Raw genomic sequence first — 125,844 nt, forward strand, 5'->3', positions numbered from 1 at the left:
TATTGTTTAGCTTGCAAGCACTAAAACCTGCCTAAAGCAAACAGATTCCAAGGGGCTACAGAGCAGAGTCCTGTGAAATCCCGCCTGGCCCCCCAAGCGCCCCCTTCCCATCTTTTAGGCAACCGCTGCGCTGACTTGGATGCTTTTCCAGGTGGGCGAACCGAATGAACAGCAACAGTGGAGGAATTCTAAGGAAGGAAGCAGGGTCTGTGTAGGGAAAACCCTATTAGAGGGAGGAAGCAAGATCCGTAAGAGAATGAGGCAGCATCTATGCGGGGGCCTGGGGGTGGAGGGGCGGAGGAGTTTCTGTCGGGGGGGAGGAAGCAGAATGTCTGGGGATAATTCTGTCAGATGGGGAGAATGAGGCCTGTGAGGGGGGGAAGGAACCCTGTTTGAGAGAACCATGGTCTTTTTGTGGGAATCCTGTCTGAGGAGGAAGCAGTCTGTGGCGAGAATCCTGGGTGCTAGGCAGGGTCGGGGGTGTTGGGGGGTGCGGGAGGGAGAGAAGCTGGGTCTGAGCTGGGAAAAAGGGCCTACGGTGGAGGCCGAAAGATCCTGTTTGATCCTGTTTGAGATGGAGCAGTCTGGGAGGGGATCGTGTTTGAGGCAAGAAGAAAGCTGGAGGGATGGATGCCTCGCAGCTGGCCCTTGGAGTGGCCCTTGAGCCCTTTTGCAGGGCTCCTGGTGCTGAGATCTCAATCTAGCTCAGAACAAGGCTAAAGGGGGCGGGGAGGGGGCGGCGGTCAGCTTTTGAGAGGATGCAGAGAGCATGCTGGCTGGCAAGTCTGGCCCCAGGACCCTACTCCGCGACTCTGGGTTCAAACATAAAACCATGGGCAGAGCAAGGCGCCCACGCGTGGTGGCAGTGGAGGCGCGTCTGGCCCTACTGGGCAGGGTGTGGCCTTTGTTCCCGGAGGGAGTTGGGGGGCTGTGGGGCTTTGTCTCTGTGCCTGCCTTTGTTCCAGCCTGGCCGCAGCCCCCAAATCCGGCCCCCGCCCCGCCCCGCCCCTTAGCTGAGCTATTACGAGCCTCTGCCCCCTACCCACCCACCGGGTCCGCGGGGCCACGCCCCCCCATTGAGTGGCCCGCCCCCTCCATGCTGCTACCCCAAGGCTCTGGCCTCAGATCTTTGCTGCCTTTCTCTGAGAATTGGGAAGGAAAGGTGGCTGGCGCACGGAGTGAGGTGTGGCATCCATTAGTGATACTGGCTGAGCATTTCCCACGCCCCCATCCCTCCCTGTGACCCAAAATCACCGGTAAGGGGGCATAGGAGCTACCCATACCTACCCAGACTTCTGGAGCAGACACCAGAGTGTCAGGGCCAAACAGTCCAAATAAGAAGGTGATGGTAAAGACTGTAAGAGTGGACTCACCTAGGCGACTACCTCCAAACACCTGTGGGAAGGACCGTTCTGGGTAGAAACAACTGCAGAAGTCCTTACCAGGCACTGAGAGAGCAGTGAAGTAGGGAGGAGTAGGAGATAGCTGAAGGGGGCCTGCAGGTTGCTGAACAGCTTTCTCTGGGATAGGTTAGGATGTGTCCTCTGCCAACGTTCACAGCAGCAATGTCCACAATAGCCAAGCTGTGAAATGAGCTTCAGTGTCCTTCGACAGATGATGGATAAAGATGATGCTGTCTATATATACAATGGAATATAACTCGGCCATTAGAAATGACGAATACCCACCATTCGCTTCGACATGGATTAAACTGGAGAGTGTTATGCTGAGTGAAGTAAGTCAATCAGAGAAGGACAATCATATGGTTTCACTCATATGGGGAATGTAAAAAATAATGAAAGGGATTATAGGGGAAAGGAGGGAAACTGAGTGGGAAAAATTAGAGAGGGTGACAAAACATGAGAGACTCCTAACTCTGGGAAACGAACAAGGGGTAGTGGAAGGGGAGGTGGGCGGGGGGATGGGGTGACTGGGTGACGGGCACTGAGGGGAGAACTTGACAAGATGAGTGCTGGGTGTTATATGTTGGCAAATGAAACTCCAATAAAAATAAAAAACTATTAAAAAAAAAAAAGGTTGTGTCCTCTGATTTGCCCCTCGTTATGGGCTCTTCTATAGACTATGGCAACTGACCCTGTGGTTTCAGTGGTTCATGTTTTTTTCTCTAAACAGTACCTCCTTCGGGATCCCTGGGTGGCGGAGCGGTTTGAGCGCCTGCCTTTGGCCCAGGGCGTGATCCTGAAGACCCGGGATCGAATCCCACGTCGGGCTCCCGGTGCATGGAGCCTGCTTCTCCCTCTGCCTGTGTCTCTGCCTCTCTCTCTCTCTCTCTCTCTCTCTCTCTCTCTGTGTGTGAGTGTGACTATCATAAATAAATAAAAAATTTAAAAAAAAATCAGAAGGAGAAAAAATACAGTTACAGTACTATACTGTATTTATAAAAATTCACATGTAAGTGAACCTACACAGTTCAAATCCATGTTGTTCAAGGGACGATTGTAGTCAAAGTGGATTATGTTATGTATTTTACCACACACATAAATATCATATTTTAATGAGAACCCTGGTCTGTCCCTGCTGATCTCTGACCTCACCACTTGGCTCCAGCACACAAGCCAACCTATTGTTCCTACCTCAGTGCCTTTGCAGTTGCTGTTCATTCTACCCAGAATGTTCTTCTCCACTTCTATCTGGCTGGTTCTTTCTCTTCCTTCACATTTCAACTAGAGAGAATCAAAATTGTTTGTGCTCACTGCTGCATCTATCATGCCTAACCCAGGGCCTGCCCCATCGTAGGCACTCAGTAAATGTGTAAAAGGACAAAAAAGAAAAAGGCAGGGAGAGATCTGCATGGCGAAGTCAGTTAGGCATCCCACTCTAAGGTTTCAGCTTAGGTCATGGTTTCATGATCGTGAGACTGAGTCCAGTATCAGGCTCTGTGATGAGCATGGAATCTGCTTACGATTTTCTCTCCCTCTCCCTCTAGCAATCCTGCTCATGCTTTTGTTCTCTCTCTCTAAAATAAATCTTTAAAAAAAGAAAAAGAAAGAAAGAAAATGAATGCATGAAGATCATAACTGTCTTGACCCTGCCAGTTTTGTGAGCTAAAAGATTAGATTAGGGTTATCTTATCTTTTTTTGTTTTTAAGTAGGCTCCATACCCAACATTAGACTTGAACTCATGACCCCAAGATTAAGTCACATGTTCTACTGATTGAATCAGCTATGCACCCTTCAGTTATCTTACTTTAATTAACCTTTTTTTAATTGAGTCAAAATTCACATAACATCAAATTTATCCTTTTTAGCTATTTTAATGTATACATTTATGGGGCGCTTGGGTGGCTCAGTCAGTTAAGTGTCTGACTTTTCGTTTCAGCTCAGGTCATGATCTCATGGGTGGTAAGATTGAGCCCCGTGTCAGCTCCTTGCTCAGTAGGGAGTCTGACCTAAGATTCTCTCCCTCTGCCCCTCCCTGTACTTGTGCATGCACACACATGAGCTCTCTCCCTTTCTTTCTCAAATAAATATTAAAAAATAAGGTGTACATTCAGTGGCATTTCATACATTTACAATGTTGTACAACCATCACCTCTATCTAGTTCTAGAACTTGTTTATCACCTTAAAAGGAAACCCTGTATCCATCAGCATTTATTCCCTATTCCCTCTCTCACCAGCCCCTGGCAACTACTAACCCACTTTGTGTTCTATGAACTTTTTAACCTTTTGTTGAAGGCTTGTCATATAGAGAGAAAGACATACACATCATTCCTATAGTAAGTACCCTGGGTAACCAAGTCTTATAGCAAAAACTGGAACGTCCTGGGCTCCCAGAAGTCCTTTGTACCTCTCATAGCTATTGCCATCTTGAGTTCCACCACAGACAAGCTTTGCTGGTCCATATGTAGAACCACACAGGGTTTGCAGGTCAGTGTCTGGCTTCTTTTCCTGAGTGCACATCTATGTCGTTGTGTATGGCCTTGGTTCCTTCTTTGTCTTTGTTGTACAGGGCTTCATCACACAAATACCCTACAGTTTGTTTACACATTCTCTTGACTGCACTTGGATCTCCCTCCTGCTGGTGCTATTAGAAATATGGATGTTGGCCCCATACAGGTCTTTCAGCTAGGATTTTCTGTAACTATAATGAGGAGCTAATAAAAGGTTTTATCAGAAGATGACATAATGCAACTCCCATGTGCAGGTTCGCAGGTGGGGAATGGATGGGTGGGAAATGGAAAACAGAAGATAAGCATCCATGCAGGCCAGGCACTAGATCCTCTAAACTGCCCTTTTAAATCACTATATTTTCTCCATTAGTTTCCTGTTGCTACTGTAACAAACGACCATAAAATTGGTAGATAGCTTAAAACAAAAATTTAGGGGTGCCTAGCTGGCACAGTCTGTAGTGCGTGCAACTCTTGATCTCAGAGTTGTGAGTTCAAGCCCCACAATGGGCATGAGCCTACTTAAAAAAAAATTTTTTTTTTAAATGAGCTTACTGTGGTGACAAAGAAGAGGTTATGTGAGCACACAATGATATAGCAGCCTCCTACCAGCCAAGAGAAGAGGCCTAAGAATGACACCTACTTTGCTAGCACCTTTATCTTGGACTTCCCAGGCCTCCAGAACTGTGAGAAGTAAATTTTGTTTGTTTAAGCCATTCAGCTATAGTACTTCGTAATGGCAGCTTGAGCAAACTAATTGACAAATTTCCCTCTGCCTCACTTTTATAAGGATGCATGTGAATTTACATCTGAGCATACCCAAATAATGCAGGATAATTTCCTCATTGCAGGATCTTTAATTACAACTGGAAAGATTCTTTTTAATAAGATAACATTTCAAGGGGCCAGGGATTAGGATGTATACATCTTTGGGGACCATTTTTCTGCCTACTGAAGTCTACATTTCACAGATGGGAAAACTAATCCCCAGAAAATAGGAGTTGTCCATAGCTCCACAATCTGTAGGAGTCCAACACAATCCTGGGCTTGGGGGATGCCCTCACCCCTTCCGTCTGCTTCCTTCCCAAGGGAATCTGCAGCTCCCAGGAAGGGCAGAGAGGGAAAGGACAGGAGACATCCATAACCCAGAATTTCATCCCTTTTCCTGCAAAGAGGAGCTAGGGCTCCTGAAGGAAATTACTAAGTCCAAGACTAAACAGGAAGAGTCCCAGGTGAGCCTGGAACATCTTGTTTTTGTCACAAAATAAGTGCCCAAGGAATGACAAGAATGACAGGAACATGTTAAAAGGACACAGAAACCAAACCTGATGATACAATTCAAGCATTTAAAAAAAAAAAATAGTGACTGTCATTGGCTGACATACAATGAATCCTTAAAGGTTCTCAAAGAGCCAGGAAAGTAAGCCCATCTGTCACATATAATGTCACTTTTAAGCCAGCCCCTCACTCTGGAAATTCAGCACTGATTCTGCCTTTCCAAGGGGAACTGTATTTCAGTTCCAATTCTTGCTTACTTAAATTCTAGAATTCAGAAAATATTATTCCCCAACCCATAATAAGATTCCTGAGCAAGTCAGGATTATCGATTGTGTACACTATGAGGTGACTAGAGAGAGGGTGTGGTATGAATACGATCATCTGAGAGGGGGCACATGAGTGGGCAGTAGATAGGCTGTCACTCCCACATTAAGGTCAGCAATACTAAGATTGTTCATGAGATACAAGGGGACCCATCCAACACTCTCTGAGAGGTTCTAGCCAGTGTTTGCCTGAAACCCAAGTCTTTAGAGCTAGTTTCTCATTCATGGGAGCTAATGAAAGGCTACAGGAAAGGAAACAAGTAGCCAGTGGGCTCATCCAGGAGTAGAGGTTGTCCTGACAGAAACTAAGGTCTACTATTCTTTAATTGTCTTCACAGAGGGGCCTATAAATCTGTAGCCAGACACTGGGAGTCGCTCTAAGCAGAAACAGATGCAGACTGTACAAAGGAAATTTTAAGGTAAAGAATAATTTTCTAAAACTGGATAGTGGTAAGTTGCCTGGCTGGCTTAATTGGTAAAGCATGCAACTCTTGATCTTGGGGTTGTGAGTTCAAGCCCTACATTGGGCATACAGATTAATTAAAAATAATAATAACCTTTAATAAAAATTAACTGGATTGTGGTGATAGCTGTACAATGATGAATATTAATTTGCTAAGACTCTTTGAAGAATATCTATAATGGGTGTATTCTATGGCATATAAACTATACCTTAATACAACTTTTACTTATTTATTTATTTTTATTGAAGGAGTTAGGTTTTTTTTTTTTTTTAAGATTTTATTTATTGATTGGAGAGAGAGAGCTAGAGAGCAAGAACCGGGAGAGAGACAGAAGGAGGAGAAGCACACTTCCCGCTGAGCAGGGAGCCCAGCTCTGGGCACAATCCCAGGATCCCGGGGTCATGACCTGAGCTGACAGCAGATACCTAACTGATTGAGACACCCAGGTGCCCCTTAATACAGCTTTTATACAAATGCCCTGGATAATAAGAACATGAAAAGATATTCCACACCATTAGTTATGAGGGAAATGCAAATCGAACCATTATGAAGTACCAATTCACATCTACCTTAGGGGTGCCTTTATGGTTCAGTCAGTTGAGTGTGCAACTCTTTTATTTTTTAAAAATATTTTATTTATTCATGAAAGACACATAGAGAGAGAGAGGGAGGCAGAGACAAAAGCAGAGGGAGAAGCAGGCTACATGCAGGAAGCCCAGTGTGGGACTCGATTCCGGGACTCCAGGATCACACTCTGGGCTGAAGGCAGGCGCTAAACCGCTGAGCCACCCAGGCGTCCCCAGTGTGCAACTCTTTTTTTTTTTTTTAAGATTTTATTTATTCATTCATAGACACACAGAGAGAGAGGCAGAGACACAGGCAGAGGGAGAAGCAGGCTCCACGCAGGGAGCCCGACGTGGGACTCGATTCCGGGTCCCCAGGATCACACCCCGGGCTGCAAGCGGCGCCAAACCGCTGCGCCACCAGGGCTGCCCCCACCCCTCCAGTGTGCAACTCTTGATCAAGGTTGTGAGTTCAAGCCTCACATAGGGCTCCACACTCAATGGGGAGTCTACTGGAAATTCTCTCTCTCCCTGCTCGCCCCCCACCCCGCCCCCTTCTTAAATAAAAATGGGATGCTTGGTGGCTCAGTGGTTGAACATCTGACTTTGGCTCAGGGCATGATCCTGGAGTCCTGGGATTGAGTCCCTCATAAGGCTCCCCACAGGGAGCTTCTCCCTCTGCCTGTGTCTCTGCCTCTCTCTGTGTCTCTCATGAATAAATAATAAAACCTTTAAAAATAATAAATTACTAATACTTTTTTTTTTTTAAAGGGACTCACAATAGTGAGTCTTAGCAGGAATGTGGAAAGATTGGAACCCTCCTTTATTGCTGGTGGACATGTAAAATGGTGCAGACACTGATAAAAAAAAAGTTTGGCTATTCCTCAGTTAAACATAGATTTACCATATGATCTAGCAATTAACTTATAGGTATATACCAGGGTTCCTGGGCAACCGAGTCAGTTAAGTTTCCAACTCTTGGTTTTGACTCAAGTCATGATCTCTGGGTTGTGGAATCGAGCCCTGAGTCAGGTTTCATGCTCACCCACGGAGTCTGCTTGGGATTCTCTCCCCCTCCCTCTGCCCCTCTCCTCATTCTCTCTGTCTCTCTCTCTCTCTGTCTCTCTGTCTCTCTCAAATAATATAAAATCTTTTAGGGGCACCTGGGTGGCTCAGTCAGTTAAGCATCAGGTCAGGTCATGATCCCAGAGTCCTGGGATCAAGCCCCACATCCGGCTCTCTGCTCAGCAAGGAGCCTGCTTCTCCCCCTCCCTCTGCCTGCCACTCCTCCTGCTGTGCTTTCTCTCTCTCAAATAAATAAATAAGTAAAATCTTTTAAAAATGTAAAAATCCAATCATTTATTTTTTTTGAGATTTTATTTGTTTATTCAGGAGAGAGAGAGAGAGATTGTGAGAGAGAGAGAGGCAGAGACACAGGCAGAGGGGAAGCAGACTCCATGCAAGGACCCCGACATGGTACTTGATCCCGGGACTCCAGGATCACACCCTGAGCCCAAGGCAGACACTTAACCACTGAGCCATCCAGGGATCCCCAAAAATCCAATCTTTTAAAAAATATATAAGGAGGCACCTGCGTGGCTCAGTTGGTTGCGTGTCAGCCTTCTGTTCAGGAAATGATCCCAAGTTACTGGGATGGAGCCCTGCTACATGCTCTCTGCTTGGGGGTGGGGGGAGTCTGCTTCTCCCTCTGCCTGCTGCTTTGTCTACTTCCTGTGTGCATGCACATTCTGTCAAATAAAATCTTTAAAAAAAAGTATAGGTATACCCCCTAAATTGAAAACAGGTGTTCAAACAAATCCTCCTACAGGAATTTAGAGCAGTAGCCAATTTATTCACAGTAGCCAAAGGTGGAAACAATGTCCATCAATTGATGACTGGTTAAATAAATGTTATGTTTCCATATAATGGAGTCTCATTCAGCCATAAAAAGAAGTGAACTGATATGTACTATAATATATAATGTAGATAAGCCTTGAAAACATCACTCCAACTGAAAGAAATCAGACACAAAAGACCACATTTTATATGATTCCACTTATATGAAATATCCAGAGTATGCAAACTCATAGAGACAGAAAGTAGATTAGTGGTGAAATGAAGCGAGGGGGGAAGGGGGCAGGGGGAAATGAAAAGTTACTGCCAGTGGGTACAAGTTTTTATTTTTGATTGAGCAAAATGTTTTGGAACTTTATAGATGTAGTAGCTACACTACCTGTGACCACACTAAAATCCACTGAGTTGTTCACTTTACTTTGTTATGATTTTATTTTTTTATTTATTGAGGGGGAAGGGCAGAGGGAGAGGAAGAGAGAATCCTAAGCAGATTCCATGCTGAGTGTGGAGCCTGACTTGGGGCTTGATCCCACGACCCTGAGATCACGACTTGAGCAGAAATAGATGCCTAACCACTTGAGCCACCCAGGTGTTCCTGAATTGTTCACTTTAAAATGGTTAATTTTATTTTATATGAATTTCACCTTAATTTAAAAAGGGTGAGTGGAACTTCTGGATCAACAGGGAGCAAGGAATCTGAGCGGTTCTGAAAGGGTTCCTGGCAGAGACAAATAAGCTGTCAGGGCCCATTTATGGATAGCTGGTGTCTTGGGAATGGGGACCAGGCATGCTAAGGAGTGAGGAAGCTTTTGAAATCAGGCAACTAGGAAACCATTCTTGGTTTTTTGGGTTTTGCTTTGGGTGTGGAGCCCAACATAGGGCTCAAACCCACACCCTGAGATCAAGACCTGAGCTGAGATCAAGAGTTAGATGCTTAACTGACTGAGCCACCCAGGTGCCCCAAACTTGCTGTATTTATTTATTTTTTATTTATTTATTTATTTATGGGACGCCTGAGTGGCTCAGGGGTTGAGTGCCTGCCTTCAGCCCAGGGCCTGGTCCTGGAGTCTCGGGATCAAGTTCCACATTGGGCTCCCTGCGTGGAGCCTGCTTCTCCCTCTGCCTGTATCTCTGCCTCTCTCTGTGTGTGTCTCTCATGAATAAATTAATAAAATCTTTTTTAAAAAAAGGATTTACTTATTTATTGAGAGATCACACAAGCAGGGGGAAGGACAGAGGGAGGGAAAGAGGGAGAGAATTCTCAAGCTGACTCCCCGCTGAGCACAGAGCCCACATGGGGCTCCATCTCATAACCCTGAGATCATGACCTGAGCCAAAATTGAGTTGGCTGCTTAACCAACTGAGCCACCCAGGTGCCCTTCATCCTTTTTTTTTTCATCCTTATTTTTAAAAGATGCATCCTGACATTAGAAGAGGAGAGTTGAAGGGCGCCTAGGTGGCTCAGTCAGTTGGGTGTCCAACTCTTGGTTTCAGCTCAAGTTATGATCTCACAGTCATGGGATGGAGCCCCACGTTGGGCCCTGTACTCAGCACAGAGTCCGCTTCATATTCTTTCTCCCTCTCCTTCCCACTCATTCTCACTCTCAAATAAATAAAATATTTTTAAAAAGAAAGAAAAAAGAGAGTTGAGGAATGTCTTTTTTAAAAAAATATTTTAGTTATTTATTTATGAGAGACCCAGAGAGAGAGGTAGAGACATAGGCAGAAAGGGAACAGGCTCCATGCACGAAGCCCGATGCGGTACTCGATCCCAGCACTCCAGGATCACATCCTGAGCCAAAGGCAGATGCCCAACCACTGAGCCATCCAGGCATCCCTGAGTAGTGTGTTAAGCACAAAGAGGGAAGGATAGAGAATAGTTTATATCGTGAAGGAGGGAAGGGTTTAGCAGGAGGACAGCTGGTAAAAGCAGGACTGGAGAAGCTCCTGCCTCAGTTACCCACCATGGCAGGGAAATGCTTTTTAGAACTGAAGCCATGGACACAGCACCTGAACAGAAACCATTAACAGCCCAACTAAACAAATTTGACAACATCTGGGTGGCACAGAAGCCTAAGGCAAAGTGACCCAGACTTCATATTGTGTGATTCCATTAATGTGAAATGTCCAGCACAGACTAATCTATAATGACATTAGATTAACAGTTGCCTGGGACAGAGATGGGAATAGGAACTCACAGTGAATGGGTGGAGGTTATCTCATTGGTTACAATAGAATTGTTCTAAAACAGGAGGATGCTTAGGGTTACACATATGGCAAATTTACTAAAAATGATTGGATTTTATGTACACTGGAAATGGGAGAATTATATGAAAGAGTTGGTGTCCAAAGGCAGGTAAGGCTATATTTGGACACCCCCATGGTGAGGCAATCTTGTCAATGTGTGAAGATGTCAAATCCTCTATGCACAGGGGGCTCCAAGAAGCAGTGATTGAGGAACATTGATTAAAATAGAGGGGCACCTGGGTGGCTCAGTCAGTTAAGTGTCTGACTTGATTTTGGCTTAAGTCATGATCTCAGAATTGTGAGACTGAGCCCCACATCAGGCTCTGCACTCAGAATGGAGCCTGCTTCAGATTCTCTCTCTCCCTCTCCCTCTGACCACCCTCCATGCTCTTTCTAATAAAAAATAAATTTAAAAATTTAAATAGAAACATATAGGGCAGCTGGCTGGCTCAGAGGAGCATAGGACTCTTGCTCTCAGGGTGGTGAGTTTCAGCCTCATGAATGGTTGTAGAGATCACTTTAAAAAATAAGTAAACTTTATCTTTTTAAAAAGATTTTATTTATTCATGAGAGACACACACAGAGAGAGGCAGAGACACAGGCAGAGAGAGAAGCAGGCTCCATGCAGGGAGCCCGATGTGGGACTCCATCCTGGGACTCCAGTATTGCACCCTGGGCTGAAGGCAGACGCTCAACCGCTAAGCTACCCAGACATCCCTAACTTTCTTTTTTTTTTTTTTTTATAATGACTTTTATTCATTTATTTATTTAGAGAGAGAGACTGTGTGAGCACAAGCAGGAGAGAGGAGTAGAGGGAGAAGCAGACTCCCCATGAGCTGGGAGCCTGATATGGGGCTCTATTCCAGGACCCTGGGATCATAACCTAAGCCAAAGGCAGATGCTTAACTGACTGAGCCACCCAGGTACCCCTAAACATTAACTTTAAAAAAGTTAATACATGTGAAAAAAACGAAACAAAACCAAAAACATTAATCTGGCTTCAGTAGATCTGTTAAACTGAGGATGAAACAAAAGGCCTTTAAGGGACAGAAGTGCACAGGTGTGCCACCTTGAGGGGCTTTCTCCTTTGCCTACAAGCCTTACTTCAAAAAAAGAAAAAAAAGAAAAAAAATTTTTTTGCCTTTTGTGTGTGTGTGTGTGTGTGTGTGTACTAAAAGTAGGGGAAAAAAAAGGACAGGGGCTCCTGGTTGGCTTAGCCAGTTAAGTGTCTGACTCTAGTCATGATTTCAGGGTAATGAGATTGAGCTCTGTGTCGGGATCCATGCTCAGAGGGGAGTCCGCTGGACATTCTCTTCCGCTACTGCTACCCAGGCTCGTGCTCTTTCTCTCTCAAATAAATAAATAGATCTCTAAAGAAAACGGGCAAAACAAGAACATTTGTTAATTTGGGGGTGTAAGTGTTCCAGTGTGTGCTGTATTGTACTTCGTGTTTCTTGTTTTTTTTTTTTTTTTTTTTTTTTTTCACTTTTCAAAATTAAATCAAGAACCAGTACAGGACCCTGTGCAGGGACCCAAGAGGAGTGACAATGGTAGTTGCGTTATGATGATTATTACTTTCAATTTAGGTCTCCTATTTTCCCTGTGATTTCCTCAGTTCTCTGTCCACGGACTAGCAGGATGTTCTGGTCTTTTACATATGAAAGCAAATTAAATATTTTCTCTCTTATTGCAAATATCCCTTGTCCATTTCCCCCTCCACCCCTACTTCAACAGTCCTTGATCCCTGTCTGGATATTTCTTTTTTGATAAGTCCTGTAGGCATTGCATTATCTGACCTACTGCTCCTATCATCTTTCATACACTTCACCAGGGCCTGGGGCTGGGTTATCCCTATCTCTCTCCCAAGCTTCCAAGACCTTATCAGTGTAGAAATGGGATCCTGTTGTTACTCTTCCCCTACCCCAGAGGGTTCCCCATTTCCTCTCAGTCTTGTCAGGAGGGCTAGACCCTCCACAGCTGGTACCTACCTGCCTTGCCCGGGACCTTCCTGTCTCTATCCTATCTGCCTTGTACTGGGAAGCATTTTTCCAGAGATGGGCTTTGTGTCGGACCCCTGGCCAAGAGGAAGCTCCTGGCAGATTGAGGTATGTACTTGAGTCTTGGGACCTGCATCCCATATCTGGCACCATCCAGCCCCATTAGGGTAGGGCTGGGCTTGTAGACAGTGGGACCTGAGCAGTGTTTACCTGTGGGCAGTGGCTGCCACTGAAGGAGATCTTGTGTGAGAAGCTAGTAATGGAGGGTGGAGGGAGATTGGGAACCCTGAGCTGGGAGCAGGGACTGAGCCTTCTGACTTCTGGCCTAAGCTGTGTGTGTGGTTGTGAGCGGGGGTGGGGTATCAGGGCTTCCTGCCTCTTGGCAGCTGAGGAGGCCCAGTCAATTAGTAGCTTAATTTCCTCTCCTTTCATGTGTCTGTGACTGTTGAAATCTCACAGATTCTTCCCTTGATGGTCTGTCAGCTAGTGCCACCTGCCCCTCCTCACCTACTGCCACTAAGACCCTAGGACCTGGCCTAAAATTTCTAATATTTTCAGGCCACATTGATCCTAACTTGGCTTATTAAACCTGTGTCCTTAGATATATTATTTATTCCTCAAAATGCCCCCACAACCACTGTGATAAGGCCTTTGGAGAGGAAAGCAAAACAGATGTCTCCTCAAGGCTTGTGATACTGGAGGCTGTAGCTCCCACTTCTCTTGCTGCCTGAGACTGGTCAGGATTTGTGTTTCTCTCTCCTGCCTCCTACTGGACCAAGTCCTCCATCTCACCCTCATCCACTAAGACCTCTGAAGCCACCCATGTCCTCTCCTTCCTACCCTGAATCCTATCCCCTATCCTGTCCCCTTCTGGCCTTCCCTGCTGAGGTCTGAGCAGCCATTGTTGCCCTTTCGGCCTCCTGTGTTTGCTGCTCCACTGGATCCATTGCTCTCCCCATAGTTCCTTAAACATGCAGGTGGGACTGTGGTCCTCCCCGCTCTCCTCTCCCAACTCCACAATCCCCATAGCAGCCCAGTCCACAATTCTCTTGCTTTCTTCAACTTAGGAAAGCCACTGTTCCCCATAAATGCCTTTCTACCTGCCTGAGGTTGTTCTAGCCATGTGTCTGAATGGTTCATTCCCTTTCTCACCCCTGCATCCCTCTGCTTGTAGGATGGGGTAATAAGACCACCAAGGTGGCTGATAGATGCTGATAAGGCAGAAATGAAGCATTCAGCAAGGGAGAGGCAAGGGGAAGGTATTCATCAGATGGAAAAACAGTGGCATTTATCAGAAACTTACTGTGTGCAGACCCTGAGTCTCTGGCAGCTTAATCTATTTTCTACTGCTACTTAACAAATTACCACAAACTCAGTAGCTTAAAACAACACCCATCTATTAGCTTACTTTTCTGCTGGTCAGAAATCCAGGCAGTGACCTCTGCTCTAGGTCTCACAGAGGCTGCAATCAAGTTTTGGGCAGGACTGGGCTCTTATCTGAAAACTCTGGGGGAAAATTGGCTTCCCAGCTCATTCAGGCAGTTGGCAGATTCCAGTTCTGTGCAGTTGTAGACTGAGGTCCCATTTTCCTTGCTGGCTGTCATGTGAGCCTCTTTTCAGATTCTGGACCCCCCCCCCCATATTTCTTGTCACATGGGGTTTCAAAGCCCCTGGAATCCTTCTACTTCAATTCTCTCTTTTTCCCTCCTCTGCCTTGAAAGGCCTATGATTACCTTTGGCCTATCCAAGCAATCAAGGATCATCTCATTTTAAGGTCAGCTGGTTAGTAACCTTAATTATATCTGCCATGTACTGTTACTATGTATAAGTCCTGGATATGGGGGACACCTAGGTGGCTCAGCAGTTGAATGTTTGCTTTCAGCTCAGGGCATGATACTGGGTCCCGGGATGGAGTCCCAAATTGGGCTCCCTGCATGGAGTCTGCTTCTCCCTCTGTGTCTCTGCCTTTCTCTCTCTCTCTCTCTCTCTCTCTCTCTCTCTCTCTCTCTCTGTGTGTGTGTCTCATGAATAAATAAAATCTAAAAAAAAAAAAAAAAAAAAGTGCATGGGCAGTCCCAGTGGCGCAGCGGTTTAGCGCCGCCTGCAGCCCAGGGAGTGATCCTGGAGACTCTGGATCGAGTCCCACGTCAGGCTCCCTGCATGGAGCCTGCTTCTCCCTCTGCCTGTGTCTCTGCCTCTCATTCTCTGTGTCCCTATGAATAAATAAAATCTTAAAAAAAAAAGTGCAAGGAATCTTGGAAGGGGTATTTTAGAATTCTGCTCCCCTATGACTTACAATGTCCCAGAATCCTGTGGAATCAGGCCCACGACAGGGTGAAGCTGCTGTTAGCACCTCCTTTCCTGATTCAGTAGTAGTAGCAGCAGCTGCCTGTCAAGGTGAGGGACACAGATGACTCCTACCCTTACAGGCCCTGTGATAGAAGACAGGGAGGCCTTCATTCAGGAGAGTCCCTGGAGGAGGTAGTGGCAGCTGAGCTATGTGAGAGAGTGCTACAAAAGAGGGAATGGCACGAGCCAGCCTTGAGGTAGGTAGAACCAAGGAAGAATGAGCAGTGATAGGATTGGAGAGGGGCTACTGAGGCTGGGCAGGCCATCCGGAGGGGCCCAGATTCTGAAGAAAGACACTAAGGCCATTAGATTTAAGTTTTAATAAGGTTCCTCAGGGCATGGGCCACAGGATAGGCTGCCAGTACGGACAGTGGTTCCTCTCTTGACCTTTAACACATCTACAATACAGCTGCCCAAGATGGGAGGCAGGTACTCTAATCTTGTCCTCATAGGTGAAGCTAAATCAGCACCCCTCCTCCCCTCATGCTGTATTCCACACATACTGAACAAGGCATTGGGTCCTCTGAGGTCTCAGGAATCTTCTGACTTTTTTGTCGTCCTGCCTGCCCTCTGGCCCTCATGAACAAAGCTTAAAGCTAGGCCAGCCCACCATTCCAGCCTCACCATCAAACCTGGTTCACGGTGTCCTGGATAGCCATCCCCATCAAGGTCCTTGAAGACCACGGCTGTTTCCTCTGCCCGCACAGCTCTTCCTACATATTCTGTCCCCTAAAGTGACTTCTGGTCTTTGGAGTCTGGCTGGTCATCACCATCCTGGCAGACGCACCACGCATCTCACCCCTGCCCTTCTTTTATTCTGAGGTGTCTCTCAGAGTGCTGCATGCAGAAGGCACTTAGTTCAATATCCACTCATTTATTTGTTCACCTCCTGCCCTGGGGCAGGTGGGCCTGCTGTGTGTGTGAGGAGGTAGGGGGCATACAGACAGGCCACCTCCACCTTCTACCTGGACCCAGGCTTAGAGACAGAAGGGGCGGAAGGTGGTAGCCAGAGCCTGGGGTGGTGTCTGCTCCCTCATTACACTCGTAGCCACCGGCGGAAGTGGAGGTAGGCTGCAGAAATGTCTCTGCTCTCCACGCAGGGCTGGAGTCCGGTGGACCAGAGGGCGAGCCCTACTGCTGCTTTCAATCATGTTAAGGGCTGAAGGCTGCCACCTGGGGTCGCAGTGCAGTCTGAGCCAGCCAAGACCAATCTGGGGCTTCAGACCGCATTTCCAGCCTGGGTCGCAGCGCTCCAGCTCCAGCACAGCGGGGAGCGCACGGGGGCGTGCCCCGCGGATGGACAGCGCTGGTCCCTTCTCTACCCCGTCCCTATGGCGACACTGAAAGCGTCCTCTGGCACAGACATTCCTCGCTGCCCCCGCGCCAGAGCCTCTGCGACTTTAGTTCCGAGTCTGCTAGAACCGGAAGTGCAGCCTGGCAGCGGCGGCTGATCGCCATAGAAACACCGGAAACGTGCTCTGACCTAGCGCTCCCCAACTCCACAGCGCCTACGGACTTGGGTTCCGCCAGCGTCGCAGCCTGAAAGTGCGGCCTTGTCGGTGGCGAGCGGGAGAAGACCACGTCCCGGCCTGGTGCCTGAGGAGGAGCCGGAGGTGGGGTCTTGCGGGCATCCCCTTGCTGCGGGGCCCACCGGCGGCGGGGCGTGCCAGGGGAGGGGTACCGGTGCTGGGCCTGGAGCGCACGCTGTGGACGTGAGGGGGCGCTGCAGGATGGGGGCATGGCTCTGGCAAGCGCGCGGAGGCGGGAAATACAGGCTGTCCGGGTCTGCAGCGGATGCAGGCGGAGCGCATCAGAGAAGGGGCTCGCGGTTCAGGGGAGGGCGCGAGCAAGTGAGCAGAGTGTGAGAAGGGTGCTTGGATCAAAGTGTATGGCGTGGGCAAAGGCGTGGCAGCGCGAAGCGGCGCCATACCCGGGAGGGTGGGCCTTTGTTCTGAAGCGCCAAGAAGGCCGTGCAGCTTCTGGACTGAACCAGAGACCGGGAGCAGGGCGGAGGTGGGTCGGAAAAGTCAGGCTTTAAAGCCGTCCGGGTTAATGCGCGGGTTTCCGCCCCAGTCGCCCAGGCACGGATTTGAAGTTCTTTAGATGGTGGGTGAATGAAGACGGGGAAAGGGCTGTGGCATAGATAACGGCACGTGCAAAGACTTGGCTTGTTTGAGGGATTGCCAAGAATTAATTCATCGCCATGGAGGGCTCTGAGCGCTGGAGGGTCCCTATCTGTCAGGTCTCAACAGGCTCCCTCTGGCTGTCGCAGGGAATAGACTGGGAGGCGGGGGAACACAAGGAGATGACTCCGTCAGCCTCGCCCAGCGCTCCCAGCGGTACCGGGGCAGTGGAGGTGTGCCGAGTGATCTGAGGGTGAGATATGGAGCATGCGAGAAAGGGAGGTGCTTCCGGCATGAGAAAACGGGGAGGGGGTAGTGAGACACCATTAGACCCCGAAGGTTAAGAGAGGCTACAATCAAAAAAAAAAAAAAAGAGAGAGAGGCTACACTCTAGGGCTGTGTGACCCTGCCTGGTTGGTGGAGGAGTGGGTGAGTGTCAGGGTGTGTCCTGTGTCCTGACTGCCCTCCCCTAGATTGGAGGTGTGTGGGGCTCGGTGCTGGATGAGCCAGGTATCCCAACTTTGATAGAGGAAAGACTGAGTCCTCATGAGCATGGTGCCTGCTTGGGGGAGGAAGTAGCAGAGCTTCTTAGATTCCTGGAGTCCCGGAGTGGGGTGCGGGGGGATCCCCTCCCCTTTCCGCTGAGGGTGATCAATGCTGGAATTAGGAGGCCAAAGTTTTCACAAGAATCATCCTGATCTGGAGACTGCTGCTGCTCCATCTTTGCCCTCCCAATCATACACCGTGAACAGTCCCCACAAGCCCCCTCTCTATGCCACACCCATACCTTGTGTCCTACAGGCCATATCAAGATTCCAAAAACACCAGGCTGCTGGAGGTTCTTCCCTATCTGCTGTGCTGGGGTTGGCCAGAAACCATGTATTTTTCTCTTATAGGACACTTGCGAGGCTAATGCCCAACCTATTCTCAACCCTTCGTGACTATGCACACCCTGAATTGCTTAGTCCAGGAGTCATTTCGTGCCACCTCAGCCCCTCGAAGACCTCTGTATACACTAGTTAACATAACCCAATTCTGAGCCAACAGACCTGGGTCTCCACTGGGCCTCGGATGCTGCAAGTTTGGGGGATGTGACAAAGGGAAATCAAAAAGAAGCCAGATGGGGAGGAGTCACAGCTAGCTGGGGTGGGGAGTGGGTAAAGTGTGCAGCCCATGGGGTATGGGGGCCCCTGCAGTCTTCACAGAGTTGCCCCTGGGAGGGGGACTTGGGGGAGGTTTATGGATTTGGAGTTAGGGGAAAGGGGGGGCAATATAGGGGAAGCTGAGCCCTGGACCCTGCCTTGAGGAGTAAGCAAGACTTGAGAAGGAGGCAGATCTTTGATATTCCCAACCTTGTAACAGGTGTGCTGGGGGCTTAGGAGGTGGAGCTGCAGAGGTCCTGGAGATTGGGAGTGGGGGTTGAGGGGAGTCCTGCGTATGGGAACAGAACTGCAAGGGGCCTTTTGGGGATGGCTGAGGTTCCCAAAGCCTGGGGTTGTGATGTGCCCATGGGCCTTATCCTGTGATAAGGGCTCAAGGGACAATGGGGCCGGGTCCCCGGCTGACCTCCCCGCCCACATCTCCTCATCCAGTGCAGATGGCGGCAGCAGAGGCGGTGCACCACATACACCTGCAGAATTTCTCCCGCTCGCTGCTCGAGACCCTCAACGGGCAGCGGTTGGGCGGTCACTTCTGCGACGTGACTGTGAGGATCCGCGAGGCTTCACTGCGTGCACACCGCTGTGTGTTGGCTGCTGGCTCGCCTTTCTTCCAGGACAAGCTGCTTCTCGGCCACTCCGAGATCCGCGTGCCACCGGTGGTGCCGGCGCAGACAGTGCGCCAGCTTGTCGAGTTCCTCTACAGCGGCTCACTTGTGGTGGCACAGGGCGAAGCACTGCAGGTGCTCACGGCCGCGTCGGTGCTGCGCATCCAGACAGTCATAGACGAGTGCACACAGATCATTGCCCGCGCCCGTGCCCCGGTCCCGGGGGCTCCTGCACCCCTGCCCACGCCCGTGCCCCCACCTCTTGCACCTGCGCAGCTACGACATCGCCTGCGCCACCTGCTTGCCGCGCGCCCTCCGGGCCACACCGGTGCCGCGCATAGCCGCAAGCAGCGCCAGCCGGCACGCCTGCAGCTGCCGGCGCCCACTGCGCCCACCAAGACAGAGGGGTCAGATGTCGACCCCTCCCTACCGGCAGCCCCAGATGATGGCGGTGATGGCGACGAGGAGACCGATGATGAAACCGACGGCGAGGACGGCGAAGGCGGCGGCCCGGGAGAGGGCCAGGCACCCCCTGCCTTCCCCGACTGCGCCGCCGCCGGCTTCCTCACCGCTGCCCCTGCCAGCGCGTGCGAGGAGCCGCCTGCACCTGCCGGCCTCTCTGACTACGGCGGCGGCGGCCCTGGGAGGGATTTCCTTAGGGGGGCTTCGGCGGCGGAAGACGTATTCCCGGAAAGCTACGTCCCCGCTTGGCAAGATGAGGATGGCACTGCCGCTGAAGCCTGTGCCACCGAGAACCCGGCTCCGCCTGACTGTGTCCTGTCTGGATCCCGTGCCCCGGGCGTGAAGACCCCTGGGCCCCCAGTCTCGCTTTTCCCATTTCATCTGGGCGCTCCTGGGCCGCCTGCGCAACCTCCTCCCGCGCCCTCGGGGCCTGCTCCTGCCCTCCCCTCCGCCTTCTACCCCGCACTCCAGCCTGATGCGGCCCCCAGCGCACCTCCCGGGGAGGCTCCAGCCCCGCCTGCTGCTCCCGCTGCGGCCCCCTCGGCCACCCCTGCCCGACCCCCAGGTACGGCCGAGCCACCTGCCTATGAGTGCAGTCACTGCCGCAAGACGTTCAGCTCGCGGAAAAACTACACCAAGCACATGTTCATCCACTCTGGTGAGCTGGGATGAGTCTCTGAGCCCCTTGGTCTTTGGAGATTCAAGCCTGAGGGAGAACTGGGTACTGGGCAAGTGGGGTGGATACACTCATGAGGTTCTGATGCTTTTCCCTGACCCTAGGGGAGCTTGAAGTTGAGCTCTAGATGTGGGCAGAGGGGAGTCCCTTTCACATAGAGAAGCAGGCACTCTTACCCATCCCCTACCTCCATTTATTGATGCTGGGGGAATTCTAAGGCAGGGTTAAGGAGCAGGAACTTGCCCAGAACTTTTGGAAAGCTGGCAGTGGAGCCTTTAGTCACCAGGATGGAGCTTGGGCTGGTCAGGAAGGATGGAGTCTTGGCAGGGGTACATAGCCAGGTTGGGGAACAGTGCTTCAGGGAGCTTCCTGGTCTCCTGGCTATCAGTGGGTCCAGTGACTGGGACTAGATGTGAGGGAGGGTGAGTTCACTAGCCTAGGGAGAGTGTGCAGAGTCAGCAGAGAGGTAGCCTGATCCAGGGTAGAGAAGGGAGATGGGGCTGCATTGTGGGAACCCTGAAGCTGCAGAAGGAGGAAGGGGAGCTCCTTGAAGACCACGGAAAGGTGGCCTAAAACCTCAATGTGTCTGAGAGGCAGCTCTGCAGTGGCTGAGGAAGAGGTACAGAGTATGCTAGGGTGGTCCAGTGGAGATTGTGAAGCTAGGTGCTGAGATGGTGGCTGGCAGGTCCTGGGGGAGTTGCAGGATGTGTAGGGTGCTCCCTAGGGGCTCAAGTGGAGGACAGGGGTATGGGATGTCAAAGACTGCTTTCAGGGATGAACTGGATGCTGTTAGGAAAAGCAAAGATTTGGCTGGAAGTTCTGTGGGAGTGGAGTGGGGAGTTCTGCAGGGTCGGAAATTTGGGATTTCACTGTGAATGGTGGGGAAGGCATCAATGTTCTGAGGTGGAGAGTGATGTGATTTAGTTTAAAATCCCCACCTGGCTGTCTTGAGGATGAAGGAGAGAGGATACAGGCATAGGTGTTCAGCCTGTGGAGAGCTGCCAGGGGCCTCAAGGTAGTACCAGCCAAGATTTGCCAACTTTGTGTAGCCTTAGCCTGGTGCCAGGCCTTGCCCAGGCACTGCCCTGCAGTCCTCTGCCACTGAGATAGGTTTTTTGTTAATACCTGGTTACTCCAGGGGTCAGTGCAGCTTGTGCTGTCACTCCAGGTGCATTATAGCTGCCAGCAGACCAAGGTTCTGGGCAACAGGGGCTTCCAGTAGGAAGAGGGCAAGTATGTATCTGTCTCTTCCCATAAAAGTGTGCTGGGCCTTGCCAGACTGTCCCCAGAATGGTGGCCAGTGATCAGAGAGAATTCAGAACGTTCCAGGGGCATAGCAGGAGTGGGGGGAAGGAAAGTCCGATGAGGTGGGGGGAGAACTCAGTGGTCAGTCCTAATGGGCACTGATGTCCCAGGCCAGCAGGATTTCCAGTTGGGAGAGTACCTGTTAGAGTTTGAGGCCCCTAACCACAGTATCCTGGTATGACAGTAAGGATCTGGGAAAAGGGCTCCCCGCTGAGCGAGGTGACATACTGGGTCATGTTAGGGGCGGTCCCTGTTGGGCAGGAAGGTCCCGGAGTAAGGGGTGGTTCGGGAGGGGAGGGACTGTCCCTAACAGACAGGGGGATTCTGGGTTGATGGGCAGTCAAGAAGGAGAGGGGAGTCATTGCCCAGCAAAGGCTCCTCAGGCCCCTTCCCAGCTGACGTACGTGCGCGGCATGCCCTGTCGCCCACAGGGGAGAAGCCCCACCAATGCGCCGTGTGCTGGCGATCTTTCTCGCTGCGCGACTACCTGTTGAAGCATATGGTCACGCACACAGGCGTGCGTGCCTTCCAGTGCGCTGTCTGCGCCAAGCGCTTCACGCAGAAGAGCTCTCTCAACGTGCACATGCGCACGCACCGGCCTGAGCGTGCGCCCTGTCCCGCCTGCGGCAAAGTCTTCTCACACCGTGCGCTGCTCGAGCGCCACCTGGCCGCGCACCCTGCGCCTTGATCCAGGTCTGGGCCTGGCTACACCCACCGCAGAATTGACCACGCCCCCGCGCTGTAGGCCACCCTCTTCTGTGTTAGGGGACCTCCCATGGAACTAGCCCACAACCACTGCCAGACCGGTAACATCCGTGCCGAGCCGGCTCATACCTGCCTAGACGCCTTGACCACATTTCCATCACCAAGCCATGCTTTCCTCGAAGCGCAGGCCTTCCCTCTGCTTCCACTCTTTTCTCCAGACCTGACCAGGGGTCCATCCCTTCAAACTCCTCTCCTTCCTCATGGTTAGACCCTCCTGATGGTGGCAGCCTGGGGCTAGGGTTGGTCAGGGACCCGACCACCCCTGAGAACTGGATCATCACCAACCTAAACTCAGACTGACTGCTCAGACCCTTGGGCCAGGCCCAAGATTTGTGGCACTGACTCATTGTGTGAGTGGGTGGATTCTGTAGCTGCTCCTCTGCTCCATGCCAAGCTGGGCATGATCCCTGGCTCCCCACCCTGAATTACGCCTCCCTCAATCTGGCATCTAGGGGGCTCAGGTGGGCCCATCATGGACTGGGACAGGGCCTTGGGACTCCCACTCTCTAATAAAGTACTGTGGGCCATGGGTTCCAAACCCAGAAGCTGTGAGCTCCCAGACCCAAGCGTTTTTCACCATCATAGACTGGCTGTGGGTGTAGGGGCTCAATGTTTCCATCCCTAGGCAGCTAACCTAATCTCCCAGGCTCCCCAGGCAGAGACAGGATGGTCTGCTTGGCCATCTCATACCTCTATTCTCTGGGAGGGAGTGGGATGCACATATGACTGGCACTTGACTCTTCTAGAGCCCTAGGTTCTGTGGGGAGAAGTACAGGCCAGCTTTGAGGTGTGTCTGGAAGAGGGAAGCCATTTGTGGGAAAGATGCTGATTTTGGAGCCCCTTTCCCCAGATCTTTCTGACAGAATCTCAAGGCCCTTTGGGCTTTAGGCTTCCACTCCCCTATTCTGATGGGCATCGTGATTGAGTACCTTACTTTTGGGGGGAGCCCAAGGGAGTTTTGAGGCCAGTTTGCCATGTGGGGATCTGAACCCCAGGATAACTACCCTGGCCAGAAGTTCTGAAGTACAAGGGAGAGGGGGCAAAGAAGGAGCAGCAGCCAGGACCCTTGGGCTGCTAAGCAGGCAGCTGAAGATACTGATTCCTGGTAGCGAACCAGCGTCACAAGACCCCACATCAGTTCAGCTGCCAGCCCAGAAAGCAGCCACTGTTCTGCTTCCAGAGCATTGGTGTTGTCTAACCTTGGGTGCCCTATCTTAAGGATTTGGAGCAGGTGGAGCGGAGTTTGAGCTGAAGACCTGTGGGCTCCTAGGTCAATGGCAGCACCTCTCTGATCTCCCCATCTGTGACTGTCTCCCAGAGGTGAGGGGGTAAGGCTTTCAGGTCAACCATGCATAGACTGCTCTGCCCAAGTTGGGGGTTGGGGAGGTTAGCCTCCTGAATCCCAAGGGTAGTCTCCATGGATGCCAGGGGGAGGGGCAGACTCAAAACCCAGCACGTGGGTGGGGGTGGGGATATTAGAACTGAGCTTGAATTTAGGCACTGCATTTGTTCCCTAAAGTATTTACTGAGTGCCAGCCATGTACTTGGCTAGAGGTAGGCACAGCGAAGCAAACAGGTTGAGTTAAAAAGTGCTGGGGGTGGAGTCCTGAGGGCAGAAGCATTGCTGTCAACAGCTCCAAGGCTACCATGGATGAAGGGTGGGGGGCGGGACTAAGGGGTCAAATATCTAGGCCAGGCAGTCCCTGGCAGAAGTTATTAGCACTCTGTAGACACTTCTCTGAGGAGGGTGCTGGTGCGATGGGCATCTGGCTGCGACTAGCCTTTGTACTGTTGCTGCTGCATGGCCTGCAGCAGCCTGCATGGCCTGCTGCTGTGGCCCTGGCACTGCGCTGGCTCCTGGGAGATTCTATCTTCTGTGTGCTGCTCGGCCTGGCCGTACTGGCGCGGCCCTGGCTCTGTCCCTGGATGCCCCACTGGCTGAGTCTGGCAGCCGCGGCCCTCACGCTGACTTTGCTGCCTGCACGGTCACCTCCAGGGCTGCGCTGGCTGCCTGCAGATGTGGCCTATATCATCAGGATCCTCCACCTTGGCCTGCACATCAGAGCACGCATGAGCCACCAACCGCCCGACACTTTTGTGGATTCCTTTGAACGGCGAGCACGAGCACAGCCGGGCCATGCACCCTTGGTGTGGAAGGGGCCAGGGAGCCGCTCCTTCACTTTCAGGGAGCTGGACAACAGGGCATGCCAGGCTGTGTGGGCCCTGAAGGCTGAGCTGGGAGGCCTCACGGACTTGCTTGGCGGGGAGTCAGCTGCCCTCTTGGTGCTGGATTCCCAGACCATTCCAGCCTTGGGTTTGTGGCTGGGGCTGGCCAAGCTGGGCTGCCCGGTGGCCTGGATTAATCCACATGCTCGGGGGGAGCCTCTGGTGCACTCTGTGCTGAGCTCTGGGGCTCGGCTGCTGGTGGTGGACCCAGGTGAGGACCCCAGAGGCTATTAGAAGACAGAGGAGTGAGGGAGCAAGGGACAGACATGGAGGACTGCAGTTCACAGTGTCCTAGTAGGGGCTAGGCAAGGAACTCCTTGCTTCCCACCTACCCTTACAGGCAATTAGAATCAAAACTTAATTGCTGGAAAGTAATTTTGAGGGCATCAGAGATTTTTCTTTATCTTGTTTGTTTCAATCCCCCTCCTTTTAAGATTTGTTTTAGACAGTGAGTGGGGTGGGGGGAGCAGAAGCAGAGGGAAAGAGAATCTTTGAGCAGTCTCCCTAATGAGCTTGGAGCCCCATCCAGTGCTCACTGGGCTCAGTCTCAGCACTCTGAGACCATGACCTGAACTGAATCCAAGAGTTGGCTGCTTAACCAACTAAGCCACCCAGGCATCCCTGTTTCTTTTCTTTTTCTTTTTAAAAGATTTTATTCGTTTATTCATGAGAGACAGAGAGAGAGGCAGGGACACAGGCAGAGGGAGAAGCAGGCTCCATGCAAGGAGCCCGACGTGGGACTCGATCCTGGGACTCCAGGATCATACCCTGGGTTGAAGGCAGGCGCCAAACCGCCGAGCCACCCGGGGATCCCCGGAACCCCTCTTTCAATCCTTTTTGCCAACAAATACTAATTATAGGGCTCTTTACACAGGAATGTGTAAATTTTTCTCTGCCAGCTACTTCCTGTGTTGCTTGCAATAGGTTCTTCTCCCCTATCTTTGGGTCTCGGGGCTCCCCTCCTGACCTCAAATGTGGGCCTTTTCCCAATTTCTCTTCTGACCTATCCCTGCAGACCTCCAGGAGAACCTGGAAGAGGTCCTTCCCAAGCTGCAGGCAGAGAACATCCGATGCTTCTACCTCAGCCAGTCCTCCCCAACACCAGGAGTGGGGGCTCTGGGGGCAGCTCTTGATGTTGCACCCACTGACCCTGTGCCCACTGACCTACGTGCCGGGATCACACCACAAAGCCCTGCCCTGTTTATCTACACCTCAGGGACTACTGGTGAGGGTGCCTGCAGCCCTAGCCCTGACCTCTGAACCCTAATGCTGCCCTGACCCCAAGCTTGACATGTGCCGCAAACTTGACCTCTGAAACCCATCCTGCCCTATGATTGCAACACCTTGCCTGAACTCTGACCCCTAATGTGTTTTTACTGGTCAGTGCCAAATTCCTGCCTCTGCCCAGTAAACAGCCACTGAAACTCCCAACTGAGCTTTGGAATTTACCCTCTGCACTCCAAATCCAATTGTTCTTCCCTGAGCCCACCCACTAATGCCCGGACTTGATCACCTATTAAGAGCCCCAAGCCCTTCACTGCAGACCTGACCACGGAGACCCACTCCTATGTGCTGGCCCCTCTTGTGCTGTCCTTTCACCACCCACCCTTCCCACTCCATTTCCCAGGGCTCCCAAAGCCGGCCATTGTCACACATGAGCGACTGCTGCAGATGTGCAAGATGCTGTCCCTGTGTGGGGGCACAGCTGATGACGTGGTCTACACAGTCTTGCCTCTGTACCATGTGACGGGGCTTATCCTTGGGGTCCTCAGCTGCCTGGAGCTCGGTAAGCCCTTTTCTGAAGACCCCTCCAATTCATGGGACCTCCAGACTCAACCTCAGGGTGGGGCTTTCAGGGTCACCAGGCCCCACAAGTAATCCAATGCCAAGGTTGTTACCTTTGACAAGGGACACACAGCAGCAGGCCCCAGGGCTACTTGGGCAGAGACTTGGTTACTTAGAGTCCCTAAGGGCTTTGCTGTTGTCAGAAGGTGACAAGCTGATATGAGTGCTGGGATAGTCATTGAGGGTTAGGTGTTCACCAAGCATCCCACTGGGCTATTTTCCTGGACACCTGACTAGCAATTCAGACTGGGAAGGCTCCAGTATTTTCTTTTTGAGTTTTTGTGACAATTTTGAAACATATACACATTTCTAAATATTTCTACATGAATTTTCAGGTACCCACCACTTAGCTTCAGCCACCATCAGCATTTTGCTTTCAAACATACACAGTAGAGCAAAAGTAGAGAAAATGATTTGATGATGTCTCACATATCCTCATTCACCCTTGACAGTTGTTAACACATTGCCAATCTTATTTGATACGTATTCCCTTCTTTATTTCTGAATCATTTTAGAGCAAATCCTAGATACTGTATCTTTTTGTAAGTATTTAGTATGTATCTCTAATGCATAAGGACTTAAGAACTGTCACAGTAGTGATACCACACCTGACAAAATTAATAGTAGCTCTAATACCATCTGATGCTACAGGTCATGTTTAAATTTCTCCAATTGTCAAATTGTTTTATTAAGGTTAAAGTCCCCTCACTGTACTTGCTTGTTTGGTCTCTGCTTCTCTTTCTCCTGCATTTCTTGTTACAGTGGAATTTCCTCTAGAGATGTTGGATTCATTTCAATGTACTGTTGGAAAGAACCTTGGTGGGGTGTATTGTACTTCCTTTAAATTTTTTTTTTGTTTTTATTTTTAAATATTCTTTTTATAAAGATTTTATTTATTTGATGGGAGATCCCTGGGTGGCTCAGTGGTTTAGCGCCTGTCTTCAGCCCAGCGCGTGATCCTGGAGACCCGGGATTGAGTCCCATTTTGGGCTCCCTGCATGGAGCCTGCTTCTCCCTCTGCCTGTGTCACTGCCTCTCTCTCTCTCTCTCTCTCATGAATAAATAAATAAAATCTTAAAAAAAATAATAAAGATTTTATTTGAGAAAGAGAGAGCACAAGCAGGGGGAAGGAGAGGGAGAAGCATACTTCCTGCTGAGCAGGGAGCCCAACTCAGACCTCAATCCCAGGATCTTGTGATCATGACCAGAGCCAAAGGCAGATGCTTAACTGACTGAGCCACCCAGGCATCCCTGCATTTTGATTTTCTAATACATCACACTGAAGGCAGCTCATAACTGTTCTTGTACCTTACAGAGGCTAAGATGAATTAGGGAGCTGTATGTATGTATGTACGTATGTATGTTTGTATAGTTGACATGTTATATTAGTTTCTGGTGTACAAGGTAGTGTTTAGACAAATATATATTTGGGAGGTTTAATTGGAAAACTCCCTATCAATTCCCCCCCAGTTTTATTTATTTCTTTATTAAATATTTTATTTATTTATTCATGAGAGACAGAGAGAGAGAGAGAGAGGGAGAGGGAGAGGGAGAGTGAGGCAGAGACACAGGCAGAGGGAGAAGCAGGCTCCATAGAGGAAGCCTGATGCGGGACTTGATCCCGGGGCCCCAGGATCACACCCTGAGCAGAAGGCAGGCGCTCAATTGCTGAGCCACCCAGGCATTATCCAACCCCACCCCACCCCCGCACTGGTTGTACCAGCTCTTGAAGACCTTTCCTGAATCAGGCATTTCATTAGGGGTGGCAAACAAAATTGTCACTTTCAAGGGCCAGCATCTATTTTCACAGAGAAGGCACTGTATTTTACCTCCTGACAAAAATACAGCCTCAAAGAAGACACAGAATTTCTACCTCACCAGGCACATGAGCAATTGTCCCTTTGAGTGAGGGGATGATAATATTTAGCTTGCAGGGCTTTGTCGAGGATTAGGGTTGAGGTAGGAAGAGTGCCTTTCACAAAGCCGCAGAGAAGGTGATCAGCTAAGAAAGGATCACTTTCCAGAGTGATAAGTAGTGGCCCATAAAATTTCTTAATCCATGTGTCCATCCTTTAAAACAATTCTTCCATCAACTCACACATCCATCTACTAACCTACCTCCTCACCCACCTATCCATCTATGCCACCACCTATTCATCTATCCATCTGCCCAGCTAGACATTCATAAAACATTTATAATCATTAATGATTATTTAGCAGTACTCACTTTATACAAAGCAGTGAGCTTGTTACATATTCTGAAGATAGGATTCAACCCCATACCCACCTACACCTTTCTCATGTGGGCACTCCTGGCTGAGTCAGTGACACACAGATGAACTCCAAACCCTGTGAGTCAGAGGGCCACAGCTGATCAAAGCAACTTATCATAGTGGCATGGAAGTATGACCTGAAACCCTTTCCTCTCCCCCTTCAGGAGCAACCTGTGTCCTGGCCCCCAAGTTCTCTGCTTCTCGCTTCTGGGATAACTGTCGGCAGCATGGTGTGACTGTGATCCTGTATGTGGGCGAGGTTCTACGGTACCTGTGTAACACTCCACAGGTGAGGTGCTAAGATTAGGGCTTCATGGTGATCACCTCAGGTATGAAATCCCAGATGTCATTTCAGGTGAAGGTTTCAGGTAGATTCAGGTACAGGACCTGACCAGGGTCCCTTAGGTAAAACACCTTAGGCAACATCCACAGATAATTTATCCCACACAAGGTTTCCAAACATGGCTCCTATGATGATCATCAGTGCTACCTTGGGCAAATGACTTCACCTCTATCAGTCTCAATGTCCCCATTTGGAAAATTAGGATAATAAAGAGAGTATTTGTGAGTATAAAACATATATAAAATGCCTAGAACAGAGGATGCCTCAGGGTAAACTCACTAGATGTGAACTTATACAGCAATGAGGTATGGATTCCAGGTAAAATGCTTCAGGTAACTACCTCCAGGTAAGACCCCCAGGTCTCTCCTCAAGTTGAAACTTTAAGTCACTCCCCAGTTTACCTCCAGGTAAAGGCCCCCAAGTAACCCCTCCAGGTAACAGTTCCAGGTACTACTCCTATATAAGATCCTAGATATTTCCCCTAGGTAAGCCCCAGATAAGGCCTCAGTTGCCCCTAGGTATCCCTCCAGTTAAGGCTCTCAGGTAACTTCCATAAACAGACTCCAGATAACTACTCTCAAGTAAGAACCTTTAGTGGATTACTTAGGTATGGATGCCCCCCTCCCTATCACCTCCCAGGTAATTCCTCAGGTAAGGACTAAAAGCCCTCATAGGTAAGGGTTCTAGGGCATGCTCCTCTTCACCGTTCTTGGGATGTCCCTGCAGCGACCAGAGGACCGGACACATACAGTCCGCTTGGCAATGGGCAATGGACTTCGGGCAGATGTGTGGCAGTCCTTCCAGCAGCGCTTTGGCCCCATTAAGATCTTGGAAATCTACGGCTCCACGGAAGGCAATATTGGCTTCATCAACTATCCAGGGCGCTGTGGGGCCCTGGGCAAGATGAGCTGCTTCCTTCGAGTGAGTGGGTTGAGTGGGGCAGTGGCCCTGATTAAGACTGAGCTCACAGGGTCTCTACTGACACTTTCCCACCCTCCACTCAGATGCTGTCCCCCTTTGAGCTTGTACAGTTTGACACGGAGGCGGAGGAGCCTGTCAGGGACAATCGGGGATTCTGCGTCCCTGTGGGGCCAGGTACAAGGGTCGGGGAAACCTTCCCTGGGTGTGGGAAGGGCAGGGGACCATCTGCTCCTTCGCTGGGACAGGCTGCCCAAAGCCTTGAGGTCAGTGCCCTGTGGTGGTGTCTGCTGCCCTCACCTGCACCCTGTTCTCAGCTTGTCTGACCACTGCCTGGGACCCTCTGTCTCTCATCTTCTCAGCTCTGCCTGGATCCCCTGCCTCAATCTCTTGTTCTCTAGGTCTCTGGGTCTCTATTTGTGGTAGTTATATCCTCCCAGGCATCAATCTCTTGTCCAGTACCTTCTCCTAGGGTCTTCTCTCCTGGCGTTTTTCATGATCTTGGCCATATCACTTTCTTCCCACCACCATCTGTCTCTGTCCTTTGTGCATCCCTTGTTATCCTTTTTCTATTTCTAGTGGGCTCCCCAATGTCTCCTGTCCCCCAGTCTCTGTATCTCACTCTTCCCATCTTTATCTCTAGGTCTCTCTCTGTCTCTTCTTTGGCAGTTTTGGTTTGAAGAGTTGGTCCACCACGGTTGGAAACTCTGGCAGGGGGCTGATGGGTTGTGCAGTTCTTGGCCATGGTTAATGCCCTAATTCCAACTCCTACCCCAGGGGAGTCAGGGCTCCTGTTGACCCAGGTTTTGCGCCACCAGCCTTTCCTGGGCTACCGCGGGGCGCGAGAGCTGTCGGAACGAAAGTTGGTGCGGGATGTGCGGCGCAAGGGCGACGTTTACTTCAACACCGGCGACGTGCTGGCCATGGACGAAGAAGGCTTCCTTTACTTTCGCGACCGCCTTGGGGACACCTTCCGGTCGGGTCCTGGGCGGGTGGCCGGGGCTTCCTGGACCTTTGAGGGAGGAGGGCTGAAGAAGTGGGACTTCCAGGCCCAAGGGGCGTGGCTTCTCGATCCCGAAATTGGGCAGAACCAGCGATCAGATCTCATAGGAGGAGGGGCTTGGTGGGCAAGAGGGGCCTCCCCTTAGCCAAGGTTGTGCTCGCTAGCAGTGGATTCAACCCCACAGATGGAAAGGTGAGAACGTGTCCACGCGGGAGGTAGAGAGCGTTTTGTCACTGGTGGACTTCCTGCAGGAGGTGAACGTCTACGGTGTGTCAGTACCAGGTGTGGAGGATTTGCTTCATTTTAAACTTCTGACAGCCTTATGGGCAGAGTAGTGTTATCCAGATATTACAGGTGGGGGGAACTGCTGGGGCACAGCCAGTGAGCAGTGTTGGGCCAAGTGAGAGGGTTGGCCATGGGCACTGTGAGGTGGATGAGCTGAGTGACTGTTGTACTTCCCAGGTTGTGAGGGCAAGGTGGGCATGGCTGCGGTGCAGCTGGCCACCGGCCAGACTTTTGATGGTCAGAGGATGTACCAGCATGTCCACACTTGGCTCCCTGCCTACGCTGCACCCCATTTCATCCGCATCCAGGTGAGCTCAGGGTGACAGAAGTAGGTGGATGAGAGGTCTTGGACAGGGGCCCACAATCGAGATTATGCTTATTACCCCTGCAGGACACTCTAGCGATCACAAGCACATTCAAACTGGTGAAGTCCCGCTTGGTGCGTGAGGGCTTCAATGTAGGCGTAATTACTGACCCCTTGTTCGTGTTGGACAACCAAGCCAAGGCCTTCCGGCCCCTGACAGTGGACATGTACCAGGCTGTGTGCAATGGAACCTGGAGACTCTGACCATCTGGCCAGTCCACAAGACATCTCAAGTGGTAGTGCCCAATGCTGACTACCACTCCCATTGTGCAGGGTCACCTTCCCCTCAAACCTGGCAAAGGTCATCATGAATCCCAGCCTGGCCATAATCCCAGCTCCAGAGTGAGATGATGCTAGGCCCATTAGTGGAGTGAGAATAAACTTGGATGTGTACACAGATATCTATGTGTACAGGGGCCAAGGGCAGACAGCCCCAAGACTGGTCACTTTGGCATAAAGATCATTTTGTGTTAAAAGCATTAAAACCCGAGCAAATTCAGAAGCTCTTTCTCTCCCAGAAATAACTATGTTGATAGGAATCTAGCAAGGGCTCTTTGATCACATTCTTGTCTTGTTTCTGAATGGCCCAAAACCATTTGTTTACTGAGTATTTACTCTTTCATCTTCCTTTAAATTGCATTCTTTCCTATAAAATTCCTAGACCTATCTCTCTCAGTTCAGTATAATATGTATGCCTTATTTTGTCTGTCTTTAGAATTTTATGGTTGTATGCATTCCCCCATCTGAACCAAATTAAATTTGATATTCTCCTGTTAACATGTCTCATGTCAATTTCATTCTTATTGAAGCTAGAAAGACCTTGAAGGGCAGAAGAAATTCTTCCCCAACAGCAGAGAGAGGTACAAGCAAGGAATTCAGGACGTAGCTTACTTCACCCTACACACACACACAGCCTCCCCACCAAGGATCTTGACAAGCCTCAGGGAATGGCCTGAGCAAGGCCACCAGTGTTGGAGGTTATAGCAGCCTTGAAGCCATTCCAAGGTTCAGAGATGAGGTTCAATCTATCTATAGGTCTTTTTGTGTCCTCTGATGGGCTGGCCCCAAGTCAGCAGATGTGGATATGGTCTGGAGTATGTAAGGGGAAGTGCTGTCATGGAGAGACAAGGACATGGGGCTAAGGAACTGGAGAAAAGATGTCCTTGGCAGAATGAACCTGCAAAAGCCCTGATGCAAGTCCTGTGGCAAGGGGGTGTGGAGATCAGAGCCCTCTGGAAGATGAAATCCAGTGTTTTAGGGGCCAGAAGAGCCCTCCAGGCATTGTGAGAACTGTAGAAAGGAGCATGCTTTTGCTGGTTTCAGAAAAGTGTAGTACCTGTTCTGTCAGAAGCTTTAAATGTTACTTGATTGTTATGGAACTCTAGACTGTGGGCCAAGGAAACAAAGAGGTGGAGTCACCAGTGGCAAAACGTTAGGGAAGCATAATCCTGTCTCAGGAACCGGAAGTACTTCTTTGGGAATTAGGATAAATGCAGATAAGAATTTGAGGGCAATGAACCTCTAGGGAGTGCAATCCACCCCATGTCAGGGGCTTCAGGTGCTGCCCAGGCATCTTAAGAGCTGTACACCAAGAAAAGGGGAATACCACATTAATCCTCAGTGAAGGGCACCTGGGCGGCTCAGTGGTCTGTCTTTATCTCAGGTCGTGATCGCTGGGTCCTGGGATCAAGTCCCACATCAGGCTCCCTGCAGGAAGCCTGCTTCTCCTTCTGCCTAGGTCTCTGCCCCTCTCTGTCTCTCTCATGAATAAACAAAATCTTAAAAAAAAAATCCTCAGTGAAGAGGTCTGTGCTCTATGGCAGAAATCATTGCTTGCTTGCCCGCCTGCCTGCTACAGATGTTGTAGGCTGTGGCACCTGTGATATGAAGATTGGGATTGTAGGCCTGGAGAGCTCGGATACTGGTAATGACACCTGGGTCACTGTGGGAGCTGTTAGGTAGAGGGTAGGGGTCGCAAAGAACTCTGTGGTGTGTAACTCAAAGAGACTCAGGGTAGAGGCTGCTGGTTTTCAAGCCCTCTGGAGCTCTGAAGCATAAGCCTGCAGGGACCACCCTCTACTTCCCCCAGTGGCAACTTTGTATGTGGCTCTCACTAAATCAGTGAAGGTTCACCCATTCCCATCCAATCCTAGCTTCAGAATGCCATTGCCTGACACCTCTTACTCCATCCTTAATACTTGTAGGTTTATATTCTAAACACACTCCTCCATAAAGTTTCATTAGGTTTCCGAACCAAGTGAGGTATGTATTCAGTCCATCTTGATCCAGGAACCCAGGGAAACTTACATGCATAGCCTGCTCAGGGTTAACACCAGTACAATCAGCCCAGCATGATAGGACCCAGCATGACCACAGAAGACTGGAGGAGGGCAATGCAAAGGCCAAAACATGGATGAAGGCAGGTGACTATAATAGTTGCTGATCAAGGTGAGAGCCACTGAAGTCCTGGGTATTGGGAGCAGTGGTTTCAGATGGAGGAAGTCAGAGATGGCAGGATGCCTCACACATAGGGGGATGGGAGGGTCGAAGGGTCAGGAGGGCTCAGGTTGGAAACTGGACTCCAGGAGCTTCAGTTGAAGATGCAGAAAAGGTCGAATATAATTTGCTGAGTACCCACTTGGTGTTTGACAGATGCCTTTTATCCCAAATCCCATGGATTCCCCAGAGGTCTCTGAACAGAGTGTGGAGTGAGGCTGTAGCATACTCAAGTCACCCTCCTGAAAGTGAATCTGGGGGAAATGGAGTAGGAACAAGGTCAGAGCAGAGGAGTCCAGGAGGGGTGGACAGTGGTTCAAGGTCCTGCACCATACCAGAAGTTCTGGTTCAGTGGAACTATACTCCAACGATCTTGGGGACCCAGTTCCCTGCAAGACATCTCTCACTGCTGCCACATCTCCTCTCATTATAAGACTTACGATGTTCCAGAGATGGAAGATAAGTCTGAACGTGCTAGCAGGTGAATGCGGGGGGGGGGGGGGGGGGACATCATTTCTGTGTTCATTTTGTGTGACAGGTGGCTGCGAACCTTGGTGATGGGACTAGGGTACTCCCTTATCTCAGGCTCCCGAGCCCGGATCTACAAAGACTCATCTTATAGTAGAATGGAGACTTGGAAAAAAATTATTATAAAAAAAAAAAAAAACAACTGAGACTTGGGCAGCTTCATGATGTCTAACATAGCCAAGTCTCTTCGCAGACTCCCATGAACCTTTGGCTGTCATGAAGACATAAACGTCCCAGACCCTTATTTGGGGAGCAGGCAAGCTGTGTATCTAATCTTTAGACTCTCAAAAGGACCTGGTTGAAGCAAAACTTCACAGCTCTGTGAAGACTGTGTCGTTAAACACTCCCGAACCATAATCTGGAGGTTGGGAGGGGAGGCCAGGCTGTGCACTTCCATAGTGTTGTGCAAGGATTTGCACAATATACATCCATTCCAACTTCTACTTTTGGGTCTTTTCTTTTTTGTTCCCAAGAGTCCACTAACATCCCTGGGAGTAAAGCCTCAGGTCACGATGGAAGCTGGTCCACTGAGAGCCACAGGGAGAAACCTGGGCCCCATCCCACCCATCTGACTCAGTGTCCCAGCCATGTGGAGGTGTCCCACGATGGGAGGGTGCACACACATGGCCTTAGGGAACGGCAAATCCCCTTTCCACTTGAGGCAAGAGAACTGGTGGACACCTGTCCACCAGACTCTGCAGAAACAAGTAGTCCCATCTGGTCTCCTCCAAACCTGTTATGATCACCTCTTCTCAGGGCAGTGGGGATATAAAGGCTCCTGTAAGGGAGCCTTTGGTAACAAGAGAATGTGGCCAATCCTGAGGCTTGGATGAGAAACTGAATGGAAGAGCATGGCTAAAGAGCCATCATTCTTGATGTTGGGTCTCCCTCTCCTCAACTCAGGGCCCTCTACCTCTACTTGCTCCACCATCTGTGGGAGTTCTAGGTGCAGGTAGCCAGGCCTGGCACCACCCAGCTCTCACACTGGCAGACTAGAGCATGGATGCCAGAGCACGGGGGCAGAGTGCTGAGCTCAGGATGCTGAGCCTATGGCCAGGAGCCATGTCCTGGCTCTGCTGTGTGCAACTCACATCCCCTCTCTCTGCCTCAGTTTCCTCATCGGAGAAATGGGGTACCAACCACAGCAGCCACCTCAGGGGTGGCAATGGGCACATGTTGGCCCTTATCAAGATCCTGCCTATCACGGTCCTGCAGATACCCTCGGTAGGCCTGAATCTCTCTCCCTCCCTCCTTCCCTCCCTTTCTCTCCCTCCCATTCTTTTCCGAAGGTGAAAGCTGAGACTTAGAGCCCAAGGCCAACACCAGACAGCACATGACGTCCTACCCCCTGGGTCTGCTCACAGGAGGCCTTGGATGAAGTGAGGTCTTGAAGGAACATCCTGAGGGTCAGTATGGCAGTCACTGGTGTACAGACGTGGGAACCTTCTAGGACCACCTCCCCAGCACTCCAGCCCTCCTCCTCCTCACCTGAGTACCCACATCATAATAGGCATGAAACAGCACTCTGCCAGGTCTCTGCCCTACCAAAGTCCCAGCATCCACACAGCCCCCTGATAATTCTGCAGCCTGACCGTTGGGATGACCTGTGGCTGAAATGGCAAACATCATCACCATGTGCAGATGGAACCATAGTACACGGCCATGTCTTCCCCAAAATGTGGATGTGTGGGCGACACAGGTGTTTAGACAACCAGCTGTGAACTCAGGCTTCAGCAGGCTTTGAAACTGTGGCTGGACCTGAAGTGGGAGTGGGCCCAGCTTCCCTCCCCAGTGAACCCTCTGATGATGCTCCCAAAGAAGGCCTGGCCTGGGGGCACAGGCCTGTCCCACGCCGCGGTTTCCGCACAGGTTTCTCTCCTGTGTGGATCCTCTGGTGGTGGAAGAGGGCTGGGCGCTCTCGGAAGGCACGGCCGCAATGTGTGCATACAAAGGGCTTCTCACCCGTGTGGATGCGTCGGTGGCTGAGCAACACTGCACCCTTGGCAAAAGCCTTCCCACAGTCCCCACAGCGGAAGGGCCGCTCACCCGTGTGCAGTAGCTGATGCTGCGTGAGGTTAGAGCTGTGACTGAAGGCACGGCCACATTCTGCACAGGCAAAGGGCTTTTCGCCTGTGTGCACACGCTGGTGATTAGACAGCGAGGAACCCTGGCTGAAGGTAGCACCGCAAAGAGCACAGGTATAAGGCTTCTCACCCGTGTGCATGCGCTCATGCTGGATCAGGTGTGAGTTGCGGCAGAAGCGGCGGCCACACTGGGCACATGCGTAGGGCCGCCCACCTGCGTGGATTTTGCGGTGCTGGCTGAGGTTGGACCCATGGCTGAAGGCCTTGCCACACTCGCTGCAGCGGAAAGACTTCTCAGCTGTGTGTATGCGCTGGTGTCTCACCAGGGAGGAGCTATGCCTGAAGGCCTTGCCACAGGCTGGGCATGCATAGGGTGTCTCACCACTGTGGATGCGCTGGTGCTGCGTCAGGTGTGATGTCTGGCTAAAGGCCTTGCCACACTGAGCACATTCATATGGCCGCTCCCCAGTGTGGGTGCGCAGGTGCTTGAGCAGGTCGGAGCTCTTCACGAACACTTTGTTGCATGCCCTGCATTCGAAGGGCTTCTCCCCTGAAAGGAGGCCAGTGCCTGTGTGGAGGGCCTTGCCCAGCTGATGCCAGGTCGGGGGCTCCTGGCCAGCAGGGAGTCCATGAGGCTTGTGGCTAGCTGTACCCTTACCACCTTGCCCAGAGGTGAGACCAGCCTCAAATTCTGGAATTTTGGGGAAGGCTCTCCCAGGGGCCTCCTGCCCATATGGCTTCTGACCCCCACATGCCCTCAGCTGCTTGCCTGGCACGGGGCGGTTCATAAGGGCCTTCTCCCTGGGTGAGCTGTCCTCAGCCATCCTCAGTGGAGAGGTCAGCCTGAGGCTCACACTGGCCTCCCCACTGCCAGGACCCAGCAGGAGCCGTTCCCAATAGATTACAGACACCCCTGTGGGTTTTTTCTCCTGAGAACAGGAGATGCCCTGCCAGTCCTCCAGGCTTTTCCCACGATCACACATGCCAGTGAAGGGAAGGACCCTTGTAGGCGCTGGACGGGAGCCATCATGGAGGGCCCCTGGCAGCGCTGCTTCTCCAGGAACCACCCTGTCGTATGCCAGATGACGGGAACCTGAAGGCACAGAAATGGTGGATCCTGGGTCATCCTGGCCAGAGGGGATGGTTGGGGCATGCCTAGTGGTCAGGCAAAGGAATGCTGAGGACTGGGTGTGCAAGCTGGGGAGAAAAGCCATGGCCAGATACCAGCGTATGTACTTCACTTCTGTCCCAGGGGACTCCTCAAGCCTGCTTTTGTTCCTTACACAAATAGCTACCTGATGCTATAGGCCCTACCCTCAAACCCTGTTCCTGCCTGTGCCCCCCCCCCGCCCCCCCTCCCACTGCCTCTCCCATAGTGTGGCCAGTGCCATGAGTGTGGGTCACAGACTGTCCTGGTAAAGGCTGTGGCCCACTGCCTGGCATGGGGTACCCTGGGATCTCCCTCCCCCTTGATGGGCAAGCCAAGGCCAGAGTCTCCAGGAGCGGCTGATGGTATAAGGAGGACGGGAGGGAGTCAGGCAGGAGGTGGGAGATGAGAGCCTCCAGGAAGGCAGGGAAAGGGGACAGAAGCGTGGCGGCAGATGGGCCCAAGCTCACTCCCTCTGAGTCCCCACTCACCAGGGCTGGCCTTCCTCTGAGCATTCCTGGCTGGCATCACAACTGTCCCACTGAGAACCCAGGGCTCCTCGCCACGCTCAAGCTGCATGACTACCCGGGGTCGTGACGCAGAGAGCCCTGTAAGAAAAGACAAGCAAGTGAGGGGCTAGGCCCAGCTCAGGACAACCTACCGCCCAACAGATGGCAGAAGTCAGGGCTTTATGGGGTATAGATGGTGTCATCTGTGCACCCAAGAAAACCACACCACATGGCAAGACTCACAGGAAGAGTTCAATGGTCCCTGTGAGGAGAACCGTGTTGGTAGCACCAGATGAAAGGGGCCGAGCCTGGACACAGAGGCGCCACAGCGGCACAGGGACACTCAGCCAGCTGGTATGAGGCTGCTCATAGGCCAACAGGAGATAAGGGGTTAGTGCTGGCAACAACAGAGCTTCCCATGGAAAACCCAGGGCCTTACCCAGTGAAGCCACAAGTGCGAAGTTCTCTAGCATCACGTGGCAGTACAAGGCCCTCTGGGCTGCATCCAGGAGCTCCCATTCCTCCTGGGAGAAGTACACGGCCACATCCTCAAAGGCCATCAGGCTCTACAACAGTGGGCGGGGGGGATGGACACGATCTAAGCTATGGCTGATGACGACCCAGGACCCACCTCCCTGTCCCAAGGGCTATCTTTCCCAATATCCCTCAGAGGCTTACCTTGCTCCCCCTTACCCTCCTCTCCCCAGGCTCTGCAACTCTGCAGATGCAACTTCCCTCCTCTTTCCTAAACCCTACCTGTCTAGGCCATAGATGCCTTCTCGGCCTCCTGACTGGCCACTTACACAAGGCAGGCAGAGCTAGCTCTCGGCCTTCAGATGGCTACCACCCCAAAGGCAGGCCCAGGTGCACACTCATGCTCCAGCCTTTGCACAGACTGACCTCCCCAGACATACCCTTAACTGTTCCTGGAATTAGCAATTGTACAAGTCCCAGCTATGGACCCTGCAGGACATGCCCATGCTCGCAGGGATGCCCCCTTCTGCTGAACTTGCCTGACATCCCAAGACTGCTCCTTCAGCATGAACGACTGGCCGGCTGATCCCCTCCAGTCACTACAGGAGGGGCCCCAAGGATCTGGTGGGCACACAGGAAGCCGGTTCCACCCTCCCTCCAAACTATGGTCCCTCCCCCATTTCCTTGGCCTAAACCCTGCCTTCAGCCACCAGCCAAGCTCCACCCCCCATCCTCCACCAAGAGCCCCAGGGGCTACCAGCCTTTCTTCATCTCCCTGGAGTGCTACCCATCCCTGGCCGCATCCACGAGATTCCTTCCTAAGTTTGATTCCCAGGCCTTGCCTTGGCTCAGAATGTCAGGCCCCTATCCTTAGACATCTGCAATTCCCGGTCCACACCATACCTCCACCCTGGGACATCACAGACTCCCTGATCTTACTCCGCACCCTGCTTTCCCTTCAAATTCCTGTTCCTGTCTACAGCACCTCCGTTCCTCTGGGTGCTCAGGCCAAAAAACTTGGGACTGTGCTACACTAGGGCCACTGGCTCACACGCCACACCTGAGACCTCAGACCCACGGGAATCCAACCCCTTTCCCGTCTCCGCTGGCCCAGCGTGCCTGCAGCAGGTGCCGTCTTCGGCTACCCAGACTGTGGCAGTGCCTGCTCCGTGCACACGGCCACCCCCGCTCTGCGTCATTTCTCCGCCAAGGAAACGGTGGGATACTTTAAAAATCCTAACTTAAAGCACGTCCAGGCTCTGTTCGATTCCTCCCCGGGCCCCGACGCAACTCCTCAGCCTGCTATTTCTCTTCCTTGCTCACGTCTGGAAGCTCAGTTCCCGAAGCACCTAGGCTCAGTCTCCCCTCCCAGCTTTTGCACGCGTGGGACCCTCTGCTGGGAACTTCCGTCTACACCTCACTCCTTTGGCTGCCAGAAGTGGGGATCTCACACGTGCACGCTCCACTGGCCTGAGCCCCCGGGCCTAGGACGGACCGGGAGGGGAGACAAAACGTCCAAGTAAAGTCCCTCCCTTAGTCGAGGTGCCTCCAGGAGGGAGCAGGCGGTTGGTGGTCTTACGTTTCTTCTACTCACCTGTGCGGGCTCTGTCAGCGCCGCGGTCGCCATCAGAACCCTTGCTTGAGGACGCGCAGAAAGCGACGCACAACGCGACGTCCCGGCTCCAGGTCTCAGTCTTCCGTCGTTCGAGGGCACAGACGCCCAGGACGCCGCCGCCCCTGCCGCCCGGGGGTCGGAGAACACGTGACTCTGGGCACCGCCCCACAGCCTTGCGGGGCGTCCCAGGCTACACCCGGAGAAACCCAGGCTCGGGGGACGCGACCGTCGCCCACGATCACGGCGTGCGCGTTGCGGCCCTCCGCTCGCGCCTTCCTCGCAGCCCTCGCCTTGGGTCTCCAAGCCTCTGGAAAACCGACCCGGGCCGGTCGCGCCTCAGTCCCCGACACCGGTGTGGCCCCACGCCCGGCAGCAAAGTGACAGCCCCCGGACGCCGGAAGTCCAGCCTCCGCAAGCCGTCATTGGCCCCATGAGCGCTGCGGACGCACGCGCGGCGCCTTCTGGGAAGCGTAGTTTCCGCCGGCTCGGCGGCCAGTCCCGCGGTACCCTTGCCCACGCCTCTGGCGACCGTCAGGCATCTCCGCGCAGCGCTCTGGGACATGGGTTCCCGCAGGCACGACCCTGCTTCCGTGGGCCCACGCGCGTGAGGTGGGGAGTCGTCCGGCTGGGGGGCCTGCGCTCGGGGTTCTGGGATCCCGGCGTGCACCCAAGCGGCCGCCGACACTAAATGCTGGACGCGCAGAAGCGGAAACTGCTGAGGTCCCGGGAGGCGACCCCAGCCTGGGGCTTTAAGGACAAAGCCCAGTGTCGTTGCGGGCGGGGTGTGTGCGTGTGCGAGGGTTGGCGCTTTGGCACCGAGCCTGGCAGTGCCCACCCCAGCGCTGCCTCTGGAGGCCTGGGCTCGGGTTTGGCCTCTCTGTGTCCTGTGAAGGGTTAATATCACTTTTGCAGCCTCTACCCCAAGGGCTGCAAGCCCCCAGCCTAAATTTTTCTTGAGTTTGAATTGTTCTCTGAGACGTCCCTAAGCCATCTGTTTACCTTACTAAACTGGACCGCTCAGAATGTATTTTCCCAGACTTGCTTGTCTTTGGGTCGTCTGGGTGTTGTTGGCACATCACGATATTGATTCCTCGGTGTCTTTTCCTCGGGACCAACCTGAGTGTCTGTCACACCTAAAAACAAAAGGAAAGGCAGTCTCTGCACACGAGTGACTGCTGGCAGAGAAGAAGAGGTTTTCCCTCTGTTGCTCCACTGGGACGATTTGGTTTTTTTCAGGGTCGGTAATCTGCATGCATAAGGTGGTACAGTCATGTTACCCACCGCATGTTACCCACTGTTTTAAGGAAATATGGAATTAATGTGTGTCAAGTTCGTTCATTATTCCTGCCTCCTTCTATATGCATCTATCTCCGCTATAGATGCTCGCTTTGAAAGAGTTTAAGAAAATCTAACATATTAAACTCGTGACTTATTCAGAAGCTTAGAGGCATTAACATTTCAAGCACTGTTTGAATGTTTGGAGACATTTAATTTCTTTAAAACTTCGTGTTTTAAAATTATCCCTATAACGTGTAATTAGTTAGACTAGAAGGATCTTGATTGCCTACTATTTAGAGAAATGCTAATTGTTTGGTAAACTCACAATTTAATGAATTGGAAATGAAATAAAAATGGCAACAAGTCGTCCTCTGTACACAGAGTAGCTCCATATCCCTGATTCAGATCTCACCCTGAACAAGATTGCACTGCCAGGTGGCTCGCGGTGGGGGGTTGTGGGGGGCATGGGGAGGGTGTTGTCTGGGGCCGGTGGTGGGGCCCTAGCTAACCTGGTTGGACTTCTGTGAACCCCTGTGTCCTCATCTGTGAAACAGTAATAAGCATTTGCATTGTGCTGAATTGTGCTGAGCATCCATTCTTTCCTTGGCTGGGTTGAGCCTGCTGATGAGCCAGTTGAAGGCACTCTTCATTACTACTAGTGTTTTCTATCTCTAGCCTTAACTTTTGATCTTACCTTAGAGTTTCCATCTCTCTGCTTACATTATCCATCTATTCCTGCATTTTGTCTACTTTTTTTCCACTAGGACCCTTAACATCTTAATCAGTTATTTTACATCCTGTGTGATACTCCCAACTTCTGTGTCCTATCTGGTTGTCATTCTGATGATTGTTTTGTGTGTGCTCAGCGTGTTTTTCCTTGCCTTTTGATATGCCTTGTCATTTGTTGTTGAAAGTGAGAATTATGTTTGGTAACAGGAACAAAAGTAAACAGGAGGTTTGGTAATATGGATCAAAGTAGGACTGTACTTAATGTTTGTTGTAACTATGGGTGCTAGAGGCTTCAAATTCCTCTAGTGGTCTAGTTTTTGTCTGTTCTGTAGACTTTGTGCTCTGGTAAGTGTTCTTCTCCAGAGAGAGTCCGTGTCTTGCATCTCTTTTAGTTGTAATCCTCTGTTACACTGGAATTCCACTGATGTGTAAAGGGTGAGAGGGGAAGGATCATACTAAATCTTCCAATGAATCCCAATCTTTAGTAGCACTGTGTCTGAGGAGCATATCTCCACCACCGTAGTTTCTTTCTTTCATTTTTTCTTCCTTGACCCCAACTGCCTTCCCTGGCTACAGCATTCTCAAAGTATTTGCTAGAAGCCCTGGCCCCTGCTGACTATGATCTCTCTCACTTAGGTGAGAGAAGAAGGCTAGAGGGACCTGTAGTGGGAGCAATGTCCTTCACCCAGCTGGAGATGGCTCTAGCAGCTTTATTCCTGGTAGTATATGTCTTTGTAGGGAAAATATGAAATCTCATATTTCATGAGATAGTTATCTTTCTGGTCATATGGAATCTTGTCTCATGTAATGGGAGCAATGTCCTTCACCCAGCTGGAGATGGCTCTAGCAGCTTTATTCCTGGTAGTATATATCTTTGTAGGGAAAAGGCTCTGGGTATATTTCATGATGGTTATCTTTCTGGTCATATAACACCTGCTCTTCCCCTGCTCCATGCTAACAGCTGAAAAAACAGAGACATGCCAGTTAACTGAGTGCATATTGGACACAGCCAGGATGGAGTCCATGGGGTCACTGCCCAGGGGACAGGAATTAGGTTTGACAGCCCAGACTGGGAGACTCTGCGCAGGTACAAGTACAAAGTGACATGATAGGTCCCTTGCTCACTTATCTGTCTGGGAAGTTTGGTACAGCCTTAGCCTCTGGTGGCAGAGGAGCACCATGTTGGGCAGCAGGTCTTGGTCTTTGGAAAGAACAAATGAATGTCATCAAATAGCATGTTAACAAGGCATTTCAAGGACATGTGACCAAGTGAGGACACAATAAGGGGACACTGGTGTTGGGGGACCTGAGAGAAAGAGATGAGGGATGAGGGGAAAGGGTGAGATATGAGGTCACAGCAAGGGGCTGGGAATCAGAAGAGACCAGCAGAGTGGGAGGATGTTCTGCAATGTCTAGTGTTTAAAAAGACACAACAAACCCAAAGGGAGTAATTTACTTCCATCAAGACAGCAAACCAAGACACAGTTGAACCAAAGTACCTAAGTAATACAATGTGTGTAGGTTCCTTAGTGTATATGCAAGCTCCCTGTCTCCACACCCTAATACACTGAATAAAAAGCCTGCTGGGCGCCTGGGTGGCTAAGCTTCTGACTCTTGATCTTGGCTCAGGTCATGATCTCAGGGTCTTGGGATCAAGTTCTGTGTCGGGCTCCATGCTCAGCAGGAGTCTGCTTGTCCTTCTCTCTGCTCCTCTCCCAGCTTGTGTTCTCTCTCTCAAAAAAACAAAACAAAACAAAACAAAAAAACCTTCCTGTACTAACCCTACCGGTACACAGTGCCCTGGTTCCTTACTTATTTAGTAACAAGTAATTAAAAAGTTCTTTAACACTTCCTTGGGTTGTGTTCAATTTAATGCACGCTAAGCAGTGAATCCCTTGAGTTCGGTTACACTTTGACAAGGTAGCATACTTGTGTACAAACAGTCCAAGTGGGATCTTTTTTGAAATACAGGCAAGCCTCTTAGCATGGGATGCATTCTTACAGGCCTCACCATCCACAGTTAGGGACATGCAAGAATTATTCCCTCCTAACTTTGTGAAGAGAAAGGTCTACACTGTTTCGGAGTGGCAGAATCAAATGAGATGTTCTGTATCTGGTGTTTCCAAGGATGTGATTTCCACATGCTTCAAACTTGCATAAAATATATGCACATGTCCAGCTGGATGCAGAATGCAATATGGAGGGGGGCTACCGGGGGTGGCTCATTCAGTTAAGCATCTGACTTCCACCCAGGTCATGGGTGGAAGTATGGAGCCCCAAGTTGGGCTCTCCTCCCCGTTCAATGGGGAGTCTGCTCTTCCCTTTCCCTCTTCCTCTGTCCCTCCCCTGTTCATGCTCCCTCTCTCTCTCAAATATATATATGCAAGTTGGAGGAAGAGGAGTCAGCTTAGGCCCAGGGTAGGTCAGTCTCACCTAAGTTTGCAGGTGGGTTCCTCTGACCATAACCTGTGTGATAATGGGCCCCGATGTCCCCTGTCTGTGATTTAAGTTTCTTCACATCTAAAATACTGGACTAAGAATGCACAACTCCAGGTTGTTGGGAGTATTCACATTCAGCTCCTGTCCCGGGCAGCCTTGCATTAATGTTGGGCACCTCTGTGACTTGTGGAAATCACCACACCTGTCTTGGGCCACATCCCTAACAGTGTTACAGCCTTCTGTACCTGGGAGTCAGAAAGTGCCTCTAGCCACCAGCATCCTCTCACACTCCATCCTAGTTCAGAGGGTTCCATTCTTGACTGCTGCAGGAATCATAACCTCATTTGCTCCTACCTTTCATCTCTCAGGGCAGCTGGCTGCTGGAGTGGGCAGTGATTTGGAAACCGGCACTGCTGGCCTTATATCAGCTGTCCTGCCTGCCCATGCTCGGCTTGAAGTTGCCATGTGTTCCTAGGTGGGTGCTCGTATTAGAAGGTTACCTCATTCTCTAGATGTTCCAGGGCTTCCTGAAAGTCTTACTGCCTTTGATCATATATGGATGGCCTTAAATTGTGGTGGGCATAAGACATTTGTTAAGAACCCTAGAATTCTTATTTTTTTTTTTTAATTTTTATTTATTTATGATAGTCACAGAGAGAGAGAGAGAGGCAGAGACATAGGCAGAGGGAGAAGCAGGCTCCATGCACCGGGAGCCCGATGTGGGATTCGATCCCGGGTCTCCAGGATCGCGCCCTGGGCCAAAGGCAGGCGCCAAACCGCTGCGCCACCCAGGGATCCCTAGAATTCTTATTAAATAGGGAAATCTGTCATACTTCATGATCTGGTTTGAAATACTTAAAAATAATATATAATTAGTATTCATTTTTCTTAACTCTGAAAATTCAGAAATTAATTTTTTGAAGAAAATTGTTTGAAAAATAAGTGGTAGAATTAATTAAAGATTTAATCCTGGGGCGCCAGTGTGGCACAGTGGTTGAGCATCTGCCTTTGGCTCCAGTCGTGATCCTGGGGTTCTGGGATCGAGTCCCACATTGGGTTTCCTGCATGGAGCCTTCTTCTCCCTCTGCCTACGTCTCTGCCTCTGTTTCTGTGTCTCTCATGAATAAATAAATAAAATCTTTTTTAAAAAAGATTTAATCCTGACAATTGTTTAGCTTCACATTTGGCTCTGTAGAGTCTTCTAATTGTTGGCTCAGTCTTTGCTTCCTCCTGTGTATACTCTCTCTATTAAATATTTTTTTTTTAATTATTTATGATAGTCACACAGAGAGAGAGAGAGGCAGAGATACAGGCAGAGGGAGAAGCAGGCTCCATGCACCGGGAGCCTGACGTGGGATTCGATCCTGGGTCTCCAGGATCGCGCCCTGGGCCAAAGGCAGGCGCCAAACCGCTGCGCCACCCAGGGATCCCTCTATTAAATATTTTACTACAAATGTATATTTAGGTATTTCCTGGTGGCTCTGCATAGGTATTATTCTAATAACAGAGTTTTTCTTTTTTTCTGTCTCAATACTGATTCTCGAATTCTCTGTCACCACCTGGCCATAGGACAATTCAATTTAGTTGTGACACAACTGCCCACAGTCTGCATATCCCAGAGGGTTAGGGTTCAGTCCAAGAAGAATGGCCACACTTCATATGAGGTGCCCAATCTACTCACATTTCTGCCTGGCACACTACTGGTTCACGGTTTTCATACTCGCCTGCCTCTCAGGTTGGTAATTCATTAGAACGAATTATAGAACTCAGGAAAGTGTTTTATTTACTATTACCTGCTTATTGTAAAGAATGCAACTTAGAAATACCACAAGGGAAGGAGTGCCTACAGCAAGGTATAAGGGTGGGAAGATGGGCAGGGCTTCCCTTTCTCAGTGCACACCACAATCCCAGGACCTTGATGTGTTTACCAACCAGGAACTGTGAGAGATTTTATGGAGTTTCAATTATTGACTAAATCATTGACCATTTGTGATTAACCCCAATCCAGGCCCTCTCCCTTCCCCAAAGCTTGTAAGTAAAACAGTAAAGGCAACCGTGGGGTCACAAGCTTTGTTCTTTTGGCATCCAGCCCCATCTTGAAGGTGTCTAGGCCCCTTTCTGACTCAAGTCACCTTATTAACATAAATCCTGGGTTTGGTTGAAAGGGGCTTTTTTAAAAAACTAGTTCAGAGGTTGGTATCTTTTTTGGTTTTGGGTTTGGGTTTTGTTTTTTGTTGTTGTTTTGTTTTGTTTTGTTTTGTTTTGTTTTGTTTTGTTTTGGAAGAGGCTTTGGGATCCCTGGGTGGCGCAGTGATTTAGCGCCTGCCTTTGGCCCAGGGCACGATCCTGGAGATCCGGGATCGAATCCCACGTCGGACTCCTCGTACATGGAGCCTGCTTCTCCCTCTGCCTGTGTCTCTGCCTCTCTCTCTCTGTGTGACTATCATAAATAAATAAAAATTAAAAAAAAAAGGAAGAGGCTTTTGTTTTTATTATTTATTTATTTAGTTGTTAAGTAGGCTCCATTCCCATCACAAAGCCCAATGTGGGGCTTGAACTCACAACCCTGAGATCAAGACTTGAGCTGAGATCAAGAGCTGGCTGCTTAAGCAACTGAGGCATCAGGAGCCCCTGAAAGGGGCTTTTATTTTTTTATTTTTAAATATTCATTCATATTCATTCATGAGAGGCAAAGACACAGGCAGTAGGAGAGGCAGGCTCCCTGCAGGGAGCCCAATATGGGACTTGATCCAAGACCTGGATCAGGCCCTGAGCCAAAGGCAGATGCTCAACTGCTAAGCCAACCAGGCGTCCCTGAAAGGGACTTTTAATCAGTAACAGAAGATATTCCTATGACTCAGGAAATCCCAAGAGTTTTAGGAGCACTGTGCTGGAAATCAGAGACAAAGACTGTATATATTTGTTATTATACCATATCTGTAATAGTATGTCTACCTTCAATGTTTTTTTTCTCTTGATCTCTATGAAAAAGAGACTGAATGTAGGGAATTTAGGCTGGAATAAGAGGAATAACAAGCAGGTGGTAGTGGTTGTTGTTGGTGGTGGTGATGGTGGTGGGGAGCCAGCTGGCTGTGTGTGGGAAGAAAGAAGGATTAGCCCAAGTGATCAGACCAAATCTCCTCCTACCAGGGAACAGCTAGGACAATCAGATGACCATGTGAACAGTGTTACTTACATGGGGCTGTCAAATGACAAACCTAAAAAAATTTAGTAATGAGTTTGATATCCCTTATTCAAGGGAAAACAATCCACAGATTGGGCAGTCCAGTGCCTCACAAGCAGGGAATTGCTCTTCCCAAGGGATTTGGGGGCTCCAATAAATGAATTATGGCCTACCGTGTTATAGGTACTGTTATCAGCTTTTCACATATGTTCACTAATTTATACCTCATGACCCCTGTGAGGATGGTGCTGTTGTTGCTGCTGTCTTTGTACCTTTCTCAAGACACTTCAGGAAGGAATAGTGTGGCTGAGATACCAGCTTGCTTTGGAGTGTTTTGGCCCAGGTTCCAGAAGAGCCGACTGGGCACTGTGGGGGCTGTGACAGGTGGTTCTAGGGACTGAACCCTAGAGCAAAGCCAGAGGAGGCCAAGGATCCGGGAGAGAGAAGTTTGTGTGGGACATGGTCCATAAGTGCCGCCAGTGTTGTGGGGCTGATGTGAGCAGCAGCAGGTGATGCCCCTGAGGCTGTGAGCCATGGTTTCTCTGGGCATTGTAGGGCCAATTCCAGTTTGGGAATCTTATCCCACAGCAGGCCACACATGTGATTTTTTTCTTCCAAGAACTGGTCGTTCCTGTTGTCACTGTTTCTTTGCCCTGTAGTGCCTAAGGAACCCCATGTGTGCCCTGAGGAACTGCAGCCCCTTTGTGGCACCAGTGCGCACTTGGATCTGTGCCTACAGTGGTCCAGTCAGCGCCCCTGAACACAGTAGGTTGTTAGTTTCTTTGACTTGCTTATACCTCACTTGTCCCTTTTAGGAGAGACTTGGCCAGCAAAGGAGCTGGACATGTGTGAACATAGCAATGGAGGCCCAGGCTAGCCACCCCTGCTTTGGCCCAGGACTACCTTCCCCTGGTGCACACAGTAGATTCCATATCATCTGACAACTGGTACAGGCAGCAGAGTCTGAACTGGTCCTCCTTGAGGCCCATTTTCCTGCCCTACACATGGTAGGTCCTTTTAAATATTTTTTTTTAAAGATGTTATTTATTTATTCAAGAGAGACACACAGAGGCACAGACACAGGCAGAGGGAGAAGCAGCCTCTATACAGGGAGCCTGATGTGGGACTCGATCCCAGGTCTCCAGGATCAGGCCCTGGGCTGAAGGCTGCAGCGGTAAACTGCTGAGCCACCCAGGTTGCTCCAGGTCCTTTTTAATCTTAAGACTGTTGTACCCTCTGATACCAAAGACCAACATAGATAGAAGTTTGGAGTGGATGGATGAAGTAGCAGAGGATGACACGGGCCACCTCCACTGTGACCATGTGTTGTCATCATCCCTTAAGACCTTCTGGACCTTGCTCTCCAGCCCTCCCTGGGCTTCTGTGGCAAGCTGCTCATTGCCTGGTGCCAGCATAAACCTATATATCTGCTTCTCTTGCATGTATCATGCTATGAGTGGGTACTAAGTTGTGGTCATTCCCCCGATGAAGAGTACTGCATTCCTATGTACCCAGCTCAAGGGTCCCTGATGTGTGAGGCTGTGTGACTGCATTTCCTAATAGACAAAGCTAGCATCTGGGATATGGGACTAAAGAACTCCCATTTAATCAACGGAATACCTTGTGCTGAAGATGCATGCGGGTGGGGTATAGGGATATATGGTAGGCTAGAACCTAGGCTTTTGGATCCCAGAACTTGCACTGTGAAGTGAGAGGTGGCCGCAGGCTTTGTGGCCTGGGGCAAGTCCCTAGAACCACCTGTCTCCTGTGCTTTGGTTTCCTTCATTGTAAAGTGGCATTGATGATTGTGCCCACCTTGAAAGATGTCTGTGGAGATTAAATCAGAAAAGTGCAGGAAAGGACTCCACAAGGGATACCTGTTGTCTCAGAAATTGGCATCTTGGCTCTACCTGTCATTAAGAGCTTATTTCTTCATCTACAGAGTAAGCATGTCCATCCCACCTCAGGGTCTCATTGAATGGGATCATCATCAACAACAAGAATAAAATTGTGCCTGAGAACCCTCATGGGCTCCCTTGGGGCCAGACCAAGGCTGGCACTTGTCACTTGACAGTCTATCTCCTCATCACATCTCACAAGGATGGTTGTAGTCTTGTTCTCACTTCATGGTGAAAGAAATCCTGTCTGAGAGAGGTGTTTAGCCATGAGTTATTTAGCCAACACCATCATTGCAAGTATCAAGTAAGTGGGCATAGATAAAAAGATCTCACTGTGGATCTGCAGATTTACAGGTTCACCAGCAGCTTATATAAATCCCTGCTTCCTCAAGCCCAACCAGCTTGGGGCATTCCCACTTTTTGCTATTACATTTACAAGGACTAAAACATAATATTCTACTTTTTGTATTCCCCTCCTAGGTAGAAATTAAGTGAAATATTTATTTGGTACATAACACACATTATTTTTCTTCTTTTTTTTTTACACACATTATTTTTCTTTTCTTTCTTTTTAAATAAACTTTACACCCAACATGGGGCTCAAACTCATGACTCTGAGATCAAGAGTGGCATGGTCCACTGATTGAACCAGCCAGGCGCCCCAAATCACAGACATTTTTTCTCTTCCCCCCTGATTACACACATACTTTATTCTTATTTCATTCAGTTGATCTTTCTGGGTTTTTTTGTTGTTGGTGTTCCACACCAGCCTAATTAGCATAGCTTAGTAATAAATTTTAATATCTGATAAGGAGTTTTCTCCTTACTTTACTTTGCAACATGCTTAGCTTGTTGTCAGTCTGTTTGAGCTGTTATAGCAGAATGCCACTGAGTCAATGGCTTATAAACAACAAAAATTTATTTCTAGCATTTCTGGAAGCTATGAAACCCAAGATCAGTGCACTGGCAGATTCTATGTCTGGTGAGAGCCTGCTTCCTGGTTCATAGATGGCCATCTTTTCACTGGGTTCTTATGTGGTACTAGGGGTAAAGGAACTTTCTCGGGTCTCTTTTATAAAAGCACTAATTTCATTCATGAGAGCTCTGCCTTCATAACCTAATAACCTCCCAAAGGCCTATCACCAAATACCACCACATTGGGGATTAGCTTTCAACATGAATTTGTTGTTTTTTTTTTTTAATTTTTATTTATTTATGATAGTCACACAGAGAGAGAGAGAGAGAGAGGCAGAGACACAGGCAGAGGGAGAAGCAGGCTCCATGCACCGGGAGCCCGACGTGGGATTCGATCCCGGGTCTCCAGGATCGCGCCCTGGGCCAAAGGCAGGCGCCAAACCGCTGTGCCACCCAGGGATCCCTCAACATGAATTTGGTGGGGATACAAACATTCAGACATGTCATGTGTCAGAACTCTTCCCCAGTTCTACCTTCCCTCCCTGACAAAAAGACCGCACTGCTTAGGAAGAGAAGTGAAAGGTGGTAGAGGGCACCATACTTTAGTCATGATCTTATAGGGTGACTGCTGTTGCAGGAATCCCTGTAGTGGGTGGTGGCTACTCTTGTAGGTAGACCATGAATCCCATGAATAACAGCTCTTGGCCTCGGGAATAAATCATGCCAGGCACATAAGCATGTGAGTGTTCTAAATACAATCAGATGCTATAGTGATGTCTTAGATGATGAAGTTTCTTTTTTTTTTTTTTTTAAGATTTTATTTATTTACTCATGAGAGACACAGCGAGAGAGAGAGGCAGAGACACAGGCAGAGGGAGAAGCAGGCTCCATGCAGGGAGCCCGATGCGGGACCAGATCCTGGGACTCCAGGATCACACCTTGGGCTGAAGGCAGGCACCAAACCGCCGAGCTACCCAGGGATCCCTGGATGATGAAGTTTCTTAAAAACCACCAAGTCCACAGAGTTTCTTCTTGTCCCATCTTTCCTTGACTGCTCATGTTAAGTGCCCCGCCCCCATCCCTTGCCTGTTTGGGCCTATGCTTTCAGGTTTAATGGTTCAGGATGAGTTTTTCTCCTTCAGTAAATGAGTCATGATTATAAACAGTGTTGGTAATAAGAGGCAGCATCTCATGGTCATCTCCCTTCTCCCTCTTTGGCTCTTTTCTCTAGACTGTGCTTGTCCCTGGTAAAGGTGCTCTGAGGAGGCATGGACATGGTTGCTGGTGTCCTTTAGTGGGAACCCTGCTAAGTTGGGGTCTCTTGTGTTTCCTGACGTGCCACCCATCCAAGGAAGGCCAAGCAGAGCCTCATAGGTTGGAGCCATGGTCCAGGCCTCTGCTGTGGGAAGTTGGATGACAGAAGGACCATAGGGAGGAACTTCTGGAAAGGGTGTGGTAGAGGGGAAATCTTTTGGGAAGGCTGCGGTGGGGATATCTTCTGGGAACAGGGAGGTGGGGTGGGGGGACACATCTAGAAAGGGTGGGCTAGGCAGAACCTTTTGGGATGGGAATGGGGTCGGGGGATGACCTGGGAAGAATGGGGAGCTGATCATGGCTTAAGAGGGCAGATTTAAAGGGATAGCAGATATGGTAGGAAAGATCTCCAGGGTGTGTTTCGTGCTGTGGAATGGGATAGGCAGTCCTGGTCCAGACAGCCCAGTGCAAGGTCAGGACAGGATGGTGGGGCTTTCACAGAGTGCGAAGCAGGATGGACTACACACACATGGCCAGATACTTGTTCAGATAGTGTTGGTATTGGGATACCTGGGTGGCTTGGTGGTTGAGTATCACACCCTCTGTCTCAGGGTGTGATCCTGGTCCCGGATCGAGTCTCACATAGGGCTCCCAGTGGGGAGCCTGCTTCTCCCTCTGTCTGTGTCTCTGCCTCTCTCTGTGTGTCTCTCATGAATAAATAAATAATTTTTAAAAAGATAGTGTTGGTATCGATGAGACCACAGAAAACACAAGTCTGCTGTGAAAGTGAACTGCCTCCTTGAGCACCCATGGTCATGAGGAGAGGGGTCTACCTGTAGGCATCTACCATTGGAGGAGGAGGCTGTGGCCTATGCAGATCCCAGTAAAACCCTAAATTCCCCAAAAGAAGGCGCCCACTTGAGGGAATTGGAGTTGGTGATGGGCATGGGTGGGTGGGACTTCCCAGATGTAGTTCCAGGTAGTAAACAGGATTATGTGGATGAATATCTGTTTATTTAGAAGTTATCTGTTTTAAGGTAACCTGAAACAATGTTTGTTTATTGTATGATGTGAAGTTTGCTTTAAAATTAATGTACAGGAGCGCCTGGGTGGTGCAGTAGGTTGGGCATCCCACTCTTGGTTTTGGGTCAGGTCATAATCTCAGGATCATGAGATCAAGCCCCACATAGGGCTGTGTGCTCAGCCAGAGTCTACCTCAGACTCTCTCTCCCTCGCCTTCTTCCCCTCCCCCACTCCCATGTGTGTCCTCTCTCGCTCTCTCAAAAAACTTAAAAAAAAAAAAAAAAGCTGATGCCCCAAGAAGTGGTTGGGTCCACTGGTCTAGGACACAGTTTGTGTTCAGCCCACTGCCCTCACACAGGATACCTGGCCTTTCTTGGGCTCTGTCTCTTTGTTTGCCAAGGGGATAGTTGTACTCCTGGTATGGGAGAAGGGAGAGAGAGGAGTGTGGTGCTCAGAGCAGGCCTAGCATGTAGATAGTATTGGAGTGCCATCTGCCCTGGGTAGCAACTGTCAGCCCTTCATTCCTTGTTATGGCTGAATGCTATTCCACTGTATATTTGTTGCACAATTTGTTTATTCATTCATCTGTTAATGGACATTTGAATTGTTTCCATCTTTTGGCTATTTTGAATATGAACACGGTCTTTTTTTTTTTTTAAGATTTATTTATTTATTAGAGGGAGGGGAGGGATAGAGGGAAAGAGAGTAGCAGATTTCCCACTGAGCAGGGAGCCCAATGTGGGGCTTGATCCCATGACCCCGAGATTAGGACCTGAACCGAAATCAAGAGTCAGACACCCAACTGTGTGAGACACCCAGGTACCCCTTGAGTGTGAACATCCCTGTACACGTACTTGTTTTGAGTACCTGTTTTTAATTCTTTGGTGTATATACCTGGAGTTCTGACTAAAGCTTTAGCAAGATCTGTTTAGCTGTTGTGGGACAAGACGAACCTGGAGGGGGGATGTGGTTGGGGGGAAGCTAGTTTAGTTGAGGGGCTAGTGCTATGATATGGAGAACAAGGATGGCAGCAGTGGAAGAATGAGAGGTGGCCAGACTGTGGACCCCAGACAAAGATTATGGGGGCCCTTTTGGTTTCAGCTGTGAGCAACTAGAGGGATGGAGTTACCACTGAGTGATATGGGAAGTGGCTAGAGCGGTAGGTAGCACTGAGCCAATGAAGTCTAGGCTTTCTGGAGACTTCTAGGTGGGGACTTGAGGGGCAGTTGGCCATGGGAATCAGGAGCTGACGTGTAAGGGCTGGCCAAAGTGGAGCGGAGGGAAGGGCATGTCCCCAAGGCAGGGAGAGCCAAATAGATGCAAGAGATAAAGAGCAGTCTTATGTGTGGGGATAGAGCTTCCTGGGAACATGTGTCTTCTCTGCTAGAGACTCTGGGTTTGGGCCTGGGTCCCTCTTAACCCTGGGTGCTATGGAATCCTGTCTGCCCCATCCCCTGAATTTGTTCAAAGCAAGGATGGAGAGGAGATGACCTAGGCCTGGCTGGACAGGTGTGTCCCAGTCCCAGGGATATATGACCTTTGAGGACATGGTCGTGGCTTTTACTGGGAAGGAATGGGGGCAGTTGGAGCTTTCCCAGAGGACCCTGTATCGGGAAGTGAAGTTGGAAAGGCTTTAGAACCTTGCACTGCTAGGCAAGGTTAAGCCCTATCCCTCCCTTCCATTTGTGTCTGAGAGTCAACAGTATTGTATGTAGGAATCACTTGGTTATTGCAAATGTGCATAGCATTTCACTGCATGGATATCTAGTGTAATTATCCACACTGCTGTTGGTGAGTGTATCAGGGAATGTCCAGTCATTTGAACAGAGTAAATTTGATATAAAAAGTTATTAACTATAGGGGTGCCTGGGTGGCCGTCAGTTGAACATCCGATTCTTGATTTCAGCTCAAGTCATGATCTCAGGGTTGTGAGATGGAGCTCCACATCTGACTCTGTGCTCAGTGGATAAAGATTTATAAATAAATAAATCTTTAAAAAAAAGTTTTTACCTATAACAGTTATAATTCTAATAACTATAACTCTTAAAATCCTAGGGCTGAGAGTGTGCCCAAAGAATAAGAGCCAGTGCCCTCTACTGACAAAGCCAACAAAGTGTTGACTGCAAAGGAGAAATGGCTACAGGGTCCAGCCCACTACTGCAGAACAGGTAATATATGGAACAGAGAGGCAATAAATTGATAGCTGCAGTGGGCTAGGGCTGTTTACTGATTTTTTTTTTATTTTATTTTATAGATAGTTGCTCTAAATGTTTCTGGACTTGTCTTTTGGTTCTCATAAGCATTCTTTTTTTAAAAAAAGATTTTATCCTCTGCCTTTCTGTATCTCTCTCGAATAAATAAGCAAATCTTTAAAGAAAAGGGGTGGGGGGAACGCCTGAGTGGCTCTGAGGTTGAGTGTCTGCCTTGGAGTCTGGGTGTGATCCTGGGATTTGGAAGTCCCAGAGTCAGGTTCCCTGCAGAGAACCTGCTTCTCCCTCTGACTATGTCTCTGCCTCTCTATGTGTCTCTCATGAATAAATAAATCTTTTTTAAAAAAAGATTGGGATCCCTGGGTGGCTCAGCGGTTTAGCGCCTGCCTTTGGCCCAGGGCGTGATCCTGGAGACCCGGGATCGAGTCCCACATCGGGCTCCCTGCATGGAGCCTGCTTCTTCCTCTGCCTATGTCTCTGCCTCTCTCTCTCCTCTCTTTCATGAATAAATAAATAAAATATTTTTTAAAAAAAGATTTTATTTGAGAGAGAGTGAGTGAGCAAGTGGAAGGAGGAACAGAGGGACAGAGACCAGCTGACTCCATACCGAGCACAGGGCTCAACATGGGGCTCAGTCTCATGACCCTGATGAGATCATGACCTGAACCAAAATAAGTATTCATTTCTGTTGGGTGCATACCAAGGAGTGGAACTGCTGAGTCACAGTTTACATAGATTTAGCTATAGTAGATACTGCTAAGGTTGTCAAAAGTTATTATTCGTTTCATTTATTTTTAATAATTTATTGAAAAACACTATCACCATTTTATTCCACACTCCATTCATCACTGGATGCAGGCCAGTTTTACATTTTTAGCCATGAACAGTACTAAACCCATTAACAATACATGGTTGTATTGGTTTTCTATGCTGTTTAACAAATTGCCACAAACTTAGTGGCTTAAAACATCTATTTATTAGCTCACTGTTCTGTAGGTCATAAGTCTGGGAGACACTGGCTAGGTTCTCTGCTCAGAGTATCACAAAGCTGAAATCAAGATGGGCTGCACTAGGCTCTTATCTAGAAGACATTGGAATGATCTGTTTCCAAGCCCATTCAAGTTGTTGGCAGATTGTAATTGTGGTTGTAGGACCAAGGTCTCTGTTTCTTTGCTAGTTGCTGGCCAGGGGTTGTTCTTACCTTCTGGAGGCCACAGCATGGCTCCCTCTATCTTCAAAGCCAGCAATGGTACATCAAATCCTTCTCATGCTTCAACTCTTTTGGACTTCCTTTTCTGTCACCAGCCAGAGAAAACTCCATGCTTTAAAAGGGTTCATGTGACTGGGCCACACCCACTGGGATCATCTCCCTATTTTTTTAAAAATTTTATTTAGTTATTTATGAGAGAGAGAGAGAGAGAGAGAGAGAGAGAGAGAAGTAGAGACACAGGCAGAGGGAGAAGCAGGCTCCATGCAGGGAACCCGATGCATGACTTGATCCCAGGTCTCCGGGATCAGGCCCTGGGCTAAAGGTGGTGCTAAACCACTGAGCCACCTGGGCTGCCCTCATCTTCCTATTTTAAGGTCAACTATGCCATATAACATAACCCCATCACAAGAGTGATAGCTGATCATATTCACAGGTCCCAATTCTGAACTTCCTAATACTTGTTATCAACAGGTTTAGGTTTTTTAAGTAATCTCTACCCCTAACATGACCCTGAGATCAAAAGTCACATGCTCTTCTGACTGAGCCAGCCAAGTGCCTTACTGTCGAGTTTTTATTTGCTATTTTGAAGACTGAGCAATCCATGCATACCAAGCATAATGCCAGGAACAGGGTATGTGAACATGGTAGGCCAGGCCCCATCTTCATGGCACTGGTATTTCCCTGATTACTTTTGAGCATGTATGTTTTTTCTGGTTTGTTGGTAAAGTTTTTTTCTGATGTGAATTACTGATTCATAGCCTTTATCCACCTTTCTATTAGGTTTTTAGTCATTTTCTTACTGGAGTTAAAAAATATCTTCTGTTGAATTGCTTGGTGTTCTAGGGGGAGGGGAGGACTTGGAATTGGCTCAAGGAATCCAGTGTTGTTTTAAGGCAAAAACAAAACTAAACTCCCATGCTCTCTAAATGCAACAATTACACTTTGGGAAATAATCAAAGTTGTATCCAAAGTGTCTGCTTGGGAGTGTGCATCACAGGTACTGGGTACCACTGGGAAGAACAATCTGGGGTTGGTAGAAAAGACAGTATAGGACAGAAAATAGAATTTTTAACCAGGCATTAAAATATGTTTTTAATAACAGGGAAATGAGGGAGTGAGAAGAGCATGATATATACAGTAGCTCCATAAGATTTATAAAACACTTCTGCATGTGAACACCTGGAATAGGTACTGCCATAGACAGTAGAACTAGGGGTCATTTACCTTATCTTTACTCTCTTGTACATTTCAGATTTGCCTAAATGAACACAAGCTACTTTTAAATCACATGGCCAAAGAGACATCTGTTTATAGACCCTTTTCTCAGACGCCACCCTCCTTGTCCATCCAAACTTGCAAAGGAAGTCCCTGTAGTGTCTACTCAAGCTAGGACTCAAGAACTTAAAGGACAAGGAAACCAGGGAGTGACATGTGTGGTCAAGAAACAAAGTGGGCCAGTAGAAGAGGACTGCTGGCCCTTCCTGTGGGTATGGCTGCTCTGTGGCTCCAGCTGCCAGGGAGGGGGAGTGGCACTGCTGATACTCTGACCAGTAGAAAGCAGAGATCAGGATTCTTAAGCAGAAACTTCCCATTGTAAAAGTGGAATTTGTTAAAAATCCAAAATGTGGAGAGTCATTAGTTTTCCATCTGCCTGCAAACAGAAGCAAGGCATGCTCTCCTGAGCTTTTTGTACCTTCCATATCAAGATGCAGGCCCAACAGCTTCAGGAGTGAAAAGGGGCAGTTTCTGAGCATCCACCTGGGGCCAACAAGATCCCAGGGGTAGGGACAGTCCTTAGGTCCTGTCTGCCTATATATCATAAGGTCATAGTTGGGGATCTCAAAATTTGGAAATCACCAGACTTAGGCAGTGGATTCCAACCCAAGCCTCACCAGGCGGTTGGGGGAGGGACAGCTTCTTTTATTTATACCCAGGTGGCTGTTTTGGGGAGACTGAAATACGGGCAGGGGACCCTCCTGGGAGCTCTGATTCATCAATGTCCTCTGCTGCCTACAAGTGTCCAGACAGAGGCTCAGCAGCCCTGGGAAGGCTGGAACCAGAGTACCAGGAACTGTGTCAAGCCCTGGAGGCTCCAAGGCCCCCAAGATGAGGCTGCCTTCTCAAGACACTCATGGGGCTTCGGGCTGGTGGCTCTTCCTGTGGATGACCAGCTGGGACTTCCAATCGAAGCCACGGCCACAGTCTCCACAGAAGTGGCGCCGCTGGCCTGCATGGCTCTTGCGGTGGATGACCAGCTGCGACTTCCAGCTGAAGCTGCACCCACACTCCTCACATGCATAGCTCCGGGGGCATGGGAGCATGCGTCGGGGGTGACGTGGTGTGCCTGGCTCCCGGGAACCCTGTGGCAGCTTCTGAGCACCACCCACAGCCAGCGCTGGTGCCTGTGTACCCTGCCCATCTGCATGTGTCCGGTGGTGGATGACAAACACCGATTTCCAGTCGAAGCCTCGGCCGCACAGCTCACAGGTATAAGGCTTCCTCCGAGGGACGCCAGGCTCCAGCCCTGCTCCCAGCACTGCCCTGGCAGACACAGAGGCCACAGACGGGCCCTCCCAAGTAACAGACCCCAAGCCCCGGGGTGGCTGGTCCTCTGGGCAGCGGGATGGACCCTCGCAGTGGCTCTCATTCTCATCTCCTGAGGGAAGGAGAGGTGATAGTCCCAGGTAGCTCAGTGCCCTTAACATTGGCCCACCCTCTCCCATGAGGCGTGTGGGGCATACAAGCTCCCTTCCACCAGAAAACAGGTGGTTCAGGTCGCATGGAAAAACACTCACCCAGGTGGAGGCTTCTTAGACTCTCTGTCCCTGTACGCAATGCCCCTGGCTCCAACTCAGCCTGTGCCTCTGGCTGGGGGGCTGGTATTCCTGCTGGGGTGAGGGACAGTCAGGTAGCAGTCCTGACATGGGGGCAGGTAAAGGGCTCTTACATGTTAGGGCCAGGGGCGGGGGCCCTGGTGGGTGATGGGGTGCCCCTAGGTAAGGAGCATGAATACAGGTAAGCACTGGGAGACCTGCATGGGAAAGGGCTGGGAAGCGAGCCCTACAACCAGGGCAGTATGCAGACAGTAAAAGAGGGGTCATGGCTGGTCCTCACCCAGGGAGACCACCGTGCCGTATTTCTCCAGCATTGCATCCCAGTACAATTCCTTCTGTGACGGGTCCAGTAGCCCCCACTCCTCCTGTGGGGATGCAGCCCATCACTCTTGGTGCCTGTCCACTCCCCCATCCTCTGCCCTGCCCTGCAGTGCCTACCTGTCCGTGTCCCTGGTTACAATCTTACTAATTACCTGAGGGAACAGGCAGGTTATTACCTAAGGCTCTTCTGCTTGCTAAGGATGAAGCTGAGAAGGGTGTGTGAAGGCTGGGAAATGTGAAGGCTGGGAAATAGGGCAGAGAGGAGCTGTCCTTCATCTCAGTGTTAGGACCTGTCCCCCTAAGAAGCCCGCCCCACTCCATATTCTAGCCAGGCAGCTGAGAACCCTTGGATAGGTTCTGTGTGGAAGTGACTGTCCCTACACCCTTGCCTTGAACAGTGCTGCATCAAGAACAAAAGGCCTGGGGACCCAAGGGAACCTAGCCACCTCTCCCCAAGCCTCTGGTTACAAAAGTAACAGAGATCCTCCCTGGGGGAGCTGCTGAGGGCTATCAGCATTCCTCGATGTGGTGACCTGGCTGCAGAGAGGTTGAAGGCAGAAGGGCTTACATTAGGAGGTACAGCCATCTCAGGGCTCAGATGTGTGTTAATGGGGTGGTGGGCTGGCTCCTGCCTGTTGCCGAGGGTGGGCTTTACCAGGAGATGCACTCCCTGTCCCTGGTGTCTGCTCTCTTTGTCTCCCAAAATCCCATCACGTGTGCTTTGCTGGGATGGGAAAAATAATCCTGACAAACAAGCCACGGCAGGTCCACAGACAGGGAGGTGACAGCCACATGAAGCCACAGGTGGAATGCTGCTGGCTGGAGGCTTTGGAGGGTGTGGCCTGCCCACCCAGCTGTTTCCCACTGTGCCATCAGACTGTGGAGGGAGCCTGGAGGGACTTTTTAGCCTCCAAACACATCTCAACCAGATCTTCCACCGGGAACATTACCCAGTGGAGTAGCTTAGGAGCTAAGTTGCTGGGAGAGGACAGGATCACTGCTCTCCACACTCAGGAACCAAGTACTCCAGGTAGCAGGGCCTCAGCCAAGCCTTGCTGCCCCCAGCTGGTCGCAGCCCAGAGGATGGATGGCCTCTGAGGAAAGACTCAGGAAAGAGGTAGCTGCAGGTTATTTCCTAGCTATCTCCATTCTGATCTCAGGTGTGCTGGGGATACCAGACTGCGATGTGTTGTAGCTCAGGCTTTCTGGTCAGAGTTCTTCATCTTGACCTCTCCCCACTTGCACATGAGGGTTCAAATCCTCATGCACCAGCTTAAGACTGCTGAGAGCTTCAAAATCTCCGATTTCTCTGTAATTGAGAAAGCCAATTCCTACCAGTTCCAGTCACTCTAAACCAGATTCCATGGCCTGAAGCCTCAATTTTTTCCCCAATTTTAGGGAGACCACCAGCCTGTCCCTGTCTCCCAGGACCTGCAGTTGGAGCTCTGATACCAACTCCATTTTTGGGCAGCGAAGAGCACAAAGCTGTGGCCAAAAAGCCTGAAAAACTAACGAGAGCAGAGTGGCCACCAAGGACATACTTCTACTGGCTGCCTGTACCTCCCACCTAGGGCTGCTTACCTGAATCCTGGGTGGGTGGAAGGATGTGGAAGTTGGTTCCCTGTGTCCAGGGTGTCCCTCTTGGGACTGGGCTGGATTTTGGGGGCTGGAAGGTGCTAGAAAATGAGGCAGATGAGAATCAGAGGCTGCTCATGTGAGCCACAGTAGATGAGGTGGTGTCGGTGCTGCAGCCTTGGCCTTCCTCTGCCAATAGGCAGGAGGCTACTGTGTGTGCCAGTCACATAGCAGGCAAGCAGCCCTCCTGCCTCCTGAGAACCCAGTTCTACAGTCTGCAGTCTTTTCTGAATCCCCATCCCATTGGGGGACATTCACATTCCCTCTAGGAGGCCCCCCAGCACAATTTCTCCTGGGATTCCCACCCTTATCATGGATGTCCACACAACCCCCAAGAGCCCCCCAGACCTTGTGTGGCTCCCATTCTCACCCATCTCCTGCCCATCAGCATCTGGCTCCTCCTTCACACTGCAGCTAAGCTGGGCAGACCGCTGCATCTGAGTGTCCTGTGATCCCTCCCCAGAGGTGGCACTGAGGAGCTCCACTGTCCCTAAGGGGTGGGATCTCCCCAAGGACTCCTCTGTCTTCTGTGCTGTTGGGAGCACCACTTGCTTCAGGACATGGGCTGTAATCTGAGGGGGAGAAATAAGTTACAGGGGCTCTAATTTTGCTTTGTCCCTCCAAGAAACCAATACTAGCCACACTCACCCAGCCCAGCAGCTGCCCAGGGTCATGCTGCAGGCCCTCAACCAGGGCTACAGCCTCCTCAGGGCTGCCTGGCCGCTGGCCCCGCACCCAGGCCTGAATCTCAGGAGGCAGTGTGCCCAGAAACTGCTCCAGTACCAGCAGCTCCAGCATCTGCTCCTTGGAGCATGCCTCCGGTCGCAGCCACTGGTGGCACAGCTCTCGAAGCCGGGCCAGGGCCTCACGGGGACCTGCCACCTCCTGGTAGCAGAATCCCCGGAAGCGCAGGCGTGCTGCCTCAGGCTCCTCCAGGATGGCCACAGGATCCACAGAGGGCAGGCGTGGGCGGCCCAGTGGGGATGGCATTGTACTGGGTGTCTTCCTGTAGCCAACAAGAGGGACCTGCAGGAAAGGAGTGGTTAGGGTGCAGGCCAAGAGGCCATGGCCAGGGTTGGGCAGACAGGCCCAGCCCAGGGTGCTGAGGCTGGTTGTGGGAGGGCCTTGGCACAGGGATACACGAGGCTGGGAATGCTTTGTGGAGGGTCACAGGAGCTGGCTGCTGACAGGAGCTAAAGGCAGAAGAAAACCTTGTGGATGAATGCTTTGGAGGCAAGTTGTACAATGGAGCTTCCATAAAACTGCAGGAAATGATGAAGAGGTAGGCAAAGGGAGTCAACAGAGGATTCTAGGATCTGACTCAGGAGCCAGGGAAAGTGACTACAGAGAAGAGAGGGGAGTGATCAGTTAGGCAGGACGTTGAGGGAGAGGCAACCAGGGACCGGGTGAGACCATCACTGCCAGTGAGCCGGAGGCAGTGAAGGTGAGAAGAGGCATAGGCGGCCGTGCGGGCTATGGTGGAGTGTGTGTCCCCATCATCTCCAAGGAGTCCAGATATGTTGACTGAAGTGAGCAACCCGAGGGCCAGCTCTAAGTATAAGGCACGTCTGCGCCATGGGTCGAGGCAGGGGCAGCGCGGACTCCGGGACACCGTGTTCGCTGACCGCAGCGAACTGTGAATGGCTCGCCTCCCGCACCAAGCATGTGAAAAGCAAAACAAAGCTACGAGTTGCGCGCAGTGAGCGGACACTGTGCCCCTGCCGTCCAGACGGACTGGAGTGAAGCAAGCCCACTTGGGGGACCCATTAGACCAGCCAGACCAGGCCTGACCACCTCCCACCTCCCCACCCGGCCCTGGAGTCGGTCTCCCAACAAGCAGGGGAAGGAAGAGGTCAGGCCAGAGGAAGGGGAACGCAGCTCTGAGTGAGAGGTGGAGCGCGCAGCGCACGTCGGGAGGTACTTTGGAGTACTAGGAGCACCGGGCGGCCGGGTCCCCAGGGGGTGGAAAAAGCTGCGCCCCGCCCAGCCAGGCCGGCGCTCACCTCAACCTCGCCGCCGGTGCTAGGAGACCACTTCCGGTAAGGGGTCCTGCCCCGCCCGCCCCGCCGCGCGGTGCCGCGGCGACTCCGCCCTGGCCAAGGACGCGCCGGCTTAGCAGGACCCGCCCCCTCCCTTAGGACTACGTTTCCCGTGAGACTCAGCAAGCAAGGACGGATGCGGCCTCCGCCAGCAGATGCTCATCTCCAAAGGCCTCGCACGGCCGAGAAGAGCTCTCTTCCTCTTAGAGGAATCTGAAGAGTCGCAGTTTGGGGGCTCCCTCCCCTCATTGGCGACCACTCTTCCTTTATATGGAAGGAAGGAACCCTAGACTCACCTACGGCCGTGATGGACGGTATGTTAAGATCCTGCGCATGTGCAGTGGACCCGGAGCCTATTGGCAAGTGTGGTGAATGGGGAGGAGCGTGACCTTACGGCCATTCAGAGCTAGCACCCCACCTAGGCCCCTCCCCAGCGCTCGTCTTAGAGGCTTCGTCCTAGTTGCGGAGCAGTCTTCTTGCTAACCGGTAGAGGGCGCCCAACCACCTCCCTGTTTCCAAGGCAACGGACAGAGCGTCGCCCGGTCCTCCAGGGAGGCCGGAAGTGACTACCAGTGTAGTGTAGTTCGGCGGAGACTCCTTCCAGGTAGTCCCAGGAGGAAGCGGGGTCCAGCCCGCAAGGCCGGCCTGATCTGTGGACAACCCCGAGAGTGATTCCAGCGAGGATGGAGCTGGAGTCCTTCATTCGACCTCTGGACATCGAGAACAAGGACCAGGGTGGGCACTCATTTACACGAGGAAAATATCCCATGATCAATACCCTCAGAGTCTCGGACATCACTTCAGATGTCAGTACTGCAAAGTAAGGGATGAAAGTTTTTGTCCAGCTTATGGGACGCCACTAACCTTTTACATCGGGTACCAGGCCTAGTAAGAGTGATCTTCAGTTTACCTCAGTATATGCAAGAATCACTGTGGGAAAGGGGTGCTTTGCTTCCAGAAACCAAGTAGCTGAACCATCCCAAACTGCATATGCCTGTTTTGATTTCTTGTAATCCCTAGCAGCCAGCACTTCATGAAGAGCAGTGGTCTTACCTGCTGATTGGAAACTCTGAGTATCTGCATGGCTGGGGCCTGTCTACTCATAAATGCCGTCAGTCAGAGCTGTTTTATGGAGGACTTAGATTATTTCTCTGAAACTGTACGGATTCCCCACAAATGACTCTTCCATCATCCACTATATGGAGAAAGCTGTTGCTCTAACAGCTTTAATAGCTCTACCTCAGTCATCTTTTAGATCTCTCCTCCCAGGGGCTGCTGGTTTGCAATTTGCAAGCCTTCTGGATTTGTGCAGTATAAGCCTGGTGGGACCTGTCTACTTACACAGTGCCAAGTCAGTATTTGACTTTCTCTAAATCATATCCCACATCTGCATCTGCTTCTAATTCCAGAATGCCATTGCTGTTGCTGTTTCACCATCCTCATACTTGTGGGTTCATATTTTTAAACAGTCTCATCTCTGTCGCTTCCGTGGCTTTTGGAACCAAATGAAATGCTATGTGTCCAGTCCACCATCTTGACCCAGAGGGCTCAAGGGCACTTATACACTCAGCCTGTTCAGGATTAAAGAGATGGACTAGCCTGACAAGACAAGGCTTAACATGACCACAGAAGTTTAGAGGATGGTAATGTGACACCCAAGACACCAGGGAAGGCAGGTAATCATTGTTACTGTTCCCATAAGACCAGGGTGTGGGCCACTGACAAGTCTTAGGTATTGGGAGGGGTGGACTTGAGAATAGAGGAAGTGAGGGATCGGAGGAGCCAAGCCAAGCGTGAAATTCAATGAAGTGGGGAGGAGACTGATGGGGAGATGGCTTAGGACATCAAGCCCAACTCAAGGGGTCATAAGAGCTCCAGGAGCTTCCATCCAAGATGCAGGAAAGGTTGCATGACTTGCTGAGTACCCACTTGGTGTTTTGAAGATGCCTTTGCTCCTGAATCCCATCGGCTTCCTAGACCTATCAGTCAGATGTTTGCATTTCACAGCTTTGTAGCCTGAGGCTGTTAACTACTCAAGGCACATTCAAGGAGGCCCTTCTGAGGGAAGATGTGGCTGAGGCCAGGGTGTACCAGACCACAGGAGAAAGGATGACTTGGGGGGGGGGGGGACGGGGCAGGGTAGTGGCTCAGAAGTCTGTAAGGAACTAAGAAGCCTGGCACATAAGACCTGCATCTAAGGGTCTTTGGGAGCAGGTCCAGCAAGTCTCTCGTCCTTGTAGGAGCTATGAGGTTCCAGAAATGAGCCTGGCACTGCTGGGAAGATGGGAGTGAGAGACAGCAATAGGTCTGTGGTCACTGTATATGGCACACGGCTGCCAAATCTTGCAGCTGGTGGGATAGAAGACTCACCAGGCTGGACTCCATATTTCTAGCCAATTGGTGACCCCACCACTAAATCCCCTGGCCTGGACCATAAACAACTCCTATCCAGACAGAGGCCCTGTTTGGGGACCCAGGCACACCACCCAGCCCAGACCTCCTTGGATACTCCTACACCTATGACTACCAAGGGGATAACAGGTATCCCAAATCCTCAGTGGGCCTCAGACTACACATCTACCCTTTGGTCTTTCAAAGAGACATGGGACAAAACAAGGTCCCTGTACATTTGGGAAACACACTGAAGGCATGTATGCATTGTGCTAAGATGAAAAAGGCATCAGACTGTTACTGTGCACGTTTGAAAATTTATATATGAAAACCTCTCTGGATTGTGTTCTTAAACCCTTCTGAACCATAATCTGGAGGCTGGAGGGGGGGCCAAGGCTGTGCACTTCCACACTGCTGTGCAAGGATTTACATAATATACGTCCATTCCAACTTCTACTTTTGGGTCTTCTCTTTTTTGTTCCCAAGAGTCCACTAACATCCCTGGGAGTAAAGCCTCAGGTCACGATGGAAGCTGGTCCACTGAGAGCCACAGGGAGAAACCTGGGCCCCATCCCACCCATCTGACTCAGTGTCCCAGCCATGTGGAGGTGACCCACGATGGGAGGGTGCACACACATGGCCTTAGGGAACGGCAAATCCCCTTTCCACTTGAGGCAAGAGAACAGGTGGACACCTGTCCACCAGACTCTGCAGAAACAAGTAGTCCCATCTGGTCTCCTCCAAACCTGTTATGATCACCTCTTCTCAGGGCAGTGGGGATATAAAGGCTCCTGTAAGGGAGCCTTTGGTAACAGAGGATGTGGCCAATCCTGAGGCTTGGATGAGAAACTGAATGGAAGAGCATGGCTAAAGAGCCATCATTCTTGATGTTGGTCTCCCTCTCCTCAACCCAGGGCCCTCTACCTCTGCTTGCTCCACCGACTGTGGGAGTTCTAGGTGCAGGTAGCCAGGCCTGGCACCACCCAGCTCTCACACTGGCAGACTAGAGCATGGATGCCAGAGCACGGGGGCAGAGTGCTGAGCTCAGGATGCTGAGCCTATGGCCAGGAGCCATGTCCTGGCTCTGCTGTGTGCAACTCACATCCCCTCTCTCTGCCTCAGTTTCCTCATCGGAGAAATGGGGTACCAACCACAGCAGCCACCTCAGGGGTGGCAATGGGCACATGTTGGCCCTTATCAAGATCCTGCCTATCACGGTCCTGCAGATACCCTCGGTAGGCCTGAATCTCTCTCCCTCCCTCCTTCCCTCCCTTTCTCTCCCTCCCATTCTTTTCCGGAGGTGGAAGCTGAGACTTAGAGCCCAAAACCAACACCAGACAGCACATGACGTCCTACCCCCTGGGTCTGCTCACAGGAGGCCTTGGATGAAGTGAGGTCTTGAAGGAACATCCTGAGGGTCAGCATGGCAGTCACTGGTGTACAGACGTGGGAACCTTCTAGGACCACCTCCCCAGCACTCCAGCCCTCCTCCTCCTCACCTGAGTACCCACGTCATAATAGGCATGAAACAGCACTCTGCCAGGTCTCTGCCCTACCAAAGTCCCAGCATCCACACAGCCCCCTGATAATTCTGCAGCCTGACCGTTGGGATGACCTGTGGCTGAAATGGCAAACATCATCACCATGTGCAGATGGAACCACAGTACACGGCCATGTCTTCCCCAAAATGTGGATGTGTGGGCGACACAGGTGTTTAGACAACCAGCTGTGAACTCAGGCTTCAGCAGGCTTTGAAACTGTGGCTGGACCTGAAGTGGGAGTGGGCCCAGCTTCCCTCCCCAGTGAACCCTCTGATGATGCTCCCAAAGAAGGCCTGGCCTGGGGGCACAGGCCTGTCCCACGCCGCGGTTTCCGCACAGGTTTCTCTCCTGTGTGGATCCTCTGGTGGTGGAAGAGGGCTGGGCGCTCTCGGAAGGCACGGCCGCAATGTGTGCATACAAAGGGCTTCTCACCCGTGTGGATGCGTCGGTGGCTGAGCAACACTGCACCCTTGGCAAAAGCCTTCCCACAGTCCCCACAGCGGAAGGGCCGCTCACCCGTGTGCAGTAGCTGATGCTGCGTGAGGTTAGAGCTGTGACTGAAGGCACGGCCACATTCTGCACAGGCAAAGGGCTTTTCGCCTGTGTGCACACGCTGGTGCTTGAAGAGTGAGGAACCCTGGCTGAAGGCAGCACCGCAAAGAGCACAGGTATAAGGCTTCTCACCCGTGTGAGTGCGCTCATGCTGGATCAGGTGTGAGTTGCGGCAGAAGCGGCGGCCACACTGGGCACATGCGTAGGGCCGCCCACCTGCGTGGATTTTGCGGTGCTGGCTGAGGTTGGACCCATGGCTGAAGGCCTTGCCACACTCGCTGCAGCGGAAAGACTTCTCAGCTGTGTGTATGCGCTGGTGTCTCACCAGGGAGGAGCTATGCCTGAAGGCCTTGCCACAGGCTGGGCATGCATAGGGTGTCTCACCACTGTGGATGCGCTGGTGCTGCGTCAGGTGTGATGTCTGGCTAAAGGCCTTGCCACACTGAGCACATTCATATGGCCGCTCCCCAGTGTGGGTGCGCAGGTGCTTGAGCAGGTCGGAGCTCTTCACGAACACTTTGTTGCATGCCCTGCATTCGAAGGGCTTCTCCCCTGAAAGGAGGCCAGTGCCTGTGTGGAGGGCCTTGCCCAGCTGATGCCAGGTCGGGGGCTCCTGGCCAGCAGGGAGTCCATGAGGCTTGTGGCTAGCTGTACCCTTACCACCTTGCCCAGAGGTGAGACCAGCCTCAAATTCTGGAATTTTGGGGAAGGCTCTCCCAGGGGCCTCCCGCCCATATGGCTTCTGACCCCCACATGCCCTCAGCTGCTTGCCTGGCACGGGGCGGTTCATAAGGGCCTTCTCCCTGGGTGATCTGTCTTCAGCCATCCTCAGTGGAGAGGTCAGTCTGAGGCTGACACTGGCCTCCCCACTGCCAGGACCCAGCAGGAGCCGTTCCCAATAGATTACAGACACCCCTGTGGGTTTTTTCTCCTGAGAACGGGAGATGCCCTGCCAGTCCTCCAGGCTTTTCCCACGATCACACATGCCAGTGAAGGGAAGGACCCTTGTAGGCGCTGGATGGGAGCCATCATGGAGGGCCCCTGGCAGCGCTGCTTCTCCAGGAACCACCCTGTCGTATGCCAGATGACGGGAACCTGAAGGCACAGAAATGGTGGATCCTGGGTCATCCTGGCCAGAGGGGATGGTTGGGGCATGCCTAGTGGTCAGGCAAAGGAATGCTGAGGACTGGGTGGTGTGCAAGCTGGGGAGAAAAGCCGTGGCCAGATACCAGCGTATGTACTTCACTTCTGTCCCAGGGGACTCCTCAAGCCTGCTTTTGTTCCTTACACAAATAGCTACCTGATGCTATAGGCCCTACCCTCAAACCCTGTTCCTGCCTGTGCCCCCCCCCGCCCCCCCCCCCACTGCCTCTCCCATAGTGTGGCCAGTGCCATGAGTGTGGGTCACAGACTGTCCTGGTAAAGGCTGTGGCCCACTGCCTGGCATGGGGTACCCTGGGATCTCCCTCCCGCTTGATGGGCAAGCCAAGGCCAGAGTCTCCAGGAGCGGCTGATGGTATAAGGAGGACGGGAGGGAGTCAGGCAGGAGGTGGGAGATGAGAGCCTCCAGGAAGGCAGGGAAAGGGGACAGAAGCGTGGCGGCAGATGGGCCCAAGCTCACTCCCTCTGAGTCCCCACTCACCAGGGCTGGCCTTCCTCTGAGCATTCCTGGCTGGCATCACAACTGTCCCACTGAGAACCCAGGGCTCCTCGCCACGCTCAAGCTGCATGACTACCCGGGGTCGTGACGCAGAGAGCCCTGTAAGAAAAGACAAGCAAGTGAGGGGCTAGGCTCAGCTCAGGACAACCTACCGCCCAACAGATGGCAGAAGTCAGGGCTTTATGGGGTATAGATGGTGTCATCTGTGCAACCAAGAAAACCACACCACATGGCAAGACTCACAGGAAGAGTTCAATGGTCCCTGTGAGGAGAACCGTGTTGGCAGCACCAGATGAAAGGGGCCGAGCCTGGACACAGAGGCGCCACAGCGGCACAGGGACACTCAGCCAGCTGGTATGAGGCTGCTCATAGGCCAACAGGAGATAAGGGGTTAGTGCTGGCAACAACAGAGCTTCCCATGGAAAACCCAGGGCCTTACCCAGTGAAGCCACAAGTGCGAAGTTCTCTAGCATCACGTGGCAGTACAAGGCCCTCTGGGCTGCATCCAGGAGCTCCCATTCCTCCTGGGAGAAGTACACGGCCACATCCTCAAAGGCCATCAGGCTCTACAACAGTGGGCGGGGGGGATGGACACGATCTAAGCTATGGCTGATGACGACCCAGGACCCACCTCCCTGTCCCAAGGGCTATCTTTCCCAATATCCCTCAGAGGCTTACCTTGCTCCCCCTTACCCTCCTCTCCCCAGGCTCTGCAACTCTGCAGATGCAACTTCCCTCCTCTTTCCTAAACCCTACCTGTCTAGGCCATAGATGCCTTCTCGGCCTCCTGACTGGCCACTTACACAAGGCAGGCAGAGCTAGCTCTCGGCCTTCAGATGGCTACCACCCCAAAGGCAGGCCCAGGTGCACACTCATGCTCCAGCCTTTGCACAGACTGACCTCCCCAGACATACCCTTAACTGTTCCTGGAATTAGCAATTGTACAAGTCCCAGCTATGGACCCTGCAGGACATGCCCATGCTCGCAGGGATGCCCCCTTCTGCTGAACTTGCCTGACATCCCAAGACTGCTCCTTCAGCATGAACGACTGGCCGGCTGATCCCCTCCAGTCACTACAGGAGGGGCCCCAAGGATCTGGTGGGCACACAGGAAGCCGGTTCCACCCTCCCTCCAAACTATGGTCCCTCCCCCATTTCCTTGGCCTAAACCCTGCCTTCAGCCACCAGCCAAGCTCCACCCCCCATCCTCCACCAAGAGCCCCAGGGGCTACCAGCCTTTCTTCATCTCCCTGGAGTGCTACCCATCCCTGGCCGCATCCACGAGATTCCTTCCTAAGTTTGATTCCCAGGCCTTGCCTTGGCTCAGAATGTCAGGCCCCTATCCTTAGACATCTGCAATTCCCGGTCCACACCATACCTCCACCCTGGGACATCACAGACTCCCTGATCTTACTCCGCACCCTGCTTTCCCTTCAAATTCCTGTTCCTGTCTACAGCACCTCCGTTCCTCTGGGTGCTCAGGCCAAAAAACTTGGGACTGTGCTACACTAGGGCCACTGGCTCACACGCCACACCTGAGACCTCAGACCCACGGGAATCCAACCCCTTTCCCGTCTCCGCTGGCCCAGCGTGCCTGCAGCAGGTGCCGTCTTCGGCTACCCAGACTGTGGCAGTGCCTGCTCCGTGCACACGGCCACCCCCGCTCTGCGTCATTTCTCCGCCAAGGAAACGGTGGGATACTTTAAAAATCCTAACTTAAAGCACGTCCAGGCTCTGTTCGATTCCTCCCCGGGCCCCGACGCAACTCCTCAGCCTGCTATTTCTCTTCCTTGCTCACGTCTGGAAGCTCAGTTCCCGAAGCACCTAGGCTCAGTCTCCCCTCCCAGCTTTTGCACGCGTGGGACCCTCTGCTGGGAACTTCCGTCTACACCTCACTCCTTTGGCTGCCAGAAGTGGGGATCTCACACGTGCACGCTCCACTGGCCTGAGCCCCCGGGCCTAGGACGGACCGGGAGGGGAGACAAAACGTCCAAGTAAAGTCCCTCCCTTAGTCGAGGTGCCTCCAGGAGGGAGCAGGCGGTTGGTGGTCTTACGTTTCTTCTACTCACCTGTGCGGGCTCTGTCAGCGCCGCGGTCGCCATCAGAACCCTTGCTTGAGGACGCGCAGAAAGCGACGCACAACGCGACGTCCCGGCTCCAGGTCTCAGTCTTCCCGTCGTTCGAGGGCACAGACGCCCAGGACGCCGCCGCCCCTGCCGCCCGGGGGTCGGAGAACACGTGACTCTGGGCACCGCCCCACAGCCTTGCGGGGCGTCCCAGGCTACACCCGGAGAAACCCAGGCTCGGGGGACGCGACCGTCGCCCACGATCACGGCGTGCGCGTTGCGGCCCTCCGCTCGCGCCTTCCTCGCAGCCCTCGCCTTGGGTCTCCAAGCCTCTGGAAAACCGACCCGGGCCGGTCGCGCCTCAGTCCCCGACACCGGTGTGGCCCCACGCCCGGCAGCAAAGTGACAGCCCCCGGACGCCGGAAGTCCAGCCTCCGCAAGCCGTCATTGGCCCCATGAGCGCTGCGGACGCACGCGCGGCGCCTTCTGGGAAGCGTAGTTTCCGCCGGCTCGGCGGCCAGTCCCGCGGTACCCTTGCCCACGCCTCTGGCGACCGTCAGGCATCTCCGCGCAGCGCTCTGGGACATGGGTTCCCGCAGGCACGACCCTGCTTCCGTGGGCCCACGCGCGTGAGGTGGGGAGTCGTCCGGCTGGGGGGCCTGCGCTCGGGGTTCTGGGATCCCGGCGTGCACCCAAGCGGCCGCCGACACTAAATGCTGGACGCGCAGAAGCGGAAACTGCTGAGGTCCCGGGAGGCGACCCCAGCCTGGGGCTTTAAGGACAAAGCCCAGTGTCGTTGCGGGCGGGGTGTGTGCGTGTGCGAGGGTTGGCGCTTTGGCACCGAGCCTGGCAGTGCCCACCCCAGCGCTGCCTCTGGAGGCCTGGGCTCGGGTTTGGCCTCTCTGTGTCCTGTGAAGGGTTAATATCACTTTTGCAGCCTCTACCCCAAGGGCTGCAAGCCCCCAGCCTAAATTTTTCTTGAGTTTGAATTGTTCTCTGAGACGTCCCTAAGCCATCTGTTTACCTTACTAAACTGGACCGCTCAGAATGTATTTTCCCAGACTTGCTTGTCTTTGGGTCGTCTGGGTGTTGTTGGCACATCACGATATTGATTCCTCGGTGTCTTTTCCTCGGGACCAACCTGAGTGTCTGTCACACCTAAAAACAAAAGGAAAGGCAGTCTCTGCACACGAGTGACTGCTGGCAGAGAAGAAGAGGTTTTCCCTCTGTTGCTCCACTGGGACGATTTGGTTTTTTTCAGGGTCGGTAATCTGCATGCATAAGGTGGTACAGTCATGTTACCCACCGCATGTTACCCACTGTTTTAAGGAAATATGGAATTAATGTGTGTCAAGTTCGTTCATTATTCCTGCCTCCTTCTATATGCATCTATCTCCGCTATAGATGCTCGCTTTGAAAGAGTTTAAGAAAATCTAACATATTAAACTCGTGACTTATTCAGAAGCTTAGAGGCATTAACATTTCAAGCACTGTTTGAATGTTTGGAGACATTTAATTTCTTTAAAACTTCGTGTTTTAAAATTATCCCTATAACGTGTAATTAGTTAGACTAGAAGGATCTTGATTGCCTACTATTTAGAGAAATGCTAATTGTTTGGTAAACTCACAATTTAATGAATTGGAAATGAAATAAAAATGGCAACAAGTCGTCCTCTGTACACAGAGTAGCTCCATATCCCTGATTCAGATCTCACCCTGAACAAGATTGCACTGCCAGGTGGCTCGCGGTGGGGGGTTGTGGGGGGCATGGGGAGGGTGTTGTCTGGGGCCGGTGGTGGGGCCCTAGCTAACCTGGTTGGACTTCTGTGAACCCCTGTGTCCTCATCTGTGAAACAGTAATAAGCATTTGCATTGTGCTGAATTGTGCTGAGCATCCATTCTTTCCTTGGCTGGGTTGAGCCTGCTGATGAGCCAGTTGAAGGCACTCTTCATTACTACTAGTGTTTTCTATCTCTAGCCTTAACTTTTGATCTTACCTTAGAGTTTCCATCTCTCTGCTTACATTATCCATCTATTCCTGCATTTTGTCTACTTTTTTTCCACTAGGACCCTTAACATCTTAATCAGTTATTTTACATCCTGTGTGATACTCCCAACTTCTGTGTCCTATCTGGTTGTCATTCTGATGATTGTTTTGTGTGTGCTCAGCGTGTTTTTCCTTGCCTTTTGATATGCCTTGTCATTTGTTGTTGAAAGTGAGAATTATGTTTGGTAACAGGAACAAAAGTAAACAGGAGGTTTGGTAATATGGATCAAAGTAGGACTGTACTTAATGTTTGTTGTAACTATGGGTGCTAGAGGCTTCAAATTCCTCTAGTGGTCTAGTTTTTGTCTGTTCTGTAGACTTTGTGCTCTGGTAAGTGTTCTTCTCCAGAGAGAGTCCGTGTCTTGCATCTCTTTTAGTTGTAATCCTCTGTTACACTGGAATTCCACTGATGTGTAAAGGGTGAGAGGGGAAGGATCATACTAAATCTTCCAATGAATCCCAATCTTTAGTAGCACTGTGTCTGAGGAGCATATCTCCACCACCGTAGTTTCTTTCTTTCATTTTTTCTTCCTTGACCCCAACTGCCTTCCCTGGCTACAGCATTCTCAAAGTATTTGCTAGAAGCCCTGGCCCCTGCTGATTATGATCTCTCTCACTTAGGTGAGAGAAGAAGGCTAGAGGGACCTGTAGTGGGAGCAATGTCCTTCACCCAGCTGGAGATGGCTCTAGCAGCTTTATTCCTGGTAGTATATGTCTTTGTAGGGAAAATATGAAATCTCATATTTCATGAGATAGTTATCTTTCTGGTCATATGGAATCTTGTCTCATGTAATGGGAGCAATGTCCTTCACCCAGCTGGAGATGGCTCTAGCAGCTTTATTCCTGGTAGTATATATCTTTGTAGGGAAAAGGCTCTGGGTATATTTCATGATGGTTATCTTTCTGGTCATATAACACCTGCTCTTCCCCTGCTCCATGCTAACAGCTGAAAAAACAGAGACATGCCAGTTAACTGAGTGCATATTGGACACAGCCAGGATGGAGTCCATGGGGTCACTGCCCAGGGGACAGGAATTAGGTTTGACAGCCCAGACTGGGAGACTCTGCGCAGGTACAAGTACAAAGTGACATGATAGGTCCCTTGCTCACTTATCTGTCTGGGAAGTTTGGTACAGCCTTAGCCTCTGGTGGCAGAGGAGCACCATGTTGGGCAGCAGGTCTTGGTCTTTGGAAAGAACAAATGAATGTCATCAAATAGCATGTTAACAAGGCATTTCAAGGACATGTGACCAAGTGAGGACACAATAAGGGGACACTGGTGTTGGGGGACCTGAGAGAAAGAGATGAGGGATGAGGGGAAAGGGTGAGATATGAGGTCACAGCAAGGGGCTGGGAATCAGAAGAGACCAGCAGAGTGGGAGGATGTTCTGCAATGTCTAGTGTTTAAAAAGACACAACAAACCCAAAGGGAGTAATTTACTTCCATCAAGACAGCAAACCAAGACACAGTTGAACCAAAGTACCTAAGTAATACAATGTGTGTAGGTTCCTTAGTGTATATGCAAGCTCCCTGTCTCCACACCCTAATACACTGAATAAAAAGCCTGCTGGGCGCCTGGGTGGCTAAGCTTCTGACTCTTGATCTTGGCTCAGGTCATGATCTCAGGGTCTTGGGATCAAGTTCTGTGTCGGGCTCCATGCTCAGCAGGAGTCTGCTTGTCCTTCTCTCTGCTCCTCTCCCAGCTTGTGTTCTCTCTCTCAAAAAAAACAAAACAAAACAAAAAACAAAACAAAACAAAACAAAAAAACCTTCCTGTACTAACCCTACCGGTACACAGTGCCCTGGTTCCTTACTTATTTAGTAACAAGTAATTAAAAAGTTCTTTAACACTTCCTTGGGTTGTGTTCAATTTAATGCACGCTAAGCAGTGAATCCCTTGAGTTCGGTTACACTTTGACAAGGTAGCATACTTGTGTACAAACAGTCCAAGTGGGATCTTTTTTGAAATACAGGCAAGCCTCTTAGCATGGGATGCATTCTTACAGGCCTCACCATCCACAGTTAGGGACATGCAAGAATTATTCCCTCCTAACTTTGTGAAGAGAAAGGTCTACACTGTTTCGGAGTGGCAGAATCAATTGAGATGTTCTGTATCTGGTGTTTCCAAGCATGTGATTTCCACATGCTTCAAACTTGCATAAAATATATGCACATGTCCAGCTGGATGCAGAATGCAATATGGAGGGGGGCTACCGGGGGTGGCTCATTCAGTTAAGCATCTGACTTCCACCCAGGTCATGGGTGGAAGTATGGAGCCCCAAGTTGGGCTCTCCTCCCCGTTCAATGGGGAGTCTGCTCTTCCCTTTCCCTCTTCCTCTGTCCCTCCCCTGTTCATGCTCCCTCTCTCTCTCAAATATATATATGCAAGTTGGAGGAAGAGGAGTCAGCTTAGGCCCAGGGTAGGTCAGTCTCACCTAAGTTTGCAGGTGGGTTCCTCTGACCATAACCTGTGTGATAATGGGCCCCGATGTCCCCTGTCTGTGATTTAAGTTTCTTCACATCTAAAATACTGGACTAAGAATGCACAACTCCAGGTTGTTGGGAGTATTCACATTCAGCTCCTGTCCCGGGCAGCCTTGCATTAATGTTGGGCACCTCTGTGACTTGTGGAAATCACCACACCTGTCTTGGGCCACATCCCTAACAGTGTTATAGCCTTCTGTACCTGGGAGTCAGAAAGTGCCTCTAGCCACCAGCATCCTCTCACACTCCATCCTAGTTCAGAGGGTTCCATTCTTGACTGCTGCAGGAATCATAACCTCATTTGCTCCTACCTTTCATCTCTCAGGGCAGCTGGCTGCTGGATTGGGAGGTGATTTGGAAGCTGGCACTGCTGGCCATACCCAGGTGTCCAGCCTGGTCATAGGAATAGGGAGAGGGATTAGCCCAAGCCCCTAGACCAAATTACCTGGCACCAGGGTACTTCTGGTATAACTGCATGGCAATACGAACATGATACATGGAGCTTTCTAATAGCAAAACTAAAACAATGTATCAATGAGTGTCATTTTTCCTATTCAAGGGAAACAAGAGTGTGAGTATCTAGTACCTCATAAAAAATGTAGCATCTTTCAAGCTGCATTTTTGGGGGGGCCCAGAGAAATCAATGACCTTTTTCATGGTCCATTTTGTTTTAGATAGTGTTAGTAGCTTTTCACATATTCACTCATTTATACCTAAGGACTCCTGTGAGGTGGGTACAGTTGTTGCTGATGTGTACCTTTCCCAGGACCCCTCTGGAGCAATAGTGTGTCTGGATACCAGCTTGCTCTGGGATTCTTGTCCTGTAATGCTGCCCTCTTCCACTTATGATCCATCAGGATAAAATAGTTATGTCACTGGCCAGCTAGGGTGAGTTTGAGGGTCTTTGGAAGGAGAGGGATCTTTAAGCACATGACTAGTATTTTGATTGCTAAGCCAGCCTCTTCACTGACACAGAATCACCACAGCCCCGGGGATCCCTGGGTGGCTCAGTGGTTTAGCGCCTGCCTTCGGCCCAAGGTTTGATCCTGGAGTCCTAGGATCAAGTCCCACATTGGGGTCCCTGCGTGGAGGCTGCTTTTCTCCCCTACCTCTGTGTGTGTGTGTGTGTGTGTGTGTGTGATGAATAAATAAATAAAATATAAAACAAAAAAAAAAGTAAAGCAGGCAAAGTTTTAGTAATATATACATTCCAAGGAAGAAGCAAGGCAGTCAAGAGAGACAATGGCCCCAGATACTATAGTGTGTGGGCTTATAACAATTTTTTTCTTTTGGTGATTCCTAGGGTCATATCATTTGAGTGACAGGCCTGGATTATATAATAATTAGCCAACTAAACATGTCTTTTCCCATGATACATTCAAAATGCCTACATAGGGATGCCTAGGTGGCTCTCTCTCTCTCTCTCTCTCTCTCTCTCTCTCTCTCTCTCTTAAATAAATAAATAAATAAAATCTTAAAACAACAATAACAAGAAAACAAACAAAAAAACCAAAATACCTGCACCTTAGGAAACCTCAACATTATTTGTATTTTAGAGACACAGGTCAGATAAGGACAAGCAGCTACTTTCTACACAAGTGCAACCAGCACACACACACAAAAAAAAACACTTAACTCTTCATCTGCTGGGATGCTGTAACCAGAAACTGATGGTTAGATAGGTGGAATAGGGTGATCCCTGGGCAGGCCTGAGTTGGGGTGGGGCTCTTGATCAGGACATCTAAAGTCTGTCCTCCTGTTGCTCATGCCTAGATTGTGCCTAACAGGAGCTGTGTATTTCCTCTGCTTGAATTGTCAGGAAGTATTGGAGTTTTCCTTCTGGTCACCAAGGATGCTATATTTAGACTCAGAGTGAGGTATAACCCACTTGCACTGTGCTAGTAGTCCCTGCTGAGTATACTGAGGGACTTGAATGCATTTTCCTTCACCAGGAGGAATTTATAATCACACAACTTCATCTTTGCGAAATAGAAGATTTTGCCTTGACTGAATATTGAATTCCGTAGTTCAGTTTGGACTGGTGCAGCTAGCCTCTTAAGCTGTGGCATACCCTCAATGTCTTTGAGGTTCAACATATGCCTGTCCTACAGCTCAGCAATTCTTTTAGGGATATATCCATAGGAAATAAAAGCACAAGACCACAAAAATCCTGGTACATAACGGGGGCCTGGCTGACTCAGTCAGTAGAGCATGTGAGTCTTGAACTCGGGATCTACTCCCTACATTGGGTGTAGAGATTACTTTAGAATCTTTTTAAAAAATCTTTAAAATATCCTGGTACATGAGTGTTCATAACACCTTTATTCATAACAGCTAGAAGTTGGAAACAACTCTGATGGGTAAAACCAGTGGGTGGAATAAACATGTAGTATCATTTCCTACAATGAGGTACTATTCCATAATAAATTAAGTAATGGTATAGGTTACAACATCAATGAATCTCCCAAAATTATGGTGAGCAAAAGAACACACACACAAAAGGTCCATTTGGGATAAATTATTCCATTTATATAATATGTTAGAAAAGACAAAACTAACCTATAGTGGCAGAAAGCAAGTCCTTACTAGTTGTCTGACACATGGGTTGGAGATGACTGAGGGAGAAGTACACAAAGTGAACTTTAGATGTGGTGAGAATGTTCAATATTTAAGTATGTCATTACATAGGTGTATACATTTGTAAAACTCACTGACCCATACACTTAAAAGAGCATTTTGGGGCATCTGGCTGGCTTAGTCGGTAGAGCATCTGACTCTTGATCTCTGGATCATGAGTTTGAGCTTGATGTTGGGTTAGAGATTACTTCAAAAAATTAGAAGGAAAAAAAATTAGAAGCATTTGGGGCATCTGGATGGCCCAGTCCATTAAGCGTCTGACTCTTAATTTTAGCTCAGGTCATGATCTCACTGTTGTGAGATCAAGCCGTGTGTGTCAGGCTCCATCGTCAGTGGGAAGTCTGCTAGAGATTCTCTCTCTTCCTCTCCCTTTGCCCGTCTGTATTGCATGAATAGAGGTTTCTGTGATTTTTTCCTGCGTAACGAACCACCTCAATCTGCACATATGCAGGCAGGTTAAAGAATGTTGTTTATGAGTAATGTTGTGTGCTGCATGAATAACTAGTTAGTTGACATTAGCTGGCCTCTAGGTCAGAATTGGCCCCTCTATTCCAGATGCCAAGAGCTATAAATTTTACCTTGTATCTCCTCTGACTCTAGGCTGGGTGGGCCCCCCAGAATGGAATCCAGCAGACAGGTATATATGGTCTAGGCTCCTTGAAGATGTAAAGACATGATAACATAGAAATACACCCCACTCCAAAGTGCATGTAGGCAAACATGTTTAATTTCAGTACTCATCATTTTGCCCTATAAATATGACCTTTATGGGGATGGTCAGTTGGAAGTCTCACCTGAGGGGAGGATGCTCCACCCAGGCCTCTTAGTGGGGGCTCCAGCCTGGCTATCTCCACAGGACTTCCTTAGCTAATGAAGTTGAATATTGTAAGTACTCAATTTGATGTAACTTTGTCTTATTCTCCTTTACTGCTTACTATTGCCCTCGTCTATGCATAGATTTCCCTTTTCTTCTTTCTTTCTATTAGATTTTTATAATATTAATAAAGTACTTTTGCCTTTTCAAACTGAGAGTATGGCTGCCATGAATCTTTTTAGAACACTCCCCCCAATACTAAATCTTTTTTAAAAATTAAAAATTAGGCTTTTTTGCAACAGGTTTGCCACCAGAACACAGGTGTCGTGAAAACCACTGCTAACCCTAAACCAAAATGGGAAAGGAAAAGACTCACATCAACATCGTCGTCATTGGACACGTAGATTCGGGCAAGTCTACCACTACTGGCCATCTGATCTACAAATGTGGTGGGATCTACAAAAGAACTATCGAAAAATTTGAGAAGGAGGCTGCTGAGATGGGAAAAGGCTCCTTCAAGTATGCCTGGGTCTTGGATAAACTGAAAGCTGAACGTGAACGTGGTATCACCATTGATATCTCCCTGTGGAAATTCGAGACCAGCAAGTATTATGTGACCATCATTGATGCCCCAGGACACAGAGAGTTTATCAAAAACATGATTACAGGCAAATCTCAGCTGACTGTGCTGTCCTGATTGTTGCTGCTGGTGTTAGTAAATGTGAAGCAGATATCTCCAAGAATGGGCAGACCCGTGAGCATGCCCTTCTGGCTTACACACTGGGTGTAAAACAGCTAATTGTTGGTGTTAACAAAATGGATTCCACTGAACCACCCTATAGCCAGAAGAGATACGAGGAAATCGTTAAGTCAGCACCTACATTAAGAAAATTGGCTACAACCCCGACACAGTAGCATTTGTGCCAATTTCTGGTTGGAATGGTGACAACATGCTGGAGCCAAGTGCTAACATGCCTTGGTTCAAGGGATGGAAAGTCACCCGTGAAGATGGGAATGCCAGCAGGACCACGCTGCTTGCAATCCTGGATTGCATTCTGCCACCAACTCGTCCAACTGATAAGCCCTTGCATCTGCCTCTCCAAGACGTCTACAAAATTGGTAGTATTGGTACTGTCCCAGTGGGACGAGTGGAGACTGGTGTTCTTAAGCCTGGCATGGTGGTCACCTTTGCTCTGGTCAGTGTTACAACTGAAGTAAAGTCTGTTGAAATGCACCATGAAGCTTTGAGTGAGGCTCTTTGTGGGGACAATGTGGGCTTCAATGTCAAGAACGTATCTGTCAAAGATGTTTGTCATGACAATGTGGCTGGTGACAGCAAAAATGACCCACCAATGGAAGCAGCTGGCTTCACAGCTCAGGTGATTATCCTGAACCATCCAGGCCAAATCAGTGCTGGATATGCACCTGTGCTGGATTGTCACACAGCTCACATTGCTTGCAAGTTTGCTGAGCTGAAGGAAAAGATAGATCCTTGTTCTGGAAAGAAGCTGGAAGATGGTCCCAAGTTCTTGAAATCTGGGGATGCTGCCATTGTTGATATGGTTCCTGGCAAACCTATATGTGTTGAGAGCTTCTCTGACTATCCTCCTCTGGGCCGTTTTGCTGTTCGTGACATGAGACAGACGGTTGCTATGGGTGTCATCAAAGCAGTGGACAAGAAGGCAGCTGGAGCTGGTAAAGTCACCAAGTCTGCCCAGAAAGCTCAGAAGGCTAAATGAATATTATCCCCAATACCCGCCACCCCAGTCTTAATCAGTGGTGGAAGAATGGTCTCAGAACTGTTTGTGTCAATTGGCCATTTAAGTTTAATAGTAAAAGACTGGTTAATGATAACAATGCATTGTAAAAACTTCAGAAGGAAAGGAGAATGTTTTGTGGACCATTTGTGTTTTGGTGTTTTGTTTTGTTTTGTTTTGTTTTTTGTGCGTGTGTGGCAGTTTTAAGTTATTAGTTTTTAAAATCAGTACTTTTTAATGGAAACAACTTGACCAAAAATCTGTCACAGATTTTTGAGACCCATTAAAACAAAAGTTTAATGAGAAAAAAATTTAAAAATTAGAAGAATTGTATTTATTTATATATTTTTAAAATTTTTATTTATTTGAAAGAGAGCAAGAGAGAGGGCAAAGGGAGAGGGAGAAGCAGTCTCTCCACTGAGCAGAAAGCCCAATGCGGGGCTTGATCCCAGAACCCCAAGATCATGACCTGAGCCGAAGGCAGATGCTTAACCAACTGAGCCACCCAGGTACCCCAGGAGAATTTTATCATATGTAAATTAACGTGTTTACATAAATGACGTCAGCATTTATAAAATCAGGAGATTCTACATAAAACCCATACCTCTGTCTTTTCTTCAACATCAGAATACTCAGCAACTGTCTGTTGATCCATTTCTGTCTGTATACATTGGGAGGGCCAGTCCAGTACCAGCAAGAGCTAGAATGCAATGATGGCTATTAGTGCTAGCAAGTCTGGCCAGGTGCATGCTCTCAGGCCATTAGTTACTGCCTTCGTGATGGCCGCTGAGCAGAAGACAGAGGGAGACAATGGGAATTTCAGTTATTCCCTCCTTCCCTCTCTCCCTCCTTCTTTCCTTCCTTCCTTCTTTCCTTCTTTCCTTCCTTCCTTCCTTCCTTCCTTCCTTCCTTCCTTCCTTCCTTCCTTCCTTCCTTCCTTCCTCACTTCCTCCCTCTCTCCTTTCCTTCCTTCAAGTAGGCTCTATGCCCAACATAGGGCCTGAACTGACAACCCCAATATCAAGAGTCACATGCTCTACTGACTGAGCCAGCCAGGTGGCCCAATTATTTCATCTTTATATACATAGGTCTATAGATCCTGGAAGCTTTGCACACCCCATGCAGCATGACAATGGAGCAGGTGAGTCCCTTTTTTTTTTTTTTAATTTTTATTTATTTATGATAGTCACAGAGAGAGAGAGAGAGAGGCAGAGACACAGGCAGAGGGAAAAGCAGGCTCCATGCACCGGGAGCCTGATATGGGATTCGATCCCGGGTCTCCAGGATCGCGCCCTGGGCCAAAGGCAGGCGCCAAACCGCTGCGCCACCCAGGGATCCCAGGTGAGTCCCTTTAAACAGACTGTGTCCCCTCTGTGAGGGGACTGTGAGGGTGTTTTTCAGGCACCCTCAACTCTGTAATTTCATGGTGCTTCTTTAAACATGTATATCATCCACTTGACTTACACCTGCACATAGGAGTCCAGCCTCCCAGGGCCATGCCACAAAAGTCAGCTTCATCTCAAGACTTCTGGGAAAATGGGGTATGTTCTAACAACAAGGAACCTACTTGTTTCTCATTTCTGACAACGGAGGATATCAGATCAACCATCCCCTTTCTCACAAAGAGCTCAAGGTTCTTAAGTCACTCTGACCTGACCACAAATTTTTGCTTGTAGTGCTCTTCATACATGAGGCCTTAGGGTAGTAATACAGTAATGTCACAACTAGACAGAGGCATGCATTGCAATCCCCAGTTGCCCCTGAGGCAGATGTTGGAGGAGGGGCCCAACAATACTTGCTCATTTTTATGCTGCCATGATTAAGATCTCAATATCTCAATCTCCTCTTGATAAATAAAGCAATGTAGATTTATTTTATTTTTATTATTTAGATTTTATTTGTTTATTCATTAGAGACAGAGAGAGGCAGAGATATAGGCAGAGGGAGAAGCAGACTCCCTGCAGGGAGCCTGATCAGGGAGCCAGGACCCCGGAATCATGTCCTGAGCCAAAGGCAGATGCTCAACCACTGAGCCACCCAGGTGCCTCTGGAGATTTATTTTATTTTTTAAGTAATCTCTACATCCAATGTGGAGCTTGAACTCACAACTCCTAGATCAAGAGTTGTATGCTCTACCAACTGAGCCAGCCAGGTGCCCCAGAGATGGAGATTTAAAATGATTTTTTAAAGTAATGCATTTATTATCAGAGTCAAGAGTAGTCCAAGAAAGCTGGTTTGGGGGTGCCTGGCTGGCTCAGTCAGTTAAGTGACCAATTCTTTTTTTAAAAAAAAGATCATATTTATTTATTTATTTATTTATTTATTTATTTATTATCATATTTATTTATTAATGAGAGACACACAGAGAGAGAGAGAGAGAGAGAGAGAGAGAGGCAGAAACACAGGCAGAGGGAGAAGCAGGCTCCACACATGGAACCTGACATGGGACTCGATCCCAGGTCTCCAGGATCATGCCCTGGGCTGAAGGCGGCGTTAAACTGCTGAGCCACCGGGCTGCCCTAAGTGACTAATTCTTGATCTCAACTCAGGTCTTGATCTCAGGGTCAAGTTCAAGTCCCAGATTGGCTCCACACTCAGCATGGAATCTACTTAAAAAGGAAAGAAAGAGCAGCCTGGGTGGCTCAGTGGTTTAGCACAGCCTTCAGCCCAGGGTGTGATCCTGGAGACCTGGGATCAAGTCCCACCTCGGGCTCCCAGCATGGAGCCTGCTTCTCCCTCTGCCTGTGTCTCTGCCTCCCTCTCTCTCTCTCATAAATAAATAAAATCTTTTAAAAATAAAAGTAAAAAGGAAAGAAAGAAAGAGAAAGCAAGCAACCTGGTTGAATGTTACTTCAGGGACTCATTAAATTCATCATGAAACAAAAAGCTGACATCTATGAAGAAAGGAAACTTTCCCCAGAATCCCTCCAGAGACTCCTCAGGTCTCCTTGGCCAGAATTGGCATGGGTCCATGCCTAACACAGTCATGGATGATAGATATGAAACCCCAAACCAGCTCAGGACAAGTGAGATTCCCTCCAGGGGAACTCAGTCGTAGACTTTCCTGAGCAACACAGGCATGACTGCAGCACAATTCCAGGTGTCACAGACAGCAGAAGGCAGAGTGCTGCTTGTTCAGATCCCACCAGGTCACAGACAAAATATAGCTCAGACAGCAGAGGCTTTCCTGCTCTAAAGAGGAAAAGAGTCACTCCATTTCTGACAGTTGGCTGCTGATTTCTTTCTAAACCTCACCCTCCATTTCTCTTTTGGCTCCATATGTGGACAGGTTGACAGGCAACTTTGTGCATCTCCTTCTCCTTTGGCACCAGTGAGAACTTTAAATGTTACAAATCTCCAGCCTCCATGCAATAATTTTTCCACAGTTCCTTCCTGTAGGCAACAAGACCTGATCTACTCCACCTGACTCACTGCTCTGCCTAGTCAACCTAGACCTGCTGGTGACTGTCCAGGTCTCCCCAGGAGTTCGGTGTATGAGTAAGCGTTCTCTTAAATTCTCTTGGTGTATATATCATCAGCTTCTGAACCAAATTTTGGTGTGTGGGGGTCTATCTCACTTATGTGGGCTGACCACAAAACACCCACACATAGATCACTTCCTCAGGGGGAGTGTTCTGGTGCATAAGGTTTAACTATTGCTGGAGGTTACCTCATGAAGGCTGCTCATGCTGGGCTTATCCTCTGTGATTCCTTTCAACCTGAAGGAAGCCACAGTAACAAGCCATCCTCTTCTAGATTCACTACACTCATGTGACTTTCTCCCATGCAGAGACTGGAGCTGAACACATGTGCCATTTGGGCTGAAAATTTTCTGATGCTGACTGTACTCCTAAAAGCTTTATCAGGTGTGAACTTTGGTGTTTATTTTTTTAAAGATTTATTTATTTATTCATGAGAGAGAGAGGCAGACATAGGCAGAGAGAGAAGCAGGGTCCCTTGCAGGGAGCCCGGTGTGGGACTTGATCCCTGGATCCGGGATCATGCCCTGAGCCAAAGGCAGATGCTCAACCACTAAGCCACCCAGGTGTCCCTGAACTTTGGTGTATAGTGAAATGAAATCTGTAGCTAAAGGCTTTCCCACCCTCGCTGCACTTGCAAGAACTTCCTCTCATGTGAGCTTTCTCATGGTGAATACAGGTTGAGAGCTGGCTAAGTTTTCCCACATTTAGTGCACTTATTGTAACATCTTTCCCCAGCATGAACTCTATCATGAACAAAGTAGGCACTCTGGCTCAAGGCTTTGCCACATTTGGTACACTCATAAGCCTTTCATGTCTACACTTTGTGGTGTGGGACTATGTGGAATTGATGGCTGAAGGCTTTCCCACATTTGCCAGATTCACATGGCCTTTCTTTGGTGTAAACAATCTGGTGCTGAACAAGAGCTCGGGGTTCACTAAAGGCTCCACCACAATGGCTGCACTCATAGGGCACTTCTCCAGTGTGAACCTTCTGTTACTTCATAAGGTTAGACTTGTGGCCAAAGGCTTTCCCACATTTGCTACACTCATAGAGCTTTTCACCAGTGTGGATCTTCTGGTGCTTATTTAGAGTATAACTTTGGCAGAAAGCTTTTCCGCACTCCATGCACTTGTAAGGCCTTTCCCCAGAATGAATTTTCTGATACTTTTTCAGTTTACATTGTGGAGGCCGAGAAAATTAAGGCCATTCCACCTCAAGTTCAGCGTTAGCACAAGTAAAGCCATCTCAGGCCCCTGTGAATAAGAGCTGAACTTTACCCTACTTAAGTTACAGGAAAAACCTCAGAATGCCCTTGAAAGCCCCATATCAGAATGAGAACAGAGTTTAACGCCCCTGAAAGCCCCATATTAGAATGAGAACAGAGCTCAATGCCCATAGCAGAAAATATCGGAATGAAAAGAGAGCTTAAGAAATTCCTTCACCCCTTCTGGAAATCTCCTAGAACAGCCCAAAAACCCCAGCTGTGACTTACCTCGGGGTCCAAGTCCCTGCTCCGCTGTGTCCTGTGTCGGGTATACTTGGACCCAAGCTTGAGCTTGCTAATAAACCCTTCGGTGCTTGCATTGCTGTCGGCTCCTTGGTGGTTTCTTGGATTCGAAATCTTGGGCACAACAACATGTGTGGCTGAAGGCCTTCCTACTCTCCTGACACATATAGGATGATTCTCTAGTGTGATTTTTTTTTTAAGATTTTTAAAATGTATTTATTCATGAGAGAGAGAGAGAGAGAGAGAGAGAGAGAGAAAGGCAGAGACACGGGCAGAGGGAGAAGCAGGCTCCACGCAAGGAGCCCGATGTGGGACTCGATCCCCGGACCCCAGGATCATGCCCTAGGCCGAAGGCAGGGGCTAAACCACTGAGTCACCCAGGGATCCCCTCTAGTGTGAATTTTTTGGTGATCAATAAGCATTGATTTCTCCTTGCAGACATTTCTATTTGTTGGGCATCTATATAATCTCTCTTTAGGGTGAGTAGGTGGCTAAGGAGGGTAGACCTCTTCAGGAAGCCTGTCCCTGAGCTGCTGCATTTGAAGGGCTTCCCTGCAGTATGGACTTTGGGAACTGCCCAATATTGGGGCTGGGTGGGAAGGCATTCCTGAGCTTGGTGCTGCTCCCTCATGGCTTCCTATCACTGTGGGTAGCTGGGTGTTATGTCATGGCTGTCTAGGACATTCTTGCACATGCACAGTTTTTCTGGAGTATGCGCTCACCACAGGTGACAGGTTTCTCTCCATACTGAAGTCAACTATTTCAGTTGAACATTTAAGGGGAACCAGAATTCTCTCTAGTATTCTCCACACGTGTGTAGTTTCTGCCCAGGGTCTGTTCCCATGCTTCTCTGGGGACAAAGTTTCTGAAGACTTAACCACCTGGGTTATAGGGGTGGACCTTCTGGCTAGAAGGACCAGCACTGGGAGACCTGTTGTGCCCAAGATTGCGAATCCGAGGAACCACCAAGGAGCCGACACTGATGCAAACACATGAGGGTTTATTTACAAGCTCGAGCTTGGGTCCAAGTATACCTGACACAGCAGAGCGGGGACTTGGACCCTGAGGTGGGTTTCAGCTGAGTTTTATGGGCTGGTCTAGGGGACCTCCAGAAGGGGTGGAGGAATTTCTCAAGTTCTGTTTACATTCTGAAATGGGGCTCTCAAGGGCATTGAGCTCTGTTCTCATTCTAATATGGGGCTTCCTGCCACTGGCTTGGGCTCTGTTTTCATTCTAATATAGGGCTTTCTAAGGAGTTAAACTGTAAGCTATTTTTTTTTCCTGTAACTGACGTAATGTAAATTTCAGCTCTTATTCACAGGGGCCTGGGATGGCTGTACTTGTGCTAATGCTGAACTTAAAGTGGAATGGCCTTAATTTTTCTCGGCCTCCACAGACCAGACCTGCGATATGATTTTTATAGAAACATCTTATTCCAACAGTACCTCCTTATCTTCCCTTCTACATCAATTACCTGAAAATAGGGAAATGACCTTTCTATATGTCATGGTAAGTGGGTGGGGATGGATCCATCATTAAATGGTATCTAATAAGCTAAGAGCTGATTCCCTGGGTTCATAAGAAACTAAGGGAGGCAGGATCGGGCAGGGGTGGGGGATGGCAAGACCTGTTGGTACAGTGTCTACCCACACCAGCGCAAAATATCTCATCAGGGTCAAAGATTCAGTGTGGCTGCTGCTCACCCTCTGCAAACATGATGCCGTAGGGGTGCTGGGACAGGCAAATCCTGTGCAGAAAGAATCCAGACATAGACGTAACATCCAGCCATCTCTTAGGATTAGGCTTCCAAGGATTATTTACCAATAAACGAACATCTAAACATAACAGCTAAACAGAAGCTAGCACTAGGGGACCCAGCATGGCGAGAGTAGTTACCAGATAAAACTTGAGGTCAGAGAGGTAGGAACTAGACATCAGAAAGAGAAGGCAAGAGGAAGGAATTTTCAAAAAGATGTAAAGAAAGTTGGACTGAGGTTGAGACAATGACTTTGGTAACAGGATAGTGATATCATACAGGACCATGGCTAGGCACAATCCAACTTAGACCAGGCCTTAGCCCATACCCAAATTTCACTCAGCAAGGCCCAGCCTCTACCGGGATTATCTTGTCATGGCCAGAATTGCATCTTTTCAGCTAGACACCCATGACTACTTGTCATGCTCTGTCAAAATGACCTTGTGAGATGGAGTGGCCACAAGTCCTATGGAGGACAGGGCAGGTAAGGCACCTGCCCTGACTACGTGACCTTTCTGCAAAAGTCAAGAAGCTAGTTTCATCTTAATCATTAATGAGGAGGGAGGAGGAATGATGTCACAAAATGAAACTTTGAGAGAGGTTTTTCAGGAATAGCCAGGGGCTTCCCCTAGCCCTTCAATCTATCCCTTGCAAGCAATGACAACAGGACCCTCAGAGACTGGCAGTGGCAGGTTTTTTTTTCCCCCCCGCAGGACCAACTTTTATTTTTATTTTTTTTAAGGACAAACTTTTAAAAGTAAAATGAATGAAACACGTGAGATCAAGATACAAAGACAGAAATCCAACGTAGAAAAAGAGACCTGGAAAAAAAAATAAATAAATAAAAATAAAAAAAAAAAAAAAAAAAAGAAAAAGAGACCTGGGATCCCTGGGTGGCGCAGCGGTTTGGGACCTGCCTTTGGCCCAGGGCACGATCCTGGATCGAATCCCACGTCGGGCTCCCGGTGCATGGAGCCTGCTTCTCCCTCTGCCTGTGTCTCTGCCTCTCTCTCTCTCTCTGTGACTATCATAAATAAATAAATAAATAAATAAATAAATAAATAAATAAATAAAAAGAAAAAGAGACCTTGGTGGGAACAGCTGATGAGAAACACTGGAGACATTTCACAGATGCACCAGAAGCTCACATTGTAAACAGGATTAAGCTGTTGTTGATTTCCCCCCCATAACATCAGGGTTTCATTTTGCTCAGCCTGAGGTCTCGCTCGATTTCAAACTGCCTGTGGTCCACTCGGTCTAGAAAAGCCTTCCTTTCAATGTACCCTTCCTTCCCTCGATTGTGGATGGCTAGTTCTTCACCAATGCCCTCCTCCTCCTTGAAGCTCTCCCAGTCCAATTTGGATTTCTCTAGGGTGCTCATCTTCTGCTTCTTGGCTCCAATTTTCCCCAAAAGGCTGCTCATGCCACTTGATCTTTTTAACCCAGACCCAGCAGGGAGTGATGGCAGAGGTGCAGGGACAGTAGCCTGTGGCTTTTCTTTCTCATTTTGCTTGAAGAAAGATTTGGCTTCTTTAGATGTAGCATCCACTTCCTTAGTCACCCTGACTTCTTCACCAGCAAAATCAAACACCTTGGTGATTTTAACTTTTTCAGTCTCTTTCGGTTTCTCAAGCTCTTCTGCTCTGACCAACAATTTACTCGAACTCGTCTCTTCAGGCTTCTCTCCTCTTTTAACCTGTGTATTTGGGGGCACTTTTGGTTTTGGTCCAACATCATTGAGGAAGCTGGCCCACAGTTCATCCTCCTTCTTCTTCCTTGCATCCTCTGACCCAATGCCTTTTTCCTGCTCTGCAGCTGCATCTTCCTCCTCACTGCTATTGCCCTCTGATTCTTCGTTGGCATCCTCCTCTTCCTCTTCTTCTAATGAGAAGCCACCTTGTTTTCTCTTCCTGGCCGGAATGCTCTGAGCCTTTCTTTTTTTCCCTTTGGCTTTCTGTGTCTGCTCTTCACCATCCACTTCATCTTCCTTCACTAATTCATTTACATCATCTTCACTATACTCTCCACCCGACAGCACGTAGTCTTCGTCCTCCTCCGAGGTGGAGAAGTCTTCAGAGTCGAATTCCTCCATGTCGCTGCCGCGCGGGGCGGGCGGAACCACACGACCTCAGCAGCTGCCCCAAATGGCAAAGCTCTAGGGAGAGACCATAAGCTGCAGTGCAGGTGGCGGCGGCCGGCAGTGGCAGTTTTAAGGAAGTATCTGCTGGAGAAAGAAAGCAGAATCCATGGCACAGAGAGACCATGGATTATGGAGCCAACCCCATGGATACAAAATGTGTATGCTCTACTTCCTGGTGGTTCCCTGGACCTTCCACACAGTGTGACCTATGACAATAGCTCAAACTTTCCCTAGAACCTCAACACAAAGCCTTTGTCCCCACTGTTCATGACAGACTCATCAGTTTGTGACAGTAGATTGAATCATCATTCTATACCAGCATGCCTATAAGGCTTGCAGTCCCACTGTGGAGCCTCAGCAGTGTGCAGAACCTCTCTGGACCCTTCCCTGTCGCATCCTCTCACATTTTTTTCCTCCTCAGGACCACCACCTCCTAAGTCTGACCCAGGGCTACACCTCTGGTCTAGGGCATCATTACACGCCTGGACTATTGCTGAAGCTCCTCTCAGGCTGCCCTGCTTTTGCTCTTGCCCCTATGTTCACACAACAGCCAAAGAAACCATCTAAAGAAAGCCTATACTGCAGCCAGAATTCTCCTATCAAGCTCTCTTTCCTCACCAGATGTGGTAAGTATTTGAGGTTCCCTGATGGCTCCTGGCTTAAGCTCACCAAGTCTCTGCATGTCTCTGTCTCTAACCATGAAAAACCCTTAAAAAAAATTTTTTTTTAATTTATTCATGAGACAAAGATAGAGAGAGAGGCAGAGACAGATAGAGGGAGAAGCAGTGTCCGTGGAGGGAGCCCGACTGAAAAACCCTTTCAAGGGTTTTCCCTCCCTCTCTTTTATGGCAGCATAATGACCAGTAACCTGGGACACAAAAGCACAAAACGAGAGTGACTCCTATCATCTCAGACAAGAAAATGGAAACGGCAGGAATCACACGGCACACTCATCCACCAACGTCGGCGCTGCAGGACCTTGAGGTTAGAGGTACTGCCCGGCTTCTGTAAACAGGACCCTTCTTGCCAAAGACTTCCGATAGCGCTACTGTTCCCATGGTAACCCGGGGACCGAGAAGAGAACGCGGCGAGGGCACCCGTTGGGAATGGACCGCTGGAAAAAGACTTCAGCCCTCAGTTCCACCACGGCTGGTGGAGTCTGGACTGCGGGGAGCCAGCCTCTCCGAGCCTCCGTCTCCCACTCAGTAGGTGAGGCCCAAGGCGCCTTTTCTAGGAAGGTCGCGGGGTTGGAAGGGCTCTTGCGGAGGTCCCTGCGGACATCCTCCTGGGCGTCGGTTCCATTTCCGAGAAAACCGAGGCTGGAGGAGGAGGGGACCATAGCTCGCAGGCGCAAAGGGCGCAAAAAGGAGCTCTCCTCATCTTCTCCACTTCGAGCACCTCAAGCCCTGGATGCTGACCTCCTCTAGTTTCCAGAACACGTCCCCAACCGAAGGATCCAGGCCTTTGAATAGGAGCACAGCCAGTCAAAGGAAAACCTCGGGGCAACGCCGGAAGTTCGGCCCTGGCCCGGCGTGGTACGAATCGATATGCCCCGCACAGCGCAGCATCTTCTAGGTAGGGTAGTTCCCACTGTAAATCCTACTTCTAAGGGTCCAGCGGTTCCGTGTCATCAGGACAAAGACCTAGAGGCACGACGAGGGATGTCGGGAATTGGAGGCCTGGCGGGTAGGTTGAACCAAGGCATATCTGAGGCTCGTCAGCAGCGTTGTCAGAAAGGACCTGGCACGTAGGTCAGACTGGGTCCATTGCACCGGGTCCCTGTCTGAGGCAGCACTGGTGGACTTGGCATAGCATGGGTAAGGGAGGTCTCCCAAGCTTCCGCCTGACGGGATTCCAAGCCCCAGTGTCCTAAAGTGAAACTGAGGGCGTCCGACTTGGGGTCATCTTTTTCTCTCCAGATTGGGAGAGTGGGGAGTGTGCACCCCATTTTTAGTAGCCTTAGAATGAAGCATGGAAGTTGTTCCAGGCAGAGGGACCTGAATGTGCAAATGTTTGGAGGCCATCCAGAGATGAGGGCATTGGGGAAACTTGAAGTCCTTTACTTCTGGTGGGACCAGAAAGCTCCAGGGGACAAGGTTTCACGCTAGGCCTTTAACCTGAGGACCGTGTGAGCTGAGATCTGTGAATAGAGGAGGGACATGATCTAATTTGAGCAATATACTTTTAGTTTCCATGTGGAGATGTGATGGGGGGGCAGATGAAGGTGGAAGTAGGTGGGGACAAAGGAAGGAAACAACTGCAAACATGGAGATGGTGGCAGCCTGGACTTTTGCTGATGTGGCAAAAGATGTGGTAGAAGTAATCAGGTTCTGGATCTCTCCTGCAGGCAGACCAGCTGGATTTGCTGATGGATCAAAGAAAGGTGAGAAATAGAGGAGAGATCCAGAAGGACTCTAGGTTTTGTACCCAGAGTAGTTGAAAGAATGGACTGCCTTCCACAGAAATGGGAAAGAGGAAAGAGAAACAGGTCCTAGAGGAAAAGCAGGAGTTGGGGTTGTGTCTGAGTTGCCTGAAGACAATTGAGTGGAAAGGTGATGTAAGCAAGACTCACAGGTCTGGTGTTCTTGAGAAAGGTCTGGCTGGAAGTGTCTAAGGAGTAATGGGCTAGGTAGGGGCTTGGACCAGGGTAAGGCCTGGGTACCAGATTTAGGAGGTAGGATTTAAGGGCCTCGGTTACAGACAACCACTGGAGGAAGAGAGGGGACTCTGAGGTTGAGACTGGAGAGCTAGATGAAGTTAGGCCCAGGATGGAGATTAAGGGTGATGATCACAGATGCAGTTTCAGGGAGGCTTGGTTTCACATAGATTTGTAGATACCAATTGCCATTTGCCCACAGTCCCTCTGGCTGCTATGTGCTGAGGGATCTCTAGGAAGCTTGAGGAAAGAACATTGGAACAGATGTGACAGGGCCCCAGGATGTGACAAAAAAGACTGTCCAAAACCTATCAGGGCCAGCATAGGGGGCCCAGCATGGAGTCAGTGTCTCAGATGAGGAATCCTGGGGGAACTCCTTGAGTGTACTGGGGAGAGGTGCTGGGGGGAGTATCAGGGAGGTGGCTGTTAAGATGGGAACTAGGGCAGCTCGGGTGGCTCAGCGGTTTAGTGCCACCTTCAGCCCAGGGCCTGATCCTGGAGACCCGGGATTGAGTCCCACGCTGGGCTTCCTGCGTGGAGCCTGCTTCTCCCTCTGCCTGTGTCTCTACCTCTCCCTCTCTCTCTCTCTGTGTCTCTCATGAATAAATAAATAAAATCTTAAAAAAAAAAAAAAGATGGGAGCTAGACGCCTGGATCACACACCCAGAACTTGTACCATAGTCAACTGCCCACCTGCTTGTTATTGCAGGGTTTGGTGACCTTTGATAACATTGCTGTGGCTTTTCTCAGGAAGAATAGGGGCCCTTGAGAGGCCAGAGGGGCCTGTTCCATAATGTGATTCTAAGGACATTCTTGGGTTCCCTGTGGGGGTGTTTTTGGACTTGAGGTGGGCATCAGGCTTTGCTTGCTGACCATGGTCTTGTTGGTAAATGTGTTTCACTCCAGTGGGTCCCTGTTGAGTCCATTGGGACCAAGGCCCTTCTGGATCTGGCTGAAAGACAGGCAGAGGGAGAAGTGGGCTCCATGCAGGGAGCCCGACGTGGGACTCGATCCCGGCCTCCAGGATCATGCCCTGGGCTGCAGGCTGCGCTAAACTGCTGTGCCACCAAGGCTGCCCCATAAAGAACTTAACAAAAAGTCGTAATTATAATCTGAAATTAATCCCCTCCCCCCCCATAAAACTGTTTTAGGTTCCTCTGCTATCTGAAAATTAAATGTCAGTGTCATTTTTGTGGAAAAAGAAAGTCAAAAGAGGAAGTAGATACAGTGCAGAAGTAAGAGGTTGGAGTGATGTGAGGAAGGAAGAGCCAAGGAATGCATGCTTCCTCAACAAGCTGGAAAAGGTAATGAACAGATTCTCTCCTAAAGCCTCAGAAGAAACCAGCTGTGTAACACTTTGGTTTTAGCCCAGCTAGGTTAATTTCACACTTCTAGCCTTTAGAATTGGAAGAGTAAAGTTGTGTGGTTTTAAACCTCTTGGTTTATGGTAATTTGTTACAACAGCAATAGGAAACTAGTACATTCTCTGTGTAGCTCACAGATCCTGAAATGCAGGATTTTAGAAGTGGGTGGGCACTTGTTTCCTCTGGGGATTTGGAGCCTTGGTGTTATCAGCTTTCCATCCACTTTGGCACGCCTATCACTAGACTGAGGCCTGAGAGAATCCCATTTGCAGATAGGCTAGTGGGAGAAGCTGCCTCTTCTTTGCATGCACCTATCTTGTGGATTAATCTCTGGGCAGACACCCCTGTGCTGTGGCCTGGCTGGGTTCCCTTCTCACCCAAATATCAGTCTCTTTGCTCTTCTCTGGAGCCCATAGAATCATTTCTGGGTGTGCCCGACACACAGATGTGAAGAAGTACCCAACCCACACCAAGATCATTGTAAGGCACAGAATGGAGGAGGGAGTGCCATCTGAGCAGAGTGTAACTGTACCACATAGAGAATGGAGAGACCAGAGCCTAGAAGGCAAGGTCACTGCTTGCAATACCTTATAGAGGCTCAGCTCATGTCTACGATGGCCAAGGTCACTGAGCAAATAAAGTTGTCCTGCATCATGTGCTCTTCTCCGTTATTTTCCTGATAGTAATCATCTCTCCAACAGAAACCAGGGAGTTTTCTATTGGGGAGGCTGGGTTCCTGGTGACCTTAGCAGATGTGGCCTTCATGGCTGATCAGTCTTAGGCCAATGAAGCATGGTTGCCCCAACCCAGAAGTGGAAAGAGAAGCAGGAAATTTGAACATGGTTGCCAAATCTGGCGTGTGTGTGTGTGTGTGTGTGTGTGTGTGTGTGTTTTCTAGAGAACCTGGAGTGTCAGATATCTTTGTGGCTTTCATAATTTTGGCATCTATTTAATAGCTGTGTGAGTTTTGGGTGGTAGGCAGAATCATGGTCCCCTGAAGATGTCCACATCCTAATCTCTAGAACCAGTTAATATGTTACTTCCTATGGTGACTTTACAGATGTGATTAAGTTAAGGATCATGAAATGGGAAGGTTATCTAGGATTATCTAGATGAGTCCAGTATAATCACATGAATACCTAAAAGAAAGAAACACAATATAAATTATTTTAAAAATTCATAGTTCTGCATGTCAGCAGTCTGACATTTGTGTCAACTGCTATAAAATCAAGGTGTAGTTAGTCACTGCTACATTCCTTTGGAGGTTCTGGGGTAGAATCTGTTCCCTGGCCTATTTCAGGCTCTAGAGTCTTCAATATGCTTTAGTTCACGGCTTTCCATCTTCAAAAGCAGCAATGGCAACTTGAGTCTTTCTCATATTGCAGCACTGTTGACTCTCAATCAGTACTGCCTTCCTGTTCCACTTTCAAAAAGATTTTATTTATTTATTCTAGAGAAAGTGACAGAGTGTATGAGTGCAAGTGGGGAGAGGGGTGGAAGAGCAGAGAGGGAGGGAGAGGGAGAGAGAATCTCGAGCAGACTCCATGCTGAGCATGGAACTTGATTGCATGACCACAGGATCATGACCTGAGCTGAAACCAAGAGTTGGATGCTCAATCAGCTTAGTAACCCAGGTGGTCTCATCCCTGTTCCACTTTTAAGGACCTTTGCTATTACATTGTCTGCCCACCCACCACCTCAGATAATCTAGAATAATCTCCACATCTCAAAGTCAGGTGATTATCAATTTAATTCCATCTACCTTAAATGGTTCCACCTTGCCATGTAATATAACATATTTACATGTTTTGGAGATTAAGACCTGGATATCTTTCCAGACATCTTTGGGGTCATTATATTCTGCCTACCACAGTACAAGAATATACTTTAAAAATTTTTTTGAAAAAAAAAAAAGAAAAAGAAAAAAAAGAAAAAGAAAAATAAAATTTAAAAAAATTGAACATTGCCTATATGGCTACTTGCTAAATCAAAGATGAGTGCATTTTATATATATATATTTTTTAATTTTAATTTATTTATGATAGTCACAGAGAGATAGAGAGAGGCAGAGACACAGGCAGAGGGAGAAGCAGGCTCCATGCACCGGGAGCCCGACGTGGGATTCGATCCCGGGTCTCCAGGATCGCGCCCTGGGCCAAAGGCAGGCGCCAAACCGCTGCGCCACCCAGGGATCCCAGCATTTTATATTTTTAATAGATGTCAATGATAATTTTCTAGGGAAGTGTTTCCAATTTCCCCTCCACTGGCAGTGCTGTGAGAGCCTTGGGACGATGATGATAATGATAATGATAATAACAATAACAATAACTCTCTCATTTATTTAGTAGTGTTTATTATTATTATTATTTAGTAGTGTTAACCTTAAAAATGAAACGGTCACCTTACCAGCAAAAATGGATTTACTTGGGCATAGCAGAGAATTGCAATTCTTTTTTTTTTTTTTTTTTAAGATTTTATTTATTTACTCATGATAGACACAGAGAGAGACAGAGACACAGACAGAGGGAGAAGCAGGCTCCATGCAGGGAGCCTGATGTGGGACTCGATCCTGGGTCTCCAGGATCATGCCCTGGGCCAAAGACAGGTGCTTAAACCGCTGAGCCACCCAGGCTGCCCAGGATTTTCTTTATTCAGGGACGCCTGGGGGGCTTAGCAGTTGAGCATCTGCCTTCGGCTCAGGCGTGATCCTGGGATCTAGGATTGATTCCTGCATTGGGCTCCCTGCGACGAGCCTCCTTCTCCTTCTGCCTGTGTCTCGAGGCAGAGACACAGGCAGAGGGAGAAGCAGGCTCCATGCCGGGAGCCGATGCGGGACTCGATTCCGTGTCTCCAGGATCACGACCTGGGCCGAAGGCGGCGCTAAACCGCTGAGCCACCGGAGCTGGCAATAAAGATTTTTAGAAAATATTAAAAAACAAAAAAGAGGGGATCCCTGGGTGGCGCAGCGGTTTGGCGCCTGCCTTTGGCCCAGGGCGCGATCCTGGAGACCCGGGATCGAATCCCACATCAGGCTCCCGGTGCATGGAGCCTGCTTCTCCCTCCGCCTGTGTCTCTGCCTCTCTCTCTCTCTGTGACTATCATAAATAAATAAAAAATTAAAAAAAAAAAAGATTTTCTTCATAGGAGCTGTTTTGAAAAACGTCTATTGGAGTAGAGTTCAGGGTGATGACGATTTCTCATTGGCTGAGTTGCAGGATCCATTCATTTCTTGTAGGAGATGCAATGTACATTTTTCCTGTTGGAGGCCTGTAATTGAGGATTCTTTCCTGTTGACGATTCTTCTGTTCATAATTTTTTTTTGTAGGTAGCAAAGCAAAGTTTATTGGGCAATAGTACAAAGTGCCCCAAGAGGGAAGGAGCCCCAGGAAGGTTGCTTTCTGTTGGTAATTCTTGACTTCCAGTGGTACCAAATGAGAGCTCCTGCTTCCACTCCATTTTACTGAGGTTCCCCTTTACTAAGTTTCACAGCACTGTATATCTGGCCCTGTGCTAAACACTTTTCATGTCACTTCTTTTTTTTTAATTTTTATTTATTTATGATAGTCACAGAGAGAGAGAGAGAGAGAGAGAGAGGCAGAGACACAGGCAGAGGGAGAAGCAGGCTCCATGCACCGGGAGCCCGACGTGGGATTCGATCTCGGGTCTCCAGGACCGCGCCCTGGGCCAAAGGCAGGCGCCAAACCGCTGCGCCACCCAGGGATCCCTCATGTCACTTCTTATGAGGAAAGTTGTAGTGTTTATAAAATTACATCACTGGATTTTGAATTACAGATGCTTCTGGGTAAGCATCAGAATCCCCAAGAGGGGGGTACCTGGGTGGCTCAGTGGGTTAAGTGTCTGCATTTAGCTCAGGTCATGATCCTGGAGTCCTGGGAATGAGACCCATGTGGGGCTCCCTGCTCAGCTGGGAGCCTGCTTCTCCCTCTTCTCCTGCCCCTCCTCCCTGCTCCTGCACACACACTCTCCACCTCTCAAATAAACAAAATCTTAGGAAAAAAAAAAAAGAATCCCCAAGAGGGATTATCAAGGCAGAGAATGTTTAGGCTCATCCCAAGAACTTGCATTTCTAGCAAGTTCCTCAGTGATGCTGATGCTGATGCTGCTGATTCATGAACCACAGTTTAGGGACCATTGAATTAAAGAAACATTATTGTTATTAAAACTCCCCATGAAGGAGGTATTATCTTCATTTTACATCCTAGGAAAATGCAAAAATGACCTCCCAGGGGTCCCTTCAGAGCTGGTCCTTCCACTCCAGAATGCGGTTCCCTGCATCTCTGGAGGAAGAAATCTGGAGTGGCCCCTTTAAGAGGAAGCTGAAACATACAATTGGCATACTTAAGCCCTATTCCATTTCCCAGTGCTCCTTGCGTTGCCACTTGGGCGTTGCCTAGGAGAACTCGCCGGCGCCTCGCGCCGGACCTCGGCAAGAACTACATTGACCAGAAGGCCACGGGAGATGGCAGTGAACTATAAGCCAATCACAGCACAGAAGAAGAGCTATTTCCTGAGGCTCACGGGACTTCCGGCCTCTCCGTCGTAGAAGTTCGTTTGCTTTTGGCTGGTAGTTACACAGCGCTCTTGGGGACGTGAGCTCTGGGTCGGAGCTGCTCTCCAGGCGCCTCCTTGGGACCCAGACAGAGAGGACAGTGAAGAGGATGGGTTCAACTGCTGCGCTTCGTACCAGTCGTGATCTCCTGTAACAGGGCTATCCTCTTCTTCCGCACTCGCCCTCCGTCCCCTCTTACTGAGGCCCCGATTGCGACGGGTGGGGGGCGGGCACCTGGCCCAGTGGAGGTGTGGGGATCGGCTGAGCACTCAGGGCCTGCCCGGGTCCGATGGCGGCGGCAATGGCGCTGGTGGACCCGGCGCGGGTGAGTGGAGGGCGCCCGCCGCCCTCCCTCACCGGACCCCGGGCCCATGATAGAGGGGACCCCTGGACTCTTTCCCTCCACCTTCATTTCTTTTCCTTTGCTTCTGGGACCCTAGGATCACCCCAAGCCCGGGGCCCAGAGTCCTGGCCAGGGGTTATGTGGAAAGTTTCACCATTCTGGAATACAGTGGGACAAGATGTGGGAAGCTCTTTCAGGCATAGGAACCAGGATGTGCAAATGCTTATAGAGATGAAGCTGAGCTGGGAGTATCCAGGGAACTATAGGTCTTCTTTATGTCTGGTGGGCAGGAGTCAGGCCTGGAATGGCCGCCTGGGTAGCTTGGCCTGTTAATCTGAGACTAGTGGGAACCATGGAAGGTGTGCAGTAGAGGAGAAATGTGATCTGACACAGGTGTTCACTGGCTCCCTTTGGCTGCAGAGTGGAAAACAGAGGTGGGGTTGGGGGTGGGTGAGGTTTAGGGAGCAGAAAGGGAAGCCCATAAGGATGCTCTTTACTAGATCAGGTGGGTGATGGTGTCTTGGCCTGAGTGGTGACTGGAGTTGGGAGAAGTGGTTGGATTTTGGATCTTTCTTTTAGGCCAGCCAGATTTTATGATGTGCAGAAAAGTGGAGGAGGCTGGGATAATCCCCATGGATTTTGGCCTCAACTAGGAGAAGGTAGAATTGAAATACGTCGATTGAGATAGGGAGGTTGCTGGGTGCAGCAGGTTTCAGGGAAGATCGGAAGGCAGATTTTTGACCCTGTCGAGGCTGAGATGTCCTAAAGACTTCCAGGTCATCTGGACATTGAATGTCTGATTATACTGAGGAATTCAACTTGGGGACATCCAGTTAGCAGTCAGCCTGTGAACTGAGGTAGAGCTCTGGCTCAGGTTTGGGAGGGGGCATCTTTAGCTTATGGTGAAAGATGTCCCACAGGAGCAGCTGAGGACTGGGTGACTGGCCTGGGTACCTAGGCAGGGTTGGTGGGTGTCACAAAGTCAGATGAAGGGAGGAGCAGCCATGAGAGAAGGTGTGTGTATGAGAGGATCCAGAACATGACCAAGATCCCTGGGACAGGCTGAAGCATATTGGAGATGCAAGCAACATGACAGTGGGAATAGGGCTGATGTTTATTTACTTTTCTATGGACTCACCAGCATTTCTTGGCCATCCTCTGTGGGACCTGAGGGTTTTAGTCAGGATAGCAGATTAGCTCAATGGTAATCACCTGGGGGTATCCCATGCCTGGGGTGGGAGGTGGTGGGTCCGGGCTTTGAATGTGCATTCTTACGGGGAGAGAGGAATACTGTGGATGGTGAGGGGACAGAATCAATAAAGGCAGAGAGACCTGGAGGTCCCAGAGGTCTTTGTGGCCCAGTCTGGATGGCTAAGGGATAAAGGTAGGAATAGGATCAGTTAGAGAAACTCAAGGAAGCCTGGATGCCACCTCTGGAGGTTGGGACGTTTGGAAGTCTGGGTCAGGATGAGATCCTGATTGACCTCACCAAGTGAGCCACATTCTGGACACCATTTGCAGAGTGATATGTAGGGTGAGTGGGAGGAAGATGTGCCATGGATGTTGGTGGGGTCTGGAAATGTGTGGTACAAAGATGGACGTGCACATACAGAGGTGGTGTGAATTGATGGACTGGAGTCCTGGTACTGGGGGGCCTATGTGAGATGAGCCCCAGTTTGGTTGTTCTGGGAGTCAGGAACTGGGAAGCCAAGGGAATTGCCTGGTAGAGGCAGTGAGGCCCCACAACCAGGTCAGAGCTTGTGGCAACTACCTGTCCATCTCCCTGCTGTGTGAAGGAGGACATAGTGATCAGTGACACAAGGAAACAATGGCACCCATGGTATTGGAGCTTCAGGAGAAGGGTGACCTAGGAGTGTGTTGGCAAGGGGTGATTTGGGGGTCAGAGACTACCCACCAGACAGCATGTGGGATCTAGGTCTCGATCAGTTCATCTGTGTATTTTTTTGTTAGTTATTCTGCTGTCTTTGGTTTGGCTGACTTAGCTGTCCTCATCATGGCAGGGCTGGGGAACCTTTGAAGATGTGGCTGTGTACTTCTCCTGGGAAGAGTGGGAGCTCCTTGATGAGGCTCAGGGGCACCTGTATTGCGATGTGATGCTTGAGAATTTGGCACTTGTAGCCTCACTGGTTAAGGCCTTTCCACCCCTACCCTCACCCCCAGCCTCAGTTCTAGTCTCTGTCCTTCTTTTCCCAGGAATAGCTCTGTCTTCCTACAGCTGAGCATGGGTGTTGCTTCGTCCTCTGGACTATCTGCTGTGTGTGCAGAGCTGGGGCACAGGCACAGCCTGCTCCTTTCCCTGAGGAGCCCCAATATCTGCTTCTCTTTCTGGGGAAGGGCTCAGGACTGCGGGGTCTCAGGTTGGCTGCCTGAGTTTGTTCAGATCAGTGGCACCGCTGTGCCCAGGTTCGTACCCCCTCTTTATATCAGGCATTTCCAGGAGCCTAGCTATGTCACAGACTCTAGACACCAACATGGTTATTACTTGTGGCAACCACTGGGCTCTTCCTGTGAGATACTCCTCAGAGGCTTATTTTGTAACATTGAATTTTCTTCCCAGTTACAAAGAGGACATGAGCTCCCTGTGGTCTGTTGCAGCTGGGATTGCTGTTAGCTGGGCCAGCCACTCACCCACCCTATGTTTTTCCCAGGACTTACAACCTCTAAGTCCTGTGTGGTTGCTCATCTGAAACAGGACAAAGACCCTGGGAGCCTGACAGAGTGGACATGTCTCCATACACTGCAAGAGAGACTGAGAGGGGGTCTGGCTCTGATGAGTGGGAGCCAGAGAAGAGGTGACATTGGGTCTGGGTTCAAGTTGTACTGGGCACCTTCCCTGTTTTCCACTCGTGTTTGTTGCTGGGGCCAGTAGCCATACCTTACTCCACTTCCTCATTCTAGACACCACATTCCTGCCATTTCTACTTTGTCCCTGGGTACTGGGTGGTGCATGACTCTACTGCTCTGATCTCTGTGTCTTCCTAAGCCCACTCCACACCTCCTTTTACAGGAGTGTCCCACATTAACCCATAGCCAATGTATTATGAGATGTGCACGTATCTCACGCATACAGGCTTTAAGCATCAGATCCCAGTTACAGCTGGATTTTCCTGGGCTCATGCACACTCCTCTGTGTCCGCTTTTCATATCAGAGATATGGTGCCTGCCTGTGTTGGTTCTTGCTGAAAGCTGAGGAGTTGTAGTCCCTGACTCTCCTCCCAGCCTGAACCCTACACCTGTGTTCTCACATGCTGAATCTTCACCTTCCTAGGCCCAGTACTGCACCACAAGCTGTACCTCACCCTGACTTGATCCTACATTCCCATTCCTAAATTTGTCAGATCCACATCTATAAAGGGGCTACCCCCTCTAAACAAAGCCTATATAAACTTTACCAACATTTCTGTGCTTTCAGGTTGTTGGTGTGGAGTAGGGGAAGCCCCTCTTGAACCTTCTTTTCCCAGGAATAGAGTGTTTCTGTAGAAGGAGTGCTCCAGTTCAGAACCCCGAAGGTGTGTCCTTCTACCCAGAAGGACAACACCTGTGACATGTGTGGTCTGGTCTTGAAAGACATATTACACTAGCTGAGCATCAAGGAATATACCATAGGCAGAAACCATAAAAGTATGAGGTGTGTGGGAAAGGGTTCTGGCTCAGTACAAACTCTCACCAGCACCAAATGGAAGAGCACAGTGGAGAAAAACTCTTCACATGCAGGGAACATGTTAACGATGTCCTGGACATCGGGCCATGACCTGCAGCATCAGGCCACCCACAGCATGGGGAAGCCACACTGGAGCACCAAGAACAAGGAGGCCTTCCAACATAGCTCTAGCTGCCAGCAGCAGCAGGAAGTCCATGCCACACAGAAGCCCTTCAAGTGCAGCAACTGAGGGAAAGCCTTTCTGAAGGCCTTCATGCTCCTGGACCACCGATAACAGACTCCAAAGAGAGACCTTTCAGATGCCCCACAGGGGGAAACTTCTCTAAATAGAACTTGACTATTGTTGATCAGCAAAAAAAATCACACTGGAGAAACATCCCATGTGTGTAAGGAATGTGGGAAGGCCTTCAGGCACCTTTTTAAACTGAGGACACATCAGAAAGTTCATACCAGACAAATGCATCACAGTTGCAGTAAATGTGGGAAAACCTTCACCCAGAAACACTCACTTGTTCAGCACCGGAGTTCACACTAGAGAACAGCCTTAATGAATGTGGCCAGTGTGGGAAGGCCTTCACTCGCAGCTTCCAAGTTGTTCAGCATCAGTAAGTTCACAACACAGAAAGGCCTTATGAATGCAGACATGCCAGAGAGTCTTTAGCTGTATTGCCAATTTTGTTGAGCCCCAGAAAATACATACTGGGGAAAGGCCTTATGAATGCAATGAATGGGGGAAAGCCTTCATTAATAGCTCTCCTCTTGTTCAGCATCAGAAAGTTCACAACACAGAAAGGCCTTTTGAATGCAGTGAATGTGGAAATACCTTCCAGCAAACCTCCAAACTTATTCTGCATCAAAGGAGTCAAACAGGAGAAAGGGCTTATAAATGCAACCAGTGTGGGAAAGCCTTCAGTTGCCCCTCCAACCTTGTTCCACACCAGTGAATTCATACTGGAGTGCTTGGAATGTGGGAAAGCCTTCAGGCAAAGCTATGCCCTCATTCAGCACCAGAAGGTTCACACTAGAGGAAGGCCTTATGAGTGCAGTGAATGTGGAAAAGCCTTCAGTTATAACTCTAACCTTGTTAAACACCAGAAAGTTCACACTGGAAAAGGGCCTTATGAGTGCAGCCAGTGTGGGAAAGCTTTCAGTGAAAGCTCCATCCTCAGCACCAGAGAGTTCACACTGGAGAAAAGCCTTATGAGTGTAACAAGTGTGGAAAACCTTTCTGTTATAGTTCAAATCTCTCTAAGCACCAGAAAGGTCATACTGGAAAAGAGCCATCTGAGTGCAGTCAACATAGGAATGCCATCGGCCAGAGCTCTAGCCTCACTTAGCACCAGAAAAGTCACACCAAAGAAAGGCCTTAGGAGTATGGCAAATGTGGAAAACAACTAACCGGGGCATTCTCTTTATTCATCTTTAAAGGGTTCACTCCTCAGAAAACTTGTGAAAGGAACCTTTGTGAAGAAGCCATACGCCAAAAATTGGAAAATATCCCAATATCCCTACCAGGAGATGGCCAGAAACATAGGAAGCTTTCAGGAGCTACATCACATTTTGTAATCTCCCCAGGTGCTTTGCCAGATTATGTCACTGTCAGATGCTATCTCACTTCTACCAGGTGGCCCCCCCACCCCCACCCGATAGCCTGTCATCTCAGCATACTTAGAGAAGGCTGGTCTTGTGCTCTCTCATTCTCTAGAGGGAGACATGAATGATGGCAGCTCTTTGGGGTGGCCCCATTTTCCATCTCTGCCCTGTACCCAATTGTTGAGGCATGGCCCTGACCTCTTTCTCTCCAAGAGGATCTGACCAGAGCCTGGGGACTTACACAAGTAGTCCCCCCCCCCTTTTTTTAGTGGTTTCCCTTTTTTGTGGGCATTGTTAAGTCTATAGATGGTGCTTGCAATGGATTTGCCCAGGCTCCAAATCACCCTATCCTGAAAATGCCTGCTCTCTAGAGTGTGTGATAATAAAGTCCTTACTGTTGAAGCCATCTTTAACTCTAGGACTCCATCTGTTGTGTGTGGAGGGAGATGGGAGAACAGAATTGGGCTCTAACAGGATAAAGAGGGAGAAAGGCCCCTGATGTCCAAAATCTGTAGGTATCATTGGATGTAAGATCTACAGGAGCTAGGTAGAACCATAAGTGGGTACAAAAACACTGGTTTTGAGGTGAGAGACTCAGGGAGATGGGCAAACAGAGGAGATATGGCTGACTGAAAGCTACCCATGTGATTGTTACTGGATATACAGTTGAACACAATCCTTGTGAGTGGGTATAATGTCCAGGCATTGCACTGGCTGTATCTCCTCTGTTTGCCAGTCTCCCTGACTCACCTTAAAACCAGTGTTTCTGTACAACAAACTTACTGACGCTGACTTTGACCATAGGAGACACTCAGCTCTGCAGGTATTAGGAAGTCAGTCCTGTGTACTCTCATGTTATGCTCTAGCATGAGTACAATAACCCTTTACAATGGGCATAACCAGCAGTATGCTGCTCACTGCCACAGCAAATAAGCTTATAGCGGTGTGGATTCCTATAGCTTCCCTGCACTGGTCACTTCAATACCATCACTGCATAGGCAGAAACCCTGGGACTATAGTCCAGGACTTTTGTAGCCCAGCCAATATTCCAGGTGAGTGTGGTGTCCATGGCCTTCAACATCTGCTGGTTTTTGCTGCCACTGAGGCAAGGCTGTACCTGGGTATAGGGATCAGAGATCATGGAATAAACATATGGTTGCCTCCATTTTCTGATTTTCCAAGAGGGAGAGCTCCATATGTTTATGTGAAGCCTTTTGATTTTAGAAATGTTGAAAACAACACAAAATTTATAGGTATATGTGTGACCTATATATATGGGCCACATGTGTGTTCCTGGTCCAACACTTGCAACTGTCATAAAATAAGCAAACCAAGCTGCCAGGAGCCCAGGGATCCCTAGACATGAAGGTTTTTGGCATAGTATTTACCCCACAGCATGAAGCAGGGGCAGTGGCACTGCTGTTGCTACTCAACTCAGGATACCCCACTTCCCTAATGCTGATGAGGGATGACAGGATCCCAGGCATGCTTGTGGTCAGCTAAGTATGTGGTAGGTCTGCCTAAGTGCTCCCTGTATGCCAAGGTATGTCAAACCCTGTACATCCCGGGTATAATTATTGCCTTCCATTAACATGGGGGGCTTGGAGTTAGAACTAAAGTCCATTTGAACCCTGGGGTCTCAGGCTTCCAAGCAAAGGGATCATGGATCATCAGAAGCTCAATTCCTTGTACTCATGTGGCCAGCTATGGCTAGTCAGACCTCAAAAAGCTGCTCCCAGTGTGCGAATGAAGTCTTTTATATGCCTTCTACTCTCCTCACCAGGGCTCTGTGCACACCAGCCAACTTAGTGGAACCTCAGTATTTCCCTGGTGGTGCCAGAACGTAGCTAACAAAGGCCTGCTGTTTCTGCGTGTTTGATCTTCCCATAGTGCCAATTTCTGTGAAGTATCTAGGGATCCTTGGCTGCTCAGGCTCTCCCTCCTGGGTGTAATGACTGCCCCGCATCAACATGGAAGGGCTGCTTGAGATTAAAGTGTAGCTGAGCTATGTAGAGCTTAGGCCTGCAAGCAAAATAGGGCAGACATTCATCATCAGAACTCAATCCCTTTTATCCTGAATGATCACCTATGTGTGCACTTTGTAAAATGAAGTCTTTTGGCAAAGAATCCTTGATTTGGTAAAATGTCCCTGACCTGAACCTGATTTCTTCTCTCCCCATCAGGGCTCTGTGCAAGGCAGTTGGCCTGCTGTGGGTGTGTGTATATACATGTCTGTATAGCTATGCATATGCGTGTGCATGTGTTGGAACATCTAAAATAAAGCCATTGTGGCTCTAAGCATCTATAAATTGGGTCTATTAATGTTCATCTTGACTCTACAGGAAGATTGTCCTATGAACCAGCCACAAAGGAAGGCAATGTTGAGTGATGGTCAGGGTGGCCCTTCTGATTATTTGAGCCACAGAGCCATTTACTGCCTAAAGCCAGATGCCAAGTAGACTTTCGGGTTCCATGTACCAAAATAGGCCAAGTAAATTCAATATGGAAAAGATAATCTCAACCAATAGTCCTGGAACTGGATTTAACAACAAACCTCTAAGCTTATCTCAAGTCGTATGCAAAAGTTAACTCAAAATTCATCATAGACATAAGTATAAAACTTACAACAATAATACTTCCAGAAGAAAGCATAGATTTGGTGGATTTCTTAAACACAACAAAAAGCATGACAAGAAAAAAATCGATTGGACTTAATCAAAATTTTTAACTTTTGCTTTTCAGTTGTCACTTCAACAAATGTAAATGCAAGTCACAAGCTGGGAACTCTGTCTGCAAAACAAATTCTGACAAGACTTGAATCTAGAGGCACTGGGTGGCTCGGTTGAGCATCTGCCTTCGGCTCAGGTCGTGATCCTGGGTCTTGGGGTCGAGTCCCGCACCAGGCTCCCTCTCCCTCTGCCTCCCTCTCTCTGTCTCTTATGAATAAATAAATAAAATCTTAAAAAGAGACTTGAATCTAAAACATATGAAGAATTCTTACAACTTAATAAGATAACCCAATCTTTGGGACGCTTGGGTGGCTCAGTGGTTGAGCATCTGCCTTTGGCTCAGGGCATGATCCTGGGGTCTGAGATCGAGTCCCAAACCCGGCTCCTTGCAGGAATCCTGCTTCTCCCTTTGATCTGTGTCTCTGCCTCTGTGTGTGTATGTCTTGTGAATAAATAAAATCTTTTAAAAAAAGACAACCCAATCTTTAAAAGCGGGCAAAAGTGACTTGAACACTCACTTCATTAAAGATCGATGAATGGCAAATAAGCACATGCTTTCTATGTAAAATGTGGTTTTTTTAAGAATTTATTTTTATTTTGTGTATATTTTACCACAATTAAAAAAAATCCATTGAGATAACATTTCACACTCACTAGGATGACAACACCAAGTGCTGACAGGAAAGTGAAGAAAACAATACTACAGCACTAGTGGGAAAATAAAATGGTAGAGACACTTTGGAAAACAGTTTGACTCTAAAGAAATAAACATGAACTTATATGACTCAGCAGTTCCACTCATAGGAATTGTTAGGCAGAAAGACATTCCTCTGTCCCATAGGAACAGTAAACCCTGTATAAGGACCATATTTAGAATCAAATTGACATGATACAGATTAACAGGAGAAAATAAAATTTATTAGGCATACATACAGGGAATCAACAGATATGAAATTCCAAAGACAGTGAAGCAACATGAAGCTAAGGGTAGAGGACTGAGGATACAAAGGGGTGAAAGCTCAGTAGCAAGAAGTTGAAAGGAGAGGTTTGGAAATATAAGCTTTCTCTATTATGTAGATAAATTCCTTAAGTAGAGTCTCTGTTAATAGTTCCCATCCTATTAGTCTCTCCTTTCCAATGAAAATTAGGCAGTTGTGGGGAAGGTAGAGAGCTTCTCTTTAATCTGTTGGGTTTTTATTACTTTTTTTTTTTTAAGGAGGCTCCACCCCCAGTGCAGAGCCCAACTGCCCCATGACCCAAGATCAAAACCTGAGCTAAGAGTCAGACACCTAACTGGCTGAGCCACCCAGATGGCCCTTGATTACTTTAACTCAAAATAATCTTTCTGTCAAAGTGGCCCATCTTGGAGCAGCCTACTCTTGGCCCCTAAAGAATCTACCCAAGTGAAATGAAAACATATATCTACACAAAGATTTGTAAGCATATGTGCCTAGTAGCATTATTTATAATAGCCAGGAACTGGAAACAATTCAAAATCTACCAATTAATGAATGATAAATAAACTGTGATAAAAAAAAAAATAAACTGTGATATAGCCATACAAGGGAATATTATTCAGCAATAAAATGGAATAAAATATATAAAAATAACATGAATAAGCCACTATGCTAAGTGATAGAAATAAGACACAAAGAGCTATATATTATATGATTCCATTTATTTCTAAAGAGATTTATTTATTGACACACACACATACAGAGGCAGAGGGAGAAACAGGCTCCCCACAGGGAGCCCGATGAGGGATTTGATCCTGGATCCCAGGATCATGCCCTGAGCCAAAGGCAGATGCCAAACCGCCGAGCCACCCAGGCGTCCCACATATGATTCTGTTTATATGAAATATCCAGAAAAGACAAAAGTGTAATATAGATTGGCGGTTGTCAGGTGCTAGGGATAGGAGTGGGTTTTGGCTATAAAAGTGTTCAAAGGAACATTCTGAGGCAATGGGTATGGGGTGAGATAATAATGGTTGTACAGCTCTATAAATTTATTAAAAGTCATTAATTATGCACTTATAATAGGTGTATTTTATAATACGGAAATTACATTTCAATAAAGCCACTTAACAAACAGGAATATGGGCTATTCTTTCTCAAAGTCCTGGAGTTCCTGACCATATGGTGATAACCATGGTAGATAACCATGGTAGATAACCATCTACCCCACTAAGAGATGACAGGAATGCATAAAACATTGGTTAGGAGTATAGTTGTGGGAGATACACAGATCCTTAAGACCCTCTGACACCTAGATCTTGCAAGGGCCCAAACATTAAAATGCTGTCAGGCTAGGCTTTCTCATGTCCTATTTATTCACACTCAGTATTCTTTATCTATTTATAGTACTCATTTCATCCTTGTACAAACCAAGTAGGTGATATATTACTAGGATATGGCCTTCAGAGCACTTCCTTACAACACTGCTGAGGTGGGAGACAGTCCCTGAAACACATACCACCATCTTGCTTCTTCCAGGCCAACGACTGCCTTTTCTAGGGAGAACTCCAGGTCAGAAGCTTCAGAACACACAGGCTTCATTCTTTGCCAGGAAACATGGGATATAAATGCAAATTGGGTCACATCTAGACAGACATGCTCCATGCCTTGCTGCTGTGCCCTGTCAAGTGCTATAGTGGCCCCAATGACCAGACTAAGAACACTTTTGTTATGTACTCAATGCACTCCTGCTAAACAGAAGAAGCTCAATGAAGGCATCATGGATGTCAAAGGCAGATTTCACAGTCCATAAACAATGGGAAACTTACCCAGAAGCCCTCCAGATACTATCAGGCCCCTTGCTCAAAGTAGGAGTCATGTCCATGACAAACTCAGTCATGGGTGAGCACTATGATACCACTTCAATGGGTACAGGGCCACCACCATCCTTCCAGGGGAGAGCAAGCAGGGAACAGGGGCTGCTTATGCTGAGCCATCGGAGTTGACCATCAAACACAGAACAGCATTTTCCACAGCACCCAACGTGATAAGTGGTCACAAGGTACAACATGGCCCCTATAGGCTTCCGTACACACAAGGCAGTCATGGAGTGTCTCCACAGGTGGAGGTTCGTCTATACAAGGTCCAACTTATGGCTGAAGGCTACTCGAGTAGGTTCTTTTCAGGTATTATTGTTTTTATATTGAATGAAGTTTTTAAAATAGGTTAATTATTTAAAATCAAATATTAAAAAAGAAAAGGGCAGCTGAAGACTTTACTGCATTCACTGCTCTCAAATGGCTTTTTTCTAGTGAAGTTATTGGTGTTAGCAGCACAGGAGCTGTGGCCAACGGCTCTCTCATGCTGGCTGTACACACAGGAGCTTTCTCCAGTGTGAATATTTCTATGTAGAATATGGCAGGAGCTGCAGCATTTTGCTCTCCTACTCATTACACTCAATGCAGTAATGCTGCAAAATTGGATTAAATCTGGGAGAAAAGGCTTTCTTTTTTTTTTTATTTAAATAAATTTATTTTTTATTGGTGTTCAATTTACCAACATACAGAATAACACCCAGTGCTCATCCCGTCAAGTGCCCCCCTCAGTGCCCGTCACCCATTCATCCCCACCCCCCGCCCTCCTCCCCTTCCACCACCCCTAGTTTCCCAGAGTTAGGAGTCTTTATGTTCTGTCTCCCTTTCTGATATTTCCCACACATTTCTTCTCCCTTCCCTTATATTCCCTTTCACTATTATTTATATTCCCCAAATGAATGAGAACATATAATGTTTGTCCTTCTCCGATTGACTTACTTCACTCAGCATAATACCCTCCAGTTCCATCCACGTTGAAGCAAATGGTGGGTATTTGTCGTTTCTAATGGTTGAGTAATATTCCACTGTATACATAGACCACATCTTCTTTATCCATTCATCTTTCGATGGACACCAAGGCTCCTTCCACAGTTTGGCTATTGTGGACAGTGCTGCTATAAACATCGGGGTGCAGGTGTCCCGGCGTTTCATTGCATCTGTATCTTTGGGGTTAATACCCAACAGTGCAATTGCTGGGTCGTAGGGCAGGTCTATTTTTAACTCTTTGAGGAACCTCCACACAGTTTTCCTGAGTGGCTGCACCAGTTCACATTCCCACCAACAGTGTAAGAGGGTTTCCTTTTCTCTGCATCCTCTCCAACATTTGTGGTTTCCTGCCTTGTTAATTTTCCCCATTCTCACTGGTGTGAGGTGGTATCTCATTGTGGTTTTGATTTGTATTTCCCTGATGGCAAGTGATGCAGAGCATTTTCTCATGTGCATGTTGGCCATGTCTATGTCTTCCTCTGTGAGATTTCTCTTCATGTCTTTTGCCCATTTCATGATTGGATTGTTTGTTTCTTTGGTGTTGAGTTTAAGAAGTTCTTTATAGATCTTGATCTTACAAGATCTTACAAGATTCCATCAAAATCCTAGAGGAGAACACAGGCAACACCCTTTTTGAACTTGGCCACAGTAACTTCTTGCAAGATACATCCACGAAGGCAAAAGAAACAAAAGCAAAAATGAACTATTGGGACTTCATCAAGATAAGAAGCTTTGCACAGCAAAGGATACAGTCAACAAAACTAAAAGACAACCTACAGAATGGGAGAAGATATTTGCAAATGACATTTCAGATAAAGGGCTAGTTTCCAAGATCTATAGAGAAAAGGCTTTCTAACATCAGCTGTACTCATTATGCCTTTCTCCAGTGGTGATTGTGTGAAACAGGTTTAATATGTTTTTTTTAAGATTTTGTTTATTTATTCATGAGAGACACACACACACAGAGAAACAGAGACATAGGCAGAGGGAGAAGCAGGCTCCACGCGGGGAGCCCGATGTGGGACTCCATCCCCTGGACTCCAGCATCACACTCTGAGCCGAAAGGCAGACGCTTAACTGCTGAGCCACCCAGGCGTCCCTGTTTTTGAAAATTTTCATGTAATTACTGCATTTGTACAACTGTTCTCTAATATGGATCTTTTGATGCTAACAAGAAAGGAGCTTGGAATGCAAATGCCTACATTCTCTGCACTTGAGTCCTTTGGTGTAGAGGGGAAAGCAAAATTTTGCTTAAAGCTGAGCCATACTCCGTGCTTTTATAAAGTCTTTCTCAGAAGAACATTCTAGTGCTCAAAAAGGAATAGAGCTCTGGATGGAGGCTTTTTTGTGTTACTACACTCATAACATTTGAAGATATGAATGTACCCCTGCTTTCTCAGGATGGAGGCAAAGGTGATGACCTTCCCACCTTCCCAATGTACTTAGGGTTTTTGCCATTCTGAAATTTCTTTGGTTATTGTAACACCTCTCCATGCACCATGTTTACTAGGCATCTCTTCAGTGTCAGTTCTCTGTGGATTCTGCAAAATATGGAGTTGGCAGGGCCTCAGCATCCTGTGACAGGAAGGTGCTGCGCAGTGAGGGTGGTCCAGCCATTGACGCCATATCCACCTTTGTTAGAGGGAACAAGCAATCTCATGGAGAAATAAATTTTCAAGAGCTACTTAAGGATACATACAGGGTATGTGTATCAGCACAGGACACATTTAAAAAAATTTTTTAAATTTATTTATGATAGGCACACAGTGAGAGAGAGAGAGAGGCAGAGACACAGGTAGAGGGAGAAGCAGGCTCCATGCACCGGGAGCCCGACATGGGATTCGATCCCGGGTCTCCAGGATCGCGCCCTGGGCCAAAGGCAGGCATTAAACTGCTGCGCCACCCAGGGATCCCAGCACAGGACACATTAAGGGGACGTCACTTGTGGAGGACCTGACCATAAGAGGACAGAAGAAGAAAGACTGTGAGGCAAAAGACATGGAGGAATCAGCCAGGGTCAAGAGTCAAGGGAAAGTAGAACAGAGTGTCAGCAAGTGGTCAGAACGATAGAAAAGAGACATGGCTATTGGGCACCAGAGTAACAGAGGGCATAGGTCAGGTACCACATGAGAGATCAGCCCACTGCTATAGGTCCTCCCATACCAGTTTTGCATTGACCAGGACTGGTCCTTCATGGTCATTGACTGATTCAAGGTGCTCTGTACAGGTCTCCTTGCCAGGTTCAACTTGGGTTGACCACATTTAGGGTAGTGTAGACAGTCATTCTTATGGTGGATCGAGTGGTTTGTGAGAGGTCAACCCCATGTCAGGGTAATTTACCCATGACAGAGCAAGGTGAGTTAGGATCACCCATGCATCTGGAAAATTGAACCTCACAAAATGAATAACCAGGAAAGATCTCAGCAGAAAAGCTCATTGTCCCCACAATCAATGACCATGTCAGTACTCATGTGCCATCACAGGAGCTGACAAGGGACAGCTGGCAGAAAACCTCCTGGAGTATGGAGGTATGACAGAGGGGACAGAAAAGCAACAGGCCCTGATGGGGTCTCTTGGCCAGATAATCACCAAGCTGGATGTGATCTGTTATTTGGATTGTGATATTTTTGACCCTTGACAATGATGAAAAGGTCTCAAGGTAAAAGCAGTTGGGGTTGCTTATGCAGCATTCTGGGAGAAGAGCCATCAAGACATGGGCCAGCACCAGGACCAGCAACACATCCCATGGGGAACACATTTGCCTAACCTGGCGAAGACAGGACTATGCCATGGTAGTAGCTCCACTTTTTCCAAAATAGGTATGTGATCTTCTCCTTAAGGATCAATGGGCTCTGCAACACCAGGCCAGGAAACAGATGCATCTAAGCACTGGGCATGGGACCTGGAACTCCAGTCTCTGTCCTGCAGCCACTTCCCCTTATAGCTCCCAAACCTTGTCCCCTGACATCCCTGCTCACTCTCTGAGAATGGATCCTCCTCCTGGGTGTGCACTCTTCCCAGATCCACCGGTCTTTGGACAGTGCTTCTCTTCCACACCCATTTCCTCCACCTAACCACTGGTCCTTAGTCTGGATACCCCACATTCACCTCAGGGCCATTCATCTGTACCCACAACTTAAGGCTCTCCTTCCAAAATACCATTCTCAGGTCCTTCCTTGGACTGTGGCCTGGACTTCAGAGGCCAAACCAGAACTCCCTGTATGTTCACAGGCACACGTGTCACCCCCACCAGAGTCTCCAGACAAATCAGACTCTACATCAACCAATTCTTCTTATCTTCCCCATAACCTCCTCCTGCCAACCTCCATCTCAATGAACAGCAGTACCTCTCTTCTCCTAAACACTTGGGATGGTCCTTTATCCACTACTTACATTCACTCCTATCAGGAAATCCTATCAACTTCATCTTGAAAATCTAACCGAAATCGGATCACTTCTCTCACCTCTCCTACTCCTGCTCTGTACAGAATTCATAACTGTCCCTATGAATACTGCAGCAGCATTCTCATGAATCTCCCTGTTTTCAGCCTGGCCACAACCCCTCTCCCACCAGTGTGCTCACTCAGTATGTTTACTTGGTATACATTGGGATACTTTCAAAATCCTAAATCAGATCATGGACATCCCTCTTCTTTTTTCTGTTTTTAAAGATTTTATTTATTCATTTCAGACAGAGAGAGGAAGAGAGCAAGCAAGCATGAGCAGGGGCGAGAGGCAGAAGCAGAGGGAGAAACAGACTCCCCGCTGAGCTGGGAGCCCAATGCGGGGCTCGATCCAGGCACCTGGGATTATGACCCGAGCCGAAGGCAGACGCTTAACTGACTGAGCCACCCAGGCGCCCCGGACATCCCTCCTCTATTCAAAAATTTCTATGAGTCCCAGCACCCTCTACTCAAGCTCCTGGTTCCTTGCAGTGGAAGACAGAACTTTCCTGAATGTCCTCAGATCAGTCTCACCTCTGAGTCTTTGCATAAGCAGATCCCTCTGCCGCTACCCTCTACATCTTAACATACTACATTATGGAATGAACACTTGGCATCTGCGCGAATCCCCCATTGTCCTGAACGTCTAGGCCTGGAGCTCAGTCAGGGACTTAGAACACTGGGACTCAGAGTCCAGCCGGGTCGGGGTCACGCCCGCAGGCTCGGAGAGCCTCCTGGACACCACACCGTCCATAGCCTGGCGCAAAGGTCCCTCGGTGCAAGACCCCTTCCGGACAAAACCGCAAGCCGTTACCGAAACTGCGGGACACCTGAAGCGGTGGCCAGAAGACCGCGGCGGTTCCGGAAACGCCCCTCCCCTAGCCCATCATTGGTGCGCTCGGAAACGTCCCTCTCCTAGGTGCTTTACTGGGAAGCACTGATGGGACTCGGTGAGGTGTTTTCTGGGTAATGTAGTTCGCGTTGCGTGAGCCGCGACCCGGCGGGCGCGAGTCCTCATCACCTAGGCAACGATCCAGCCGCACAGCTACTGGCTCAGGGACCTAGTGTCGTAGTGGGCTGCCGGCCTCCAGCCGAGGCTTGCTCTGAGCCTGGGCGTTTCCGTTGTCGCCATTGCGCTCTTAACTTGGCGGTTGGTGGGCTGCTTGGCAGGCGTCCACTGGGACCAGAGATGGGGATAGGGGAGTGTTGGAACTGTCACCGCACCACTGCACGCACTTTCACCCTTTGGGTAATGGCTCCTCCTTTCTGAGCCTTGGTTTCCCGGATGTAAAACGGAGTTTAGGAACCCCCGCCCTCCGCTTTCTACCCGCGGTCCCGGGAGGCCGCCCTCAGGTCCTCGGGCGCATTTGATATTGGGGAAGACTAAGGCCCTAAGTGCGACCGTCAGCCTGCTGTCACCCCAGGCAGTGAGGGTGTGGGGGTTTGCATGAGCTCACATTGTTTATTGTCCCTGTCGCCGCCTCGCACGGTCCCGACCAACCCACAGCCTGACCAGGCCAGCAGCGTCGCTGATGGACCCAGGGCAGGTGAGTGGAAGGTGCCCCGGTTTCTCACCCGCTGGGATCCCTGTCCTGATCCTCGAGCCCCTGTACGGGGAATAGTGTGTCCAGGACTCTTCGCCTACACTTGAGTCTGGAGTTGAGTCACTTTTCCTAGCCTCCGGAATCCAGGCCGGAGCTTATATAGAGGGGTTCACTGTTAGTTGGCAGCCTCCTTAGGAGGAGCTTCTCTGATGTAATCTGACACCGACCCCATAGGCAGATGGCAGGAAGAGAGTGAAGGAAGCAGGTCACTCCAGATGAGTAGGTGAAATTTTAATAAGCAAGGACAGGTACATAGGAAGGCTGCCTGGGACAGCCCCAGAAATAGACCTCCACATTAGCCCACTGAATCTTAAATTTATACAGAGATTTTAACTTGGTTCAGTTACATATACCATCCAGATGGTTTCAGCACCATAGCACAATCTCAAAGCTGTGTCCCTGGGGGAATAGAAGATGGGAAGTGATGACAAGGACAGGAGGTGATAAACCTCCCTCTGCCCAGGCCAAGCTCATGCATGGGTCAACTGGCAGTCACATCTTGATGATCTCCCCCGAACATTCACATTTCTGGAATCCTATGGGATAAGGTCTGGAAGGGTGTCCCAGTCATGTGCAAATTTCTTGGAGGTGTATCAGTTGCAAGTGTTCAGGGAACTGCAGGACTGTATTTCATCTGGTGGATGTAGAGAGCAGGGGGTCAGATATTGGCCTGGAATGGCAAGCTAAGGAGCTGAGTCTCAATTGTGAACATGGTAGGAGTGTGGATAGTTTAGAGCAGAGAAGGGAGATGATCTGACTCAGGTTTAATAAGCTCCCTCTGGATCCTGAGTGGAAAACAGATTTAGTCAGGGGGTGATGGAGGTGAGATTGGAGGCAGGAAGACCACTGAGCCTTCCCTTGAGTGACTTCAGTAGTTCTGGTGTGTGCTTTAGGACCAAAGGTGGAAGTAGGAGAAATTATTGGCTCCTGAACTTTTTAAGTAGAGTGGACTAGATTTCCTGATGTGAGGCAGTGAGATAGGAGGATTGACCCAGATAGGTTTTTCAGATGTGGAAATTAGAGTGAGTACATATCAGAGGGAGGGTAAAGAGTTGGATTTTGGCCATATTGTATTTGAGGTGTCCTACAGACTGCCAAATTGTGATACCGAGTATGCTTTATACCAAGTGCAGGCTAGAGACATCCAAGGAATGGAGACTTGCGTGTGGACATTATTTATGGCTGTGGGTTGACCAGAATGGTGACCAAGCCTCTGACCAGAGACTAGACCTGGGATGAAAAAATGAAGCGTGAAAGTAACAAAGATAAGATGACAGTGGGGCCTGAGGTGAGACTGGTTTACCTCTCTACAGCTCAGTAGGTTTTGGTGGCCATCCTCCTTGGGGCCTGGGTAGTAGTGTGGTTCGGACTGGAGAGTAATCAGGCAGAAAGGGTCATTCCAAGCTAAAAGTTCCCAAGCCAGGGGTGGGGGGCAGTAGGTCTGGGATTTGTCTAATAGGAAGAGAGAGAACAGCAATGACTGGTGAGGGGACAGCATGTACAAGGGTAGAGGTGGAAGAGAGCAGCAGTGTTTAAGATTTACTCATGGTTCTGGAGAACTGAAGGCTACAGCAACAGAGCTGAGAGGGGAAGCATTAATTAGAAGTGATGGCTGTTTGTGGCAGTGGTGGTTTTTGGAGATGTGGGGCAAGCTAGGCTCAGTGCTGGATCCTGGTTGCCTTTGTTGGGTATGCCACGTGCATAGTTGGATATAGGCACTAGGGAGGTGCCTGCGGTGTAGACAAGGAAAGGACTGGGGGGGTGTTGGGCAGCCCGGGTGGCTCAGCAGTTTAGCGCCGCCTTCAGCCACAGGGGGCATGATCCTGGAGGCCCAGGATCGAGTCCCATGTCAGGCTCCCTTCATGGAGCCTGCTTCTCCCTCTGCCTGTGCCTCTGCCTCTCTCTCTGGGTCTCTCATGAGTACACAAATAAAAATCTTAAAAAAAAAAAAAAAAGGAATAGGGGGGTGGTTAGATATGAAGATGGTATGGTCCAAAGAGTGACATATACAAAATAAGGGAATGTGAACCAGTGTGCTCAGGTCCCTAGTAGTAGAGGCTTAAGGGAGAAAAGAGAGTCTGAATTTTTTTATACTTGGAAGGTGTGATATGGAAAGACAAGAGACACAACACAGGAGAGCTTGTTTACTATGGAGAAGGGATTCCTGGCCAGCCCAGAGCTCAGACAGCGTTTGTGTGCCCACCTGCTTTTTGTTCCCCTGGATTGGATTTGCCTGGATAGAGTGACCAGTGGAACTACAAGGAGAGAGGGACACCAGTGGTGTCAGGGCCTCTTACCTCCTCTGAGGTGGGGGCCTGAGGAGGAGGAGGACCTGCAGGTGAGTCAGGGAATGATGGACTGAGGGGGTCACAAGAAGAGGAGATGCCAGTGGTAGATGTGGCATAACTCTGAGTCATAGGCCAAGGGCCTGGATGTGTCCATTTAATGATTTTGTTTGTTTTTCAGCCTATCTATTGACCCCTTGGCTTAGCTGTCTTGTCATTGCAGAGCCCAGTGACCTTTGAAGATGTGGCTGTATACTTTTCTAAGGAGGAGTGGAAGCTTCTTGATGCCAGCCAGAGGCATCTGTACTACAGTGTGATGCTGGAGAACTTTGAGCTCATGACCTCCCTTGGTAAGGCCTTTCTGCCCTGCCTCAGCATGGTGACCAGCTTCTGTTGTTTTGCCTTCTTCCCATAGAAAGTTTTCTGTTCATTCCAAAGCTGGAACCCAGGCACTAGTTCTTCCCAGGTTTCCTGTTATAGGTACTGTGGATGCTGGAACTGGGCTGTGTGCACTCTCCCTGCCTCTCTCAACAGCCTCATGAATTGTCCCAGTAGCTGTTGGCCAGGTTGGGGATTGGGCACCTATCATCTGCCTGATGGATTCCACTCAGCTTGACCAGTTCCTGGCTGGGTGACCCAGTGTGGAGCCATGCCTAAATTCTGTCCCTTCCCCCCTGAGACTTTTTTTTAGAAATAATTTTATTGAGATATACCATAAAGTTGGAACTTTACACACTTTAAAGTGTGTAATTTACAGGTTTTTAGTGTATTTGCACAGTTGTATAAATATCACCATCATCTAATTTGAGAACATTTTTATCACCTAAAGAGAAATTGTACCCATTATCAGTCACTCCCCATCCTCCCTCACCTCTTCTCCCTCAGCCTTAGGCAACTGCTAATATACTTCATGACTATATACATTTGCTTATTCAGACATTTCATGTGAATGGAATCACACAGTATATGTTTTTCTGTGAATGGCTTTCACTTAGCATAATATTTTTGCGGTTCATCCATGTAGCACATGTTAGTACTTCATTCCTTTTCATGGCCACATAATATTTCATTGTGTAGATATACCACAGTTTGTTTTTTCATTCATCAGTTGATTGGGCATTGTCTTGTTCCCATTTTTTGAGTGTTATGAAAAATGTTGCTATGAACATTCAAGTAAAAGTTTTTGTATGGGTACATTTTCATTTCTCTTGGATAGATAAATAGGAGTGGAATTGCCAAACTATTTTCCAAATTGGCCGCACCATTTTATATTTTCACAGCAGTGTATGAGTATTCCAATTTTTCTACTTCCTTATCAACACTTGTCATTGTCTGTTTTCCCATAGATATCCTAGTAGGTGTGAAGTGGTATCTCACTGTAGTTTTGGTTGCATTTCTTTAATGACTAATGTTGAGCAACTTTTCATGTGCTTATTGACCCTTTGTGTGTGTGTGTCTGTGTGTGTGTGTGTATTTGGGAAATATCTATTCAAGTTTTTTGTCCTTCTCTTTGTCCTTGCCTATAGTAAGGCCTCCTTTATTCTGTAGCTTGGCTAGGCCCTGTCCTGCACAGTAGGCCCTTCACTCTTATTATGGCCCCCTTGGCCTGTCACCATCCCTCAGACCCATTCCTGTATATGTCAGCCACTCATTTCTGTTGAAGCCACCCTTTCCACCAAGTGGAACACTCAGTTATCCAGAAATTTCTCTGCTTTCAGGTTGTTGGTATGGAGTGGAAGATGAGGGGGCCCGTTCAAAGCAGAATGCTTCTGTAGAAGGGATGTCACAGGTCAGGATCCCTAGTGTAAATCGTTCCACTCAGAAGGCTGACACCTGTGATATGTGTAGCCCGTTCTTGAAAAACATTTTACACCTGGATGAACATCAAAGAACGTATCCTAAGGAGACCCCCTACACATGTGGAACATGTAGAAGAGAATTTGAGTTCAGTGCAAACCTTCACTATCACCAGAAGGACAAAGGACACAGTGGAGAAAAGCCCTTCAGATGGGACAAGGACAAGGATTCATTTGTAGAAAACCTTGTAGTCTACCTGTCAGAGAAGCCCTTCACTTGTGGGGAAGGTGGTAAGGATGCCTTGGACAGCCATGACCTCTTCCAGCACCCAGCCTTTGGCAACAGCAGGAGACTGCAAAGGAGCATAGAGTGTAGGGAGGCCTTACATAGCTTTAATCTTGAGCAGCTCACAGAAATCCATACCACACAGAAGCCCTTCAAGTGCAACAATTATGGAAAAGCCTTTCAGAAGACCTCCACTCTGCTCAGCCACCTGAGAACTCACTCTGAAGGGACAGCATTTAGATGCTCAACAGTTAGAAATTCCTTAGAAGAGAAATCAACCCAGGTAAATCACCAAAAATGTCATGATGGAAAGACATGTCATGTGTGTAAAGAGTGTGGGAAGACCTTCAGTCACACTTCTAAACTGAGGAAGCACCAGAAATTTCACACTAGACTAATACATGAGTGCAGTGATTGTGGGAAAACCTTCAACCACAAACTCACACTTGTTCATCACCAGAGAATTCACACAGGAGAAAGGCTTTATGAGTGCAGTGAATGTGGGAAAGCCTTTAATAACAGGTCACACCTCACTCGTCATGAGAAAGTTCACACTGGAGAAAGGCCTTTTGAATGCAGCAAATGTGGAAGAGCCTTCAGCCAAAGCTCCAATTTCCTTCGGCACCAGAAAGTTCACACTCAAGTAAGACCTTATGGCTGCAATCAGTGTGGTAAAGCCTTCAGCCGCAGCTCTGCTCTCATTCAGCACTGGAGAGTTCACACTGGAGAAAGGCCTTATGAGTGCAGTGAGTGTGGAAGAGCTTTTAACAATAACTCCAACCTCGCTCAGCACCAGAAAGTTCACACTGGAGAACGGCCTTTTGAGTGCAGTGAATGTGGAAGAGATTTCAGCCAAAGCTCCCACCTCCTTCGACATCAGAAAGTTCACACTGGAGAACGGCCTTTTGAATGCACCGAATGTGGGAAAGCCTTCAGCAATAGCTCCACCCTCGTTCAGCACCAGAAAGTACATACTGGGCAAAGGCCTTATGAATGTAGTGAATGTAGAAAGGCCTTCAGCCGCAGCTCTAGTTTGATACAGCACTGGAGAATTCATACCGGGGAAAGACCTTATGAGTGCAGTGAATGTGGGAAAGCCTTTGCTCACAGTTCCAGTCTCATTGAGCACTGGAGAGTTCACACAAGAGAAAGGCCTTATGAGTGCAGCGAATGCGGGAAGTTCTTTAGCCAGAACTCCATTCTCACTAAACATCAGAAAGTTCACACTGGAGAAAGGCCTTATGAGTGCAGTGAATGTGGGAAATTCTTTAGCCGAAAGTCCAGCCTCATTTATCACTGGAGAGTTCACACTGGAGAAAGGCCTTATGAATGCAGTGAATGTGGGAGAGGCTTCAGCAATAACTCCCACCTGGTTCGTCACCAGAGAGTTCACACACAAGAAAGGCCCTATGAGTGTAGCCAGTGTGGGAAAGCCTTTAGTGAACGATCTACACTTGTTCGACACCAAATAGTTCACACCAGGGAAAGGACTTATGAGTGTAGCCATTGTGGGAAAGTCTTCAGCCGCCTCTGCAATCTATATCAGCATAAAAGAATTCATACCTGAATGGAGCCTTATGGATATGGTCCTTCTGAGAAGATCTTCAGCCAAGTCAAACTTCATGCAGCAGAATACCCACAGAGAAGTTACCTACACGTACCACTAATGTGGAGAAGCCCTCAGAATGTACTCTGCCCTTTCTGAGCAGCCCACAGCTGAACTATCTCCCGTTTCCAGCCTGCCTGGATCCAAATATTTGCAGCAGTTATCTACATATACATGGAAAAACATCTCTCCTTCCTTTTTCCTGGAGGGATTCATGATTGTCCTGGGTCCACTGGAATGGCTTCATTCCCATTGCCTCTAAGACAGTTAGGACATAAACTAATCCCATGCTGGTTGAGGGGCCTTGAGGGATGTCCAGTTTGGGCTTCTCAGGAAGATGCACATTCCTCATTCCTCATGGATGTTGTCATGTCTGCATGTAACCCCAATGATGTGTCCACTGAGCCCACACATCACCCTCCCCTTGAATCACTTATCTTGGTCTTCTGTATTCTGCATAATAATAAAGAACGTTATTGACCAAGTCACTTTTTTTTTTTTTTTTTTAGAGAGAGAGAGAGAGAGGAGGGAGGGAGGGAGGGAGAGAGGGAGGGAGGGAGAGAGAATCCTAACCAGGCTCCATGCCCAACACAGAGCCTGATGCAGGGCTCAATCTCACAACCCTGAAATCATTACCTTATCTGAAATCAAGAGTCAGATGCTTAACTGAGCTATCCAGGTACCCCAATCAAGTCAACTTTAATCTTGACAGTTGTGGTGGGGTAGGTTGAAAAAAGAAGCAAGTAGAGTGAGGAATGACTGAGACAGAGTACCCAACAACATCTGCCTCAAGATATAGAAGGAACATAGGGAGTTGCTGTATGTTCTATTATAGTCTACTTTGCATTGCACCTGAAGGACTGGGAAAAACTGAAGGGCTCATAGAATGAACATAGTGGCCTATGTTTCAGAGTTACCTGAAGGCCCAGAGCTCACCCTGAAGAAAGAGATGCTAGTCTGCAACATTAGCATGGCCTGTTGGATTAGGAGGCAGGTCTCCAGTTTGGAGAGAGAAGTCTGGGTTCCCCCATTTGAGGGGAAGCAGTCTTCTTGTTCCCAATAGGGAGATATGACCTGAGTGGCCAGTAGAGGCCCAGTGGATACTGTATGTAGAGAAACAAGGGGTATGAGGCAATAGGGAGTTGGGGAGACTAGTAAGTTACAGCACTGCCACTGGGGACAAAGGAGTACCACAGTTCTCCATCAGCTGTAGTTCTGTTGTGTAGGGTGAAGCAAATATAATTTAATCTGAGATCTACAGGAGCCATTTGGGAGCCATTGTTAGTACAGAAACATGGGGTTTTGAGCAGACTAGAAAGAACTTGGCTGTTCTAAAGTTACAACAAAAACTTCTAGATTGAGGTGCCTGTATGGCTTAGTTGGTAGAGCATGGAACTCTTGATCTCGGGGTTGTGAATTTGAGCCCCACTTTGGATGTAGAGATTACTTAAAAATAAAATCTTTATTAAAAAATAACTTCCAGATGACTATCCAAGTGAGATAAGGGTGCAGAGCTTCTCAGGACCTGCAGACCTGTGTATCACCCATAATGGAAATCCAAACAAGTGTTTTATGAATTCCTGTATTCTTCCTGAGCTGTTCACCTTGTGGTTATCACCATACAGGAGCCCCATCATCAAGAGGGTAGAGCTCATGGTCTGGAGAATGGATTATGTAAGTAGCCAGAGTTTCTAGAGAATAGCCATGGCCTTCATTGTTCCACTTCTGGTAGCCACCAAGGAAGTCTGTCCTTTTTATTAAGGGGTGAGGAGACAACATGGTGGAGTTAATATGGGTTTCCCAGATATCTTGGCTTTCTGGGAAGAGCCAGATATTCAGATTTCTTTAAAAATATTTTATTTATTTATATGACAGAGAGAACAAGCGGGAGGAGCAGCAGAGGGAGAGGGAGAAGCAGGCTCTCTGCTGAGCAGGGAGTCTGATGCAGGGCTCGATCCCAGGACCCTGGGATCATGACCTGAGCTGAAGGCAGATGTTTAACCCGCTGAGCCACCTAGGTGTCCCAGATATTCAGATTTTTACGTGGCTTTTGACTTTATGTTAGAAGGCATTTCAAAAAACATTTCAGTACAGAAACAGTTTACGAAAACCTGTAGGTGGGCTATATGTGTTCCCCTGGGTCCTTCCATGAGACCAAGGGAAAGAAAAACCAAAAGTTTTCTGACATGAGAGGCTTCAGCATGCAGTGTCCATCCATACTGCATTGTAGGTGGGTAGGCAGTGCTATTGCCACCTCTTCTCGGGGTGGCTTTTCCCAAAAACTCAGAGGAGACAAGGAATGAAAGCCACATAAGAGGCAGAACCCAAGACAGGCTTGCAGTCATCAAAGATTATAGCAGGGCTGCTCAAGTACTCCCTAGCACAAGGAGATGTTTGGAGGAATCCTCAACTCTGCTCAGGCCTTCCTTCCTGGATGTAATAATTGTCTTTCACCAACATTGAGGAGTCATGTGGGATCAGAGTTAAAGGCCAGCTGAGCCATGTGAGGATCAAGCCTTCTAAGCAAAAGGTGTAGGATGGACACTGCTCTTCACATCTCAATCCTTTGTATACTGTGTCGATGGCTGGTTAGATCTCATTAAATGGCCCCCAGCTCATGGGTGAAGAATATTGTGCTTTCCTTGAACTGGCCTGGTCTTCCACTCCGGCTCAGTATAAGGCAACCAATCTGCTGAGGAAGGAAGATATTTGCCAGCGATGATAGAACACTCCAGGCGAAGGTCTCGTGGCTCTGACCTTTGAGCTGTTCTGGATACCAGGCTTTGTGAAGCTCAGTAGTTTCAACACTTTCGGCTCACTCTCAATCCAGCAGGCAAGTGCCTGCAAGTTTTTGATGCGGTCTGTATACTGACACTGTGTATTCTGCCCTCACTAATGATAGCTCTTCCCTGAGCTCCATCCAACAGTAGTTCCCTGCACTTAGGCCTTTGCCTGTGTCCTCTGCTGTGTGGGACACTCTCTGCTGTCTTCTCAACCTCTCCCAATTTTGCCACTCCAATTTTGCTACATCTTCCCTTTTCCAAGTTGGTATTAGTTTCTCTCTTCTCTTTGATGCCTGAAACTTTGGCCTGATGTCAGGCCTCTGCTACCCTATGTTTTCCTACATAGTTGCACCCGCAGATGCAACTGTTTCAAATCTCAAGGGTATATATGTTTTTCTGAAATGACTTCAGGCATCATTGAGCCTGAAGACTAGTGCTAAACAGGGTGTTCTTAAAATTTTTAAGGTCATATGACTTGGCTTGGACTGCTTTAACAAAATACCATAGACCGAGTGGCTAAAACAACAGAAATTTCTTTTCTCACAGTTCTGGAGGCTGGAAGTCAGAGACCAGACTGCCAGCATGTTTGAGTTCTGGTGATGACCCTTTTCCTTGCTTGCTTTCTTGCTGTGTCCTCACATGGTAAAGAGAAAGGAAACTGATCTCTTCTCACAAAAACACCAATCCCATTATGGAACCCCACCCTCATGACCTCATCTAAACTTAATTATGTCCCAAAGGCCCTATGCATAAATACCATCACTGGGGATTAGGGCTTAAACATCTGAACTTCAAGGGCATGCAAATATTCAATCTATAACATCATCTATGGAAGCAAAGTGATTCTTTATGGCATATATGAAGTGTTAAGTCATCATGGTGATAAGATACAATGTCAGTTTTATAAAGTAAAACCAGTTGGTGACAGTTGTGAATATTAACACAAGATTAACAACTTTGGGACTGTTGGGAATATTTCCAATTTTATATCTTATCTGTGACTTTGTTCAAGACTCCAAAACCCCAGAGAAAAGGGAGGAGTTTTCTGAAGTACTGAGATTCACCTTGGCTCCACACCCTCCAGACATCTCTGATCTCTACCAATCAAAGCATCCTTATATGGGACTATCATTTAAAAAAACAAAACAAAACAAAAAACTGGGTTAAAAAGGATAATTGGTACAATGCTGAAAATATTTTAAAGTTAGTGAACCTATAAGGGACTGTCTTTGGGCTGTTATAAGAACAGTACCATAGATGGTGGCTTGTAAACAGATTTATGTCTCACAGTTC

General features: G+C 49.0%; 6 protein-coding genes, 1 long non-coding RNA gene and 1 pseudogene across 18 annotated transcripts; 5 read left to right on the plus strand and 3 right to left on the minus strand.

Annotated features, from left to right (window-relative positions):
* The first annotated feature begins 16,469 nt into the window (after positions 1-16,469).
* Positions 16,470-22,625, plus strand: ZBTB45 (zinc finger and BTB domain containing 45). 12 transcript variants are annotated; one of them, XM_041743007.1, is made up of 4 exons: positions 16,470-16,597; positions 17,227-17,360; positions 18,004-19,992; positions 21,747-22,625. In XM_041743007.1, exons 3-4 carry the CDS (start codon positions 18,651-18,653, stop codon positions 22,001-22,003), a joined length of 1,599 nt encoding a protein of 532 aa, XP_041598941.1. In that variant the 5' UTR covers positions 16,470-16,597; positions 17,227-17,360; positions 18,004-18,650; the 3' UTR covers positions 22,004-22,625. The 12 variants fall into 12 exon arrangements, with proteins under 12 accessions (XP_041598941.1, XP_041598938.1, XP_041598945.1 ...); XM_041743004.1 differs by having other exon boundaries at positions 17,257-17,360; XM_041743011.1 differs by having other exon boundaries at positions 17,257-17,360; positions 18,700-19,992.
* A 1,151-nt stretch (positions 22,626-23,776) lies between these two features.
* SLC27A5 (solute carrier family 27 member 5) lies at positions 23,777-32,114 on the plus strand. Its single transcript, XM_041742992.1, has 10 exons — positions 23,777-24,517; positions 25,322-25,531; positions 25,934-26,092; positions 28,589-28,713; positions 29,494-29,688; positions 29,772-29,862; positions 30,463-30,661; positions 30,873-30,970; positions 31,151-31,281; positions 31,365-32,114. Exons 1-10 carry the CDS (start codon positions 23,839-23,841, stop codon positions 31,539-31,541), a joined length of 2,064 nt encoding a protein of 687 aa, XP_041598926.1. The 5' UTR covers positions 23,777-23,838; the 3' UTR covers positions 31,542-32,114.
* A 209-nt stretch (positions 32,115-32,323) lies between these two features.
* On the minus strand, positions 32,324-63,259 carry LOC121478566. The gene is made up of 11 exons (XM_041733661.1): positions 61,769-63,259; positions 61,491-61,692; positions 61,067-61,161; positions 59,445-59,529; positions 59,126-59,218; positions 58,463-58,986; positions 40,584-40,881; positions 40,170-40,525; positions 38,541-38,667; positions 38,084-38,200; positions 32,324-37,538 (listed from the first exon to the last, which is right to left on the minus strand). The coding sequence occupies exons 1-11, from the start codon at positions 62,108-62,110 to the stop codon at positions 36,085-36,087; spliced, it is 3,693 nt and encodes a 1,230-aa protein (XP_041589595.1). The 5' UTR covers positions 62,111-63,259; the 3' UTR covers positions 32,324-36,084.
* LOC121484195 lies at positions 40,676-57,935 on the plus strand. Its single transcript, XR_005985958.1, has 3 exons — positions 40,676-40,799; positions 54,966-55,078; positions 57,583-57,935. It is a non-coding gene; the product is annotated as an uncharacterized LOC121484195 (long non-coding RNA).
* A 2,589-nt stretch (positions 63,260-65,848) lies between the features above and the next one.
* On the minus strand, positions 65,849-71,778 carry LOC121484165 (zinc finger protein 324A-like). Its single transcript, XM_041743017.1, has 4 exons — positions 71,372-71,778; positions 69,743-69,869; positions 69,286-69,402; positions 65,849-68,738 (listed from the first exon to the last, which is right to left on the minus strand). The coding sequence occupies exons 1-4, from the start codon at positions 71,402-71,404 to the stop codon at positions 67,285-67,287; spliced, it is 1,731 nt and encodes a 576-aa protein (XP_041598951.1). The 5' UTR covers positions 71,405-71,778; the 3' UTR covers positions 65,849-67,284.
* Positions 71,779-79,691: 7,913 nt separating this feature from the next.
* On the plus strand, positions 79,692-81,090 carry LOC121484177 (annotated as a pseudogene).
* Positions 81,091-88,562: 7,472 nt separating this feature from the next.
* On the minus strand, positions 88,563-90,021 carry LOC121484183 (craniofacial development protein 1-like). Its single transcript, XM_041743040.1, has 2 exons — positions 88,942-90,021; positions 88,563-88,675 (listed from the first exon to the last, which is right to left on the minus strand). Exon 1 carries the CDS (start codon positions 89,944-89,946, stop codon positions 89,047-89,049), a length of 900 nt encoding a protein of 299 aa, XP_041598974.1. The 5' UTR covers positions 89,947-90,021; the 3' UTR covers positions 88,563-88,675; positions 88,942-89,046.
* A 25,273-nt stretch (positions 90,022-115,294) lies between these two features.
* Positions 115,295-122,253, plus strand: ZNF132 (zinc finger protein 132). The gene is made up of 3 exons (XM_041742994.1): positions 115,295-115,738; positions 118,304-118,430; positions 119,799-122,253. Exons 1-3 carry the CDS (start codon positions 115,724-115,726, stop codon positions 121,727-121,729), a joined length of 2,073 nt encoding a protein of 690 aa, XP_041598928.1. The 5' UTR covers positions 115,295-115,723; the 3' UTR covers positions 121,730-122,253.
* The last annotated feature ends 3,591 nt before the right edge of the window (positions 122,254-125,844 follow it).

The sequence above is a fragment of the Vulpes lagopus genome, chromosome 2 (genome assembly GCF_018345385.1).
Source record: "Vulpes lagopus strain Blue_001 chromosome 2, ASM1834538v1, whole genome shotgun sequence".
Classification (NCBI taxonomy): Eukaryota; Metazoa; Chordata; class Mammalia; order Carnivora; family Canidae; genus Vulpes; species Vulpes lagopus.

What these genes read in the sequence shown, in the direction of transcription:
- ZBTB45 (XM_041743002.1), top strand. Translation starts at nt 16,723, where the DNA reads ATGGCTCTGGCAAGCGCGCGGAGGCGGGAAATACAGGCTGTCCGGGTC. An exon ending in TCAGGGGAGGGCGCGAGCAA is followed by an intron (nt 16,835 to 17,256) that starts GTGAGCAGAGTG and finishes TGGCTGTCGCAG; the next exon opens with GGAATAGACTGGGAGGCGGG. An exon ending in GCACATGTTCATCCACTCTG is followed by an intron (nt 19,993 to 21,746) that starts GTGAGCTGGGAT and finishes TGTCGCCCACAG; the next exon opens with GGGAGAAGCCCCACCAATGC.
- SLC27A5 (XM_041742992.1), top strand. Translation starts at nt 23,839, where the DNA reads ATGGGCATCTGGCTGCGACTAGCCTTTGTACTGTTGCTGCTGCATGGC. An exon ending in CTACACCTCAGGGACTACTG is followed by an intron (nt 25,532 to 25,933) that starts GTGAGGGTGCCT and finishes TCCATTTCCCAG; the next exon opens with GGCTCCCAAAGCCGGCCATT. An exon ending in CGCCTTGGGGACACCTTCCG is followed by an intron (nt 30,662 to 30,872) that starts GTCGGGTCCTGG and finishes TCAACCCCACAG; the next exon opens with ATGGAAAGGTGAGAACGTGT.
- LOC121478566 (XM_041733661.1), bottom strand. Translation starts at nt 62,110, where the DNA reads ATGCCATCCCCACTGGGCCGCCCACGCCTGCCCTCTGTGGATCCTGTG. An exon ending in TGCTGATGGGCAGGAGATGG is followed by an intron (nt 61,162 to 61,490) that starts GTGAGAATGGGA and finishes CTCATTTTCTAG; the next exon opens with CACCTTCCAGCCCCCAAAAT. An exon ending in TCTAAGAAGCCTCCACCTGG is followed by an intron (nt 58,987 to 59,125) that starts GTGAGTGTTTTT and finishes TCCTTCCCTCAG; the next exon opens with GAGATGAGAATGAGAGCCAC.
- LOC121484165 (XM_041743017.1), bottom strand. Translation starts at nt 71,404, where the DNA reads ATGGCGACCGCGGCGCTGACAGAGCCCGCACAG. An exon ending in CGCACTTGTGGCTTCACTGG is followed by an intron (nt 69,403 to 69,742) that starts GTAAGGCCCTGG and finishes CTTTTCTTACAG; the next exon opens with GGCTCTCTGCGTCACGACCC. An exon ending in TCAGAGGAAGGCCAGCCCTG is followed by an intron (nt 68,739 to 69,285) that starts GTGAGTGGGGAC and finishes CTGTGCCTTCAG; the next exon opens with GTTCCCGTCATCTGGCATAC.
- LOC121484183 (XM_041743040.1), bottom strand. Translation starts at nt 89,946, where the DNA reads ATGGAGGAATTCGACTCTGAAGACTTCTCCACCTCGGAGGAGGACGAA.
- ZNF132 (XM_041742994.1), top strand. An exon ending in TGAGCTCATGACCTCCCTTG is followed by an intron (nt 118,431 to 119,798) that starts GTAAGGCCTTTC and finishes CTCTGCTTTCAG; the next exon opens with GTTGTTGGTATGGAGTGGAA.